This window comes from Ctenopharyngodon idella, chromosome 14 (genome assembly GCF_019924925.1).
Source record: "Ctenopharyngodon idella isolate HZGC_01 chromosome 14, HZGC01, whole genome shotgun sequence".
NCBI classification, from domain to species: Eukaryota; Metazoa; Chordata; class Actinopteri; order Cypriniformes; family Xenocyprididae; genus Ctenopharyngodon; species Ctenopharyngodon idella.
The window spans coordinates 4,647,763-4,791,941 of record NC_067233.1 but is presented as its reverse complement, the minus strand read 5'-3'; the positions used below and the strand labels follow the sequence as shown (position 1 = coordinate 4,791,941).

At 36.2% G+C, this 144,179-nt stretch overlaps 5 protein-coding genes across 13 annotated transcripts in view; 3 read left to right on the top strand and 2 right to left on the bottom strand.

Annotated features, from left to right (window-relative positions):
* neurog1 (neurogenin 1) overlaps positions 1–1,299 on the top strand; it is a 1,492-nt gene extending 193 nt beyond the window's left edge. Inside the window, exons 1-2 of the mRNA XM_051860154.1 lie at positions 1–15; positions 105–1,299. The exon at positions 1–15 is cut by the window's left edge and continues 193 nt beyond it. Coding sequence (XP_051716114.1) covers positions 115–732 — 618 coding nt within the window. The 5' untranslated portion in view covers positions 1–15; positions 105–114 and the 3' untranslated portion in view covers positions 733–1,299. The remainder of the gene's footprint in view (positions 16–104) is intronic.
* A 39,849-nt stretch (positions 1,300–41,148) lies between these two features.
* On the bottom strand, positions 41,149–81,812 carry arap3 (ArfGAP with RhoGAP domain, ankyrin repeat and PH domain 3). 7 transcript variants are annotated; one of them, XM_051860169.1, is made up of 36 exons: positions 81,645–81,810; positions 72,916–72,999; positions 72,142–72,207; positions 69,311–70,347; positions 67,814–67,860; positions 66,296–66,378; positions 66,139–66,200; positions 63,661–63,975; positions 63,397–63,466; positions 62,340–62,460; positions 61,746–61,930; positions 61,405–61,511; positions 59,610–59,809; positions 59,174–59,259; positions 57,725–57,907; positions 56,168–56,309; positions 55,543–55,647; positions 53,608–53,764; positions 53,405–53,507; positions 53,111–53,309; positions 52,922–52,985; positions 51,563–51,726; positions 51,269–51,481; positions 50,801–50,906; positions 50,563–50,710; positions 50,349–50,417; positions 48,965–49,039; positions 48,444–48,561; positions 48,225–48,353; positions 47,453–47,589; positions 47,262–47,344; positions 47,126–47,161; positions 44,710–44,773; positions 44,484–44,627; positions 44,345–44,383; positions 41,149–42,052 (listed from the first exon to the last, which is right to left on the bottom strand). In XM_051860169.1, exons 4-36 carry the CDS (start codon positions 70,273–70,275, stop codon positions 41,654–41,656), a joined length of 5,118 nt encoding a protein of 1,705 aa, XP_051716129.1. In that variant the 5' UTR covers positions 70,276–70,347; positions 72,142–72,207; positions 72,916–72,999; positions 81,645–81,810; the 3' UTR covers positions 41,149–41,653. The 7 variants fall into 7 exon arrangements, with proteins under 7 accessions (XP_051716129.1, XP_051716133.1, XP_051716134.1 ...); XM_051860173.1 differs by having other exon boundaries at positions 53,608–53,761; XM_051860174.1 differs by having other exon boundaries at positions 63,757–63,975.
* A 1,264-nt stretch (positions 81,813–83,076) lies between these two features.
* stard15 (StAR-related lipid transfer (START) domain containing 15) lies at positions 83,077–97,065 on the bottom strand. The gene is made up of 6 exons (XM_051861010.1): positions 96,598–97,065; positions 91,712–91,859; positions 90,535–90,638; positions 87,888–88,005; positions 87,100–87,152; positions 83,077–85,271 (listed from the first exon to the last, which is right to left on the bottom strand). Exons 1-6 carry the CDS (start codon positions 96,742–96,744, stop codon positions 85,053–85,055), a joined length of 789 nt encoding a protein of 262 aa, XP_051716970.1. The 5' UTR covers positions 96,745–97,065; the 3' UTR covers positions 83,077–85,052.
* Positions 97,066–110,062: 12,997 nt separating this feature from the next.
* Positions 110,063–124,027, top strand: tgfbi (transforming growth factor, beta-induced). Of its 2 annotated transcripts, XM_051860433.1 has the most exons (17): positions 110,063–110,315; positions 110,551–110,649; positions 115,340–115,404; positions 115,483–115,640; positions 115,806–115,970; positions 116,881–117,027; positions 117,113–117,254; positions 117,718–117,930; positions 119,257–119,394; positions 119,477–119,622; positions 119,913–120,049; positions 120,875–121,005; positions 121,139–121,263; positions 122,663–122,765; positions 122,859–122,920; positions 123,054–123,078; positions 123,215–124,027. In XM_051860433.1, the coding sequence occupies exons 1-17, from the start codon at positions 110,200–110,202 to the stop codon at positions 123,274–123,276; spliced, it is 2,034 nt and encodes a 677-aa protein (XP_051716393.1). In that variant the 5' UTR covers positions 110,063–110,199; the 3' UTR covers positions 123,277–124,027. The 2 variants fall into 2 exon arrangements, with proteins under 2 accessions (XP_051716393.1, XP_051716395.1); XM_051860435.1 differs by lacking the exon at positions 123,054–123,078.
* Positions 124,028–132,192: 8,165 nt separating this feature from the next.
* Positions 132,193–144,179, top strand: part of smad5 (SMAD family member 5) — a 22,183-nt gene continuing 10,196 nt past the window's right edge. Inside the window, exons 1-4 of one of the 2 annotated variants that reach the window (XM_051860009.1) lie at positions 132,203–132,352; positions 132,427–132,514; positions 141,716–142,470; positions 143,591–143,848. In XM_051860009.1, coding sequence (XP_051715969.1) covers positions 142,068–142,470; positions 143,591–143,848 — 661 coding nt within the window. In that variant the 5' untranslated portion in view covers positions 132,203–132,352; positions 132,427–132,514; positions 141,716–142,067. Of the gene's footprint in view, positions 132,353–132,426; positions 132,515–141,715; positions 142,471–143,590; positions 143,849–144,179 lie in introns of both variants that reach the window. The other variant, XM_051860007.1, reaches the window with a different exon arrangement.

The following is a 144,179-nucleotide window of genomic DNA, read 5'->3' as shown; positions in this document are numbered from 1 at the left end:
CCAAGCCCACATAAGGTGCGTATCCGCAGCACAAAACACCCGCAGAGGACTTGGAATGACTGTTTTTTTGGTGTATTCCTAACTTTATTTTCCTATTTCTCCAGGTTATCAACAATGGAAACTGTATACTCCGACATGGACACCTCAAGCTGCGACTACTCCTTTACGCACACTGATGACGAGGACTCGCGCAGCAGCCTCCACCCCGCGTCCCCCGCGTCCTCCTGCGGCAAGCCACCTGCGTCTCCAGCCGAGCTGCAGCAGAAGAAGAGGCGCAGGGGGCGCGCGAGGAACGAAGCCACCGTGCACGTCGTGAAGAAGAACCGCCGGATGAAAGCCAACGACCGCGAGAGGAACAGAATGCACAACCTCAACGACGCCTTGGACGCTTTGAGAAGCGTGCTGCCGGCCTTTCCCGACGACACGAAGCTGACCAAAATCGAGACTCTGCGCTTCGCTCACAACTACATCTGGGCACTTTCGGAGACCATCCGGATCGCAGATCAGAAGTCAAGAGACCCTGCGCTGCTGCTCCCCGGACTAAGCTGCATGGGAGATGCGCCCAGCCCCGGCGGTGACTCTTGCTCCTGGCCGTCCGGCGCATCCTCTTCGTCTTCATCCCCGTCTTACTCCAATTCAGACCCGGGTAGCCCCGCAGCCATGGACGATTTTGGATACTTGCAAACCGATGTAGTTTACAGCTACACCAACTTCGTACCTAGCATCTATTAATGTGACTAAAGCATTCTGTATAGAGTCTGCAGAAGTATGTAGTGTAATATCAAAAGGATGTTGCTGTTACTTTTCTATTAGAACCAAGAGCACAGAGACAACATTAGGTATTCACTGTTTGCCTTAATGACAGTTCACAAATGAGAATGTTTTTTATTTTTGTACGCTTTGTTACTGACATTGATGCTTTTTCCGATATCTTTGCACTTTTTGCATTCCTTGGAGCATGTTAGAGAAAATTATAATTTAAACCAAGACAGATTGGCCTTTGCAGTCCAAGGTGAAAAGTCAATATTACAATTTGTAGAGCGATAAAGCAGAAAAACGAGCGTGAAAATTCCGTTTCAACGCTGTGACAATAGGCTGAAAGGACAAGACAAAGATCTGGCCTTATGCATTATGTATTTTGACCCGAAGAAACCTCTTCTGTCTGTCTGACTGATCCGAGTACAGTTAACTAGCTCTCATCATGACTGCTTCTTTCCCACCACTTTCTTTTTGTTTTATTTATTCAACCTGTTGCTTATTGTATTTTTATTGTATATAAAGAGATTTATTCTATTATGTATTTACCTCAGAATATAAATCTGGTGCAAACATGTTTGTACGAATAAATATAACGTTTTCTACAAAATATCTGTGCTTGCTTGTTTGCTTCATAATGTGACGCCTCTACGTAAACAAATCATAGCATAATGGGCATCATTGTAATGAGTACAGCCACTGAAGCGTCACACTGGGTCACCGCGCAGAAAATAACGGTTGTGCAGCAGGTGCATGGATATAGATCGGAGGTCGTCTACGCGTCATCTAAACTGTCAAACAAACCGCTTATGCACATTTTATACACGATTGCACTTGATTATATCGAAGCGTCCACATGAGTTTTAGTCATTAGGATCTCAAAGATAAGGAAAAAAAGTGCTAATCTTATATTGCACGAGGTGGCATTTTGGTGGCTGTGTATTTAAAACTTCCTACAGCCTGTATTCAGTTAAATTATATAATGTAACCTAAATATACAAACTTATTTGAGTTCTGTTTGTTACTATAAATTAATAAATAAAACACAGGTGTATAATGGAAGGATCACTTAAAATTCACCGAATTTGGCATCACGAGCAACTGTGGACAATAAAAATATAATAAAAATGCAATAGGCTAACCATGAAAAAATTCTAACTAACCAATAAAAATGTGACTTTTAAAATAAAATCTAAACAAATGCCTCTTTCGAAATTATATGCCTAATAAAAAACTTTTCATCGTAAAACTATTGCATTGTCAAATAGGCTGTACATTTTCTCCCTAAATTATAGTTTTTCTAAAACCATGTAAATACAGTTTTTGTTGTCTTTGCAGTATCGTTTTTACAGTATATATGGTAAGATAAAATGAATAGGCTTGTATAGCATTTTACATTATTTTTCAAACCTTTTTACGATGCAGAAATTCCCAAAACGCTAATCTGCGCTACTCAAATGAACATCCTTTAATCCATTGCACTTCAAATAATAATAAAAATAGAATAGAATTAAACATATAAAATATAAAAAATCGAATGTTTTTGTTATCTATGTCCCAGCTAGTCTACACCTATTTTTTGGCGCATGTATATGGCTTCATGAAAGTTTTATTCTGTGCACGTTGTGAATGAGGATCAGTTGATTTCTGAAGGGGTTCAGGTTAAATCCTCTATTTGGGAGTTCCGCATGAGGTCCAGCCAAGGCTCTTGTATCTGCACGTGTCGGGGATAGAAAAGTATAATAGCGCGTGCTGAAAGCCTTGGGGAAGGGCGCATGCCAGCTGAAACGAGAAAAAGGGGCACAGACATGATGTTTATCACCCTCTCAAGAAGTTCATTTTACAGACCTTCACTGCACATCAAACACCCATGATGAGTGCTGTGGCACATTCACAAAGTTAAAATCTGCACTTCAAAGTAGCCTACAGAAAGAAAAAAATTATGTCTGCATTGACATTATGACTACATCTCTTTGTTCTCAATCATAGAGGCATAAGCAATAAACTTCAAACCGCTATAGCCTCTGAAATGCACCTGCAATCTCCTCTTTATTATATTGTTTAATATGCTATTTATCAAACTAAATAGTCCTCAACTATACATGATATGTGCATATTATCATAATAGCAAGTCTTTGCCAATATTCTGGAATTCAGAATTTCAACATGCAATGCAGAAACCATGAACAGAAGATGGTCTAAAATCGTGTTTTTAAATTTTCTTGATGGTTAAACTGATTGATTTTCTATTTATGAATATTTCCCATTATCTCAACTAAAAGTATATATCAAAGATAAAAGAGAAGCCTGCAACTGAGCCTTACAGATGAGAGCTGTTCCCCTCTCTCCCCCTTCCCTTAGGGCTGAAAGCCTGTATCAGTGCAGAAGGGCTCACTCAGGTCACAGGTCACTCAAGGGCAGGAGACCCCTCACCTCCCAAGGAGATGGCCTCCCATGTCAACGACCACAAAAACATCAAAACAGCCTTCATGTTTGTACAGCCATTTGCACACAGCTACATATCGCACCCCTTCAGAGACGAGGCCGTGGGTAGACATTATGCCTTGGGAGGTACATATACTTGACCTCACTTCTGTCGAAAAAATCACTCGCATCACTTCAGTGAAAAGTGATTGAAAAGATGTAGGGTATTGGGTAGTTGGGTAATGAAAAAGTCTAAATTGTCTCAATAGATTCCATCACATATGCACTGTAGAAAAATGCTTTTCTATTGCATTTAAACATGTTTTTGAGGTTGTATAATAACAGAAGCTGAGAAATTCTATTGATAATGCATTCTGGGCTAACTTTTAACCGGGCTAAAAACGTTATTTCTGAACATTTGCTGAGCGTTCAAAACGCCCATTTAGTTATTTAATTACTTATTTATTTAAAATTTATGTTTTATGCAAACATTAAGGGAACATTCCATTAATCATTTGCAAACGTTATGAGAACGTTACCTTTGAATGTTCTCTGAATGTCCTGAAAACTTAAAAAAAAAAAAAATAGACATTTTAGAATAAAACGTTTCAGAAAAAAAAGAAAACATTTCATGAATGATGTATATAAAGCCCCGCACATGACGTGGGAAAAAAATATGTATATTGTGGCTACGAATTAACAGTTCCCACGACTTGTCACGTGTGGGTGTTGTAGAGAGCACACGAAGAAGGCGATAGAAACAAAATAATCTTTATTCTAATTCACAAACTAAAACACAGGAGATATAAGAATAACGTAACGCTGAAGAATATGTAAAACAAACACTTTCATATCAACGTACATATAAACATTACTGGACAAATGAACTGGGGACACTCAGGGTTTAAATACTTAGAGAACATGATCAAAAGAGAAACAAAACAGGTGCGTGGAATCAGGAACTATGGAAACTAATTAACACACAGGGAAACTAGGAACTATAAGGAAAACGGGAACACAGAAACTAAACAGAAACAGAGCATACATGTAAATCGTGTGCACAGTATAATAATTTGTGCCCTCGATTTACTAAATCGTGGTCATGTTGTAACAATTTGTTCCCTTGTTTTAGTTAAATCAAAACGAGGGAAGGAATTAGTTCAACGTGGCCACGATTTACTAAACCAGGGAACAAATTAATAAATAGTGAGAACCAATTCTCAATTCGTGGCCATGATTTACTAAAATGAGAGAATGAATTCCTAATTCATGGCCACAATATATATATATTTGTCCACATGTCATGTGTGGCGTTCCATATTACAAACTAACATTTTGAGAACATTATTAAAGACCAGACAACCATTCTATTAATGTTAAAGAATGTTTGCTCATAACTTTTTAGAGAACCTTATGATTCTCTTCTTTGCATCTTTGAGACTTTGTTGTTTATTGAGAATGTTTTCATGTTTCTTATATTTTCGATTTAATTGCATTGCACAGATTTATTGGTTGGTAGTTTATCATTAATATGTTTGTTGCTTTGAAGCTTTCATTTTAGTGATATGGTTCGGATTTAATGTGATATAATTATCTATAAACAGTACTGTGATGTTTTGGAGAGCAGCAGCATCTCTCTTGCCTGTAAAGCTGAAGAAGCATCACTAAGAGGATAAAAGAGCCCCAACTCGACAGAAGGAGAAAGAATCGGCAGAAGATGGACGAGGCTCTTCAGTGAAAACTTAACCAGATACCCCAGAGAGTCATAGGAAGGCACAAAAAGCTCAATGCAATGGCCAATTAAATGATAACTGCCAGTTAATGACAAACAGAAGGTGGAAAAGAGCTGGGTAGAAGATTAGAGACAGTCTAGGGAACCAAGACCGAAAAGATCATGAACATTTAATGAAGCTCGATGGAAAGATTAGATCATATGAAATTTGATATTTAATAAAATGATTGACAATTGAATAGCAAGATGGGAAGAGATATTTAAATCAAGAAATTTGAGCTCAGAAGAATATGCACAATGCATACAGAAATACAATGTCCAGATATCCAGAAATAATTGTATTCATTATAAATAAAAAATATAAAAATAACATCTAACATATATATATATATATATATCATCTACAGCGAGAGACTAATTGTTTTAGTTTTGTCATTCAATTTTTATTTTTATTTTATCATAATCCTTATTTCACATTTGTACATTCAGCAGATAACTGCCTTCACCCATTTATAATCACTAGCTTTGCAAAGGTTACCTTAATAAAAAAAAATATGATTTGCTATATTGTCTGATAAACCTGAGCTTTAGGGGCAGCAGAAACCTCAGCCAGCCCTGATTGCTTGTTTTGGGTAGTACAGGCCGCTTTCCTGAACCCTGGAGATCTGTGACTAATTCTGTTTGGGGCCTTATCCTAAACAGAGATTAACAGATGAGTGCTGAAAATCGCATGGTCCTGCCCTCTGCAAAACTCACCTTTAGATCAGTGCAATCCTTCCCTTTAGCACCTAAACAGAAACCTTCACACCTTGAGCTCTGATGGGCCTAAAAGAGTCACTGAGAACAGCAGCACAGGATCATTAGGGAAGCTAATGGTTTGTTTGGAAAATAGAGGATTATTTTAAGTCTGATTGGGGAGACAGGTGTCACAAACTGTTCTTTACTAGCCATCTACTCCTAAATCTGGTGACCAGATAATAATCTGGAATTCTTAAAAATGGATCTGATTTTATAGTGCATAATGTTTTAGAGTTATACTGTAACTGTAGGTTTTAGGTAAATTTCATATCAACAGGTAGATCTAATGTGTCCGAATTCCAGTTAAAGCACTTTGGCTACACACTTTGGCTTTCGGTCGCTCCTCTGACTCGGCACAATGGGCTAGTATTGATCACACTGTAAATTCCTGAACATTGTTCTCAATTTGTAAACCCACTTTATATGCTTTGTCTGTCAGAACTAAAGCCCCACTTCTCAAGATCCTCCCTCTGAATCCTCCTACAGTCAGTTTTACGACAGTTCAACCTTTGTTTTGTATTCACTTGTCCGTGAAGAGGAACCACCGAGTGCCCGGAATGTCAAAAGTCAAAGGACCTCTTGGCCTTCTTCAGTGAGCTGACAGAGGATTCAGTCCAACTAACTGTATTCTGCCACAGGCTGCTTGACTCATCCTGCTTTCCTCCCGTACACCTTCTCTTTGTGCTTTCCCCTGGACTTTATGAAGGTGGAAATGAGTCCATTAGTGTTTTATTTCTTGCTAGGAGCAAGAGGTGCTTTCTCATGGATGTATCATAATAGTGAATGTAGCCTAAAGCATACAAACCTTTCCTCAAATCAACACTTGCTTTTTGGGATGCTAATGCCAGCAGGTCATCGCTTTGATTTGCAAATGCAGAAGAAACACTCACTTTGACAAACACTGAGAAGAAGTGCAATTCATGTTGTAGGAAAATTACTATGTCCCCCCTCTAAACTAGAGTCAGCTTTTTTAAAGAAAAAAGTTATCTAATTAGATGGACATATATTGTCTAATATATTACATTAAACATTTTACACGATTTAGCAAAACAAGGGAACGAAACAGTAAATTGTGTGCACGATTTAGTAAATCGAGGGAACAAATTAGTAAATTGTGCGCACAATTTAGCTAATCGAGGGAACGAAACAGTAAATCGCGTGCACCATATAGCAAATCACAAATCGAGGGAACAAATTAGTAAATAAATCGCGCGCACGATTTAGCAAATCGAGGGAACGAAACAGTAAATCGCAGGCACGATTTAGCAAATCGAGGGAACGAAACCGTAAATCACACGCACGATTTAGCAAATCACAAATCGAGGGAACAAATTAGTAAATAAATCACATGCACGATTTAGCAAAAATCGAGGGAACGAAACAGTAAATCACACGCACGATTTAGCAAATCACAAATCGAGGGAACAAATTAGTAAATAAATCGCACGCACGATTTAGCAAATCAAGGGAACGAAACAGTAAATCGTGCGCACGATTTAGCAAATCGAGGGAACAAATTAGTAAATTGTGCACACAATTTAGCTAATCGAGGGAACGAAACAGTAAATCGCGTGCACGTTATAGCAAATCACAAATCGAGGGAACAAATTAGTAAATAAATCGCGCGCACGATTTAGCAAATCGAGGGAACGAAACAGTAAATCACACGCACGATTTAGCAAATCACAAATCGAGGGAACAAATTAGTAAATAAATCACATGCACGATTTAGCAAAAATCGAGGGAACGAAACAGTAAATCACACGCACGATTTAGCAAATCACAAATCGAGGGAACAAATTAGTAAATAAATCGCACGCACGATTTAGCAAATCAAGGGAACGAAACAGTAAATCGTGCGCACGATTTAGCAAATCGAGGGAACAAATTAGTAAATTGTGCACACAATTTAGCTAATCGAGGGAACGAAACAGTAAATCGCGTGCACGTTATAGCAAATCACAAATCGAGGGAACAAATTAGTAAATAAATCGCGCGCACGATTTAGCAAATCGAGGGAACGAAACAGTAAATCACACGCACGATTTAGCAAATCACAAATCGAGGGAACAAATTAGTAAATAAATCACATGCACGATTTAGCAAAAATCGAGGGAACAAAACAGTAAATCGTGCGCACGATTTAGCAAATCGAGAGAACGAAACAGTAAATCACACGCACGATTTAGCAAATCAAGGGAACGAAACAGTAAATCGTGCGCACGATTTAGCAAATTGAGGGAACAAATTAGTAAATCGTGCGCACGATTAAGCAAATTGAGGGAACTACAGTAAATCGTGTGCACAATTTAGCAAATCAAGGGAACAAAACAGTCAATCATGTGCACAATTTACTTTTTTTTCTTGCATGTCATGTGCGGGGCTACGTAGTTCTTTTCAACTTTATATTCATCAAAGAATCCTGAAAAAAAAATGTATCATGGTTTACACAAAAACATTAAGCTGTTTTCAACATTGATAATAATAAGAAATGTTTCTTGAGCAGCAAATCAGCATATTAGAATGATATCTGAAGGGTCATGTGACACTGAAGACTGGAGTAATGATGCTGAAAATTCAGCTTTGATCACAGGAGAAAATTACATTTTACTTTAACTATCACAAACAAACACCGATCCAAACTACTTCATTGTTCAATTAGGTTTCAAACACTTCAATTAAAAAAAAAAAATACACCTTAACTTTAAAAACAGGGCTCTTGTGTCTTAAGTGGGCACTCACTAATGCAAAGTGGTTCTATTTAGTGTATCTAGTGCTTTGGTGACCATAATGCATTGCAGCAGTGGACGCCTCATTGGTTCAGTCATTTGAGAAGCACCTACACCTGTACTGAGGTAGCGAGTGCAGATGTTCCTCTATGGTAGATTAGGCATATGTCACCCATAACCTGAGGAAGAGGCCATCCCTCTGGTTTAAGGCTTGAGGAGTCCACTTTAGAACGAGAGGCAGACAAAGACACAGAGGGCCCTTGCCCGAGGGCTGTCGGTTCCAAGTGGCTGCCTGCAGAATGTAAAGATATCTTGTCTTCATTTGTAATGGAAAGCCACCAACACACACCTACACTCAGCCTCCGCCTCTAAACACGCATGCATACATCCTCGTTTGTCCCTTTGTGAAGACTTTTTCGTGTGTGACCCTATGACAAACCACAATTTCATGTGATAATATGTGTTCGGGTCCAAAAGTTGAGGTGATCCAAAGAGCATCTTCAGCTTCAGTGGAATTAAAAACATCTGATCATCTGTAAAAAAAAAAAAAAAAAAAGAAGGAGTTCACATGGTTACAAATGTGTCTTTGATTAGGAAAAATAGTGCTGAATCTAAAATATTTCTTCATTTAACATTTCTTTATAAAAAATTTTTTAAAATTGTAAAACATTCTGATCATTTCCAGGATTAAAAGGGAAAAAAATCTACATTTTTAAAACTTTTGGGTAACACTTTATTTTACAGTGTCCTTGTTACATGTTACATGTACTTACCATAGTAATAACAGTAAATTATGCATATTAAATGCAACTAACCCTCAGCCAAACCATAACCCTACCCTAACCTTATAGTAAGTTGTTAATTACTATTACTCAGTACTTAAATATATAATTACACTGTAAACTGTATTGTTACACTTACAATAAAGTGTAGCCAACTTTTGCACCCAACTTTAACCATTTTAATCTTTAACCCTCTGGTGCTCTTCAAAATGACTGAAATGAATGTACTATATTTTAGTTCGATAATGTTTTTTATTTAATATTTTGTATTTTTGGAGGATTCTATGGTATTAAATTATATTTACGCTGTAGTTATAATCCATTTATTCACTTTTTGAGCACAGACCTGAAAATTAAATTTCCAACTTAAACTGTCATAAATTTTGAATGCTTTAGATCATTTTGGACTTAATTTTGATCTCTTTTCAAAGACGACACTTGGCAAATTACTGCTGAAGTGAAACAAGTTTTTTTTTAAAGTTTAAAAGTATTGTTTATTGTTATGAAAAATGCACAAAAATACTATTTTCAATTTTTATATGAAATATATATTTTCAAAAACATGTTTTACTCTAAAACAGGCAAGAAAATCAAAGCCATAAATCTAAACAAGTTGTGTTCCAAATTTGAGGTTGATATCTCAAAAAATTAGCTTTCAGTAAGATTTTGTTTGACCGCAGTACCAAAAGTTTCCACTAGATGAAATTCGTCTCCCATTAATTTCCAATGCGCTCATTTTTGACCATGAGGTGCACAATTGTGACTATTTTTTGCAGGACCATTTAACCTTTTCGAATCATGTCCATGATTTTCATGATTTTTTGAGTGTGTGTGTGTGTGTGTGATGTGTGAATGTGTGTGTGTGTGTGTGTGTGTGTGTGTGTGTGTGTTCACATAGCAAGTGCCAAAATCTTTACCAAGTTCCGTACCATTCCGATGAAGTAAAAAATTCTAAAAAAAACAAAACGTAAATTTTTTCTGTCAAAAATGGCCGAAGAGCACCAGAGAGTTAACATATCTTATGTTCACTAAGGCTGCAATTATTTGATTAAAATACATTAAAAACAGAAATATTGTGAAATATTATTACAATTTTAATTAGCAGTTTTCTATTTTAATATACTTTAAAAAATTACATTTCTTGTGATGGCACAGCTGAATTTTCAGCATCATTACTCCAGTCTTCAGTGTCACATGATCCTTCAGAAATTATTCTAATATGCTGATTTAGAGCTCAAGAAACATTTCTTATTATTATCAGTGTTAAAAACAGTTGTGCTGCTTAAGATTTTTGTGGAAACCAATGAACATAAAGTTCAAAAGAACAGCATTTATTCGAAATGGAAATCTTTTGTAACATTATAAATGTCTTTACGGTCACTTTTGATCAATTTAATGTATCCTTGCTGAATAAAAGTATACAAAAAAATCTTTCTGACCCCAAACATTTGGTAAGATTTGAAATGGTGGTGTATAATCCCATTGGATTTGCTCAATTATGCATTTCCATTACTTCGAAACTATTAACTTCACAACAATAGTGGTCCCATTTAGCTATCAGTCACATGATCTTATCATAATATGTTCTCTTGCCAATACACTAGCACTGTGCTTGAAACCGATGCATCTCAAAGTGGCTTTAAAGTGGAGGGCAGCAGGTTACAAGTGCTGTAGACTGTGTTAAGTGCTGTCTGATTAGAGTGGAGTGCCTATGAGAGCAGAACCGCCGCCAGAGGAGGAGCAGCTCTCGCCAGTATCGCCACGCACTGTCACCTGCGCCTCACCTGCCCCCTCTATCTTCCTCTAGGGCAAGGAGGAACAACCCATGCCCCCGAGCCCACGGCGACAGGAAAGTGTCAATCAAAAGGGAAGCCATGCAGCTGCTTGAACGCAAACTATGATTCTCTGCTAAATAGATGGCTTTTCACCCCACTCCCACTGGTGAGGCAGCTCCTCCGAGACTCCAGATAAAAATCAGGGAAATTCAATCCAAGCCACAGCTTTGGATAAACAGATGTGATTTTTCCCCTCTCAGTGCTACACAAGATAACCTCTCCCCCCGTCTTCCATCTCTCCATGACCCTGCACCTGCACCAACGCTATGCCACGGTAAGACTGATGTCTCACTCTGCTCTCTGGTGACCTGGAATTACAGATAACTATCCAATTAATCGATTTGGTGGCAACAGGCTATTTTGATCCTATCACTTGTCAGTTGTGACTAATGCCATTTAGCAAGCATGTATTTAACATTGGTAATTAAAATACCAGTTGGAAAGAATTCAAATTCAAGGTTATAGCCTTCTACAAGAACTTGAATTTTGCTTTTGCTATTATTTTTCCATTATTCTTACTTTATCCTTACTAAGTATTAAATTGGCAAACTACAAACATTAAATCATGTAACATATGCAATATATATATATATACATATATATATATATATATATATATATATATATATATATATATATATTGCACCGATATATCGGCCAATAAAAGCACATTTTCACAAATAAAAACAGCCGATAATCAGGGCTGATATATCCTGTCAATCAAAAGAGGGCAGGAAAATGCACTGCATTTGGGCTTTGTGTAAAAAAAATGCTAAGAAACCAGTTTGATGTTCAATATTAATATTAATTATATTAATTAATAACATTTAGAAAGTTAAGAAATATTAATTTAATCTTCAGAATTTAGTTAATGTGTGTTAATATTAATTTGAGTAATGTGTTTAAAACTGATACCAGTTACTCTGAAACAAGTTGATGAAACAGAGAGAATAAAGTTTTTATTTGCATTTCTTTCAAAATATAATACTTAAAAATATAATGATTAATTATTAATTATAATGAAATTATCATTAATTTAAAAGAAGGTATAAACAGCAGAACCCCCAAACTATTGGTATGGTTATCGGTATCAGCAGATATCACTCTGAATAATCGGATATCGGTAAATTTAGTATCAGTGCATATATATATATATATATATATATATATATATATATATTTAAAAGTTTAAAAAAATATATATAATGGAGATATAATTAATTTTAAAGTTTTATTAAGTGTTAATAATGAGATTACGTGGTTTTTACTATCAATTAACACTGCTTTTGACATTTTTTACAAGATGGACAAAATTTGTCACCAAAAAAGTTTTTAGTTTTAACCAAAATTTCAGTTTTACCAAATGACACTTTTGGTTATACCGAATGACAATATTTTCAGACAATGTTAACAGGCTGATATCTACCTAGCTAGCAAAAGAACAATTAAACATTTTATATTTAGTAAAAGTTTTTAAAATATTACAACATTTTCCATGTCTTACAGCGGTTGTACCGAATGACCTGATGTTTCGGGACATGCGTATGAGCAAGTGAAAACATGAATTTTTCAAATAGTTAAGAGAGAGTTAGTTACTGTCTGAATGATGTCACATCCTGTCTCATGATATTGACCACATGACCTTTATATTGGTTACTCCGAATGACATCAATGAAATAAATTTTTCCGGACATTCTTTCTCATAACAAAGCAATGACTTCTACACATAATTTTAATAACATTTTGCACTATGTTGATATATGATGTTATAAAATCATGCCAGAATAAAAAATACATACATTTATTACATTTTAAGATATTTTAATCACAAATTAAATAGTTGTATTGGGCTTTGCACGGTTAAACCGAATGACCTTTTGACATTTCAAAATCTTTAAAATACCTTTATATGTAGCAAAATATAATTAAAACCTTTTTGATTCAATAAAACAGATCTAGTTGAACTACCTTACATACTTTGGATGTCATATTTTTTTTATTATTATGAAAACCTTTGGACAAAAAAATTACTCGTCACATCATTGACCCATATATATATAGCACTCACAATAATATATTTTAAGTGGGAAAAAACTTTAGTAACCTAACAAAGAACACAAAAGATTTAAGATGTCATGAAATATTAATTTTTTGCCTATAGCTAAATGAAACCCATACTCATGAAGTTGAGCATTTTAATCATGGTTTTGAAATGAACTGACAAAATACATATAAACCCCGTGTCTGAAATGTTCATCTAAGTGCAGCGAGATCTTAATAGAGATAATACATGCGGTCCTAAGAGGTCTTGAATATTGATGAACATATGATTTATGAACCAAGAAGTGCCTTTTTAAAGCAGCAAATTAATAGACTTGATAGCTAATCAAATCAAAGTGGTGTCTAATGATAGTGTGCAAATCTACAATCACTACATTCTTTCAGTAAGTAAAACTATTTATTGCCTATAGCACTTTCTACAAAGTGCTTTACAGGAGACAAATATAGATATAGTACATAAACATTCACAAATATACAGAAAGAGATCTGTAAGTAACGGCAGGAGCTGATTTAAAACTGTAAAAGGGTTTTTAGTACACTCTAATCTGCTAGGTCCACTTCACGACTCCTCTCAGAAGACCAATCGTTTTTTTTTACTGTCTGAGGGCATCAATGGGGCCAGGCTATGGCTTTTTATGAGAACTCAATCAGGCCAGCGGAGGTCAAGCCCTCCTCCTTGTCTTCAACAATTACCATGAAATTCTTAATGTCCACACAGCCGAGGGATCCCCAAAATTCAGAGTGTCATCCAGAGGGCGAGGACTCTGGCTGTGCGTCTCTCCGGCTCCCTCGCATCTCCTCCCATCATCCCCTGCCCTGGTGTGCAGAAGCTGAAGGTGCAGCCAGGCTACAGCTGAACCCATGACCCCTGCAGACTGTGGAGAGGAGCAATTTCCAGGGCAATAAAAACAACCATGGCAACAGAGATGCTGTCTGTGACTCATGGCCTTTAGGCAGCTAAAGCCGCTTGAGCAATGAGCATTTTTATATAAAAATATTAAGTGCTAGTGCTCGTTTTTTATCGTAAAGGCCTGCAGGCCTATCATAGCAAATACGCATGAAGTAAAATGTCACGAAAACAATTCATGATATCTAGAAAACTGGAGTCTCTTGTATTTTTTTTTCAGCAATGACCCAACAGTTCGGTTAAAGAATGAAGCCCATTTTCTACCTTATAAAATAAAGCTGAATCACCCCCATTCATTTGGGCCGTGCGTCTGGTTTCTGCACTTTTTTTTTTTGTTTAAATACACCGTGAAGAAAAGTATAAATCAGATATTTAAGTTGGCCTGCTACATGGCAAAACAATGCCTTGTGGAGAGGAGATGAAGAGGGTAACGCCATAATGTAAAATAGTTAAAAGCTTATTAGAGCCATTGAAAGGCAGCGTGATTTCCACTTTGTTTCGGAACACCCTGAGCTCTGCCTTTCAAGTGATTGTGAAGGGGGCAATTCAAATCTCTTTGGGTCCATATGAATGAAGGCCTCTTAAAGCTCTTTTATAAGCCAGCAAATTCCCCACAGGCTATGCCCTTTAGCTCTATTACTGATTTACCAAAAGCATTCATCTCGAGCCTTCTGCTTCTCTTCTCCCATTGTTCTCTCCGGTCACCCCAGCACCTGACAACTCTAGCACCAGGCTTTCTTAGCTGCTTAAAACGTGCAGGCCAAAACAACTGCGAATATTGCTATATATCTTTTGACGCCTTTGCACCACTGCACATTTTACAACAGTTAAAAAGGAATGAGGACAGAGTTGGAGTGATTGATTCTGCTCACCCACAGGGTATAACATTCAGTAATGTTAACATAAATGGCTGAATGAGGCGGACTCCTCTCTGGACAGAAAGGGGAGGCCTGATCCCTTTCTTTCTTTCTGCACAGAGAAAGAAGGGAAAAAATTCCAAGAGGGCCCATTGCCTCTATACTTAGATTAATTAGGCCCCCTTTAAGAGCCATTCAACCCAGTTCTAAAATAGGGGTCCGAGTTACATTATGTAAAGTTTTCAGACTGATTTGCATTTGTTTGTGTGGCTGAGAGTTGTGTGGAGGAGCACTTGGAGAGAGACAGAGGGAAATAAAAACAAAGAGAGGGGAAAATATTCTTTTAATGGCTTTACAATCTTCTATACTGTTTTTCTTGCTCACTGAAGTTAATGGTGCTTTGACATGAAATCAGACCTGAAAATTATACCTATTGTGTCGCACAGTAAAGTGCATTCTGCTTTCATGATAAAGCAAGAAAACAATATCATGTTTTACTGATTGCTGAATGTGTTACTTAAACCAATTTTTCACTATATTTTTTAAATCACAATATTTTGACGCAAGTGTGATCTAGTACAGAGTTCCTACAAAATGCACATTATTCAAAAACTATGTTGTTGTTGTTGTTATGGAGGTTTTATAGTCATCCAAATAGAAATAAGAGTGAGGCAAACAGTTGTTTTTATTGCTAAAAGCATGATTTGGTTATAAACCAAATATCAGTTGTTCTGTTTGACTGAATTATACTATACATTCATATACTTATCTCAAAAAAAAAATACATTAATACTTTCAGCAAGGATTCATTAAATTGATCAAAAGTGACAGTAAAGACACTTATAATGTTACAAAGTTCTATTTAAAATAAATACTGTTCTTTTGAACTTTCTATTCATCAAATTCTGAAAACAAAATGTACCACAGTTTCAACGCTATAATCACGACCAATTCGTACGTATTTTACGAGGTGGCTAATTCGTGCGAATTCATACGATCTGTCTAAACCCCAGTGACGGGTTTAGGGGAGGGGTTAGGGGTAGGTCACTTGTACGAATTTGGCAACTCGTAAAATACATACCATTTAGCAAAAAGCATAGGAATTCGTATGAATTAGCCACCTCATAAAATATGTACGAATTGCTGAGAGATCGGGTTGAGAGTTTCCACAAAAATATTATATTAGCAGTGCTGGGTAGATTACTTACAAATTGTAATCAGTTACTGATTCCAAATTACTTGACAAAAAATTGTAGTTAGTAATGTAATCCATTACATTACACATTAAAGGTAATGTAATCTGACTACTTTTTGATTACTTTTGAGCAAATTCGTTTATCACATTTAATCTTGTACCATATTTATATAAAATAACCGAAAATATGTTCTATTTTATCATGTATGTATCTATATCAACAACATGAAGTACATTATCCTTACGCAGGTGATGCAGTAAGCATGGTGAAGGCTTCCGTGTTTACTTCCGAATGCCGGCTCGGTATTGGCCGACGCTGATCACGTGAGCAGCACGCATGTGTGTGATGCTGATGCAGGAGCCGGCCAATAATGAGTCGGCGTTCTGACGTAGAACCTGGGAGCGCTGGATGCAAACAACATATGAGAATGACACAGAAGAGAAGAAATTGTTGAATAAAGTCGTTATTTTTGTTTTGTTTTTGCGCACAAAAAGTATTCTCGTCACTTCATAACATTAAGGTTGAACCACTGCAGTCACGTCGACTGTTTTAACGATGTCTTCAGTACCTTTCTGGACCTTGAAAGTGTTGATTATATTGTTGTCTATGAACGAGTCATATACCTCTCGGATTTCATCAAAAATATCTTAATTTGTGTGTCTTACGGGTGTGGAATGACATGAGGGTGAGTAATTAATAATTTGGGTGAACTAAACCTTTAAAATAAAAACTTTGATTGTTACACTTTTAAAACACTTACTAAAAAGATTTAAAAATATTTTATTTGTTTACCTGCATGTCAAGTGACCAAATCCAGTGATCAAATGCTGTGTGGGTCTCAGTTTTCAGTGATAGTCACATGACTAGTGGCTGGTCTGTGTGTGCAATTCCACAATTCCACCTATATAAGCAATAAGATTTTAAAGAAGGGAAATTTTAAAATACAACAAAAAAGAAGTAGGAAGAATCAATGAATTATGAATAATTTACTGGAATAACATGTAATCATGTAATCAATAAAAAGTGACTGTAATCTGATTACAAGTACTTAATTTTTGGAATCTGATTACATAATCCAGATTACATGTAATCAGTTACTACCCAGCACTGCATATTAGATATATTAGGATGATGGACCATGTGACACTGAAAACTGAAGTAATAGCTGCTAAAAATTCAGCTTTGCTATCACAGGAATAAATTACATTAATAGATAGATAGATAGATAGATAGATAGATAGTGTTGCTTATGCAAAGAACAGATATGAAATATAAACAGTTATGGCACTCAGGTGCAACATTTTGCATATCAGTGAGTGCATGAGATCCACAATGATGGACGAGATTTCACTATTTGTCTGTTAAGGCCCCTTTTTCCATGTCTGCGGGTACACAACTGGCACGTGAAGCAACATGGGATAAGCCGGGCGACGTGAAGGAGGGCCTCTCAGGCAGGAGAGGGACAGCAGAGGGGCAGCACGCAGCTCAGAGGATGGGGGTGATGTGCCTGGACCTAACAAAGCGCCAAGGCTGTGTGTTAGTAAGGGGATTGGGCTGCCAAGGCTGCTTAATACTGAGGAACGATTAAGAACACAAAAGAGCAGGATGAAGCGGTGTGAATGGGAACCGTGTGTCCCAGATCACATAAGGGTCTTAAAGCTGGGGGATGGATTAAGCTCTGAGTGAAAGTGTCTGGAACGGAGAATGAGAAGGCAGCTTCTTTTAATTGCATTTTGTGTGTAGCTATTGGCGTGCCAGGGATGAACCCAGACTGGGCAGTATCTCAAAGCAAGGGTTAAATCAAAGGAGATGGAGCACAACTTTTACTCTTCACCTTTTTTTGAATGAACTACAAAGATGGATTTGGTTTGGCCTTTTAGATTTTGAAATAACCAACTGTTGCACATTTGTTACTGCGTGTCGCGGCTGATGTCGGGAATTGGTGGCTGTTTGATTTGGCACATAATAGGGAAGTGAGAAAAGAGAGAATTCACACTCAGCATTTTATTTGACGTACTTTTTGGGGTAAAATTGAGACTAATAAAGAAAATATTAAGTTATGTTTTAAGATTTTTGTTTCCATTAGAATTTTGGTATTGAAATTTCTAATCACATGATTAACTGCCTACAAAGAAATTTAGACTGAACGTCTCTTCTTAAAAAATAACTAATGGTTTCTAATCTGATTTACACGCATTTGAAACCTATTTTAAATAAGATACTCTTTAAGATACCTGATCCTTGAACTTAAATAGAAATAGAGAACCTGAGCTAAAATTTTAGATACAATAAGAAAAATAAGAGTTTAATCTTAAAGACATTACGTACATGACTGGTCAAAAGTTTGGAAATATTACTACACCTTTTTTTAAAGAAGTCTCTTATGGTCATCAAGCCTGCATTTATTTGGTCAAAAACATTGATTTCCAACATGATAAATATCAAATCAGCATATTAGAATAATTTCTGAAGGATCACATGACACTGAAGACAATGAAAATTCAGCTTTGCATCACAGAAATAAATTATATTTTGAAGTACATTAAAATAGAAAACCATTATTTTAAATTGAAATAATATTTCACAATATTAGGTTTTTTTCTGTATTTTTGATCGAATGAATGTACATAGCAATTTCGACTTTTCGTAAAGCTGCTTTGAACTGATGTGTATTGTGCGAAAGCAAATATATTTTACTTAAATCACATACAGTATGGAGCATATTTTCCTTGACCTACAAGCTTGAATATACAGATTCAACACACAGAAACTCTTTTTGTTGCTATAAGAGAAGGATACAGAGGGACGACATAGTTGTACAAGGAAAAGTAAAACAAAGAGAGAATAGGCGCTGTGTATTACAGCCTCGCAAAACAAGGAGGTCGCCTTGTGGACATTAAATCTTTCTGCTGCCCTGCTTCTCTCATGTGTCCGATGACAACTCCCCTGGTTCACCTTTGTGCCGGGTCTTCACCCCGACCGCTCCTTGGGGAATGGCGGTCATGCGAGTCTGAACCCTGCTTCCCTCGGACGACAATACAGAACGCCCTAGATCCCTCTCCATTTCCTTGAAGGGCTAAGCATGTCCACAGTGAGGTCATAGGGGGCATCCCAAAGTGGATAACAAAGCTTTGAAAAGCTTTGCCACTTGAAGATTGCCTGACAGAGCTACTGGCTCCCTTCCCCCTCGACTCAAAGTGTGGGCTGTCAGATTTGCCCACCCTCAGATCAAGCCCTGGAGCTCTCTCTGTGGCCGTCAGTGATACAAAGGAAGCCCTCGCTGCAAAGAATGAACCCACTTGTCTATATACAGTACATGCTGTAACAACAGACGTGGCAAGACTGATGAATGAACAAGTGTTCGCGCTCTTGTTATGGTAACATTTAGAGCAATGACGGGCACTGGCTTGAGGTAATTGCTCGGTGCAAATGCACCAATAAACAAAAATTCACAACAAAAAGTGTTTTCATTACGTTATAATTTCATTGAATGTTTCTTTAATTCAAATGAGTCACTTTAACTGTTTAATTGTGAATTTATATTAATTTACCATAATAAATGCTGACTGAAAAAAATGCTATTTTTAATGTAAATGCTGTTTCAGGGTTTTGTTTGAAGACGCTTTGCATAAAACTAACAAAAAAGTACCAAACAGGTCTGTTGTGCTACAATGGTTTATGGAACATGCTAGTGGTACCCAATGTTCTTTGAAGTACTTTGGAGTACTATGGTACACTCTAAAAAATGCTGGGTTAAAAACAACCCAATAGCTGGGCTAAAACAACCCATTCGCTGGGTTAAAACAACCCAGTTGCCAGGTTTGTCCATTTTCAACCCAACTTGGGTTGTTTTTAACCCAGCGTTTTTTTTAGAGTGTATATTCAGTACCATGATAACCCAAAAAGTATTTGGACACTTAAAAATATTTGAATATTTTTGCATAATAACAAAATATTAAACTAAGAGACATTTATTTTAAGAAATTCAGCACAAACGCTTCACAAAGTTCACAAAAAACTTGCTTTTAGGTATAACATATAATAGATATGGTAAAATAATAGAAATACTGAACCATCAAAACACTTTTTGGTTGTCAAACATTAATGGATTATGTTCATATATTATTTAATGTGATGATGTACATCTGTGGTTACTCTTATGCCATACAGGATGCCATATATCGACTAAAAATTAGCGTGAGTCCAGTAAGTTAAAAGCGCTTGTTAATATGTCCCAAACTGTTAATTTATTATTTTTTTTTTTAAAAAAAGCTCTTCAGCATTTGTATGCAGATGCCACATAATCTTTTGTATCTAATGCAACTTAAGTATCCAAAAGTGTCCGTTTCGGAAAAAAAAATAGAGATTCCAAAAGAGGGTTTTTGAAGTGATGCCATAGAAGAACCATTTATGGTTCCCAAAAGAACCTTTTACTTCAGTGTGAAGAACATTTTTTATAATCTTTTTCCACTATAAAGAAGCTTTTGTCCAATGGAAAGGTTCCATAGATGTTAAAGGTTCTTCATGGAACCATTGATGCCAATAAAGAACATTTAGAACCTTTAGATCACGTCGTTATTATCTGATACCATCTCTGTTCCAAAGTAACACCACAGTTTTTTGTTGTAAGAGTATTGGGCACCATACGTGCTATTTGAACCTTTAAACTTAAGAGATATTATACTGGAAAACTACAAAATAAACAAACAAAATATGATATAATGCTTCCTTCAGTAACTTCCATGTGCAGTCTAATCTGTCTAACCTGCAGTGAGTCATGCCATATGCAGAGGTTCAGCGCTCTTAGACTAATGACAGATCCTCTGTCCATTAGTATCACCTGTAGCTGTGACCTCAGAGAGCGGCTGATCTGCTTTTGCGCGGGGGGCCTCTCGGTGTGCACCAGAGAGAGCTGGGGGGCTGAAGTGTGCCGTCCGGCTGCCAAAAGACTCTGTGAATGGGCATGCAGGAGATCAATGCAAGCCCCTGAAAATCCCATTAGGTCCCAAAGGCACTTGTTGCCTTGGCTTAGACCTTTGCTAGCCGTCCTGCCCAGGGCTACATCTTTCTCTTTGTCTACCTTGTCTTTTTCTTAGATTTTATCACATTAGTTCCAGGGGAAGTTAGAAATCGGCAATTATTGCAAGTTCTGTGATGCTGGCAGGACTAAGGAGGGGAGGGAGAGATCAGGGCAAAAGGCCACATGAAGCAGGGGCAAAATGGTACATGGTAAAATTGGAAAGGCATCTCTGTTTTCCACAGTTAAAAAAGTAGAAAATGAATTGAGACCACATATCATGGCCAAGCCGAGTTTTCTTTGTTGCAGTTCAGGGGATTCGTCACACCGGACCTTTGAGTTGAAGGTTCGAACAGAACCCTCGGTTCTTCAAACATATCAGGGTTTTTTAAATGTGCTTTGTGTTGTGTTGGTTTTTTCTTGTGTAGATCAAAAAAATATTTTTATCCCAAATAGATTAGATTTAGAGCATCGAACTACTTTTAAAACAGCCACCTGGATGCCATATATAAGATGTGAACAAAATAATGGAAAAGTCACATGAAAGAGAAGCTTAATGTAAGCAAATGCATATTACGGATTATTCAGATTAGTTAGCGAACAGGCGTCAGCTAAAAGAGATTTCTGTGATTCCAAATAGGCTGAATAGTCAGGGCCTATACTGCTGACATCAAAAACATTACAAAAACTATTCAGTGTTTTAAAGAAAATGTTTGTCATTTCATTTCACAAGATTGTTGTTAAGTTGTTAAATGCCAGAAAAGTACAATCTCAAAAAAGAGAGCAGAATTGAACAAGCACCTCAGTGAATAAACCATGATGAACATGCATGAACAAAAAGGCATCGACACTCTTAAAAATAAAGGCTTACTGGCATCTATGATGCCATGAAAAACCTTTAACATAAATGGAGCCTTTCTTGCACTAAAGATTCTTTATAGTGGAAAAGGGTTCTTTAGATTTTTTAAATGTTCTTCACACTAAGAAAAGCATGGTTCTTTTAAGAACTGCTAAATGAAAGGTACTTTGGGGAACCAAGAATGATTCTTTTTTTGGCATAAATCCCTCTGTTGGAACCTTTATTTTTAAAGGGTAAGTTGACCCAAAAATGAAAATTCTGTCATTAATTACTCACTCTCATGTCATTCCACACCCGTAAGACCTTCGTTAATCTTCGGAACACAAATTAAGATATTTTTGTTGAAATCCGATGGCTCAGTGAGGCCTCCATAGCCAGCAATGACATTTCCTCTCTCAAGATCCATAAAGGTACTAAAAACATATTTAAATCAGTTCATGTGAGTACAGTAGTTCAATATTAATATTATAAAGCAACAAGAATATTTTTGGTGCGGCAAAAAAAACAAAATAACGACTTATATAGTGATGGCCGATGTCAAAACACTGCGTCAGGAAGGTTCGGAGCGTTATGAATCAGCGTATCGAATCATGATTCGGATCGCGTGTCAAACCGCCAAACTGCTGAAATCACGTGACTTTGGCGCTCCGAACCGCTGATTCGACACACTGATTCATAACGCTCCGAAGCTTCCTGAAGCAGTGTTTTGAAATCGGCCATCACTATATAAGTCGTTATTTTTTTTTGTTTTTTTCGCTTTATAATATTAATATTGAACCACTGTACTCACATGAACTGATTTAAATATGTTTTTAGTACCTTTATGGATCTTGAGAGAGGAAATGTCATTGCTGGCTATGCAGGCCTCACTGAGCCATCGGATTTCAACAAAAATATCTTAATTTGTGTTCCAAAGATGAACAAAGGTTTTACGGGTGTGGAACGGCATGAGGGTGAGTAATAAATTACATTATTTTCATTTTTGGGTGAACTAACCCTTTAAGTGTATAAGAAGGTGAACAACAATTATCCTTCTTTACAAATAACTGAAATATTTTCAGACTGACACACAAAGAAAACTTTTTAAAAAAATTTTATTTGATGTGTTACATTCTATTTCATAATAATTCCACTAGAATGCCTTAAAAGACATAATTTGTTGGGTTTTATATGTATGCTCCATTTTCGACTATTTACAACCACTTAAGGCATAATTGACTGTGTTCGCGTTAATGTTACCAAGAGGAGCATTTTGATCAAGACGCCAATATTGACCTCGAGTCGTTACAACAATGTGTAGTAGGTTATACGTGGCTGATAAGCTCCAAAAACGACGCAACAAAATTGCAGCGACAATGGATTTGCCCACCGTACTGAAAACGGAGCGTGACGCAACACAATCAGTCACAAAACACAGCCAATCAGTCTTCTGGTAAACGGGCTGTAATGAGCACAAAACTAACAAATACCTCGTTTTCACATACCTCATGACTGACTGCCATGATGATTCACTGGACGTCATGATTTATATGGTTTGTGGCTTTGTGAAACCTGAATGATTTGTGATATGATATTTGATCATAAACGTCCACTCCCCTCAGCAAATTTTTGATGTTGTTTACTCCATCGGGGTGGGCGTAGTTACCTGTAGCAACATACTTCCGCATTCTGTAAAACAGGTTGCATCGCTTCCGGTTCAGGTCTTTTGCATGTGCTTCGTGAAATATAGAGCTGTTTTACTCAAGATGACCGATGTCCGTCGCATTTGCAAATTGATATTTAAACATTTTGTTGTTGTTTTTATCTTCTTCTTCTCACTAACATTTGGCTGACGTTGCTAAGTATATGCTAGTACAAACTTTTTGGCTACAGCTACTATTAAATTAGACTTTGCTCAAATAATTTGCATTTAAATTGCACGTGTTTAAGATTATCAAAATGGCTTTCAAAGAGGTCCACAATGGCAGTTAAATCCCGCTGCAGTTTGCCATGTCCACTGGGACAAACTGGATATTGATCTCAGACAAATATACAAACAATTTGTCTCTGTCAGTGACAAGTATTGGCACGTGTTTGGGTCTTTAGTCTGATAGAATAAAGAGAAAGCTGTACATTATAGCAAATTAAGTGGGGGAAAATATAAATGTATCTCAGTTGTTTTATAAGGACATATTTTTATCTCTCACTATGTTATATTTCATGATGATTATATCAGATGCATTCTTTTTTGTGAACATACAAATTAAGACACAAAATACCTTCTATATATTACATTAATATTTTGTTAGATGTTACTTTGTCTAACCCTGCATTAGTGATTTGATTTCATAAATAAGTTTGCATGTTGGTCCAGCCCTAGCAGCATTTCCAATGCATACTAAAGAGCGTTCTTAATTCCCTGTCAGAGGAATAATGCAAAGTAGGCACAGTACCTGGGGTGTGACGTTCGTGCAACGCCTCAGCTGCCCCACTTACACCTCCAGATTGGGACAGCAGTGAGAGCAATGATCAATAAAGCTGCTGATCAATCGTGCCCTCTCTTTTTCTTATTCAAGGCTGAGGAACCCACTCCACTCTTGACGTAGCACTTCTTTTGCAAACTGGGCTTCCTGTCCTCATTATTGTATAGCCAGAGGAGACTGCTGATCACTCCTCTGGAAGCTCAGAGTGGGGCGAGCATCCATCATTCGTCCTGAGGACCTGACACTGAGGCTTTTGATGGGTTCTTGCCAGTACTCTGTCAGGAGAATGATTAACATACTGCAGAAAACCCTCTCCAACCTAACTAGACCTGCCATCTCTCATTCACAGGGTAATGGTCAGGAGTCATCAGTTCTGCTGCCTGTCTATGACAGACTGACAAGATGAAGGTTTGCAGTGAAGCACAATCGTCAAAATTTGACAACAAATTACTTTATGTTGACAGCTCTCTGTGCATCTTTTCTGTTGAAAGTGAATCTCATTTCGAAGACTGAGATACACCAGCTTGTAGTTCATCTACAGACACTGTAAAAAGAGGACACATGCTGATATTACCTATTTCTACATGATCTGAACTTTAAAAAAAAATGATTTTATTGCTGTAGCTCAATGTGAGGTCATTTAGACATAAATAAATATCTGACCAGTAAATTTAGATATTTCAACTCTGCAATTTAAAGGATTAGTTCACTTCAGAATTAAAATTTCCTGATAATTTACTCATCCCCATGTCATCCTAGATGTCCAAACTGCAGTTTCAGTGCAGCTTCAAAGGGCTCTACATCCCAACCAAGGAATAAGGGTCTTATCTAGTGAAACAATCAGTCATTTTCTAAAAAAAAAAAAAAAAAGTATATACTTTTTAACCACAAATGCTCGTCTTGCTCTAGCTCTGTGATGCGCCACACATTACGTAATCATGTTGGAAAGGTCACGCCGTGGTAGGATGAAAAACTCCATCTCATTTTCTCCTCCAACTTCAAAATCATCTGATATTGTTGTTTTTTACTTTTTTTTTGTAAAGGGCGTTTGACTTAGTCTTTGCGCGTTTGTTTTGTAGACACTGGATCGGAACTTCCACCTAAGTCACGCGTGACCTTTCCAACGTGATCACGTAATGCGTGGCACATCAGAGAGCAGTGCAAGATGAGCATTTGTGGTTAAAAAGTCAATTTCATTTTTTTTTAGAAAATTACTGATCATTTCACTAGATAAGACCCTTATTCCTCGTCTGGGATTGTGTAGAGCTCTTTGAAGCTGCACTGAAACTGACATTTGGACCTTCAACCCGTTGAACCCCAGTGAAGTCCACTATATGGAGAAAAATCCTGGAATGATTTCCTCAAAAACCTTAATTTCTTTTCGACTGAAGAAAGAAAGACATAAACATCTTGGATGACATGGGGATGAGTAAATTATCAGGAAATTTTAATTGTGAAGTAAACTAATCCTATAACACAATTAACACACTCTTTCCTAAAAAATGGAATAACATCTCTAACACATCAGTCATAGCCAATAATGCCAGCTTAAATAAATATTTAAAACAACAACAGTGATGATGATGATGATGATGATGTCCACATTATGTTGACGCCAATAAAACAGTGCATAATAATACAATCTGTCCGGTCTCTTTGCTCATTGAATTATTTACTTATTTCCCCTAAGGGTTTAATTTCTACTTCTAATCTACTATAATATATTCCATAAATGCAATTTAATTTTTAATTTAATTTGGATTGTTTAAATTATTTTTTAATTATCAAGCCAGTGTTTGTTTTTCAATAACATTTTAGTAATTTATAATTTTTCTCATTATTCATTTTTTTTAATTTACCTCAGTATCATTGACTTTTTTTTTCAACTAGTACTTTTAATTTTTAATACTCCTCATTATAAAAGCCAAGAGACAGTCAATATGAGGACATGAAAGAAATATAGTATGGAGAAAAGGATAGTGTCACATTTATGATTCCCCTTTACTTCCAGAAACAATTGTGGACTCCTTTTGCAAGTCGGGATTATGGCGTGAACTTCTGAACCTGTTATTTTAACCACTGTGTAAACACAAACTGCAAACAATTCTGATACCATGGAAACACCTAATATTGCTTATGTAATGTCTTTAAAAAACTACATTGTTTCCTTTGCTTTTGAATTAAGTTCAAAGACTCAATGCTTTTTTTTTGTAATATACATATACTATAATATATTCAATTAAAATATAACATATTTAAGACAATACAAAACAACCTATTATAATTCAAAGTATAAGACAATACAAATACATAAGACATTACAAAGCAATACAAGGATCGCACACACTTTACATCACCAAATCAACACAACAAAATATAAAAACAGTCATAACATGTCATTTTATATAAAATAAACTAAATTATATTTCATATTATGTATATATTGTTATATTTATATTTAAACATGTTTATTTTTTTAATAAGTGATTATTAATTTTGATGAGACAATCAAATATTAGGTAACACTTTAGTTTAGGGTCCAATTCTCATAATTAGTTGCTTATTAGCATGCATATTATTAGGATATTAGCTGTTTATTAGTACTTATAAAGCACATGCATTTATTCTGCATGACCGTATTCTACATCCCATAATCCTACCCAATATCTAAACTTAACAACTACCTTCCTAACTATTAATAAGCAGTAATTAGGTGTTTATAAAGGCAAAATCATAGTTAATAGTTAGTTAGTAGTGAGAATTGGACCCTAAACTAAAGTGTGACCAAATATTATTTTTAAAATATTTTTATTTTAACAAGTATTATGATAAAATGTTCAAATTAAAAATTATTCAAATAGTTCAAATTATTTTCACTAAATTGCATACCAATTTTTGTGATACTTTCTTGTTAAAACTTAGTGTTTGTGATGCAGACTGTGGGGCCATAAATGTCCATAAAGCCAATATGTTAAGACAGTGAAGAACTAGTTTGACAATGAGACAAAATGTAATCAGTCAAATTAGACCAATTTACCTTTTCATGTAACTGAAAAGTTAGGACCATTCTTGAAGAAAAAAAATTGATGACTAACTTTTAAGATAAGCCGTTTATATAACTGGCCACAACCTGTAACTCTCAGCGTTTGGCTAATCCAGCATAGGTCAAAAGGCCATGGAAACTCAATTGAGCCTCAAACTGTCCATTGGAAACAACATGAATGTTTGTGAATGTTCGCAGAGTTAAATATATATATATTTGCCCATATTTTCCTTTACATTTCAATGATTCTTCTACTACCTCAAGCCAGCAACTGTATAGTGATGGCTGCACAGTATGCTTTCATACCTCACAAACTTATATCAGATAACGAGCACTTGTTTTGTGCAATGATGACAAACCTAGAACAAATTCTTTAAATAAAAACGGGATGTTTCTTAGCAATGCAGGCCAATCTTTTGGCGATCCTGTGAAACCTGACCTGTGTGCATTGGTCCAGAATGCTTGGTTTTATTCAGCGGTGCCACCTTCTTACCATTCTATTGTGTGTTTAGAGAGGGAAAGGATTATGTGGTCATGTTTAAAAAGCTGGGGAAACAACTCCCCTTTGCAAAATGCTTAAATGGTGGCCATAGAATGGGATCCTGCTTTTTTCTGCATTAGGGAACATTGGGCTTCACCCTTCAGGTTGCTCTAGTCACCTGGTGTCTTTGCCACCCAGCAGGACACGCTTTCATCTTTTGTTGTTGAGCAGGGAATGGGCGGCGTTTTGCCATGCAGCTGGTTGAGACCACCGGTTCCCAAACCTCCCTTCTACCCCATGCAGCCAAACCAACCTCCAATATTCAGCCACCAAACATCACAGAAAAAAAAACTTATGCTGCTTGTGACCATGCTTAATATTCCTCAAAAACTGAAGACTGGAGCAATGATGCTGAAAATTCCGCTTTGCATCACACAAATAAATAATACAATAAAAACAATTATTTTAAATTGTAATAATATTTCACAATATTACTGTATTTTAATCAAATAAACGCAGCAAAAACATTACAAAACCCCAAACTTTTAGTGAAAAACACCCAAAGTTGAAGATAATAATTGTGTCTTAAGTGTCTAAAGACTCACGTGGCATTCATGCCACCATATCTAACGGCAACAAGCTACGGATGCAGAATGTGGGACTCTTTATTGGATAAGTGGAGTTCCTTTGTGCTTTTGAACTGAAGATAGCCCGTTGGGTCTTAATCACTGGCTTTCGGAGGTAACCAGTGTTCAGAGGCAAAGGATAAAGAAGCCGCAGCCATTCAAGGAGCTGTTGATCTAGACCTCATTGTTCTCACCACTATGGCTTGGGTAAGCAAGGTAAATAAATGGCAAACAAAAGGCGGTGCTTCACAGCAAAGCGGGCTCTGTGGGGGTTCATGTCCTGAGACTGGGCCTACAGCCTTCATTATGAGTGCCAGCGCCATTCGCACCTATGAGGACTGTATGTCCCCGCTGTCCCTCGCCAGACATAGGTCTGTCACAGGGGCTTCGACGTGGAAAATGGCACAATTAGCACTGTATTCCCCTGATAACAACACCTGTAGGAATACTACTTAATACTGCTTATCATGATCCTTAGACCATTTAGTGATCAGATGTTTTTATTTGATACATATAATGGCCCCAAAAAGTAACTAAACACTTTTCAAGTCACAGTTAAAATGTCTGAATGTCAGTGCGTTAGACACAAAATATCAAACTCAGAGTACGTTCGCATGACAACAACTTTGTTTCTCGCGTACAGACGACAACATTGTCAAAATGATCCCCGTTCACACAGATCCGCAAAAACAACTAAAAACGCTGTATTATGCTGCCAGGCCAGTGAAAAAAAAAATAAAAATCTATACCAAAATGTATTTAAAATACATTTATTTCATACTAAGCATATACAAATCCATTAACATATTTACTGACATATCACTTGAGACTTAATGATATGAATTTCATTGAATAAATAATAATTAACCTTTAGATTATTTAATCTTTATTGCACAATGCGCATTTTTTTAAGCCTAAATGTGTTTCAATATCACTATTAGTAAGGATGATCATATTTACATATGATACATATTTAAAGTGCATACCAAAAGTACAATTTCAGGGTATTTATAATAAGTACTTAAATATGTAAATGTATTTGTAGTATACTTAGCATAAAATAAATGTATTTTGGTATATTTATTTTTCACTAGAGCAGAACTTATTTCACTTCTAATTTTTATCTAATATTCATATTTTATTTTATTTTAGCTTTATTTCAATTAACACAAAAGTTTTTGTTTTAGATTTAGTTAACAGTAATAAGCTTCAAGTGTAGTTCATCAAATTAACATGATTCACTAATGTTTGACAACCAGAAAGAGCCTCGATTCTTTTGGTCTTACATATTTGACATATTTGAACAGTATATCTTTATAATTACAATCTATTGTGTATCATTTATAACTTAATTTTCTTTTTGTGAAATGCTTTCTTATTTTGATATTTTGTTATGCGATGCAAAGACAGGTTTTTTCAGGTATGGGCACTTTTGCCTTGTGAATGATTAAAAAATAAACTCTCTTAAAACACTTTTCACACTACCTAGTTTATTTAATTTATCCATTATAACAATGCAATACATCATAAGAGAATTCACCATTTAAAAAATAATAATTGAAATCTTTTCACCAAGCACATCTCAAATTATTATAGTGTTTAATAACATTCTGTGATGGAAATTTAACTTTTGTAAACTAAAACGGCTGATTAATTTCTCTATGGCTAATGTTAATAACTAGCATTTTATGTATCCTAAATACACAAATAATATACTTTTTGCATAGTTTGACAATATTTGAAAAACCTGAAAATGGTACACAAAATGATTCTGTAATATTTACCTTAATTTACTTCACACATCTCAAATTTAATCTCAAATCTATCAATTATTTTCACACAATAGAAATATTTTTATGATGGATTTCCATAGTTTAAAGTCTGGGATTGAGTAAAATGACAGTTTGTACATAAAATGCATTTGAAAGTTGAAAAAGTTTAAATGTAAAAAAGATTTTCATTTTCTATTTCAAAAACGTATTCATTTTTATATTATTCATCAAAGAATCCTGAAAAAATGGATTCACAAAAGTATTAAGCAGCACAACTGTTTTCAACGTTGATGATAGGAAATGTTTCTTGAGCAGCAAATCATCATATTAGAATGATTTCTGAAGGATCATGTGACACTGAAGACTGGAGTAATGATGCTGAAAATTCAGCTTTGATCACAGGAAGAAAAATACAAAATTTAAAATATAATAAAATAGAAAAAAGTTCTTTAAAATTGCAATAATGTTTCACTTTGTTATTGTTTAACTGTATATTTGTGCAAATACATAAGAGATTTCTTTTAAAACATTTAAAAATCTTGCCGCCCCAAACGTTTGAACAGTATATATTCAGCGGTGCCACCTTCTTACCATTCTATTGTGTGTTTAGAGAGGGAAAGGATTACCCGATTATAAAGGATTATATATATATATATATATATATATATATATATATATAATCCTTTATAATGCTAGGATTCATATGAACTGTATTCATTTCAGGGTTTATATTTCATAAAAACTGCATTCAGCTCTCAGCAAGTTGAGGAACAAGCACAAATATCATTAGTCTGTCCTTAGGCAGCTTCATATCACCATTTAAAGGGATTATGATGCTTCCGATGGGGGTGGTATATAGTTATGAAGCCTTTATTTGTCAATTACATTATCTAACTAATGTCAGGGGATTAAGCTGTGCCATCTGGTGCTAGTGCCAGGGTGGTGAAAATCACAAACATGAGCAGAAAAGAGTCATGTGAAGAGAGATATGCGCTGGCATGTTTGAAGTGCAGCTAAAAATAGCTAATGAGATATTAGGACATTAAATCTGGACATATGTAGCCTGATTTAGAATGTAAACCCAGCAAGATGTAAACATTTGAAAGCCACATCTTTTATACTCATGAAAACCCTCCACAGATGGTAGAGATGAAGTTTGCAAAAAAGGCATTATAAAAAGCGTCAAACTGTCAATGATTTAGAAAGAACCATGATGAATGGCCATCTCCAGTTCCTGTGCACGTGGCTGGACACCTGGGACAAAAGGAAGTACAGCAGCACTATTGCTGTTTTGACTTGGGCTACTGAGTTTTACATGAACATAATATTCCTGAAGTATACAAAATAGGTAAAATTTTGGGGTGTTATATAATTTATTAGTATTATGTTACATTTGTATATATGATTTCAGGAATTGCTTTCAGGGCTTGACATTAACACCCGCCAAATGCATGTGGATTTCAGCAGTGGCATGTAACGCAGTCACTCCTAGCCATAAATTTTATAATATAATATATATACATTTTTCAATTGTAGTCTTTTAAAAAGTCATCTGAGATAATAAACTAATGCAATGTAGCGTTTTTTCAAAACATATCGATACTGAAATATCTGAAACGCTTCTAATACTCATTTTCTGCAGAACAGATACACAATACCAGCTGCTCTTTTCTCTCTCTCTCATCTCTCAGAGTCGACACACAAACCCACCTCGTTTCATTTGCTCCGGATGAATATTATTGGTGTTACAGGGCTTGAATTTCGGCGTTTAATTGCGCATAATTTTACTCATTCCCGCAGATTTTGTTCTCACACCCAAAGTGTGCACACATAAAGCTGCCTCTCAGTACTAAATGTAGTTCTTTTTCGCTGCTTATTGCACTTAAACAGTCAAATACACACAAAATAATGTCAAAATGCTGGCGAGTATTCATGTAAAGTTATGTTTTAAGTGAATGTAAACAGTTGTGTAGCATGTGTAACAGTATAATGGATCTGTGCGTCAGCTCTTAAAGTGACAGCAGCCTAATATACCTGCTGCCAAATTATCAGATAATATTAAAAATATCTATATGGCAGTTTTCCCCATGGTATCAATGTCTAAACTGTGGCCTGTGAAAATGCTAAGTGGGTAGTAACTTTGGAAAACCACTAGCCGCAGTGGCTGGTCAGCAAAAAAGTTCATGTCAAGCCCTAATTGCTTTGTTTGTAACATGTTGTGCAACAAGTTTGTTTTACATTGTTTTACACTGTCCAGCTGTAACATCCAACACATCCACAAGCAGAACTGCCAGAGATCTCAGACGTGATTGAAAGCGGTCATTTGCACAAATTTGTGCAAACGTCCTCAGTATATTTTGAATTAGAGTTTAAATAAAACGAAGAAAGGAGAATCATTTGCACACATGAACTGACACAAATGCTCACTGAACCCTCCATAATAAGGGTTTGCACGGGTGACAGTGGCTTCACTCATCTCACACCCTCATTTTAGTCAAAAGACAAAGAGTAAAAAAACTAGAAAGAGCTTTGTTTGATAGAACAAAAGTCGTCTCTCGAAATTATGAAAATGCACAAAAAAGGGAGTTCCCTTGTCTTCCAATGCACCATCAATCATTCCCAATTCTCAGTGTCCAATCCAATGCAATCTATGGGCATTTGAGAGTGGAGATGTCAGTCAAAATGCCTGTGCGGTTCATCTGTCACTTGAAGAGTAATTGCTCTGTCTGTCTATTATTGCATGAATTATATTCTCTTGGAAAACTTTCAAATATCAACTCTGAAAAAACAAACAAACAAACAAACGAAAAGCCCACCTTGTTACACACCATCTGCATTTGCTCCTCAACAACATGGAAATAGCCAGACACGGCGCAAGTCCGGGGGGGAGGCCATCCGTCCGCCCGCTCGCCTGCCTTTGGCCGAGTGTCACACGGCCCATTGAGAGGATTTATGCTTGTGTACTTTATTTTGTTTTGTATAAACAACGGCGCTACGCAGTACCTTTATCGGCCGCGGCGCGTTCTGATTATTCCTCCCTAAAGTCCTCCCATCTGTCCCCGATTCTGTAGCCCGAGCCTCTTTCAGAGGCCTGACAGGGAGTAGCGCTGGAAAAAAGTAAACTGGTAGGGGGCCCTCATTTCACACCAACCCTCGATTGTGCCCTTCCGAAGCAAAGCACTCTTCTATAGCTTTTTGATAGGCTTTCAATCCCAGCCCCACTGACAAGGTTTTCTTTAGGAGGAGTAGGAGTTGTGGCTTTTTTTGGCTCTGGGGTAGGGGGGCTTACCGCAGAGACTTAAGCGAGAGCAGAGGTGATTTCTTCGGGGAGGGGGGCCGCCGGTGGAAAGGAAAAACTGCAGCAGATGGGGCTGATTGTGCTCCCTACGCAAATTAAGGAGAGAGACATCTGCAGCCGCAACATACTGGTGGTCCGAGGCAATTAAGGCAGGGGTACGAGGCGAGGGGGGGGAGTGCAGGACAGAGGAAAAGACAGTCCTGCCTGCCGGTGCATAGAGATGAAGTCAGGCTCACATTACAATGAGCCGGGCTACAATAGAGGGAGCCGTCCAAGTGGAGATGGGGGGGACGAGCGGGGGGTTGAAGATTAATGTACGGAGAAGCCGGCAACAACACTTTGTGCAGCCAAAATAAGAGGTGGGGCCTTCGGGGCTGAATTGAGCCCGAGTTATAAAGTGTGTCCTTTTCTGCTGTCTTCCCCATTCGAGGCCTGAGGTCATTTACAGAGGTGACAGCTTAGACGTGCACTGTTGTGGATTTAATGTGGAGCGTTTTCCCCCATTTTTCTCTCCACCCGTCCCCCTTCAGCTCTGGAGAGGTGACGTGACAAAGCGGGGTCATCCCCGGGATTAGACCCCTTTAACGTTGCCTTTATTTATCGACTGGGTGCTGAGGGGGAAATTCGGGGCCGAGGGAAGAATGCCGCCATGGTGTTTACAGGCTCATCCCTCCAGGGATATATGTGTGCAACAATGCTGTCCCCATGCAGATTTGCATAATTCAGGCACATCTAAACAGGCTCAAGTTGTTTTAAATAACTGGGGCAACTAACATGCAATTGTTTTGTGGGGGACGTTCTGGATAACTATAGACAAATCGTACTCTCATTAGTGCGAACGCATGTCGTGATCATGAAGAATGTGCAGGTGCACTGACACTTTTTCAAGGTCACAGTAGTGAACAAATTCACTTGTGTGATTGTTAAGAGACAGTCAAACTACACTTTAAGCATGCAAACTTTCTTCAGACATGGTCACGGGCATGATATGATAATTTAAAATGTGCAAACCTGCAGCTTTTTGTTCTTTTAAATGATTAGTTCACTTCAGAATTCAAATTTCCTGATAATTTACTCACCCCCATGTCATCGTTTATGTCTTTCTTTCTTCAGTCGAAAAGAAATTAAGGTTTTTGAGGAAAACATTCCAGGATTTTTCTCCATATAGTGGACTTCAGCAGTTACCAACAGGTTGAAGGTCCAAATGTCAGTTTCAGTGCAGCTTTAAAGGGCTCTACACGATCCCAGACTAGGAATAAGGGTCTTATCTAGAGAAACAATCGGTCATTTTCTTTAAAAAAAAAAAAAAAAAAAAATGTATATACTTTTTAACCACAAATGCTCATCTTGCACTTGCTCTGCGATGCGCCACACATTACGTAATCATGTTGGAAAGGTCAAGCATGACGTAGGCGGAAGTACCACGGTAGGGCGAAAAACTCCAACTTCAAAATCGTCCGGCATCGTTGTTTTATCTTTTTTTGTAAAGTGTGTTTGACTTAGTCTTTGCATGTTCGTTTTGTAGACACTGGATCGGTACAGCGTGATTACATAGTCAGCGTGACTACATCGCAGAGCTAGTGTAAGACTAAAAAGTATATACATATGGTTAAAAAGTATATACATATTTATTTTTTTTAGAAGATGACCGATTGTTTCGCTAGATAAGTCCCTTATTCCTCATCTGGGATCGTGTAGAGCCCTTTGAAGCTGAACTGAAACTGCAATTTGGACCTTCAACTGGTTGGTAACTGTTGAAGTCCACTATATGGAGAAAAATCCTGGAATGTTTTCCTCAAAAATCTTAATTTCTTTTCGACTGAAGAAAGAAAGACATAAACATCTTGGATGACATGGGGGTGAGTAAATTATGAGGAAATTTGAATTCTAAAGTGAACTAATCCTTTAATTCAGCTAAAAGGTCATGTCGTGATGTATCGATCTGCTGCTGGTCACACGTCTTCACGTGATACAAATTCGCAGGTCAGATTTCACCAAACTTGAACTTTGGAACACAGCGAAATGCCAAGCTTCTTTGCGTGAGCTTGCGTTTCTAGACTCCAGCATTCGAATATAAAGTTTAGAGTGACCGTCTCTTTATGCATGATTTATTTACTGCAGTGTGGTTTTGCAAAGAAAAAATTGAAAGAAAAGTAAATAGTATATGGAAAATTATGTCTAAAATCATGTGAAATGTTTAATCAGTAAACTAATAATTTATGTTTTATTTACGTTTATTTACAGGAGTGACAACCGCATTCTATAACCGAACTCACACCAGTAAATTTTCAGAACTCACAAACGCATTCTCGGAAAAAACCCTGCGCTGTGTGAACAGAACCGCACTGGACAACTAGTTGTCTGTCACGTCAGTGCGAGAGAGCCGCTCTGCTAAGGATTTTGTGTGTGGTTTTGCTTTCGGTAACTTACAGCGATGGAGATATGAGCTGTGTGTCATCTGAAGGTTCTAGATCCAGCTGTTCTCCACCGGAGCGGCTCCCGTCAGTTTTGCGTTCTACGCGAGACGCTGCAAAGAACGTGAGACACGAGTGCAACGATTAAAGGCGTCCGGCTAGCTCGTGTTGACATTGAAGCTTCTGTTGCTTAATGAAGATTTGATTGATGAACTCACGGCTCAATTGGACTCTTGTCGTGTCAAAAGTGATAAGACTTTTCAGTTTTATGGACGTCGCCATCTTTGATATTACTTTGGTCACTCTTGCTATGGTTACTGGTAAGAGAAAAGATTCACGCCTTTAAGTAAATGTGGTTGTCAATCCCAAATATTGACAGTGTGAACGTAGCATCTCTGTATTACCTTCTCACTAGACACTTTTGCTCGCAGAATTAAATCATTATGTCTGACTGTCACTACTGTAAAAAGTATTTTGGCAACAGATTACAAGCAATATTATTAATTAAATTCAACAAACAGAACTGAGTTAGAATTAATCAAATTCCTTAAATTCCTTTTAAACAAAAATATCTGAATAACAGACAGACGTCAAAGTTTAATTAAGAACTCTTTATTTTTTATTGCCAACATTGAAGACACCTGATGATAACAAGCAGAATCACTGAAGGAAAGAGAAACACATGAATTAACAGAGGTTTAGATGTTGATGTTGATTTTATTGAAAATGTTTGGTCACCATTATGGTGCTCAGTGTTTCATTTAGTTGGCCAGTTTGACTCTTTGCTTTTTATGTCACTTTGTGGTTTTTGTAATGGTGTTTACTAATTTTACACATTTTAAGTGGTTGACTTTTAAGAAATTAATTCGATTAATTTCTAACTCAATTCTTATATGTTGAATTTAATTAATAATATTGCGTGTAATCTGTTGCCATAATTTTATTGAGTAGATAGAGCGTATTACTTTTTATTTCTACAATGTCATTAGTAGCTGTTTCTCTCCTAGTGTTGCTGCTATCAAATGTTTTTAATAATCTGGCAGCTTAATGAGGAATTGTGACAACATGTCATTGTGCTGCTTAATATTTTAGTGGAAACCATTTTCAACATTGATAATAATAAATGTTTCTTGAGCAGCAAATCAGCATATTAGAATGATTTCTGAAGGATCATGTGGATATAATTTGTAATGAAACACTTCACATTACATTAGCAGAATGCAGAACAGAAGCATTTCCACTAGTGCTCTCAGACTCATTGTTTGTGTTATACTAGTATTTTGTGTCGCCCCAAATTCAGACCGACTGTACTCCAGGGTCATATTAAACGAGTGTTAAGGGTTTGGTTTGTGACCATCTAATTCAAATCCTAATTGCCAGGCCAAAGGACAACTATAATGGCGGTTATCCGAGAGGCTCCCTCGTCTTTGAAGAAATGCTACTCAGACAAAAGTCCCAATTACACCCAATTGTCATGGGGCTCGGAAACAGGCAGCGCCTCCTCGAGACTGAAACGAAATCCCGGTCTGCGGTAAGCCTGCGGTTTCTTCACCTTTTTGTAGTTTCTATCTCTCCATTGGGTCAGACACCCCGAGTGTGAGGCTTTCTCCAAAAACACTGTTAAATGGGTGTGGAGTCCCCCTTCAGATTCACACTGAAGGAGTCTGCTTTCAAAGACACACTAGAGGATCCTTTTGAAGAGCAAGCAGCCCGAGGTTACTCATCCATGGACTCAATGAATCCTTTCAGAGTGGGGTACTCATACACAGACAGACTCAACAATAAGTGTTTGCTCACAAGAGGGTGCCCAGTGCAAGAAGACCGAGCTGTGTCATCACTCCACAACTGTCCATCATCTCAAGGTGATTCAACAGCCCAAAATTTGAGACTGGTGAAGCATTCGAATGATGCATTTTCCTCAATCGATTCATGGAGTTATTAACGTTGCACCGATCAGAGCATGCAAACATGATTTTTTTTTGTCCCCCTTTGGTCACATGAGCATTAGATTGACAATCTTGACAACAAATCCTCATATAGTCAGCTTTTTTTGTACAGAAAGAAGTACATTGGAACAAAGGCTCACTAAGGATCTTCTATACTCCAACATTGTTCGGCTTGTGGTCTGAACAGCTTGCGTACAACTTCATGATTTAGAGCTTTTTTTCTTTCTTTTTTTTGTCCCCTTATACTCGATGAAGGACTAAAACCCTGAGGATATTTTTCCTCCTGCTTTTGGAGGAGCTGATGTTTCTTATAATTGTTCACTGAAGTGAATCAGCCACCACAAAACACTGCAGCACATTGAGAGCACTAGCAGAGGGCACAAGGAAGGTGACGAATTGGCAGTGAGAATGAACTTAATCCCCTAAGCTCTTGTTGGGGCTTGTCTTTGCTGTCCCTTCTTCCCTAGAAAAGACCCCAAACTTACAAAGCAACTCAAACAAGAGCTCCCACTCTGAGCCTGCTGAATGCTCACAGAGAAAAAAAACTTGTACATATCTGTGTGTTCGGCCAACTGTATGGGGAAAGAGCTTGCAGCTGCAATTTTTCTGTCAAAATTGGGAATTGGTAACATTAGAAAACCAATGCCAGAAAAATTGTGAAAACAAAATATGAAAAATATGTAAATATTTCAATGAATACATGGAGTTTGTGCATTTTCAACAGGTGAAAGAGGTGTTTAGTCTTTAGATGTAACAGCAAACATTGATCATCAACATCACAAAGACTTTACCAGCTTTCGGACATGTTTACAAATAGCTGAGAACCCTGATTTGTGGCATTTTGTTACTTTATAGCAGACATTAGACATTAAACTAGACATTTATACAACTAAAAAAATATTTGTACAGATTTTTACAATTAAAATATAAAATATAAAATAAAATAATAAAATAAAAATAATAAAATAAAATAAATAAAAAAAATTAAAATTAAATTAAAAAATAAAATAAAATAAAATAAAAAATAAAATGGTAACAGGGTTGCATTTAACCTAAATTAAAGGTCAGTAGTTTGGGACCAAATGCTGGTTCTGTAGGAACTAAAATAGTTTATTAAACATATCAAATAGTTCTAATAACAAAAACATGTGATTTGTGCTTCTAATGCTTAAAAATATAACAATAATAGGTCATGGAAAGTGCCTCATATTGTCAAATCTGGGTCAAGCATTTGATTTATAGAGCCATATTCAAATTTCACAAAGATCGTATTTTTCCATGACATTTAATTGTTAATATTCTCATAAAAGACTTCAGTGTCTCAAAACTTAATACAAACCCAACTTCAAGTTCTGGTCCTCACAGACTTTTTTTTTTTTTTTTTTAGGAGTCTCTCATTTCCTAAAAACATCAAATCCATAGCATCAGATATCATAATGATAATAATAATATACATTAAAATGTTTTTTTTTCTTTCTCATTTATCCTGAGAGGGAACAATTGAATGCTACAAATTAAAATGATATTTGACTGATTTGGACATAAAGAGAGAGATTATCTGACAGGAAATGAGAGGCATCCCCTCCATGACAAGGTTACTTCAGAGGTGTCCAGTTAAAAGCCTGGATAATAAGATTACTCTTCAAGTCAAATCTCCCCAGAAGACACTTTTGATTGACTGATCCTCAGCCAGGCCTGCATGCTCGCTCTCATAACCAAAAATAATCCGTTTTTACTCAAACTGCTTCCTTTACCACACCTGAAGACTCAAGTCAGTACCTCTACCCTGAATACATTATGGTACTAATTAATTTGACCAATAATAATCTTGATATTAATGCCTCTGCATTTATTTTTACACACAAGGATTGAGTATAAACCAGCGAAGATCTCAGTGGCTAAAAACATTTATATTTAGACTAAATCAATTAAAAATTTCAAAACACTTAAGTACATATGAGCAAAATTAATCAATGCATGGACACTTTTTATGCTATAAACTATAAAAGTATGTGTTGAATATTAAAATTCTATACAGCAGTAAGGAGTACAGTAGTACTGCTTCATGTCTATTTGAAAATGAGTGCCAAAAAACTAATATATACATTGAATGAACACTTGAAAAAAAACACTAAAATACAAATAACAAAAACTCAGAGTAAGAACAGATTTATTTTGTTATGAGACTTTATAGAACTGTACATGCCTTTAATAAATGCCTGTAAAGAGAAGTGAAAATGCTGTTGATTGTCAGGTCATCATGTGCTGTATCTATACTGCCCTCTACTGTTCCAGTCATTATCCTTCTGATAATGTTCCTTCACTGTCTCCAAACACTGAGAAATATTTGAAAATTATTCAAATAGCCTATATAAATAAATTAATAAATATAATAAACTGTATACATAGAAAAAGATATGGTCAAAGTCCCAGGAGAACTGAAATGCATCAATACAGTAGTCATTTAATCAGTCTGCAGTCCAGGAATATTAAAGGATTAGTTCACTTTCAAATGAAAATACTTTACTCACCCTCAAGCCATCCTAGTTGTATATGACTTTCTTCTTTTTGATGAACACAATCTGAGGTATATTAATAAATATCCTGACGCATCTGAGCTTTATAATGGCAATAAGCGGGATCAACGAGTATGAGCTGAAGAAAGTGTCTCCATCCACATCCATCCATCATAAACGTACTCCACATGGCTCCGGAGGGTTAATAAAGACCTTCTGAAGTGTAGCGATGCATTTGTGTAAAAAAAAAAAAAAACAAGTTATGAAGTAAAATATCTAGCTTCCGCTAGACCGCCTTCCCTATTCAACTTACGGAAAAAGCTTAACTGACGCCAGTTCTGTTTTTTTCTTAAGTTGAATACGGAAGGTGGTCTGGCGGAAGCTAGATATTTTACTTCATAACTTGTTAAATATGGATATTTTTCTTACACAAACGCATTGCTTCGCTTCAGAAGGCCATTATTAACCCTCTGGAACCGTGTGGAGTACGTTTATGATGGATGGATGCACTTTCTTCAGCTCATTCTCGTTGGTCCCGTTCACTGCCATTATAAAGCTCGGATGCGTCAGGATATTTATTAATATATCTCAGATCGTGTTCATCAGAAAGAAGAAAGTCATATACACCCAGGATGGCTTGAGGGTGAGTAAAGCTTGGGGTAATTTTCATTTGAAAGTGAACTAATCCTTTAATGTAAATGTTTTCCACCGATTATGTATTGCAGATCACAGATGCTTCACTTTTCATGCATTACGATTCATTTCTTACTGTTGTACATAAAATACAATGTTACAGAGCCAAGAAATGTATTTTAAAAAAGTTACTAAATGTAATTTTATCTGTAGGTACAAATAAAACAACAATAAAATATAATAATAATGATAAAAAATGTTGAGAGGTCAGTTTTAGTGTAACAAGTCAACAAATGCACATGCCAAAACAGATTTAACAAATTTATACAAAACAATTATAGCACAGATTCACAGACTTAAATCCAGTGACTGCTTTGGCACAATACTTCATGTTAATAAATGGATGGGTTTAATACTGGATTCTTGCTGGCCGGTTTCAAACAGATACATGTGGCAATTTCAAGTTCCAAAGTTGGGATTTGTCTAGTCTGTAAGATCAGGTGAGGCTCTCAGTCAGTAGTGTGCTGCTCTTCAGACTCTGGTTTCTTGCAGAACATAGTGGAGAGTTCCTGTAACAGCAATTCCTGTTGGGGGCTACATGATCTGTGTGACCTGTGCCTACCTGGGACGTGTAGAGAGTCCTCTTGGCTCAGGGTGTCTAGAGATTGACCAGAGGATGACAGAGAGTGCACTGGGTTAGACCCAACCATGCGATCCAGGGAGGCGGCCTTCCTCTGTCCCAGGCTGATGGGCCGTGCGGGCACCTCCTGTGTCTCTGCGTGAGCACTGGACAGGAAACTAGTTTCCAAAGATTTGAGCACCTGCAGACCGAAGTCGCCCACCTCCTCGTACAAAGGCTCGGGGCTTTCAATGCGCTCCTCGAACGAGTCGTGCTGCATCTTCATGGGCTGAGCAGGAGAAAGAAGACAATGGAAAGGCATACCGAGAGGTCAAAAACATATCTGTAGTAGATTTCACACAACTGCACTGAGCTCAGTTATTATACCAATAACAACACATTACAGTTACTTTACCACAGTTATGCCATAGTTATAAAAGTTATGAAAAACACTATACAAATAGTTATAAGCTGAATTTATTTTTTTTAAAACAACAGCAACAAAAGAGCAGAATATTCAATAAATAATGAAAATAATCATATTAACTTCTTTTCAAAAATAACGTGCACCTTAATAATAATAATAATAATAATAATTATTATTATTATATATTTTTAATTAATTGTTGTGTTTATTATTTTATTGTAGTTTTTGGTTTTGTTGTACGATATTACATTTACATATTTTTATTATTTTATGTAATAAAATAAGTGTAAGTGTATTTTAAGTGTATTTATCATATTAAATTATTATTTTATTTTATTATTTATATTATTTTTATTATACAATTTTAAGCTTTTTATATTATTACATTTTCATAATATAATGAATATACTATATTATATGATCCTTATAATCCTATATAATTATATATATATATAAAATTATTATTATTATGACATTACATTTTTTTTAATATATTAAATGAGCCATAATACTATATTGTGAATATACTAATATACGAACCATATATTACACAATACTACTACTACTATTATTATTATTATTATTATTATTATTATTATTATTATTATTATTTGTTGTTGTTGTTTTATATACTACTACAACTATATTGTGTTTATTATTATTATTATTATTATTATATAATTTTAATAAATAACTTTGTTTATTATTTTTATTGTAGTTTTGGTTTTTGTTGTATGATATTACATTTTCATATTTTTAAATTATTTTATTTTATTATACTATTTGTAAGTGTTTTTAATATTATTACATTTTTCATAATATAGTGAATATACTATTATATGAACCTTAATAATATATAATAATAATAATAATATACACTATAAATATAAATATATCATTATTATTATTATTATAGCATGACATTGCATTTTTTAATATATTAAATGAGTCATAATATTATATTGTGAGTATACTAATATATGGACCTTATAATATTACACAACAATACTACTACTACTACTACTACTACTAATAATAATAATAATAATAATTAGAATTATTATTAGTTCTTGTTGTTTTTATATACTACTACATCTGTATTGTGTTTATTATTATTATTATTATTATTATATTACTTTTGTTTTTAATTATATTGCATTACGTTTAATTACTTTAATTAACCATAATAAAATAGTGAATATACTATTATATGAACATTTTTTATTACATATTATTATTACTATTAGTATTATTTTTAATTTATGCTATAACTATTGTAAATAAACAAATAATTAATACAATTTTTATTATCTGCTATTTTACAACAGCTTTGAATGTATAGCTCATCCAAACAGACCAAACTTTAAAGCTATCCGTTCATAAAATACAAGTAAGCTTATGAGCTTGTGTCCTTGTTCACACAAATGTGTAAGTCCAACGCAAATCATTCTCTTGAACTACATCTTAAACCGAACCCACTCGTGACTATTATGTCATGAAAATACCTAATCTGCTAGATATCTGGTTAGATGATCTACCATTATGCGAACAAAAGAAGTATTTGTGGTTAGCGGGACATGCACAGAAAGGGATTCGCCCCTGAACAATGTTCAAAACAAATTACTTCCTTTTCGGAGTTTAAACTTTTGTCTCAGTATCAGAGCAACAACATCAAGATAATTGCCGAATACATTGAGGACAAAAGCATGAAGCCTGCAGACAATTTGCTTGCGAAAGCTTTTGGGCTGGGACACACCAGAGGCTGCAGCATTTTCCCAAAACTCCCTGCCCTCCCTCAAGGCTACAGTTGCAGAACAATGCAGTAGAAGCTTTCTTCCTCCAAATGCATCCTGTCATATCAGGAAACCCTGGTTCCCAACAGGAATGAGGGGGAAGGAGCAAGGAAGTCAAAGGGAATTCCTCAATTAAGTACAGGCTGTTTTGTAAAGCGTACTCCTAAACTTTTGAATGCTAAAGGTCATTTGATACTTTTCAAACCTCCTACTTTTACATTTTGACCAGCCACTGTAATCGGAGTAATTGTGACAAACTGTATTGCAACAAACTTATATGCAAAGGTGTGAAAACTCAACGTTAAAGTTATTCTTGCATGAACTGCATTTGATTCATCTGCAGATAAAAAGAAATACTTACAAAGAACATTGAGAGTGCTCTTCTCGTATGAAGCTTTCTCTGCAAAAACGCACAAAGACAAAAAAAAGCTAAATCTCAAAGCAAAGAACAAGCAAGCATCACAAGCACCGAACCACTAGAGGACGCTGTTGTGTTCTACCAGAGTCTGATTGGCGGAGAGCATGGTGGAGTTGGTGTTGCTCTCCTCTCCTCTGATGGGCACTAGCGGCATGGTGCCAAACTTCTGCTTGGAAATGTCAGAGGAAGAGTGCCGTCTCATCACAGGTGGGCGCAGATCATCATTCTGAGGGAGGACGTTAATGTTAATTTACGACTTTGAAATGTCAATGAACGTTCAGATTTGTTCAGTTTAAAATGTGCTGTACCTGTGCTTTTAGTAAATTGGTCATCCAGTCCCATAATTCAGTTTCACTGGAACAGCTAAGGTACCTGTGAGGTCAAGGAGAGTGATTATTGTTCACTGTGTAGATATAAATAGACACTTTCGATAAAGCTTATACCAAGACCCAAATTTGTAGTAATTTGAACCAAGCAAATTTATTTCTCAAAAATGGTTGATACACACACACACACACACACACACAGTCCCAATTTACTTAAAGGGGTAGTTCACTGATAGATTAGGATTAGACTGGGCTTCTGTTTATGTTCGCTGATCAATGTTTTATGTGAATAAAAGCCTAAATTCAATCTGTTCATCATCATATAAAGCGATTGAGTCTCTTCAGAAAATTTGGAATCAACCACTCAATTCATATGGATTAGTTTTACCATCTCTTTATGAACTTTTTGAAGCGTCAAAGTGTTGTATTGCGTGAGGCTGCCACCTTGTCATTTCTGACTTCTAACAAAAAACAGAACAATGCCTTAAAGCTGCTGTGTGACAAGGTGTACAGCAAACAAGCTAAAAAACCCAGAACTAAGTTTTTATAAGCTACCGAACGGTAAAAGCCAGCCTTTAAGGAGACAAAAGTGGATACAGGCAGTAAGACGTGAAGCATCAGCAGGAAGAATGGGTAAATTTTGGGATCCTGACACGCAGTATGCCTCAGTAAGCCTACGTGTGCGGTAAACTTTTTGTCACTGTTAAGTCAAATATCCAAATGTCAGTTTTATATATTATATTTCCTGTCGCTGATTACGTTACCCTCCAGTGGGCGTAGTTCTCATAGTAATATGACATGTCGCGCTCTGTCTCAATCGCCTGTATCCACTTTTTAGTCCTTAAATGCTCGTTTTTTGGGTCGACAGCTTATAAAAATTTCTGGGTTTTTGGTTCTGGATGATGACGCGTGTCGCTCTGCCTCTATGGAGGGACAGAAAACTCTCAGATTTCATCAAAAAGATCTTCTTTTGTGTTCTGAAGATGAACGAAAGTCTTACAGGTGTGGAACGACATGAGGGTCAGTAATTAATGACTGAATTTTCATTTTTGAGTGAACTAACCCTTTAACCTACACATAAATTATAATAATATCACTAACATTGATGAATAAACAGTATAAGGTAAGGCTAAAAAATAACAGTCCCAAACATAATAAGTTAGTAAGTTGGCATGAGCAAGCAAAAGTAACAAAAGTGAAAATAAAGTGGTATTTTGGGTTAAGGTTAAGGAAACTACAGTTACCATGGTATACACATAATACTAACATGAACTGTGAAATAAACATATGGACACTGATCCTGATGAACAGAATGAACATCATACCTGCATGCAAATCCTTCCCAGCTAACACACGACGTACCAGTTACATAATTTATTGGTACTTTTTGGTAATTTCATGACTTACTCATTGACAATGTAACTACAACGTTGCATGCTCAAAAATTATTTTATTATATGAGAAGAAGCTATGGAGTGCTATTAGAGACATAAAAATAACACTGGTTAAATATTCAGTTTTTAGCCATTATACAAATTTAGAATGCAGAAACTGACCAATCAGAATAAAGTATTTAAAATGCATTATGAATACCTTTATATATGCATTAAAGTCCCCTTGTAGTCAATCATTTTTATCCCTTAAAACTTACCTTTGTTTAAATATGTAATATTGATCATTTTCCTATGAAAAAAAATTCATCATGCCTTAATATAGCTTGAATGTTGCTTCAGTTATTATACATGGATCTATGAATATGTTAATTAGCCCCGCCTCCACTCTCTTGCACAAGCTCAGAGATCCACTCGGTCAACTTACTGAGGTAAACGCTGCACAATGGTATCACTTTTTACAACGTCGGACACACAACGGTAATTAATATGATTAGCCTTTTGCTTGACTACATTATCAAACAGCTAATAATGTGTTGCTAATGTTACACAAACCATGTTCCAGTTTGCCATCTGAGTCTGCCTTCGAAAAATAATATCCTTAGAAATGCTTTGAACAACTCAGATCGTCAGAGGAGAAAGGCATATCGCTCATCACAACATCGTGATTTACACTATTATTGTTAAATCTACCCGATATATTGTCAAATCTACCGATTTTTTATATCAACAGAAAAATATACTGGGATAACCTGACGTGATTGGTTACAAGGTAGTTTGTGACATCACAAACACCAGCGATTTCAAACCACGTTTTTAATACTCAGCAATGGTGTTGACTTATGAATTTGCACATGGTTTGTCTTAAAGCATATTAAAAACACCACATAGACATATAAACAAAAACTTAAAAACTTGATTTTCACCACAGGGGGACTTTAAAAACTGATTCTTATAGATTCCTGAACTATTCCATGTACAGTATAACACATTTAAATAATACTTACAATTGCTGTTTATCCAGCATTACTGTTAATCCCCATCTGCAAGTAAATGCACTCGTTATTTAAAGTTTTATAAGATTCACTGATGAAAAGAAGGTTCATTTGTTCTAAAAGCAGAATTGTGAAGAATGCATCTTACTTTGTTGGTGGCTTTAACTTCTTTCTGATTCCCATGTAAATCTTCAAGGTTTTGAGTTGCCACTCTTTCTCAGGCTTGTTGCACTGTGATGAGGGAAAGATGCTGAAATGTTCAGTTCACCATCTTCTCATTCATACAGAAACCTGTAATGTGCTTTTTATGTAGAAGCTGATGATGAACTGTATGCATACTTTTTTGTCCTTCATCAGGATTAATCTGTGGTCTTTAATTTGGAATGATCGCTCCTGGAATTTGTTTCCTTGCAAGAGTTTGGGAGGCTCTTCCCGACACTTCAGTACTCCAGACTTCACAATCTCACTCTTATAGGCTGTAACCCACAACACAGAGATACATCAGATATACAAAGGTCAAAAATCAACAACAATACAGAGAACAAAATATACAATTGGGAGTTTTTATGTGATAAAATATGGTTTTAGAGTTTTATGTTTGGATGCTGTGTAGTAATAAATGTCATGCTATATTTAATCTTTTTTTATTATTCATTTATTTAATTATTTTTCTAACTCTTGTATACACTACCATTCACAAGTTTGGGGTCTTTTTTTGAGAGAGAGAGAGAGAGAGAGAGAGAGAGAGAGAGATTAATACTTTTATTTAGCAAGGATGCATGCATTTGTTCAAAGAAGACAGTAAAAACATTTATAATATATTTCAAAATTAAATAAATGACTTTTTTATATATATTTTGCTTTGCCATCACAGGAGAAAATTACATTTTAAAATATATTAAAACAGTTAATGTAAATTGCAATCATATTGATCACTTTCTTTCTTTCTTTCACCGACCCCAAACTTTTGAACAGTACTAGAGGAGAGATTATATGGAATATTTGTATTTATAAAAATTAATTTGTCACAATGCAGAACCCAAAATTTGTTACACTTTATTACATTTTCTGAAAGAAGTCAGCTCATCTGATGGAATGAATATGCTTTCACCTGTGAAAATGTCTATAGCTTCTCCTCTAGGCACCTTCTTCACCACCAGATATGCCGAGCTGGGATCGGCCATTTTACACCACTGTAGAGCTTGTTCCAGAACCTTCTCTTTGGGGTGAAGAGGTCGCTCTGCAGAAATGACATCCTGCATTTATCTACTGTTTTCCCCTAATTTCAGTAGTGAACAAAGTAAAATTGTGGTGTGCATTTTGTTTTTACCGAGCTCTCCTTCCTCAATGGCCTCAAAGGTCATCCACACATCTTTTTCCCCAGCAGGAATATTTCTCATATACAGCACCTGATTGGTCAGCTCCTCAGCACACATAGTGGGGGACACCTGTGGAGAGGCCATAAGGGTTTGCAATAATGGTTTCAATCTGCCACCTGCAGGTAATGTTGTGCAACAGCAACTCTCAGTCAAAAACCAGTCACATACAGACATGAAGCAGACAACTCAAAAGACTCCATGTAATAAAGATTTGAATACAATATTATTTTATATATGTTAGCTTTGAGGCCATCTATATGCTAGTGTACTAATAAAGGTTGACAAATCATTAGCAGATATACAGACTTAAACACATAGTTTTTCCCTTCTGGGACAATTGACTAAAAATAATGTTGACCCCATATCCTGCTGAAGGGCATATATGCATGCACACACACATATACATATTCTGTTTCAACAGGAAATACAGACAATTGAATTTATCATTTTTTTCCCAAACATGATCCCTTACTTTCAGAGTGATGCAGCAATCTGCTATTTTTTCTTCTAGATAAACTTCAATAATCAAGTCCCCTGCCTGTGAGAGCTGCAAGAAACAGAGAAAAATGTTAAAAATATAATAATAATAATAATAATAATAATAAAAAATGTAGCTGCAAGCAGCAATTAAGGGGCCAAGCACAACAGAAGCAAACAAGAAAGCTAGCAGCAGACCAACAATGTAATAATGGACTATTATAGCAACTGAGACAAAGACACTGCATGTCAATTTTGAAGTCAATCAGACCAACAATTCTGTAGTTAGAGCCAATTTCATGTTTTGTTCAATTATAGCGCCACCAAGTGGCGCAGTCCCACCACTTTTTTGTGTGTGTCGTCAGAGTGCCCCCATATATAAGCGTGTCAGATTTGGTGAAAATATCTCATTTCGTTTAGGAGACATTTATATGTATGAACACATAAAAAAAATTACCCACACCTGACTTTGGTTGCATTTTTCAAAATTTTGACAATGACAACGAGCGTATAGTCAATGACAAATGTTTTCAATTTTCCTTAGGTGGTTTCATCTCAATCGGACTAATGGTTTCTATGATATTCCCGAATGTAGTTTAAACGTTAAATCACAACGTTGAACTAACCATAAGGCGAAATCTAGCATGTTTGGTATCACTGGACTCGGCAAGGATTCAGGAATCCAAGGAGATAACTTGGATTCCCGTGAAAATAAGTCAACCACATCCAAAGTTATAAGCATGTAAATATTTTTTTTCACCACTAGGTGGCACTGGTCCAAAACTTCTCAGACTCCTTCAGGGCATCATGCCGATGACCCATACCGAGTTTCATAATGATACGTTCATGTGCTCCTAAAATACAGTATTTTACTACAAAATTCAAAATGGCCGACGCCCAAAAAGACCGATATTATATATGATGCCCCGAATCTAACGAGACCAATTTTATGATTTTTGAAAAACAGTTAGAAGTTATAAGCAAAAATAGGAATTTTTCGTATCTCCAGACCAGTAGGTGGCGCTGCGCCGAAACGCAACATGTAGCCTCAGGTCATGCTTGTGATGACATGGACCAAGTATATTGTATATATGGTATATCAGCCTAAATACGATAAAGCGTTAAGGAGATACAGCCTTGCGTCTATTTTCAGCAAAATTCATTTGCACGTTTTTCAAGTAAAAGTAGGTTTTTCGGAAAATTCAAAATGGTCATAGGGTGCAATCAAATCGTCTTGAGCCAAGGAATTTAGTTTCTAGCCCTTACGATTCAATTAGCATAAATATAAGTGCAAGTTTAGACATCTGGTGGTAGAGAGAGATAGGAAGAGAGAGAAAATATAATATAAAATATTAAAAATAAACTATAAATTGCTCTACCTGCGTGTCTCTCCAGGTAGTTATCAAACTTATTTCCAGTTCAATCTGAGTTTGATGCTCTTCATCAATCTGATCAAACACAAAAAGAAAACACTTTTTAAATTATTAACAATTATTAACAAAAGTCATCACCTGACCACAACACTTGTCTTTAACACAGTAAAATGTAATTTTATATCTGTTATAATATCATGCTATGAAGTTATCCACTTACATCAAATATATACAGATAGTTATCAATGAGGTCTTCTATGATTTTGACCTCATGCTCTCCTTTTCCATCAGTCTGAAACAGGCTGGGAGCAAACAGCAGGGACAAGTTCTTAGTGCACATCTGATTCAGATCAGCACACTTCTGTACCCTAAGAGAGAGGAAGAGACAGCATGTAAGAGCTGCTATAATTACAAAAACAGACACCTGAATCAGAATTAGGCCAATATGGCTTACTCACCTGTAGAGATGACTGATGAGTGCTGCTAAAGTAGTCCTGTTGACCCGTGGTAAACCTCGAATCAGCTCTTTGTATCGGTCCAAACGCTGTGTCTTTAGAGGGATCTCTGCATATAGTACAAGAAATCACTGAGACAACTCAAACTATCCAAAATACAGTAGTCAGTTATTTGAATATTCTGTGTTATTTTATGTATATGGTTGTAAAATCCATTTGACAATATTACAACATTACTTTTTTTTTACTGTATTTTCGATTAAATAAATTCAACATGGGTGCATAAGAAACATTTTTAAAAACATTTTAAAAACCCTAAACTTTTGAACGGCAGTGTATGCTCCATCAAAATCAACTTTTGCAATCGTAACATGCCACAGATCCACATCATAGACATTATTCTGAAAATAACCCATAATATTTAACAAATTTTCTTTGTTTGAACATTTATATGCAGTTTACTGTACTAACTGGCAGCTTCCCTCCAGAAGGGGTGGAGATCAGCCATGAATATGGGATCATCAATCTCCCGAAAGAACCTTTTCAGTACATCCGTCACGTCCTCTATGAAGTTATCTCCAATACGTAGTTTCACATTACGGGCATCCCTACGAAACTCTTCCATCAAAAGCTTGATTCTGGACTTTGCACCATTTTTCCTGTATATTCCCTCATGGCCCAGACCTGTGTAAGAGAGTTTTTAATCAGCTGGATTCTAATGTTAATGTTATAGCACAGGGAAATGACATCCGTTAATCTTCTCACCATACTGGGTTATGAACGCAATGCAACTGTCTACGATGATGGGGATGTCGTTTCTGCTGAGCTGCTGGTCTTTAAGGTTGTTCCCTTTCCCTCCCGCAGCCTTCTGGATGTCTGCATACCACAGGGAGAAATCGGTCCTGCCCATGCCCTGGAGATGGAGAGTCCTGCAGGCACAGTCATTATGTTTTGATAAAAGGTTAGTGGGGCTTTTTCTTCTTTTGCAATAACATGCAATCGTTTGCAATCAAAGAAGGAACATGTATTAAAGTGCCCATATTATGCAATTTAAAAAGGTTCCTAATTTTGTTTTGGAGGTCATCTACAATAGGTTTACATGCATACAAGGTTTTCTCATAATATACATTGCAGCATCACCTCTTTTCTCACAGTGTCTGAAACAGTTTGATAAAGTATTCAGTCTCTCTAAACTCCTCTTTTACAAGCTTACTCTGCTCTGATTGGTTAGATGGCTCATCTGTTGTGATTGATCTACTGCTTACGGTGCATGTCGGAAACTAATCCATTAGAGTCCTCATTCATTTGCTTTGAACAACGCAGAAAACAGCATCTTCTCGACATGTTGAAAACACAAACTCTTCTAAGCCTCAGTTAGACTAGGGTTGTTAAAGTACCGACTTTGGTACCAAGTCGGTACCAAATATACTATACCAGCATTTCCGCCTAACATTTTGAGTGCTGTTGAGTGGAATCTCACTAACTTAAACACCTCTGATTGGCTATTGTGTTCACGAGCTCAACAGATATGTCTGTGATTGGCCATTGTGTTCACGTGCTCAACAGATGAAATGTTAAAAATGTGCTGATACCAGCATTTCCTACTAGCATTTATTCTTACACACACAGAAGCCTTTGAAACCAGGTGTCTAGCAGCAGGTCTGTCTATCAGCGGGCATATTAGGGATCCGCTGATAGATGCCTGCTTTCAAACGCTTCCGTGTGTATCTGTGTAAGACTAAATGCTAGTGGGAAATCCTGGTATCAGCACATTTTTAACATTTCAGTACCAACTTGGTACCAAATTCTGTACTTTTGACAACCCTAAAGTAGACATTGCTCGCAGACAGCCAATGAAGACCACAGGCTGGCATTATGCAAATTTATTACAAACCTACGTAAGTTCTTGCAGGAAGTAAGACTGGAATTACTGGCTGTTCAGGATCTGTTCTTTCTTCTCAGAGACAATAACTCCATTTATTTGCACTTTGAGACTTTGCAGACCTTTAACCTTCACAAACATCTATATAACACACTACATGAACGCATAATAGTGGCACTTTAAGAAAGTTAAATGGGTTTAATTTGGCATTAAATGTGCATTTACAGAAGTCAAAGACCCACCTTCCTTTCTCAACAAGAACCAGAATGTCCTTCTTCTCATGGTTCTCTGTTTCTGATGCAATACCTTGAACCCAAGACAAAGACGGATAAGTACATAGCTCCTTTATTAATCCCTGAGGATAAATTTTGCAGCATTATTTTCTCTGAAATATCACATCAGTGTCACAGTGATTTAGCTAACAGACTCACTGAGCTCCTGTAGGCGTTTTAGGTTTATAATATCCTCTGCGGCTCCATCATTTCCAGGGCATATGAACAGGTTGGACTTCTGCAGAACAAAGAAGCCTTCTTTCCACTGCTGCGGGTCTAACATGGCCTTGTAGCGCAGTACGCCCACTCGCTCGAACTCTCGCGCCAGCAGGCAGTGACAGCTGAGAGGTGTGGTGGCCTGCCAGAGATCAAAACCGAGATGAGATCTAATGCACTGATGTGACAAGATATTTCTTATGCACATAAAGCACAGCTTGACTCATTAATATTTACCTTCCCTATTGCTCTCGCCCAACTGTGCAATGCATCTGGAGTCTCCAAGCCAAACTGGATCAGTTTATCAGACGTTAAGTAAAGTTCAAAAGTGTATCGAAATCTGAAAGGAACGACCAGAATGAGATTGTTATAAATGTTATGATGTAAAATACGATGACCATTTCTAAATCTGAAAGTGTCCTGAAGGACGTGATACTCACTTGTCAATAAAGCCGCTGTTGTTGCTGGAATCTGGCCTGTTAACTCCTAAACAGATGATGTCTTTAACATTGATCTTCATACTGGGCTCATGACATCTGTCAGACTCATAGAAGAGAATAGACTTCTCCACCGAACACCAGAACTTTTGAAAATCTGCTGAAAAAATAAAACCAAAAAGGTAATTAAAAACAAACAAATCAATCAAACTGCAACAAACAGGATATAACATTCTGAACGCATACAAGTAGTAACTAAATATGCACAAAGTATTTTTTTCTGTATTTTTCGTATTAGATGTCATGTCGTTTAACTATAAAATGATGTAGTCTTTGTTAATAGGCTTTCATTGTGTTGGCAAATACTCGCTTTATTCCTGTTTTCTGCTTCTGCATATTATAGAGCCAATTGGATAAATTATGCAGCTATAAATGTTTTCGTGTGTTGGTATGGATGTCAGAGTGTGGTTTATATGTGTGTATTAAAAAAAATGTGTGTGTACGTGTAATTTGTGAGAGAGAAAAACTATAGTGTACTGAAAATCACAAATCCAACCACTGTGTGCAGTGGAGCTTTGCTGGCATCTAATGGGGAAAATTTGGTACTGCACCCGAACAAAATCTTACTGAAAGCTCATTTTTTGAGATATCAACCTCAAATTTGGAACACAACTTATTTAGATTTATGGCTTTGATTTTCTAGCAGTTTTAGAGTTCAACATGTTTCATTAAATATTTATTTTATATAAAATACTGTTCATAAATCATTTTCATAAACTTAAACCTCTGTAACTTTCTTATTTCACTTTTTAAACTTTACTTCAACAATAATCTGCCATGAGTCTTCTTTAAAATGAGACCAAACTTAAGTCTGTGCTCCCAAGCTTCAAATTTTTATGCCAGTTTTTGGATATTTTTGTCCTCTTTGGACCTCTGTGTTAATTTTTTTAATTGACGTACAAGGGTTAAAATCTCTAATGTTCACCAAGGCTCAAAAATACAGTGAAAACTGTAATATTGTGAAATATTTAGCGCTGTCAAATGATTAATCGCGATTAATCGCATACAAAATAAGAGTTTGAGTAATATATGTGGGAGTACGGTGTGTAATTAATATGTATATATAAATACACACAAATTAATGTATATATTTAAGAGAAATATGTTATGTACAAAATATTTTTATTTATATATAATATAAATTATATAAAAATATAAATAAATACATATACTTGTAAATGTTTCTCAAATATATACATGAATGTGTTTGTATTTATATATACATAATAATTACACACAGTACACCCACATATATTAGGCAAACTCAAACTTTTATTTGGTATGTGATTAATCGCGATTAATCATTTGACAGCCCTAGAAATATTACTTTATATATGTAATATATACTTTATATATATGAAATAACACTTTTATATTGAATATATTTTAAAATGTAATTTATTCCTGTGATGACAAAGCTGAATTTTCAGCATCATTACTCCAGTCTTCAGTGTCACATGATCCTTCAGAGATCAGCATAATACGCTGAAAAAAAATTTCTTATTATTATCAATGTTGTGCTACTTTTATGTGCTATTTTTGTGGAAATATTTTTATGGATTCTTTGATGAATAGAAAGTTCAAAAGAACAGCATTTATTTGAAGTAGAACTATTTTATAACATTATAAATTATTTTACTGTCATTATTGATCAATTTAATGCATCTTTGCTGATTAAAATTATTAATTTCTTTCAAAAAAAAAAAATCGTACCCCAAACTTTTGAAAGTGTCATAACTTTTGAAATGTTTTGTGCATCTTAACAATACCCAGTGAATTTAATATTTGATGTGTATGAAACAGTACTGAATAGCTTTATTTTTACTGAAGGGGTACATTTAGTTCCTAAATCACTGCCAAGGCTTGTTTTTCACCTACCGTCTCTGGTTCTGCGGGATAATGTCCCTTTGTTCAAGGAGCCTGTCTTGTAGAGGTAGCCGGAGTACAGGATGGGCTGCATGATCTCATCATAGACACAGGAATCTAAATCCAGAAAATTACAGTTTGATGCTTCACACTTCTTGTATTTCACATATCTTTCATATATTAAAGGTGAAGTATGTAATTTTATTGACGTCAAATTCTTTCTCCAATAGTAAATATGTCAACTTTTCACAGGTTAACTTTAAAAACGGAGTGGTCTGACGTGTTCACTTATGTCTCAACCAATGCCTTGTGTTTGGGGAAGGATAACTTGTAATAAACTTTTTAGTAGGAAATTGATTAGTGTCCAAACAATTCAATAGACTATATATAAAAAAAAATAAAGAATCATAACTTTGCTATCAGGGCCAAGATTAGAAGGCTTTCCAAAGTACACAGAAACAAAGAATGTAGCAAAACATTAATAAAAGCATTGGCACTACGTTCATAAGATGGAGAATTTTTTGTTGCTGTTGGGATTTCGATTATTTTTCCAGTTCCGTTTGTTACCAATTAAATTACAAACTTCACCTTTAAGAAATATGGCTGTAGTGAAGTACTGGAAATGACTTTATCATACCTGCAGACTGTGTGTATGAGTAATGTGGGGACAGACGCTTAACGTTTCCATTAGCGTCAGCGAGTCGAACGGCCTCAGCTTCTGCAAAAATCTGAGTGACTGTTTTCAGCAGGTTCTGCTCGGTCACGGCAGTGCACAGCGCCTGCAGGGGGACCACATACACACACACAAACGTACACACACTTAAACAAATGCACTGCTAATGGCACATTCAGCCAAAGGACATTCAAAGCTTCTTCCAAAAATCCATCTATTCATTGCAGTCCTTTTATTAGCTTTCTTAATTATTTACAATTCACAGCACATCCATCGCTTATTCTGGGGGTATATAGGTAGTCTCGATGCACAAATGATAGCCTTGGTAAAGTCTTGAGAAAGAATAATACACACTAATCTTGGCTTGACCGCTGGCATAATACTTAGATGGCTCTGGCTATATTAAGACAGGATGTCCTCACTGCCCTAGTGGGGACTGATCTAAAAGTTTTCTTTTGAAGCAAAGCTATTACAAAGAAATGGCCACTGCTCGAGTACACAGCGGATCTCACTTGAGGAAGTACTGCATGTATTTCAAAATTAAGGTGTTTGTTGCAGAAGAGGAAGAGGAAATGCATTTATTGTGCAAAGGTGTTGAGGTTATGTGGCACTAAAGACATCTGACCAAAATATCCCCTCACTGTTATCTGTGCAAAAGACCTAGATGTACATCTGCATAAGATTCCACATTTTTTGAACAATGAATTCCCTTGACTTTTCCATGGTCATTCTTATCATTCATGATTACTAAACATTATTGAGAACAATTTATATTTACTATACCCATTACTTTAAGATGTTAATTTCACATAATAATAATAATAATAATAATTAGTATTTTTATTATTATTATTATTATTATTATTAGTAGTAGTAGTAGTAGTAGTAATAGTACTAATAATACTGATTATTATTATTAAAATGCAAAATAAAATAAAGAATAACAAAAAATGTTAATTATTATATTATTAGTAGAGTAGTATTGAGTTGTTGTAGTAGTAGTAATACTAATGATTATTGTTGTTGTTGTTATAATTAAAATGCATAATAAAATAAACTATAACAATGTAAAACTCGAATATTATTAATAATAATAATAACAACAATAACTATTATTGTTGTTGTAAGAATATAGCCTAGCTTAATTTTCATAACTTTAACATAACATGCCTGGAAATCACAATTTTTAAAATCCCCTAATATTATATATATATATATATATATATATATATATATATATATATATATATATAAATAAATTATATATTAAAGGAGCCATACTTAACAATTTTAAAATGTTTACTTTTTTTTTTATTTGCTTTTTTATTTATTTTTTATTTTACTTTAAGACTTCTATATTTAAATAATCTCTGTTATGATTGGTTAACTTCTTTCAATAAGAAATGAGCAATAACTCCCCCATCAAGTTGTTAAATAGATATGTCATGAGGAATAAGGAAGGGAATCTATATATTTTTTGCATAATCTGTACCCTGTAAGTGCAAAGGGTTTATCCTTTACCTTAAGAAGTTCCTCCTGGGTGCTGAAACTGGGATGAGGGTGGCGATATCTGCCTTCTTTGTATTTATGGATGATAAACTCTCTCCGCTGTTCTGGGGAGGCATCACAGTCCAGCTCCTCAGTCACAGGAAGTCTGGCTGCCCAGAATTCATTAGCTCTATCGTTGCCAAGCATTATGAAGAGCTAAAACAGATAAGGGGTCATCTTGGCCTTATTTGTAAAAGACAGTGTAGTAAAATCACTTGGGATATCAGCAATCCTGATAACCAGTGCCGGTCCTCCCTATACGCAAAGTACGGAAGCTGCGAAAGGCCCCTGAACCACCAGGGGGCCCCCTTCCTCTCAAAGAGGATTTAATGACTAGGGCTGAGTGAGTAATAGAATTTTAGTTTTGTTTTTTTTATTTTTACAATGCCACATTCCATTCTTTTCCTTTAAAGCGGAGCGCTGTGTCCCTTCCAACGTAACGTTCAAATCAGTCTAATCAAGTAACGCAACTGTCATAATATACAGTCTCCTGCCGGACGTGCTTGATACTAAAAAAGAAAAAAAATTATAAAGTTAAAAGCACACCGAGCTGCGAAAGAGACGCTGTTCCCTAGGCGGCTTTCTGTGTGCTTGATCCGAGACAGAGAGAAACACGGACAAGTATAGACTACTTTGGGCTTCGAGTGTGTGCTTAAGCGAACATATACACACAAAAATATGTCAAAATGTCTGTTTTGGAAGGTTTCACTTAAACGCAGTCAGTTATTTCTTAAGTGAACATAAACATCTGGGGAAGTACTGTATTGTTCTGAATATAAAACTGTTTTTTTCTCAGAAATACATCTAAAAAACGGGTTCCTCTTATATTCAGTGTCTAGACTTACATGTCATTAATACACCCGCAACAATAGGTGCTGCCAAATACGCGTAAAACGATGTGTCAGATTGTAATGTTAGAAGATCGCTAACACAAAAAAAGACAGTCTTAAAATAGTCAAAGAAAAGCTTGACTCATGTTTGTGTGCCTCGCTGACGGGACCAAACTTCAACAAAGTGTTTGTTTTTAAATGTGATTGAATGTGATTTAGTACATTTAATAAGAAACAATATATATTTAATTCATATGGTGTTTTATTTTTTACATTTGATTATTAAATTTCCGTATAGCAGTCTATTTTTAGTAGGCTAAATTGTTTATGTCATTTGTATCTTTTTTCTATTGTATTCTCTTTTGTTTGTAATTTTCTTTTTTTTATTGTATTACTGACTGTTTCAACTCACTGTTGTTTGTTGACAGTGAATTAGCTCTGAACAGATTAAGGGTTTGGGGGTCATTTTGGGTTTTTCATCAATGCTCTGAAAGGGGCCCCCAGAAGTCTAGGACCGGCACTGCTGATAACTGGAACATAAAGATCTTTTCACAGAAAGACCTGTGAAAAAGAAACTCACGGCAACCCTTACCTGAACAATCTCATTGCTCCACACACTGGTGTCCAGTTTCAGACTTTGCACTTTCGACACCATTGTGCCAAGACTTCGATGCTGGCCTGCAGGCAGACAGAACAAAAGAGGCACCACATCACTCTCTACGCACCATTCATTCAGTTTGTCCCAAAAGACTTCCTGATATGGTGCCTCTGAGCCACATTTAGGCATGGAGGACCTCATATGAACTCTTAAATGAGCTTAGAAACTCTTAGCACCATCTGTACAAACCAAGACACTGCCGGATAGTCACTATTTGGATAATGCAAAAGATCTCACACCAACTGTTTTAATGAATTTCTAGTCTAATTCAGCAGAATTTGTTGTGCTTTATACATTTAAATTATAAAAGCCATCGAGCTGATAATACACCCAGTCTTAACACCACCACATTGGTCACACACACACACACCTGCGCAATTCTTGCAGATGACCACACAGAGATTAATGGATGCCCAGTCTGGATTGATGGCTTTGCAGTCTGCGCAGATCTTGTTGGACCTGTTGGACCAGATCTTCTCCGCCACCTCATAATCAGATAGTGTTTCTGCTATAGATTCCTGCAGGGCCTCCATCCAGTCCCTCTTCTCTCGCTCCGACTCTGCCGTAAAGCTGCAAAGGTGCACAAAACCCTCTTAATGCTCTGCCTTCATGGATCCTATTAATTGTCTCTAGTCTGGCATGGATAATTTGTGGGAACACACCTCTGAATGACTTCTCTGCTTTCTTTAAGTGTGCAGTTAAATTTGACTGATCAAAATTGACTTTATTTCAATAATGCCTATGTGTGTGTGTGTGTGTGTGTGTGTGTGTGTGTACACTACAGTTCAAAAGGTTGGGGACAGTAAGATTTTTTAAAAATAATGCTTTACACAGATCTACAGTGACAGTATAGACATTTATAATGTTACAAAAGATTTCTATTTCAAATAAATGCTGCTCTTCAAAGAATCCTGGGGCAAATGTATTGCTGTTTCCACAAAAATATTGAGCAGAACAGCCGTTTTCTATGGAAGCTTGTTTTCACCATGAAATAAAAATTAAAAAAGATAATTGCTTTTTTTTATCTCACAATTCTGACTTTTTCTCTCACAATTGTGAGTTTATATCTCACAATTCGGACTTTTTTCTCAGAATTGCGAGATATAAAAATCACAATTGTGAGTTATAAAGTCAGAATTGCGAGTTATAGTCAGAATTGCTTGATATAAAGTCAGAATTGCGAGTTATAGTCAGAATTGCTTGATATAAAGTCAGAATTGAGAGTTATAAAGTCAGATCTGCGAGTTATAAAGTCAGAATTGCGTGATATAAAGTCAGATTTGCAAGTTATAAAGTCAGATTTGCGAGTTATAAAGTCAGATTTGTGAGATATAAAGTCAGAATTGTGAGTTATAAAGTCAGAATTGCGAGATATAAAGTCGGAACTGCGAGTTATAAAGTCAGAATTGCGAGATATAAAGTCAGATTTGCGAGTTATAGTCAGAATTGCGAGTTATAAAATCAGAATTGTGAGATATAAAGTCAGAATTGCGAGTTATAAAGTCAGAATTGCGAGATATAAAGTCAGAATTGCGAGTTATAAAGTCAGAATTGCGAGATATAAAGTCAGATTTGCGAGTTATAGTCAGAATTGCGTGATATAAAGTCAGAATTGCGAGTTATAAAGTGTATAACAGATGCGTGATATAAAGTCAGAATTTTGAGATATATAGTGAGACTAATAATTATTACAATATAAAAAACTGTTTTCTATGTGAATATATTTTAAAATGTAATTTATTCCTGTGATGCAAAGCTGAATTTACAGCATCATTACTCCAGTCTTCAGTGTCACATGATCCTTCAGAAATCATTCTAATATGCTGATTTGATGTTCAAGAAACATTTATATCACTTTAGTAAAAATATCTAAATCTCCTTAAAAAAAAGATATATTTAGAGAATCAAAACTGTGCATTATAATATGACTTGTTTTCAGAGAATATACATTAAGTTTATTTTGTGAACCTCATTGGCCAATTGATTTTTTCATGTTTTAAACTAAGGGGGAGGAAAAAGGAAACTTAATGCAAGATCAATTAAATGGAAACTAGACAAATTACTGATTAAACAATGTTTTTGCTGTGTTGGAAATGACTTAAGAGGGTAAACACGTACAAGCTACTTAACAGAAGCATAGCGTGACTGTTCTAAAGACTGTATACCTGAAGGTTTTATAAGGTGTAATGAGATCAAAGCTCTTGCCCTTCCCATCACGAATTGTAGCTCCTCTGGCCTCAATTACAGTAATTCCAATCCCATTTTTAAAGCACTGTAAAACACATATCACAAAGGGTCAGCCTTAATGTAAGAATTAGTAATCAAACCTCCATGATGCTAATCATTTTTTAAAGCATTGTACATATGCTATAAGAATTTCAGAATACTTTTAAAACACTCAAATTGCGTCACGCTGAGAAAAGAAAGAGGTAAAGCAAATCACTGGTACTAAATCTAGAGTAGTATGGCTATAACACGATTAACTATAACGTGATTAACTAATCACCTGCTCACTCTTGTACAACCAGATCTGCTCCATTATAATGGCTGTGTAGATCTTTGACTTGGTTCCTTTGAGCTCCAGAAAGCCGCTCTTTTGGCAGTGACTGCCAGGGCCAAAACGTGGACGGCCAAAAACCAGCTGCTCTTTGACCCGCTCCTGCAACATGCTGCACCATTTGCTTCTCTGGACTACAAGACATAAAAAAGAATCATAAAGGTTTCTTTTACCCTAGTTAAATTTCAAATAAGCAGTAAAACACTTTTCTAAAGATCCATTCCAATTCTACATTAATATCAGCCATAAAAAAGATGGTCCCACTTTATATTAAGTGTATTTAACTACAATGCACTAACATTTAAAGGGGTGGTTGATTATGATTTCAGTTTTTTAACTTTAGTTAGTGTGTAATGTTGCTGTTATTTCTGTAATTATTTCTGTGTCTCAAGCAACAGAGCATGGCATTAGCAACAGCAAGGTCATGGGATCGATTTCCAGGAAATGCATGAACTGAATACCTTGAATGCAATGTAAGTCACTAAAAAGCATCTGCCAAATACATAGAAAAAGGAAGTTATCTGCTAAAAATGCTGCGCTTACCATCATTATCAGCTCGGAACACAAATGTCCTGTGACTTGTCACAACTTCAAATTTATTGTCTTTGGCTACACGGGTCATCTGTATGGCAGCTAAGGGAATCACACCTTTGGGATAAGCATCCTGGGAGAAAGAGACCATTTGTGTTAAGAATAACAGTGCACCAACATATGTGACGTCTGCAGAAAAACACAATGGAATGTAGGAATTGTTTATATTCTGAAGGTCTTCAGGCAGCATGAAGTGCTTAAAAGGGTCATATATCATGATGAATCAGTTGATTGTACTGAAAGCATGCTGTACTGTAACAGTAGGAACACAAAATATTCTATGATTTATTGAAACTAACTTGCAAGCTATAAATGATTAAACAGTGTAACAACTTTTCCCAGACCAGCTGAGCTGAAAGGTTCAACATGCAAGTGAATTTGGTTGTTGATCAGCACCATATATGGTTCTGGCAATTTGCTTTTCATTCATCTCAATGAATATAGTTTTCTCTCTTGGTGCGAACAGACCATTCGTCATCAATTCATTCAGCTTTCCTGTTCCGCGTTTGGTGTTAAAGGGCCTTTACGTGTCAACAACATCCATTCAGTGTTGTTCAGCTGTTTAACTCACTATTCAATGTTCAGGATGGAGCAAGGGCGGTTAAAAACTATATTTGACAGTAAACCTGTATGCAAAGATTGGCTTTATATCAAAGCAATTCAGAGGGTGGAAAAACTACACTACCGTTCAAAGTTTGGGGTCAGATTTTTTAAAGAAATTAATACTTTAATTAATTGATGAAGCATTAAATTGATCAAAAGTCACAGTGTAGACATTTATAATGGTACAAAAGATTTATATTACTTCAAATAAATGTTTTTACTGTATTTTGGATCAAATAAATGCAGACTTGGTGACCTTATGAGACTTTTACACAGTAATGTATGTGTAAAAACCTTGAGATTAAAAGTGGATAAAGGAAAAAATACTGATTGATAAATGTATGACATGATCCCTTTAATAATACTATGTCATGATGGCACTGAGTGTGTTCACATGCAATCATACCTTTTCACTACCATAGTACATCAAGTTCTTCCCATCAAATTTCACATATCGTTTCTGGAACACATAGTTTCTATAACAGAGGAACAAATGTGATGTCAGAGAAAAACAACTACATTACAAAGGTCACATTTGGGCACATGTAATATAGTGCTGTTTGTAATGTCTGAAATAGTTTGAGGAGGAAGTGAATCTAGACAGTGGAAGATGTCAAGCAGAGGACAGGAACAAACAGCAGGAGACACAACACGTGAAGTGATGACAAACCGGCCAGAGAGGACAGACAGGAAGCAGAAACAGCCATTGAGGAGCGTGCAGGAGACGCAGAGATGAGAGGAGAGCAGCAGCCCCGATGGGGCGTACCCTTGAGGAGAGAGCTTGTCCAGCCAGCCGCTGAGGATAGGTGCCGTCCGCTCGGACAGCGAGGTGAAGCTGGCGTAGGGAGAGATAATGTGGTCCTCATCTGCTTCATTGGAGCAGAGGTTATGAGGGAGGGAGAACGAGTGTGAGGCTGGTGTGGGTTCACCCACAGTGCAGTAGCCTGGAGAATCAAGACGCTTGAGCCACGAGTGATTGTTCTGCCTGTGGGAAGAGGAAGAGGAGGTTTAAAATACATATATATACACTGAACAGTAATATTACAATGCAAAAAAAAAAAAAAAAAAAAAAAACGGGTTCATGTTCCACTAAAAATATGCAAACATCCTTAAAAAAGCTAAATAATGAGAAGCAAAAATGCATTAGATATTAAGACTTGTTTTCAGTAAATATTTATTTATTTATTTATTTATTTATCATTTAACGCCATACCAGAATCAAAGCCTATTTTCATGGCAAACTCAGGAGTAATAAAATGCACAATACTCATAATAAAAATAATATTTCAATTAATTGTATACAATATTATCTCTACAAACAAATAAAACTAATTAAAAAATAACAACAAAAATAATACCAATAATAATACCAGTTACATAAAATATTTCAATTTGATTTTCGATGAAAATTGTAATATTTTCCCAGGAGAAACCTTTTAAAAATGTCCATTAATATACTTTCTGAATAAGAACGTTGCCTAATACCATTTAATGCAGGACATTCCAATAAAATATGCTTTGTAGTCAAGGAAGACTTACAAAAATCTCATAAAGGCAAATCTTCCCCTTTCAATAAATATACATGGATAAGTCTTGTGTGACCAATTCGACATACAGTCTGATCATTACTGTTTTCAAAATGAATGTTAGGCTTCACAAAGGTTAGGCTTCACTTCATATAATAATTTGTTATGGACACATTCATCCCATTCCATTTGCCACTTTTTGGAAATATACAAAATCAGTATGGGTTTAACATCAGATGTTGATATTTGACATTCAGTCATTCTCAGCTGAAGGGCTTCTTTAGGAGCTTTATCTGCCAGTTCATTCCAAGCCAATCCCATATGGCCCAGAATCCAACATAAAACAATGAGAAAACCATGCTTCTTTAAATAGTCCACTTTTCCTATTATATTGACGACTATAGGATCTTCAGTCTTCGGGGACTCGATTGCTTGTAAAAAAGATTTAGAGTCTGTACATATTAAAAAATTACCTTGTTGTTCCATTTCTATTTGTTCTAGAGCTAAAAACAAAACACAGGCCTCAGCTGTGAAAACTGAACTCTGTCCAGGTAAAATAAAATAAACTTCAAGATACATTTTCAAAAAACATTAAAATTACTATTAGTAGTAGTAGTAGTAGTATTGAGAAAAATAAGTAAGTTCAAGAAACAATTTCTAAAAGTAACTATTATTATTATATTTTCAATCAATTACTTCAATTGATATCTATCATATATTATATGATATATGATAGCTGTCATATATTATATTCAGAAGATTTGAAGTATAGCACATGAGCCATACAGACTCATTTTTTGCTGTGTTTTTGTATTCATATGGTAATATGGGGACTTTCCCATTTTCATTTTATAGACAAGAGCAGCTGGGAGATTCAGCTAAACTGCTCTGTTTGCATTTCACGGAAGAAAGTAAGTTATAGGGTTTGGAACGACATGAGGGTGTGTAAATGACGACAGAATTTTCATTTTCGGATGAATTGTTCCTTTAAAGCTATCTGAAGCATTCTCATTTATGTTTTAATCACATTACGGAAATCGCTTTGCTAAATCATGCTTACTAAGGCACCTTCATGACTTAAAGGGATACTCCACCCAAAAAATGAAAATTCTCTCATCATTTACTCACTTCATGCTGTCCCAGATGTATATGACTTTCTTCAAATGAACACAAACGAGGATTTTTTTAGACACTAAATGGCCACACAAATGAACACGATGGTAATCTACACAACCCCAGTGGATGAATCAATGTCTTCTGAAGCAAAAAAATAGGTGTGTGACTGTGCGTGAGAAAAATACTAAAAATGTTACACATATTAAAGTATAAACCATGGCTGGCCAACTGTCAGTATCCCTTTAAGGCATTGATGTTAATCTGTTTCATAAAAAAAAAAAAAAAAAATCTATCTTTGCCTCATAAATTCTATGATAGACAACAGAGGCTGAAGACACTAGAGCTCAGACAAGTAAACATACTGATTCCACTTTATCCTAGATAGCAATGTTTTCAGCGTCACTATGCAATTAACAGCTAGATATAACACTGTGAGCATACCAAACATTCTGCTGGCTTTTGCGGAAGAAGTCAATTTGAACTCTCATGGAAATACTTGGACTTACCCATGATCTCTTGTTTTATCCTCTTTATTTGTAGTCTTTTCCTCAGTTTTGGTCCTCTCAGCCTAAACATGTTTAACCACAAATAAATGACACCTATTTGAGTACATACAGTAAAAATTCACTCTAAAAATAAAAAAAAAGTCTTCAAGTCTCTCACCTCTGAATGTTGATATTGTCGCTTGCTGTGGAAAACAGTTTCACAGTACGGGTTGATCATTTCATCTTCGTCCTCAGCAGATGCTGTGCCAGTTGAACAGAAAATAGTAGGATAATATAAAAACATTAAGATTAAAATATGTCTTGCACAAACGCATCGATTCACTTCAGAAGGACTTTATTAACCCCCCGGTGCTGCATGGAGTATGTTTTATGATTGATGGATGCACTTTCTTGGGCTTCAAAATCTCATCCTCCATTCACTCCCATTATAAAGCTTGGAAGAGCCAGGATATTTTTAATATAACTCTGATTGTGTTTGTCTGAAAGAAGATAGTCATATACACCTAGGGTGAGTAAATCATGGGGTACTTTTCATTTTTGGGTGAGCTATCCCTTTAAGTACTACAGCGCATCTCTGCAGCAGATTGACATGTTCTTACTGTGAGATGTTACTCAATTCTTCCAGAATCGCGTTCTGGAGCCAGAGCCTGTTCTCGGCCAGGCAAACTGGAGCCTATGGCAAACTGGCCATGTGTTTCCACAGAATGGTGACGTAATGCTGCTATGTGTTGTTTACGTGACTATAACCAGTCTAAAAACAACATTGCGCATCCTGGTGTTTGTGCAGGCAGTGTGGCACTTCTGTTTTGCTGTTCACAGTACAGAGACTGATTCTAGCGAACCGGCAGCTCCCATAAACTGGTGGAACTCTCATCTGTCCTTTTCAGTGATAAATTGAAACCATTGATTCACTCGCTCTGCATAGTTTTATATATTTAGAAATAAAGAGCAGTGTAATGTAACGTTATTACATTGAGACCAGCAAATTTTTAGGGCCGGAGTTAAACCTATCTTTCCGGCCCGGTATTAGGTGACCCGGTATAGACCTTATTCACAGCAGCGCCATCTTTGATTTTTCACAGGAATGAAAGTGAGGCTGTGAGGGATAGAAATACATCTCTTCAGTGGGTTATACTGCTACTTAATGTGTTTTTGGATTGATCTGCTGATGAAACACTGTAAAATAATCTTTCCAAGAAACTTCAGACAACATGCTTATAATTTTCCAGCTGGGGAAAATGATAAGTGATCTAGGAGCGTTATATAGCTTTTTACAGCAGTCTATCCCTCACAGCCTCGCTTTCAATCATGTCATGGAGTTGCTGTGAATAAGGTCTATTATACCGAATTATGTGACCGTACACATAATGTGACAGTAGGGTTAGGATTAGGATTAGGATTAGCTCAATACAGCGATTACTATGGTCACGCAATTCGGCACAACACCAGAACCCACTTTTCTGCAGTGGAAATCCGCAGAACGGTTCGAGAACGGACACAAGCCAGGAACCCGCACTGGAACCATGTTTTTGGAAAAGGCTTGAGATAATAATATATTATTCTATAGCTTCATTCACTTTCATTGTTCAGAAAAAAGACATGTAAGAAAGTTATACATGTAAGAAATAAATTTCAGGTAAGTAAATCATAAAACTTTGTGTGTTAATAAACCTACCAGACGTTCTTTTGGGTGTTTCAGTTGAGTTGGACTTTTCTAAAGTGCTATAGGATGAGAAAGTTTAGTTAGTTGTGGAGGGATAGTCATAAGAATCAAAAGTAAATGGTATGGTATGCTGGTATGCTCAGCAAAAATAATGGGTCTCATTCACTAATAATTGCGTACACTATTCCTATTTATACGCACGTTTGAAATTCTCATGAAAACTTTCCGCCTAATTTGTGCGTACACACATGAATTTGTTTTTAACCTCGTTCTAATGTTGATGAATTCTGAGTAAATGAGAGACCATGTACCTGAGGTAAGTAATTTACATAAAACATGCCCAAACCATGTCCATATAAGGGCATTCTGCACACTCTTTTCTTTCGTCACTCTCAGCAAACATGGCACTCTCTAAAGATGTGTTTTCGCCTGAGAGAACGTGCTATATATATATATATATATATTATATATTATATATTATATATATATACACACACACATTTATATAGCTCACAAGCCACTGCGGCTAGTGGTTTTCCAAAGTTACTAGCCACTCAGCATTTTCACTGGCCACAATTTTGACATTGATATCATGGGGAAAACTAACATATAGATATTTTTAATATTATCTGATCATTTAGCAGCAGGTATATTAGGCTGCTGTCACTTTAAGAGCTGACGCACGGATCCATTATACTGTTACACATGCGTTTTCTTTCTCAACTATTTACGTTCACTTAAAACAACTGACTGTGTTTATGTGAATACTCGCCAAGACCGGCATTTTGACATTATTTTGTGTGTATTTGACTGTTTAAGCACAATAAGCAGCAAAACAGAACTACATTTAGTACTGAGAGGCAGCTTTATGTGTGCACACTTTGGGTGTGAGAACAAAATCTGCGGGAATGAGGAAAAATTATGCGCAATATGCGCAATCCCACGTCGAAATTCAAGCCCTGTAACACCAACAATATTCATCCAGAGCGAATGAAATGAGTGAGTGAGGGGAAGAGGGTTTGTGTGTCAAGTCACTGTCGGAGAGATGAGAGAGAGAAAGAGCAGTATCATTTATCTATTCTGCAGAAAATAACTATTGGAAGCGTTTCAGATATTTAAGTATCGATATGTATCGAAAAATCAATATTTTACAACACTACATTGCACTTAGTTTATTATTTCAGATTCCTTTTTAAAAGACTACAACTGAAAACTGTATATTACATATAATATTCAACCCGCCAAAGTGGCTAGTAGGAGTGACCACTGCTGAAATACACCCGCATTTGGTCAAGCCCTGTATGACAAAATACATTTAAGATCATGTTTATAAGGCTACCAAGAGTATGATATTTTTATGTGTACGAGTGGATTCAGTTGTTCCTACATTTTTTGTAAATTTAAAATAAATTTTTGAATTATTGATGAGTCATGATTTGTTCGTAAAAATGTTCGTAAGGGTTAGTGAATGAGACCCAGTGTCATTGCAATGAAGATGTAACAGTTTACCTATGTTTTTCAGTGGACGGGCTGACCTCCTGGCGTGGAGGGGGAACGGGTGCAGAATGACTCCAAAACACACGTGGAGTGCTTGGTAAAGTGCCACAGTAGATTTCATTAGAGACCATCTCTAGCCCTGAGCAGGGAGGACTTGGAGGTGAACCAGGTGTGTTGGTGAAGGGAGAGCACTGATAACTAGAGGGGGAGTCAGGTGGGGTGCAGAGGGGTGGGGTGCTGAGACGCTCCTGGTCCGACATTCTCCTGAAGTTGGAGGGAGGAATTCCTCGATTTAACCTAGGGGGCACTGGGGGTAACAGTCCACCAGTCTCTGGGGCTGAAGTGGTATTACTCAGACCTGGTTCACAATGGACCTTTTTAGATTCAGTAGATGTTTCAACAGTGTCTGTACTGGACGCAGTAGAGGATGAATCTTCTGCAACTATTAGAAGGTGATCCTGAGATGACTTTTGGCGAGGTTGCGCGTCATGTTGTGTTGGTAAAGAAAATTTCTCTGCTCTTAGCTTGTGGAAGACAGTTCTTGGTTTTGGTACCGGCTTTACAACACTAGTGCTACGCTCGGAGAATGAGCGCCTGACTTGTGCACAAAGATTCGGGGCAGAGCTGTTGCGTGAGGTTTCTAAAGAGGTGCCGGGATGTCTTGAAGGATAAAGAGGCTCCACATTGACAGGGGTTACCTCGTGAATAGCAGACTCTGAATTACAGCGATCTAGCAAGGGCTCTTGCCCTTGATGTTGACAGATCAGCTGAATGTGCTCGACCAGTTTGAGGATACGCTTCCTGTGGCCGGTGGCAGTGACTCCCACCCTGTTCAGAGCGACATTGTCCACATGACAGAAGTCTCGGGCGAGGAGAAAGCCTGCCTGACGGAAGTGATCCAGATACCTCTCGAGGTGGATGGAAGCCAACAGGTCCTCTGCATCTGAGCATGGACCGATTGTTGCCATAGTGTGCATGGGTGCTGTTTAGGCTGCATTCAAAACAGCAGCAATTCCAGCCAAGAGCAGCAGACGACACCAGTCCTTCATCTGAGAAAACAAACAGAGAAAATAAGTTAACGGTTCATGGAAAAAGACCTCTTTAACCCACCAAGAATTTGATCTACCCTCAGTGTAGTACATTAATAATATGTAAAATACATTAAATAGAGACTATATTTTTACATAATAATAATAAATAAATAACAAATTAAATATATATATATACACAGTACCGGTCAAAAGTTTGGAAGCATTACTATTTTTAATGTTTTTGAAAGAAGTCTCTTATGCTCATCAAGCCTGCATTTATTTGATCAAAAATACAGAAAAAAAAAAACAGTAATATTGTGAAATATTATTACAATTTAAAATCATGGTTTTCTATTTTAATATACATTAAAATATAATTTATTTCTGTGATGCAAAGCTGAATTTTAATCAGCCATTACTCCAGTCTTCAGTGTCACATGATCCTTCAGAAATCATTCTATGATTTGATACTCCGTTATTGTCAATGTTGGAAACAGTTGTGCTTTTTTTTTTTCAGGATTTGTTGATAAATAAAAAATTTAAAAAGAACAGCATTTATACAATATAGAAATCTTGTCTAACAATATAAGTCTTTGCTTTTTATCAATTTAAATCTGTATTAATGAATGAAATGTTCAAGGTGTCTGAATAAATTTTGGTTTGATTGTATATCGTTTCAAAAGATTCTATTTTTTTACTTTTTTAGTTATCAAAGAATCTTGAAAAAAAAGTATCACGTTATAAAAAAATATTAAGCAGCACAACTGCTTTCAACATTGATAAATCAGCATATTAGAATGATTTCTGAAGGATCATGTGACACTGAAGACTGCAGTAATGATGCTGAAAATTCAGCTTTGCATCACAGGAATAAATTTCATTTTAAAGTATATTAAAATAGAAAACCATAATTTTAAATTGTAATAATATTTCACATTATTACAGTTTTTTTCTGTATTTTTGATCAAATAAATGCAGGCCTGATGAGCAGAAGAGACCATTAAAAATGGTAATGTTTCCAAACTTTTGACCGGTACTGTATATTGTTATTATTTAATTATCATTATTATTATTACTACTAAATGTATTAGTAGTAATAGTATAATGTATAATAAAAGAAATAACGCACAACCATCATAATAATGATAAATAGGGATGCACAATATATCGGCCACAATATCGGTATCGGCCGATATATGTTCATTTTTAATGTTATCGTTATCGGCCCGATAAGAAAATTTAGCTGATATATTAAAGCCGATAAATAATGGATTATTTCCTTCAACTGAGACACTTGTTCAGATGCGTGCTGTTCGTAGTGATGGTTTTGAACTGCTTGAAATATGATTGAAATCACTTCAAAAAGGAAAATACAGTAAAGTGCAACATGTGCCGCACAAGTCTGTCATATAGACTACATAATATTATAATGAGAACATTATAACTGACAGGGCTTTTAATGGTGAGACTTTTGTTTTTGTAATCAGGTTCTCAAAAATTATATAAAAATTTGGATTTAGATTTATCTGCCAATATATCGGTTATCGGCTTTCAAGTATAAAGAATTATCGTTTATCGGTATCGGCCAAAATTTTCATATCGGTGCATCCCTCTAAATTGGATGAACAAAAGACATGGCTGATAGTTGCAGGGAGTTTAATGGTCTTTTATGACAAAGAGCATTTTTTTTAGCAGACTGACAATGAATCACCCTGACATTTCCAGATGAAGCCATGACCCCGCTCACATACTCTTAAAACCACTGCGTTGGAACAAAAAAGTCAGTGACTGAATAAAAACAAATCTTTGTACCATTTGAAAATGAGCATTCAGTGTCCAAACACATGGGAATATTGCAGAGTTGCACATCATGATAAGCTGTAACAGAGAGCATACACAAGGAATGACAATACAGTCATATATCTTATACTATTTTTAGAAGCCTCCATTCATTGAGCTGTTGAAAATGTGGTCAACATGAGGGAACTAGCAACAGTCGGGAAAACAGAGACTCCAACAGGGTGGGCCTGGGAGAAAAACCACGTGAGTGGGGCAAAACTTGTTCGGCAGGGATGGCATAACTTTGGGAGTGAGACCGAGAGAATGCTTTATATAAACATTTCTGACTGCGCGTCCTATAGAGTGACAACATTTGAGAACAGTGGCCTACGAGGAATCTCAAGGCTACGAGTGGCATACGGCCAAACCCAGAAACAGAGAGCCGCTACATTTCATGACCTCAAGGCGGAGCCTGATGGGTGGGTGTGATGATTGGATAAACTCTCATCACAGGGTGTACAAATCCACAAAGGATTCACACTGTTCTTTCTCAAGGACATCTCAATAGGAGGTACGTACGGTGCCGCTTTCTATTTGTGGCAGAAATGAATCAATCATAATCACTCCACCGCAATTATAAAACACAATAAAAGTCAGAAACGTGTTAAAAAAGCCTTGATAATGTCAACAGGGTCTGTTTCACTCAACAGCACTGAGTCTAAGTAGAAAAGCAGACATTAGAAGGCTGTTAAAAAAGGTTGATGAGTCATATCCTCGTCTTCCTTTGTCTGGACTCTGGATGCTAACCTTTGGCTCTGGCACTCTGATTCACCGGATCCCATGGTGAGGGGGGAGGCAGGAAGCTTGTGAGGAGGACTGATAAAGTGTGACCTGAGGAAAAGAGAGAAATGGGTCTGGGTGTTTTCTTTTTCCCCTAGCAGCAATGCAGAAAAAACTCCCTTCAGCAAGACTGTCATCATGAAGCCAACCAGTGGCAAAACATCTGCAATTAATTCAGCCCAAATCCCTTAATCTACAGACTCCACTCAAATTTGTTCTGTAGAGAATTTCAGACTTAACTAGAGCTGCACGATTAATCGTAAAAAGATTGCGATCTTGATACAAACACCGACGCGATCTTATTTTATTAATGACAACGATTCGTCCTTGTCTATTAAACCTTTGACAAAATCATGGCCGAATTTCGACTCCCTGCCAAATTTTACCCCCCTCGTTGAAGTCGCTACCTGATTGCCTAATCCAATACTGGGGTGGGGGTGTAATAATTCGCCAGGAGTCCGAATTTGGCACACCACCGTAACATTAAAATCTGTGTTCGTGCTGCCGCGCTGAGCCTGAGAAAGCAGTTTTGAACCACACAGTAGTTATTTCTGTGTTACAAATATTCAAATGATCACAGAAGTACTGAGATAAAAGTTTAAAGTTAGGATATAAACACTGATGTCTTCGATAGCAATCAAAATAGAGCAAAACCACCTTTTGAAACTAACTTGGCGCTTCAAATAACGGATGTCAATTACATCTTACGCCACTAGTTGGCGACAAGTGACTGTTAAAAAATGTATTTCGTCATTGAATCATTCATTCAAAAGATTCATTCAAAAACACTGATTCCAGTAATGAAACAAGTATTTATTAAAGGGATAGTTCACCCAAAAATGAAAATTTGATGTTTATCTGCTTACCCCCAGGGCATCCAAGATGTAGGTGACTTTGTTTCTTCAGTAGAGCACAAATGATGATTTTTAACTCCAACCGTTGCGGTCTGTCAGTCGTATAATGCTTGTCAATGGTAACTCCATCTATAAGAGTCAAAAAAATACGCACAGACAAATCCAAATTAAACCCTGCGGCTCGTGACGACACATTGATGTCCTAAGACACGAAACGATTGGTTTGTGCGAGAAACCGAACAGTATTTATATAATTTTTCACCTTTAAAACACCACTATGTCCACCTGCCTTGAGCATTCGGTTGGTGAGGTCTGAACACGCTCTGACAACGGAAGTGATGTCTCACACTCATTGAAGTATAAGCGCGAGACATCACTTCCGTCATCAGAACGTGTTTTCAGACCTCACCAACCGGATGCGCAAGGCAGTTGGACATAGTGGTGTATTAGAGGTAAAAAATTATATAAATACTGTTCGGTTTCTCACACAAACCGATCGTTTCGTGTCTTAGACATCAATGCATCGTCACGAGCCACAGGGTTTAATTTGGATTTGTCTGTGCATGTTTTTTTGACTCTTATAGATGGAGTTACCATTGACAAGCATTATACGACTGACAGACTGCAACGGTTGGAGTTAAAAATCATCATTTGTGTTCTACTGAAGAAACAAAGTCACCTACATCTTGGATGCCCTGGGGGTAAGCAGTTATCAAATTTTCATTTTTGGGTGAACTATCCCTTTAACGAGTCATTGAATTCATTAAAACAATTTTTTTCATTCAAATTAATTAAACATTTTATTAATATTTTGTCAGAACCTCTAGTAAATTACATGTTATTTTGTTTGGTTATAGATTATATTCAGAATCGTGGGAGAATCGTGATCTCTATTTGAAACCAAAAAATCGTGATTTTCATTTTATCCAGAATCATGCAGCTATGGTCTTAACTATGCTGTCTGTTTTCGTTCTTTGTAAGTGTTTAAATTCATAATTAGAGTTTAAAAATCTCATTCAAAAATGTAACCGGCAGTGATGTCATCGTAATATTTGCCTACAGAATTGCAACTCTCTTGAAGATTATGAAGATTCTTGTGTGAAGCCAAATAAAAAGACGCGTGTTGTTGAGTGTCATGAAATTGGCTCTGGTGCGGCATTTTATTTACACTACCGTTCAAAAGTCTGTGATCAGTAAGATTTTTTATATTATTATTCAACAAGAATGCATTCAATTGATCAAAACTTAGATAAGACATTTATAATCTTACAAAAGATTTTTATTTTTAAATAAACTTTTTCAAAGAATTCTGAAAAACCAATGTCAGTTTCCTCAAACTGTTTTCAGCATTAATAATAATTAAAAATGTTTCTTAAGCAGCAAATCAGCATATTAGAATGATTTCTGAAGGATCATGTGACACTGAAGACCAGAGTAATGATGCTGAAAATTCAGCTTTGCCATCATTACATTTCAAAATATATTAAATTAGAAATTGTAATAATATTTCTCAATATTACTGTATTTATCAAATAAATGTGGTCTAAGTGAGCATAAGAGACTTCTTTCACAAATATTTTAAAAATCTCACAGACCCCAACCTTTTGAACAGTAGCGTACAGAGAACCAACACTTAAAACTGAAGCTTGCACTGTTTGGTTCCTTGGAGGCAGTGGCATTTCCTTCATTTCATTTTGGATTTGCCACACTTAACGCAGCACACATGGTTCAAAATTAATATCAATTGACTGTAAATGCAACAAATACATCTACCCATTTTTCAACCCCACAAAATAGCTGTTTTTGCACATTTTTTGAGTGACATCATACAACCACATTGCCACATTATTACGCCACATTTTATCGGGTTGACATGCAGGCTCCTAGTGTTTGTTTTAGCTTGCAACCGCATGTACAGTAGTGTGGTTAAAACAGGGACTATTTTGCAAGGGAAAAAAAAGGAAGCCACAGTTTCTGTCTTTACAAATGTTTGTTACTCAACAGATGGCACAGAAAACCTCCATCGGTTTTGTCTAATGGACGATTAAATGGTCTAAAAAAATTCTATAGGCTTTGAAGAGTCAGGAGTGATCACAATATAATCATCCCAAACATCCCAAACACCCTTCAGCCTGCGTCCATTACAGAAAACACTGGATGCAAAGGAACAACGCACTATAAATGGGGTAGTGTTTGTCTAATGACTGCATTCCCTCCACGCTGTGACCTGAGGATGCTGGGGGAAGGGTCATTTGCAGATAAGAACGGTCTGAGACGGTCTCAGGCAGGCCTGTTCTTGTACATGAAGGTCTATAAAAGTTGGTAAGGCAACCAGCAGGACGCCAGAACCATATCATTCCAACAGCACCATATCTGTATCTTCCAATCATCCTCCACATCTAGACTGAGCCGGTAAACACAAAGCAAGATGGCCACCATCTCAAACAGCAATCAACATGTATTTTGCTGGGAAAACTGTGCCCTGCTCTGCTCTGTCCGCCCCGCCCTAACTATATTTATCTTGATGGCCGATCAGGGTTTTCTCCGAACTACTGAATACACAGGATACAGCTGTCCCTCAAACAAAACCCTCCTCCTCTCTCCCGCGCTAGAGGAAAAGAGAATGTGCATGATACAAAGATGAACTGAGATCATTGCAGCCATCTAAAACCATAAGAAGGGTCAATGATCTCATGATAATGTCAACAGGGTCTGTATATGTAATGGTCATATACAAAATCTGAGGTAAAATTACATGATTTTGTTTTCCGCTCCAGATACACTTTTCAAAATAATAATAATTTTAAAATGTAACATTAACATGATGGTAATTTAAACATAGCATTTGTAAAAAACAAACAAACAAAAAAAACACATATCATTTATTATAGCTTGTCAAATTTGCCCCTATTTGGGTGTGAGCAAAAACACACCATTTTTGTGTGTGTGTCCCTTTAAATGCAAATGAGCTGCTGCTCCCGTCTCAATTTCCAAAAGAGGGCGGAGCTTTAACAGCCCGCGCTTCGGTTGCTCAACAACAACAAAGCTGGACAATCTCACGCTACCAAAATGAAGATCATCAGTAACGGTGTTCAGCCTTACATTGTTCAAACCGGAGTCGACACTGATGGAGAGACTCAGGAAGAAGTTACAACTTTTAAAATGCAACTGGACGTTTCTGAATGGTTAGTGGATTAATAAATTTATGTAGCTGTTGTGGAGTTGATTCAACTCATCCACTAGCATGTGGATGAGTTGTAAACAATTATGATTACACTTGTCTGAGTATATTTTTTATTTATACTGTATATTTTTTAAGAAATTGTTAGGGTTAGGTTTAGAGGTAGGAGTGGGATTAATTTTTAACATTTTATCATTTTTATTCTCTCTATAAAAGTGGTTATGTTTCCGTTTGGGTGTAGGGATATAAAATCTGATCTATAAAATGTAACTATACAATTATATTTATGATATAAAAGACTTATAAATATGTCTCTATAGCTGCAAAAACATAATAATGTTTAAGTTTTGGATTTTGTCAATGCATCTATATATTGTACATTTCAGCATCAATCCAAATATACAAAAAATGATGTTTTGTGTCTGTAAATGTTACGTACTAATATCTACATATAAACAATGAGTCCAGGCTGGTCTCAAAAGAAACTGACTTAAATGAGACAGAACACCTAAAACCTAGAAAGAGCTTTCACAGAATCTACAGACTGTGTCCTTGACATGCTGACCTTGACAAGCTCATCTACTTTTTGAAACCACCACAAAACAACTGAAATTTGAACCATTTTTATACACATCAAAATGCTAGACACCAAAGCAGCTAACAGAATAAGATGGTCTTTCATGGTCACAGGGATAGCAACAATCACATTAAAAGAGCCACTCATTTCAATGGGACAAATGGCTGTGTGGTCATACACATTTCCTGTGCTCTTTCAGAATAGTGTTACCAAATAAAGTCAATGATGATTCATGCTTTTTTTGTAATTAAGTGAGTAAACATGACTTGCATTAGCACATAACTGTTCCTTCACATGAAGTTTTTTGCATGCATTTCACAGATTAAAATTGTAACATTTTAAAGGTGTTAAAAAGGACACCAATTGGACACATACACACTTTATCAATACTTAAGAGTGTCCTTTCTGTGATGCTCCATTTTTAAAGAGTTTGTTCAGTAATTGATGACAGAATTTACATTTTTGGTTGAACTAACCCTTTAAGCTCTCTTAAGCTGGTATTTTCGCAACCTAGATTTTTATGTCTGTAGACATTTTGGCGGGTCTCCCAAAAATCTCAAGCAAAACATGTGTTGAATTTAGAATGACTTATGTTGTTCATGCATGTCTTCCCATTAGTATTTATTCATAAGTCAAAAGTCCTACTAATGCCAACACCGGTGATGAAAACTCTAGTACTCAGCTCTAGTACTATACGCCCTGCTAAAAACCTAAAAGCTGTGTTTCAATTCCACCCACTCGATTAATAGGAAGTTCATTAGAAAAACAACATTATCTCAAACCATAACGGAATGGAATGGACTAGTTGCCCAGAACTTGATGGAGAAAACATTTCTCTGACAGAATGAGCCCTGAATGATCTTGGGTTGCTATCTGAACAGCAACCTTTATCAGCAGGAAAATACCAGCCTATTTGCATTTCAAATGGTGTTTCATAGTCTCAAGAGATTCAAACGGCACCACTTTAGAGATTTTGTACATCTAGGCAGTACATGCAACAGGAAGTGAACACATTAGCAAATCAACCAATAAATGGCACAGGCAGACAAACACATTAATCAAATAAAGCCTCGTCTAGTGTAATTGAGACTACATTGAGAATGCAGTTAACTCTCTGGTGCTCTTCAGTCATTTTTGACCCAAAAAATTTTACGTTTTGTTTTTGTTTAGATTTTTTTACTTCATCGGAATGGTACAAAACTTGGTAAAGGTTTTGGCACGTGCTATGTGAACACAAAAACAATAATGGACATGATTTGAAAAGGTTAAATGGTCCTGAAAAAAATAGTCACACTTGTGCTCCACACGGTCAAAAACGAGCGCACTGAAAATGAATAGGAGATGAATTTCATCTAGTGGAAACTTTTGGTACTGCAGCCAAACAAAATCTTACTGAAAGCTCATTTTTTGAGATATCAACCTCAAATTTGGAACACAACTTGTTTAGATTTATGGCTTTGATTTTTTTTTTTTTTTTTTCAATAATTTGCCAATTTCATAATAATATAATTTCAGTAATAACTTGTTGTCTTTGAAAAGAGTTCAAAATTAAGTCTGCTCTAAAGCATTAAAAAGTTATGACAGTTTAAGTTGGGAATTTCATTTTCATTAAAAAGCATTAAAGCTCAAAAAGTGAATAAATGGATTATAACTACAGCGTAAATATAATTTAGTACCATAAAATCCCCTAAAATACAAAAAATTATATAAAAACAATTATCAAACTAAAATATAGCACATTTGGATGATCATTTGTTGTTGTTTTTATTTTCATCAATGAAAAAACATGCTTCGCGACCTGTTGATTGCACTACTCTATGGGTTGTGATGGAGCCAAAGGAGAAAAACATCTCTAAACATCTTTCCCTCTCATATCCTACTCAAACATCCCTGGGCTTCCAGAACGAACAATTAGTGGAAGCTGTAGAGTCAAAAGCAATTTGTGAAACGCAGGAATCAAGGAGGCTTTTGGGATGCAGTGTGCTGGGGGGTGTGTATAAATAACAGTGAAGCACTATTGTGTGACACAATACGTCATTGTTCACAACTGGTGGAGGCCGCGTACATGAGATGACAGAACACACTTGTGTATTAATATGCTGGAGCCTTGTTCAAACACATATTGAGATCTCAGTTCCCTAACTGGATTGAAACCACACTGCTGCAAAATTTCACAGATTTTCACATTTAAGTCCTATCAGATCATTTTGTCTGCCTGTGCCATTTATTGGCTAATGTCTTCACTTCCTGTTGCATGTATTGCCTATATGAACAGAATTTCTAAAACGTGTTCTGTCATCTCATCTAGGCAGCCTCCACCAAAAATGGCGAACTAACAGAGAGAATTTTTCACACGAAAACACAAATATTGTAGCAGGTCAATGCAGGCATACATAAAAACATAAGCAAAAACATTCATTATAAGCTTCCTCTCTCTTTTAAATTTATGTAACTATGTTTATTTATTTATTATATTTCTTTAAAATCCAGTGCCTGTATATATTTGGCATTTGTATTTGTCATATATTTGTGCCATATTGCAATAGAAAGATGCATGTTGTGCTATTATTATATTATATTATATTATATTATATTATATTATATTATATATCAAAGAATCCTGAAAAATGTATCACAGTTTTCATAAAATATATTAAGGAGCACAACTGTTTTCAACATTGATAATAATAAGAAATATTTCTTGAGCAGCAAATCAGCATATTAGAATGATTTCTGAAGGATCATGTGACCCTGAAAACTAGAGTAATGATGCTGAAAATTCAGCTTTGATCACAGAAATAAATTACATTTTAAAATATATTACTGTTATTTCAAGTTTTATAATATTCCACAATATTACTGTTTTTAACTGTATTTTGGATTGGTAAACATAAAAACTTCTTTCAAAATCATTAAAAAATCCTTACCAACCCCAAACTTTTGAATGATGTTTTATAATAAATATTTATATTTTATATAAATATTATATTATGTTATTTTATATATTATATTATATTATATTATATTATATTATATGGCAAAAGAGTTTTTTTCTGTTATTACAACCCTCTAAAAATAAAACAAAATTAATCAGATGAACTAAATGTCTGCAATATTTCAAGAACAGTCGTACGAAATAAAAACACTGGATAAGACTGTACACTTGAAATTAAAAATCACATCTAGAACCTTTACACTGGACATTTCAAGGATTACAACTCTGCTAGATCTGGAAATATTTCCCATCCTCCAAGTGTCATGAAGAGCACTGAGGGAAATACAGGTCAGATTATGCAACAAGAGATTTATCACAATTAATACACTCGTCCATGAGAACTTAATCTGCATTTGGGAATCTGCTCAGTTAGACATATGGCACATACAGGGGTACAAGAAGCATTTTAAAAGTACACACTTCTACTTCAAAAGTAATGATTTTCTCCCAAAAAGTGGGGGATTAATGTAGAGCTTCTCCACATCAGGCATATACGCTTGCAGAAAGAAAATGTTTTCTGCAGTAACCTCCAAAATGGCATGTTATTCTTGCAAATTCCCTGGAGACTCCCACAGTTGTTGTGTCTGTAAGGAACTGGCAAATTAGCTCTGGGTGTTTCTAATTCAGTTTATACTAAACTGGACATTCAGGGAGTGTAAAGCCTCTGGGTATCGGATTCCTCAGTGAGCAACTCCCTACAGAGCCAATCTTACATTACATTACAGTGCAGGACAATGCACTGCTGCTGATCCTGACATGAGGATCAATGGAATTCCGTCTGAACAGTCAACACTCTGCTAGGTAATAGTTAAACTCACGACCTTAACTAAAAAGTAACCTTTACTTGGCAGCCCGTTTACCTTCGTTACAAGGTCTGGGACAATTTCAGACCACCAAGGCTTCGAGATCTGTACTATGAAAACGAGTTGTAATAATAAACGCTCATTAAATGTTTGTGTTACTGTACACACTTTACACACTGGACAGCCTTGAGATATGAATCAAACTGCCCGCTATCTGACAGGCAGTTAACGTTAGATCTTGTCAAATAGAAGTTTGAATGTAAAAGGATTTTAAATGACACCTTACCTTAATTAATTCTCGTCACATATTCCCGCGATATCTCGTTGTGTTCATTCGGAGCGTTTTAAACTCCAGTAATGTAAGATGTGCTGGACAAAGTTTGAGTGTTGAGCTGTTGATAGTTGTGTTTGTTATGCCAGAGATTCAGTCAGTGCACAGCGCTGCTGAGAACTAACTGAGCTCTTAAAGGGACAGCGACAGTTTAACCGATCTTCGTTCAGTTGTTATAGTGCTAGTCAGGACAGAAAAACCGAATTAGTTTCAAAAACACACAATAAAGAATGATTTAAATATTTTTCTTTCATCTACAATACGTGTTAAATGGAGAAATTACGTGTAAACAGCTATAAAGGTTGTATATAAAAAAAAAAACTTTTTCCCTCAGGAATTTCCTGTGTGGTTTTAGAATGGCGGTTTGCGATTTACGAGTAAAATAAGGTTTGTGGTTAGCATTAGGCTACATGAAGACACTTTTAGGTATTGTTCTACTACCCACAGCCATTAATCAAACGTATTTGTTAAAAACGTTAACCAGTTTCTAAATAAAGACTACAACTACCACAAGGATGGACAAATAGGCCAGTCAACAACTGTAGTCCTTATAAGGCTAATTAGCTGTCTGGTTTGATACAAATCAATACAACTACTCACAGTTTTAGGCAACAAATTAGCAACATGAGTGTTTCTAAATGTGTGTAACTGTACACTTTTGGACCCTGTGAACTTATAGAAAATGAACTTTCCTTCATTTTCATACTCGATACATTAGCTCAATTAGTCCTATTTAATTTGACAAATTTGATTTTGTCTTTTTATTACTTAAAGTCATGCAAAGTTCACAATGTCATTATTTGTTGTGTTTAAACAATATATATGTATGTATGTATATATATATATATATATATATATATATATATATCATACTTTCATGTATTAGTGACATCATGGAAAGTTCACAATAGGGTGTGTTTAGGTTTAAAATGAAGATGTTGTGAAGAAAGGCTTGATCTGTGCAGCAAAAGCAATAGGACTTTGTTGTGAGAGAAAGCCGGAGGGTTCACTTATGAAGTTTCCTTTTCTCCTCTACAGCCGATCTGATTGATGTAGGCAGGAACTGTTTCAAATGGGAAGCAGGAAGTGTCTGAGACAATAGAGGTTTTGAGGAGTGGTCTCCAGCTGTACATTTATGGATAAAGAAAAAGGATACCGTTTTGAATAAACTTTCCTCATTGCCAAAAACAAAAAAAAGGAGGAGGAGGAAAGCATTTCTACTCAAATAACAAATCTTTAAAGCTGAGATATATAAAAGTGAATGACTAAATGGTCATCATAAATAAAAATACTATAGAATTTCCTTCAATATATAACTTTTTAGATACAAGTGCTGAGTAATTTTTTTGAGTAGTGTTTATACAAATAAATAATTCCAAAAAAAAAATAGTTTTATAAATACAAACTTTTTATTCTTAAGACAATACATTGAGAAAAATGCCACTGAGTCAAAAGCACACACAGAGAGATTCAAATGTATTAAACAGAACTGATTTTTGCAGCCCCTGAGGTCTCTTCAAAGCAGATTTTCATCACTTTAAAGGAAAGTTTAACCCTCCGTTATTGTTCATTTGGGGGTCACACTTGTGTTGTTCACGGTCAAAAGCGACCAAAGACCTGAAATGTAACTTTTATTGTTTTCAGTAAAATCAATGCAATATATTTTTTGTACAATTTTTCTATTTTTTTTTTATTACTTTTCAATTAAAGCTGTATTTCATGTTAAAATACAAACCAGTGCCATCTGGTGGGAGTAAAAAAAAAAAAAAAGAACGATATCTGTAATGCCATGGTTTAACCACTAGATTCCTATATAGCTCTATATATAAAGGCTAAAGTTGTTTTTAGACATAAATACTTATTTTTATTAAGTTGTGGATTTGGATATATATTTAGACATTCTCATATACAACTTTTTCGTAAAGGTTTAGAGTTTTTTCTGTGTGTGTGTGTGTTTGAAATATTGAAGTGTCAGTTTTTGCATTCATTTTACTAGTCAAACCTAAACACAGAGAAAGACATTTTGTTTCACATAACATCAAAATTCAACCAAAATGTAAACAAAATGAACAGGAAGTCTTTATCAGAGGTTAATCAACCTGATTTCAACATCTTATTTGAGTCTTTTGGTTCAATTTTGCCATATTATTACAGCCACACCAGATCATTTGTGTGTGTATAATAGTGCGTTGTGTGTGTGTTTGAGTGGGTGTGTCTGTTTTGTACTCTCGATGTTTTAGAGTGTAAACCCTTCCTTGGTGTCTGTGTTTTTACTGCATTGTGGCTGAATTATTGATTTTATTTTTTCTCATTTGCAAAAACTTGCTCTGTGTTAGTCACATCAGTTTATACATGTGTCTGTGGTGGGGGTGGGTGTGTCTGTTTTGTCACCTCTTCATTGCTGTGCACTTTTTTTCTGCATCGAGGATGATTTGTAAATTGTACACACAAAAAATGCTCTGTATTTTGCCTATTTCCGACAGCGAACAACACAAGTGTTACTATATTTTTTTACGACCATTTAGCTTTTTCGAATCAAGTCCAAACATTTTTTTTGTAGTCACATAGTGACTTCCAGTCATTCACTCGGATGAAGTAGTGGTTTTTAAAATTTCAAATAATTTTTTTTTCGACCTTAAAATGACTGAACAACACCAGAGGGTTTTAAGGAAGTCCTTGCTATCTGCAACCTCACACAGGAAATCTTCACCTCAGATCATGGGGCTGGAAGGTGTTTTATAAGTTATGTTTTGACAGAATTAGTTGTGCTTCGTACACTTAAAAATAAAGGTGCCAAAAAGGGGGTTTCACAGTGATGCCATAGAATAGCCCTTTTTGGGTTCCTCAAAGAACCTTCCAGTAAACGGTTCTTAAAAGAACCAGTTTTTTCTTAAGTGTGTGAAGAACATTTTCATAATCTAAAGAACATTTAACATTAGACTCGGGGCCCTGCTCCTTTAATTGCTAATAGTAAAGTGCCCTTTCGGTCATATTGTGGTGCCCCTGGAGTGCTATTTGAATCGCAACACGATTTGCAACCCCCAAATGCGATTTCAACTGAGGGGCACTGCTTCCAGAGTATTTATTGATACTGTGTAAGGCATTTTACACTAAATGAGTTCATCATACACTATAAAAAGTATCAGTTAAACATGTCTAATACAACCAGACCCTTCTTCAGTGTGTGGACATAGAATGGAGGTCTTTAAATCTCTGCAAAACACTATATTGTTATGTTGTTCAATCCAAAGAAGGGAGTGTATGATTTACAGAATGAGTGTAAGGGAACCATCCTCAACTGAGAATGATACACACTCACTTTCACATGCACACAAAACACAAGAAGAGTCACTGTGAGCTATCTTAGGTCTCTTCATCATCACTGTGGCGCTGGGCCTTCTCCTCACTCACACTGCTCTCATCGATGTTCTCCAGTGAATCTGCTCTCTGCACCGTCAGGTCAGCTACACTGATGCAGGGCAGCGTGTTCTGCTCCGGGTATCTCCACGGCTTCAGATTAGGGTCGTGTTTCCGCTTCCACTCTGGGTACTTCAGGCAGGCTTTGTAAATCTTTTTCATGGCCTGTGGGGAAAGAAGTTGAAAGATCTGAACCAGTTTTCTTTTATTTTTACAGTTCAAATTGCTTACACACTACAAGTGTTACTTGAGGCCCACCTAGTGGAACCATTCACTCATTACCGAATCTTCAGACCATTTACCATCAAACATTTATTATTATTATCAATGTTGAAAGCGGTTGTGTACTTTTTTTTCAGGATTATTTGATGAATAGAAAGTTCAAAAGAACAGCATTTATCTGAAATACAAAGCTTTTGTAACATTATACACTACCCTTCAAAAGTTTGGGGTCAGTAAGAATTTTTATTTTATTTTTTTTTTTTTTAAAGAAATTAAAGAAATGAATACTATTATTCAGCAAGGATGCATTAAAATCAATCAAAAGTGACAGTAAAGACATTTATAATGTTACCAAAGTTTATATTTCAAATAAAAGCTATTCTTTTGAACTTTCTATTCATCAAAGAATCCTGAAAAAAAAAAATTGTACACAAATATTTTGTACAATTGTACACAATAAATGTTTCTTGAGCAGCAAATCAGCATATTAGAATTATTTCTGAAGGATCATGTGACACATGATACTGAAAATTCAGCTTTGTCAACACAAAAATAAATTACATTTTAAAATATTTTCAAATATAAAACAATTATTTTAAATTGTAATAATATTTCACAATATTACTGTATTTTTAATTAAATAAATGCAGCCTTGGTGAGTAGATGAAATTTCTTTTAAAAACATTAAAAATCTTACCAATCCCAAACTTTTGAGCGGTAGTGTATGTATGTATGTATGTATATATATATATATATATATATATATATATATATATATATATATATATGTACACATATAAAGTTGACTTTCTGACTTGGCTTTCAGTGCATACAAGCCAAGTCAAAAAAGTCAACTGTATTTCTAAAGCGCTTTATACAATATAGATTGTTTCACAGCAGCTTCACAATAGTAACAAATTCAAATTCTGCTGTAAAGCAGCTCTAACAAATATAGTGTCATTATTCAGCTCAAGTCGGTTCAGTATTGATTTAGTTCAGTTCCATAACTGTGTAAAATTCATCAGTTGTGCATACATACTGTATATACAGTGTATTTGTGCATATGCATGTACGTGTGAGTGCTACACCGAACAAGCAAAAGACACAAGATAGTAGAGTTTTAAATTTTTCACATCTGTGTGTAGTTTGGCATGTATGTGGCTAATCATTTTATGTCTGTGTGTAAAGTTACTATGCAAAAATGCCATTTTTAAAGAGTTAATATAGTTTTGAACAAAGTGATTTTGAAAGATATGTGCAATGTTTTGCATGCTGTGTGGTTTTGTGTGTAGAGAAATGGAGCCATAGTTTCAAAAACTGTGTGTATGAATTTGAAAAAACTGTAAACATAACATTATCTGGCTATTACAGAACATCTTGTATGATGTGCACAATTCTAACCACCAGATGGCAGCAGAGGAAAACTGAAATTTGCTCTTGACAACATGAGCTTGAGAGTTGCAAACAATAATCAGCACAGTAACTTGAACTTACAGGAATAAAATTAGATTTTAAAATATATTCATGTTAACCTAAAAATGAAAATTCTGTCATCATTTACCCCTTTGGTTACCCATATTCTTCTAAATATCTTCTTTTGTGTTCAACAGAAGAGAGAAACTCATACAGGTTTGGAACAATTTGAGGGAGTAAATTTCCATTTTTGGGTGAACTATCCCTATATATATATATATATATATATATGTGTGTGTGTGTGTGTGTGTGTGTAAAAAGAAAAATCGAATTATTTTTCGATGCACTTAGCTCTTACCTTTGGTGCCACAAACTGTGAGACTCTGTTCACTACCCACTTGGGTAAAGATCCTGAAAAGAAATCAAGATAAAGTTTTAAAACAATATATGCACAGAGAACAAATTTCACCATTATTGTAAAAAAAAAAAAATAACATGAACCCCTGAAAGCATTTTGTGTATCCTAAATACACAGTAGCAATGCTAGGGGGGGGGAAATCATAGACAATGTTTACACTGTAATTTTGTCTCTCTGACTCTGGAGTCTACTGTAAAACTGCAATAAACTGAATCTAAGTGTCTCTCCCACAGGTCACAAACAGCTGGTGCATCACAGCAACGGAAGACATTAATAATCAAAACCATCGCTCAGAGCAGCATGGAAAAGATGACATCAGCAAATTCATAAAATATGTGTAACGCAGGAGTTTCAAAGGCTTCCTGGCTCCCCACTCTGTACAGCACAAGAGCTTACTTGAATGCAGAAGAAAAATGGAGATGACTTCTAGATATTACATGAAATTAAACCATGAAATGCTTTCAATCTAAATACATGCATTTGAGAAAACATTGTGATGAAACTGCACTGCTCTTTAAAATGATGTGCCGTTCTTGTATACGGCAACAACTCTACAGGCCTGAAACTGTAAACAGTGTAAGTGTCAAGTAAACACGCATGTTCATGGTGTACTTTTCCACCAAAAGAAGGGGCGATCTGACACTGTGACTCCAGCGTACTAACGTTTAAAAGTGAAACCTTTATTTATTTATTTTTCCCGTAAATGATACTGAACTAGAAATGTTCACCTCGTGGATCCACCTGCGTCAAGTAATAAAGAGTACAGCAGTTTGCTCCATTGGATTGGATCAAGTACCCTGTGAGTAAAGACACGGCTCTGACATAATCCTTCTTTGGTGGGTATTCCTGAAAAAATAGCAACAATGAGAGTTTAGTTTCATGGGAATGAGTGAATGTTTAAATTTGTAAGGATGGATAAAATATACAGTCTGACCATTATTTGACCTAAACAGATATTAAGCAGTCTCACTTTTGAAAAAAACAGCATATGCTGGTTAGGTATGTTTTGAAGCATGACAGCTGGTTTGAGCTGGTTTAAGCTGGTCCTAAGCAACTAGCTCCAGCTCAGGACCAGCTTAAACCAGATCATGACCAATTAAGGTCCAGCATAAACCAGCTCAAACCAGCTGCTTCAAAACATACCTAACCAGCACATGCTGCTTTTTTTCAACAGGGCTGTCATTACTGCAAAATAAAAGAGATGCTGTTCACCACAGAGCCATGGGTGGAGCATGAAGTCCAGCTCCCCCGCTCTGGATGTAATAGGTGGAGCTAGAAGGTCCAACCACACCCTAACCCTACCCATAACTCTATCCCTCCACCCATTAGATCCACAGAGGTGGAGCTGGACTAGGTCAAACTCAACCCATAACGTTGTCATGGTTGAGCTGGATGTCATTTGGCTCTGCAATTAGCACCACTTGAAATAATCGCCAACGTGAAGCTTATTTTATGGCTACGCACTAGGGGTTGAACGACTTCAGATGTTTGTAAGTCGACATTTATGTGATTAAAGTTGAGTCGTGTACGATAACGTGTACAATAAGCTGTTTAAAACGTGCATTCCACCGATCAATATTGAGAATCCAGATGATATAACATATCTTTTGGAGCGCTCTCGGAGTACGCATTTATTTGTCATTTCAACTGTTGGAAACGGAGCATAAGAGTGGACTTCAAAGATTTCTTATCCTGTTGCGCCCTCTATAGGCCTCTATTTCGTCATCAGAAGAGTATGCACGTACTGTACACGCACCACCAGATTTTTTTAAGGTTGCACATGCACATTTAATATTTTTTGCAGTAATTAGTTTATCCACAAGGTGGCAACCATGCCCTGGAGGCGTTGATTCACAAAGTAGTCAAAGAAAAACTGCATAAATAGTACAAGCGGGAACACATGCAAGCTACTGTGACAATAGAGGCCTACATAGACGAGAGATTGTGCGAAGGGGTTAAAAAGTACCTTCATTTGTACAACTCTAGCATGAAAGAATACAAAGATGTTTACATGGGTTGTAACTCGTGGCGAGAGATTGCTCAAAAATGCACATGCGTTGAACGCCTGTATATGCGAAAGAGTCAAGTGAAGTATACTTTGCCAGGTTGTGTGTTCGCCAAAGTAGACTAATCGACTAGTCTGTGCAACCCCTACTACGCACCAGATAAATAAATAAGTACAAGTAAACGACATCATTGGAATCACTTTCAGAACAATTTTTTTCCAGCTGATAAGCGATAAAAATAATGATAGGCAAACAGGATTCACTGGAGTTTGAGCATTTAAAGCGGCAGACAACAAAACTGCGACGCATGCTTAGAATAAACAAAAGAATATTGATGGCTGGCGTGGACGCTAGTTATATTTATAGTTCTGTTTATTTTAAGTACATCCTGCAGTTTTGTCCTCTGCTGCTTCACGTGCTATCAGAAATTTGATAATTTCGAAATGGGGAGGGTGTCCATGTGCAATTTGTATTTACAATAATTCTGAGAGCACGTGAAGGCAGCATAAATGCTCGAGCTCTTTAAAGCAGGATGGATTCTGATTGGCTGTCAATGTTTTTATCATTCATCAGCTGGAAAAATCATTGTGAAAGTGATTCCAACTATATCTTTTCTGTGTCATAATCGTTATAGTCGTGGTGTGGACTCTGCTATTATATTATTTTTAGAACATTTTGTAGAACTATTAGAACTAGATCTTTATATCGTTATTGTTATATCGTCCTGGTGTGAACAGGCCTTTTCTCTGTATAAACATTTACAAAGTCTACTCAGTCTACTTTAAATGTATTCCAGCCTTTGGAAAATAATCTGCTACAACGTACAACACAATCAAGCAATCTAGCAATAAGATGAGCACTACATCAACATTGCAGTTAGTAGGCCTATTAATAATGAAGTCAATTCGACAGCAGATTGATAACTAAGACATAAGATAGCACCAGAATATGTTTGTGAGAAACAATGGTTTCAGTTACCTGGATAAAAGGATATACAGCATGGTCATGGCCAAAATTAGCATGCTATTAGCATTAGCATGAAGAGAGCCGTATAATAAACCGATATATTTCAGATTTAAAAGCAAGAAATCAACATCTTGTGTAGGATTTTACATGCCTGTTGACGCTATCTAGACATGTAATTATTCATTACAACATAGGGATTCGGTCACCCGACAGTGTGCTTGATACCTCTGTCAGACTTTTGTCACTGATCTGGCCTCTTCTGTTTCAAGCGACTCAAGACCTGGAAGGCTGACCTACATACCAACTGACATACTGTGCTGGACTATATTGTTGCCTGTGCCAAAATGTTTAATAAAATCAGAGCTTCTACAGACCTAACAATCCAGACCAAACACAGACATACCGGGTGTTTGACAGAGTAGTTGATTATCAGATAGTCATTGCCAAGAGGAAGCCATGACCGCATGGTGACAAAGTCTCTGTTCTTCAAAGGACTCGGACATTTCCCTGTAAATAAACAAGGATAGGATTTAGTGTCCTGTTAAACCTTGAAAAGACAAGAAGGTAAACTTGAACAAATGCATAATAATTACGGTATACAATAGGGATTTTCACACTGCATGCGCTTAACCCGGGTTTATAGTCATTCTAAAAACCGGTTTTAACCCCAGATAAAGTAACGTTTCACACTTGTGATTTAGATGCGGGGTTAGCACCGCATTTTACCCGGGGTTATGAAACCGCTTTTGCGGTGCCAAACTTGTACAGTGTGAAACGATGCGGTGTTAGAATGTTACAACTACATGCTTAGCAACCGACAACCAATCGCGTGCCTTATATTCACGCGCTTTGGGCAGACGTATGATAGGAAAAATGTCAAACGGCGATGGAAACGAAACAATTGGAGTGAAGAAGAGTTTCATTCTTACCTTTACAGTTTGAAAAGTTCGCTAAGAAAAACTTGATATTACAGTCAGCAATGTGTAATATGAGAACGCGCAATGCTAGAAGGCTTTATGTAAACAGGTCACGTGCTGCATTTGTCCAGTCAGTAAAACACTGACACCGCGAATATTCAAATAAAGACTTAAACCCGGGGATTAGAAATGTGCAATGTGAAACTGCAGCCCAGGATTATCTGTTAACCCCGGGTATATTGTGGGCAGTGTGAAACGTGAATAAAGATAACCCGGATTCAGTTTACCCGGGGTTTAGAATGACCCAGGGTTAACTATTTCAAGTGTGAAAAGCCCTAATAAGCACTGTAGTTTTTAAGCTTTATGTTCTCATAAAATAACTTTTCTGCTTGTTTTCTTAATGATTTTATATGGTAGTAGAATTGCAGTATGTCTTATAATACTCTTTAATTACTCTTTTGCAAATTGATTCCTCTTGTATTATTGCTTAAAATTACTCTTAGCCATGTCTCTTAGCTGATATTCATGCACAGCACTACATAAGAATCGTTCAACCATAAACAACCCAATAATTTTCATCTATGCAGTTTAACTTTTTACTCATAGTAAGCACAAACTTGGGCTTAATAATAATTTAAGTGTATTGGTGCTTAGTTCACTCACAGGAATAATATCCTACATCTGCATTAACTGTCAGTCTTCCGATATCGAAAGTGTCGATCATGTTGGTGTCCCATTTTTTCCGGTAGCTTGTGTCGTGCAAGACGTCGTAGAGAGTCTCTGCTGTCACGTCCTTGCACACGATTCTCATCTAAGAGGAAAAACAGACATCGTCTCATTGACTCTTTCAAATCTTAAGAAGTTTTCCATTGCAGTTGAATACAAAGTTCACAAAGTTTGTTCAAGCAGTCCTGTAGTTTTCCCTCTGGTGCTGCCGTGATAAAGTGCTGACAGATTTTCAATGCATTCTGTTACCGGGCAGATGAAAAATGAAAGCATTTCACTGTGCTGACAAAGGCCAGCTACCGTTTATACATAGATCTATTCATTTCCTTATCTATAAAAGCCCTGCTTTCTGTGTGACTCAGCCATGTCAGGTCACAAAGAGTAGAAGTTGACACAGCAAACAGTGAGTATAAAAGGATCTTCAGTAGAGCAAGAGATACTGCGAATGTGTTGGCCTGCATTTGTATTTCAAGCTTACATGTAGCTTGTTTTTTTCCAGGTATACTGTAGCTACCTTATCCTTTAACTCTGCCTGGGTTGGGAGGAGGGTCAGGTAAGCATGAATACATCAAATGCAATGTGATCAGATATTGTATGTCTCTGCGACGCAAGTCACCGTGTAACTCAATCAACTCTACCCTGGCATCATTTAATAATTTATTCCCAACCCCCTACAACCCCAGCTTGATCAGTCCCTCCTCATTTCCATTGGGCTCCTTGGAACAAGTTTTATTTAGTCTCTATGAATGGAATGTCGTCAAAGCCTACAAAGCTCAATTATTCATGAAAAGAACACATCAGTGCCCCGGCGAGCTGCGTGAATTATTAAAGAACGTCTGTCATCTTCTTTCATTTTTGCAACCGTAACGGCTCTAAATAATTTCCCCACACCTGCCTGAAATGTTGCTGAAACGGCGCTTGTGCATAGGTCCTCACATCGGGACAGCTTTTAGCCATTGTCAGAGAGGTCAACAGAAGTGCTTTTACACAAAAAAACACAGAAAAAAAGGCTAAACTCTGGTATAAGACAGCAGGAGGGGCTCAGGTTTCCTCATCTGAGCCTGCTGTTACCACAGTTTTCCGCTCTTAATTTTTCAGCACATCTCATGGGTGCAGTCTGTCCCTGAGAGACCAGTCTTTCATCTCAGAGACTGTGGATCATGAAGCAGTCAGGCCTGGCCTGCTTCACTGTACGCTGGGTTTCCCCTGGGCAAATGGCCCATAACCATATCTCTGTTTGTTTCTCTAAGATTTTCTCTGAAAAGGGTTTCTGTGAGGAAAGCTACTGTTCAGGAGTTTATAAGATATACTGTAGTTTATACATGTCTGCCTTTTTTTTTTGCACAGCACACGTTGATATACTGCTGTTTCACAAGCAATGTATATTTTAAATCTTTGGTTCACATGCAGAATTTTTGTATATGTTTGTATACCCCCCAAATTGAACCACATCATGCACCATACTGGTACAGGCTGAAGTAGATATTTGATTAAAAAAACTAGCTCATTTACAGCAACAAAAATTATTATATTATTATTATTATACCTATTTCCAATTGTAATATATTTTAAAATGCAATATATTCCTGAAACATAAAGCTAAATTTTCAGCATCTCCAGTCTTCAGTGTCACATGATCCTTCAGAAATCATTCTAATTGGCTGATTTGCTGCTCAAGAAACATTTCTTATTATTATCAGTGTTGAAGCAGTGTGCTGCTTTTTTTTATTCTTTGACGAATAGAAAGTTCAAAATAACCGCATTTATTTGAAATAGAAATCTGTTCATTGCTCAATAAAAGTATTAACTTCTTTCAAATGTAATTTCTGACCCCAAATTTGAACAGTAGTGTACATATTACGTCTTTTTTACCTGTATATACCCACTGTTTTTGATTGTATTATTAGATTGCATTGTATGAATTCCTATTATTACTGCATTTGCATGATTAAACAAGTTTTTATAATACAGGTGCATGAGCTCTACACTGAAAAAAGGGGTAACGTCACTGAATCAACCTTTATACATTAATTTATACCAGCAAAAACAATTTTTAAATCAGTTAGAAATCGATCTTTAAGATAGCAATTTCGGGTTACCACTTTTTACAGTGTAAGACAAACCTATTACTATATTATATTAATATACAATGGTTGTTGTTAGATACATAATAATGTGGTTACAGTAAAATGCTTCCTAATGTGCATAAGCCACTAGAGCATTATCTTTTCAATAAAAACCCTATTGGAAAATCCAGATTAGTTGTTTTGGAACATGATAACTGGTTTCTAGCTTGTCATCTGGTCTATTCCAGTTTTACTATGCATTAGATTGACTAGTAGTGTATATTTCTTAGCTAATACTGTTCCTAAAGTTACTAGTATCCTTTTTAGTTTTACTACTAGCCTAGTACTTATTTATTATATAATCTTATTAGCAATAATAAGTACAAAATAAGTATAGAGACTATTCAGTTGCTGAAACATATAGCCAAATATCTGAATAGTTATGACTATAGAATAAGTAGGCCTACTGAATAGCTGAATAGTTACAAGTGACACTGGTACCAGAATCTGAACCACAGATCCCGGCAAACATTTGTGCAATTTGTGACTAGTAACCAAGTAATTACTAAAGCAATAAGCCCCAAGAAGCTGTGGTTTACAGTGAATTTATAACAGCTAAATTCACTGTAAACTACAGCTTCACGGGGCTTATTGCTTTTATAAAACGGTTATCACACAATACAAATTTTAAAGCCAAAAAATATGTATCAATGCAACTTTCATGAAGTAAAAACATTAAAAGCCTTCCTTACGCTGGAAAAAAAATAGTCCCTGACCGTGAACAGCAACAGAAGTTACATTTAGGCCTATTATGCCATTATATGGCGCCAGAGATTGTCTTTATGAGCGAATCACTCAGTCGCAAAGACTTTTATATTGAAACTTCTTGTGAACACGGAACAAGACGCAAATGACAAATGCTTTGACTAATGCTGTCAGTGTCAGCAGGGCACGGGAAAACCCATTAAAGGTGCAATATGTAAGATTTTTGCAGTAAAATATCCAAAAACCACTAGGCCAGTGTTATATATTTTGTTCACTTGAGTACTTACAATATCCCAAATGTTTCCAACTATTTGTAGATCGTGAGAAAATTGCAATTTTAACCAAGGCTCCGGGACGTGTGAGGAGTCGCCTGTCAATTGCGTCATACCCGCGTTACCTTTGGCTTCCGGTTTTGTTTTGTAAAAACCATGGAAACACCAAAGACGCTTTAATATATTACATGTTTTAATAGACAAGGGAACAACTGTTTGGTTACGTTTATAGACAGAAAACTAATTGTTTTATATAGCTCAACACGTTTAGTCTTATTGTTTAAATCTAATTTTCTTGATTTTTTGCGAGTACCATGCTTTACCATGCCTCAGAGAAAAACACTATTTTGTCAAGTAGCTAACATAGCATAATCAGATGCAGCTTTATTTTTAGTAACAGTAATACAGAATTTTCTCCATCATACAATATGTTTTAAAATTAATTGCATGCCATTTACAACAAGCCATCCAGCATTTAATATGATATTCTAAAATCGATCTAGCTTACTGCAGTGTGTAACAAGTGTCTCACAGCAGCTGCCGAGCAAACGCACATGTTATAACATCATTTTCAACACTCTCAAATGTATCTAATATGATAAACAGAGCTGCGTTACCTCATACTCATGACCGGAAAAGCGGAAGCAGCGCCGGCGACTGTGGCATAATAAAAGTTCCGCTGCTGGTGAGGCGTGTGTTGTGCATTCGCTCCAGCGGCCTCATTCAGCTCCCACAACACTCGGTCCTGCTCTGCTTCATACTACAGTAATGTTAATAATCTCATCCATGAACATGATTTCTTCTCGAGTCCTATCCCGATTGTTTCCACCGGCCGTTGAGGTGAAGACCACATGTCCTAAGATTTCTTGCTCAAACTTGCCGTCATCAAGCTACGCCTTTGTTTTGAATAGGCCTCTAGCGGACAGAATTTTTTACATATTGCACCTTTAAATGTTAAAAGGACAAGATCGCAGCGGATATTCAAACAAATTTTTTATTATGAACATCGGACTGACCTGAAGGAAAATGCTAAATCGGAATGCAGGTAATACACTCGATATCTCTCTCACGATACTCTTCTACATAATGCAGTAAGCTTTAATGAACAAAATCAATTGAGAACAAACATATGTTTACGTTGCTAAGAGTGATTGTATGACAGACCAGCAACATACACACTCAATGGCGCATCAATACTTATGTAATGCGGTCAGCTGTATGTTTTTTTTGGGGAATTTTACAACGGCTTCGAACGTGGCTCAACCAATCAGAATCAAGGGCCGGAACTATCCGTTTTGTATTTTAATAAATAATTAGACCTACTGGTGACTAACTGAATAGATACTAGTCACTATTGGATTAATAGTAGGCCTAATTTAAAAAGTAAAAGTAACATAAAAATATATACTAGTTATTTCTAAAGAATACATGTTAAAACAGCTTGCCATAGCCTAGCTAACACATTACACTGCATTCTTAAAGAGGGAATATATCCAAATAAAGGCTGTGTTTACTGAGCCAAAGATAAAGCGACGTTTTTTTTCATATACAGACAATTACTATACAAAGTCACTAAAGATATGTAGGCTAATATCGCAAATTATACTAGAAATATGTCGCATTTTAGACGCGGAAGCCAGTGTAGACTGAAAGAAAAGAGTGTAAACAAACTAGTCTCCCGATTATGTGCGTCAATTGATCCGCATTGCAGCGCACTTGCCTTGAGTTTCTGCACAGTTTTGCACTCCTCATCTCGACACCATACCGTCACTCCTCCTTTATTATAACGGGCGACCCAGCCATCCTGACTTTCACATTGATCTCGGAAAGATAAGAAGTCGGTGTCATCCGGTATCTGGACTGGCATCTTGCCTCCCGATGCTGTGGATCAGACAGGTCTGCAGGGCTAAATGCTCCTCTCATAAATGCCCCGTCCGCTCGTTTGTGTTTGTGTTGTCTCCACTTGTCGTTTTCACTTAGTTTTAGTCTAAAATCTCTTCTTTAGTTTAGTCTAACTGTTGCAACTCTGGTAACTAATGTTGTATCTAATGTATGATGGAGCAGGTGTTTCTGAGCATCCTCTTCAGTCCTGTATCAGTCCCATACTGGAGAGACGCATTATATAAGTAAGGCATCACGTTACTGACATGTCGTTTTTCAGGTGGAGCAGTCTACAAGAGCTCATTTAGTCAGACTGACTGATGATCCATGGATCAGGTGTCATGTTTGTCAATTCAAAGGATTTCTTTTCCGTGACTGTTTTGTTCAACCTGTGCAGGTGTGTAGCCTGAATCCAACGTCTACTGTTTCGTATACCTTCTCTCAGCCTTCTTACTGTGCAGGGGAAAAGTAAAAGTCTGCTTTGTACAGATTAGTATTTGAGCAAACATGTCCCAGATTAGGTCTAGCAGCTCTATTTTTGTGTTCTTTGGAAAGCGGATTTCTTCCAGAGCCCGTAGTCAAAACATTCAGGGAACCCAGCAACCAAAAAATATTAATCCTAATAAGAAATATAGGCCTTTAAATGTCAGATGAACTGTAAAAGTCAACCTGAAACTTCCATTTGACATAAAACAAAATGAATGTTGTGTTGTTTGGATGTTAAGGGGATGATAATAAAATAAGGGTATGTTTGGATTTAAGGTTTGGGAATTACCTTCATAAACTCTGGAGCTCAGTATAATAATAAAACGGGCTTTTACTTGCATTGAAATTACGTATTTGGGTGGTTTATCTTCACTTGAGTGTGAATCATCCATATGAAGCATTGCCCATTCTCAATTAAGCAGTCTGCATGTGTCAGTCACATGGGAAAGAGCAACGTCAGTCTTGAGGAATCCACTGCAGGTGCCAAATAATAGACTGTCAGTTTGCTGCTTTCTTGAGCTTCAACAATGAAAATCCCCCTCCTTTGTTCAATCGAAAAACACTTACAGCAAAATACACTGTAACATTTTATTTCAATGGTCCACTTTAGACATTCTACTAACAATAATTTTGCAACTACATATGGTAGACTGTCTGCCTAATATCTGCTAACATTTTATTTTGATGCTCCCCATTAACTTAGCAAGTACATGTCAAACTACCAAACCCTAACCTTACAGACTACTAAGTCTACTACAGTCTACTAATACTCAAATGAGAGTTAGTTGACATAGTTGCAATGTTATAGTTAATCGAATGTCTAAAGTTGGACCATCAAAATAAAGTGTAACCAAATGTATTTCTATCATCAATCATCAGATTTTTTACTAATTATTGCTCAATATACAGCAGGATTCACCAGATTTTTTTCCTGATCCCAATATGACAATTTGAAAAACTAAAATTTACTTTTATTTAATTATTTTTCATTATATGTATTTTTATTATTATTACTTTTCACTGAATGTGTTACCATAGGGCAATAGTTCTCAACCAGGGGGCCTCAGCAAACTCCCAGGGGGCCCACAATACGTCTTAAATTATTTATTTAAATTTAGTTAAATTAACATAATCATAATTATAATGCAAAAAAAAAAACAAAAAAAAAAACACTAAACCTAAAGGTGTACAACATTAAACTGACATCATATTTAGTTTTATTACAACAGAGGTATATCAGCTTAGATCAGTGTTGCCACAACTTGCCAGGGTCACGGTTTTCCTGCACAATTGGGCTGTTTTGAAAATGCAATCACTGGACAAATTACAGAGCCGCATGTTACATTTTTTATAATGTACCGTGGCCACAAAAAAAAAAGTTTATCTGTAGACAAAGAGGGAAAAAATCCTTTTACTAATATGTATTGATCCTTATGAATACCTGGCAACCAGAGGGCAGCTGAAAGAGCGACTGAGCGAAGGAGAGATGGTAAGGGCGGGCATGTTTTACCCCCAACAGGAATTAAATAAATAAATAAAAGATTAAATAACTGAAGAGAAGTAAAATACAGATTAAATAATTATACATATAATTATATATACATTACATATAAACTAGTATATACGTTTTAAGTGGCATAACAAAGTCACGTAAGAGCAGTCAGGATTTCCAGAAATGTGGATTTCAAACCACATATGAATGTAACAGATTTGTAAAAATCGCATTTCATGTGATTTTTTGCCGTTTACACTTGTTAAATCTGATCAGATTTCAATCAGATATTCACAAAAATCAGATTTGGGCTGATAGATTGAATGCAGCCTTTACTAAACAGAACATGACCATTGTAAGAAAAATGATGAGGACGTTGAAGATCTCAATGAAATTGTTTATTGCAGTGTAGCAGTGACAAAGTATATGAAGCACCTTGGATTTGTCGAAGTCAGAATGATCCGCGAACATCCTACCTTTTATCCTTTTACAATTTACCACCCCTGATGTCAGTGAAACTGCTCCTGTTGTAACAGCTGTGGTCTGTATGTTAATGAAGTTCAGACACCCCGTTGTCTGAAATGGCTCTCAGTTTCCCACATCTGTTCTCTTTCTACAATGGATGACCATTTGCTCAGGATTTGATCACCCCAAATAGTGTAGAAACAACATAACTGTTGATTTTCTTCTTCTGACTTGTAACCCGAAGGTCGCAGGTTCGAGTCTCAGTACCGACAGGAAATGTAGGTGGGGGGAGTGAATGAACACGCTCTCTTCCACTCTCATTACCACAGCTGAAGTACCCTTGAGCAAGGCACTGAACCCCCAATCACTCACCGGGTGCCGCAGCAGAAACTGCTGCCCACTGCTCCGGGTGTGTGTGTGCACTTGAATGGCTGAAATACAGAGCACAAATTCCGAGTATGGGACACCTACTTGTCTACAAGTCACTTTCACTTTTACTATTTTGGAGTGGAATCTGGGTCGGGTCAGTCTGTAGTTTCCATGAAACTAAACAGAACATAATTGTGACATGTAGCCTATATGACATTATTTTGCTGATATCCAAATTTTGCCCATATCAATCAGAAGCAGAATTAGTGATTATATAACCATAAGAGGGCACTAATGAACATCTTAGGACAGTGGTTCTCAACCGAGGGGGCCCTGAGATTACTTAAAATAAGACAAAATAAGATTTAAAATAAGATAAAACAACTGAAAATCAAGATGTTTGAATGAAATAGTGTTCCCACTGTCTTGAAAAACCTGAGTATATGAGGTATCCTAATTTTAAAGTTTGATTTCTAGACGTGGAAAATTCATGTAAATGAATAAAATCTTATAACTTGCCATTTTTATTAGAATATACACTTTTCTAGTAATGCCAAGCTCTAAAATATTTTGTCAAGTAGAATTTGAATGAATGAATGAATTAATTAATTAATGCATGAATGAACAAATTAATTAATGAATGCATGAATGAATGAATGAATGCATGAATGAAATAATTAATTAATGCATGAATGAACAAATTAATTAATGAATGCATGAATGAATGAATTAATGAATGAATGAATGCATGAATGAAATAATTAATTAATGCATGAATGAATGCATACATGAATGAATGAATTATTGAATGCATGAATGAATCGAATGAATGCATGAATGAATGAATTATTGAATGAATGCATTAATAAACGAATGCATGAATGAATGAATGCATTAATGAATGCATGCATGAATGAATGAATGAATGAATGCATGAATGAATGAATGAATGAATGAATGAATATCCAATAAATCACAAACAACTGGAAAAGTCATGTAAATTGATGGGTTAAAAGGAAAGGGATCCCTGAAGAGCATTCAGCATAAAACTTTTTTTATTTTAATTATAATTATTTTAGCTACTTATTTTAATCTAGTTTCTCCATATTAAAAAAAAAAACTTTACAGCAGATGTACAAGCAGAAACATATTAACCTGGGAGCCCTTTGAATATTGTTGTGGACAATGGGAGGCCTTAGAGTCAAAAAGGTTGAGAACCACTTTTTTAGGATACAAAAATAAATACCATGCACAATACAAATCACAATGCAGTAATTTGCCTTTCATTGCTCTGTTTACATTGAGATGATGGCACATTATCTCTTGAGGTTATCTCTGCTAGATGATCTCCGCTGTTATCTTTAGGCAGCCTCTGGTCTCCTCCGGCTGGCTGGATATTTTGCATTTATCCTCCTTGTATATGTGCTGTCCAGCTGTCCAGAAAGGCTTTGCTGTGTGTGTTTGCTGGAATGTTTCGAGATGATCTCAGCCTCCTCCTCCTCCTTCTCCATGTGGCAGGGTCATGAGATCACACAGGCTCTCCTCTTTCCCTGTCCTGTAATGTGGCCCAGCAATACAAGGGCTGACTGTAGACTGATTCATTCTATTAGGGTCAAACCAGGCCATTCAGTATGACTCGCCTCACACATGTCTAAACATAGCAGCCACTGAAATATATTGTGGTTTAATTTAAGTGGTTATAAGCACTGAGAGGTTCAGTTAGACTTTTTCTGTAATAGACTCTGATCGAACTTTTCCATACCACTGGAACAAACGTGGGAATCCTGAGAGCGAAGGCCCACAAGAGCACATTATATTGACCTTCTCCCTTAAGGCATTAGCCCTAGTAACCTGATCCTGTGTCAGCTCTCAAATTCTCCCAAAGCCTCTCAAATTTATTTCATTAAAGCATATCATATTCTCATGGCAGTCATTTTCCCCTATGAAAAGCACTATTGTGGCTGATATTTCTACTTTTGTTGCTGCGTCTTCAACGGTTTTTGTTTCATGAAGAGTAGGACTGCACTAAAAAAAATGATTAACTTTAAAAAAAAAAATCTCCTATTTGTTACAGCCAATTTTTAGTTTTCTCAAAGAAAAAACCTTATTACAAAGTAAAAAGCTTATTTATTATAAAATATATTTTATGTTTATATATTTTCTTTAGACAAGCCAATATGTTGCTTAAAGATCAATATAATACTATTTGGCTTAATTAACTTCATTTGAAAGCTAAATTATGAAAGTAGAATTTTCACCTACGGTAAAACTATAATGGTTATGTTCTGTTTTATGGACTTTTAGTTTGTATTATCTCATTTTCCTGTGTTCAGTTCCTGTTTCATTTGTTCCCCATGTTCCCTCTCCTCATTTGTAGTTGCTCATCGTTCTGTGTATTTAGCTCTCGGTTTTCCCCTCATTTTCTTCTTGTGTATTGTCTTTGCTTTTGTGAAGCTGTTGCGTGTCTCCCTGCTCCTGTGTGTTTTGCCTTTTTGCATTTCCTCCTTTCATTTTTGTTTGTATATTGAAGTTAAGCTGCACATTGGTTTCGTATCTCATCTCTTTAACTATAACAAAAACTGAAAACATTGTGATTATGTAGTTAACTTACTATAAAAAACAACTTTGAAAGACCTTAAAGGGATAGTTCACCCAAAAATGAAAATTGTCATCATTTACCCACCCTCAAGTTGTTCCAAATCTGTATGAATTTCTTATTCTGAACACAATATTTTAGAAAATTATGTGTAACCAAACAGTTAAAGGGCCCCACTGACTTCCATAGTATGGAAAAATATATATATGGAAGTCAATGGGGCTCATCAACTGTTTGGTTACCCATAATTTTCAAAATATTGTAAATTATGGGTATTATATTGAAGAAATTCATACAGATTTGGAACAACTTGAGGATGAGTAAATGATGACAGAATTTTCATTTTTGGGTAAACTATCCCTTTAATGTTTACTGTGATGTTTTTTATCATATTTTCTGTTATGTACAAAAACAATGCCAGAAAAACATGTATAAAAACCCATGTTAATTTCTGCAGTCAGTAATGTGTTCTGCACATCAACAACATTGTCAAGCAAAAATTACTATTTCTGAAAAATAATTTATTTTAATATTTTCTTTGGGTATGGATATTATTATTTGCTTTTAGACAAACAGAACAAAACAGGTTTAACCTTAAGCCATGATTTTCAATTATAAAATGCACTTTTATGGTCATTTCATTTTTTTTTTTTTTGCTGTATGACAGCCCCTCTATCTTAACAGAAGTGAGCCACAATAACAACATGAGCATTTACTCTAAATAATTTAAGTGACTTGAAGTATTAAGACCTATAATAAATTAGATTAAAAGCATATTACTCAGATACTGGCATAAACACAGACATTATGGAATGATGCAATCCAAGAAAAATGTGCAAAAATAAAAATAACCCTTGCTGGAGGACATTGGGGCATTAAGAATTGTCTCACCAGATTTCTGCCCAGCTGACCTCCTCGGCCGATTGGAAAGATGCTCTCGGACTGTTTATAGCAGGGATTCTGGGGTAACCATGAGAATTTGCTGTTATATACAAAACCACTTGTTATACATTTCTTTACTTTCGTATACTGTAGATCCAGTTACCCGCTGTTTTCATGTCCATTTTGGATGTTTTCTTTTTAAATATTTTTTAGGGTCAACATTGTATTCTTGATAAATTGTTTTCTGGCTTCAGTTAACCTGATCTTGGTAGCAGGAAGTAATGCCAGACAGTAAGGAGACCACTGGTACCCCAAAGAGAGTGGAAAAACACACTTAATTGTTTCCCCTTAAGGTAACCCATTCCTCAGTCCCCGTGGCTTGATATGGAAAGCTGCAGAGATACAGGATGCCACATGGGCATTTTTCAATCCATTAAAATGTTTCTGTTGAATCAACAATGGAAAGAACAAATAATTCAAAAAGTGTGAAAAGGGCAGGGAAAACACTGAGAAACACATGGAGCTTCAAAGGAGAGATTGTATAGCTTACACTAAATTAACACACAAAGGGATTTATATCAAATGTCTTGATGTGGAATGTAAAAATTCCACTTTCACTCATTTGTGTTTGCTGGGCATCTGAAGTATCAAAATTCAAAGGACAAATGGGTATTTCTTCTCCCTTTGGAGGTTTTAGTGCAAAGGAATGTGCTCTTCACTGGCTGAAGCTGAGCTGAACATTAAACACTAGGCCCCATAGCAACTCCTGGACATGGCCATAAAAAGTAATAGAAGAAACAGACCTCAACAAGCTAATGTGCCATAATTCACTTCTGGCATGAAATAACAAATAAGAAATAGTGAGTAAATTAGACTGTCAATCAATGTTGATTCTTTTTTACTTAAGATATTATTTATCAGACACTTTTTATTGGAGATTTTCTTATTGTTTGCGTGGAACATATTAAACAGATGCCGTTCACCGAAATGCTAATAGGAATTGGAGACTGGATTTGTATTCTGTAAAATATCAAAACTTGGTGAAACATGAAAGATTTATGTTCATTATGTAATAAAAAAAAGGGATAGAATCAAACTGCCAAAAGTCATGTGATTTCAGGCTTCGTTACGTCATACGTAAGTGTTTCGAAACGTTTTGAAATTTCAATGGTTCACGTGACTTTGGCAGTTTGATACACGCTCCGAACCACTGATTCGAAACAAAAGCTTCGAAGCTTCATGAAGCAGTGTTTTGAAATCGCCCATCACTAGATATTGTTGAATAAAGTCGTTATTTTGTTTTTTTGGCACACAAAAAGTATTCTCGCCACTTCATAACATTAAGGTTGAACCACTGTACTCACATGAACTGTTTTAAATATGTCTTTAGTAGCTTTCTGGGCATCTAAATGTGTTATTATCTTGCTGTCAATGGAGGCCTCACTGAGCCATCGGATTTCATCAAAAATATCTTAATTTGTGTTCTGAAGATGAACGAAGGTCTTACGGGTTTGGAACGACATGAGGGTGAGTAATTAATGACAGAAATTTCATTTTTGGGTGAACTAACCCTTTAAGCCTTGTCTGTGAAACCAGGGTATAATTTTTTTATTGGGAGTGTTAGTTGCTTTTAGACAAACTGACCAAAACCAGTTTAAACCTGAAATCATGAAACCATTCGATTAGACCAATGTAAAAATGCACTTTAAATATATGACACAGTCATTTAACCTTTTTCAGTGTGGCTTGGAGACTGACGTCTTTCTTGTTTGTCAGGCTGTATGTTTGATATGATATTTGACATGGCAGGCATCTGTATTATAATGATCTACTGTAGCATGCAGCAGCCTGGATCCCTGCTGCTTTTATACAAGGAAAGAAAATCAAGATCGGAAAATAACCCCATAGGTGTAACTCAGTAGTTGTTCCTGTTATTCAATAAACTTCAAAAAACAAAGTCAAGTATAAAAGTAAGGCTGTAATGCACATGCAGTGCAAGAAGGGAAAACCCCTCCCCACAACACTCAGGAGGAATCACCTCTCTAAATACCACACAACTAATGGAGCATCGGGCCAGTCTAGAGGATATGAGGAGAGGTCATTAACCACTGCTGCTAGATTTATAGGGTAACCCCAAAATAAACCAAGTGCCAGTCCTTAAGAACTTACAGTAAAAGAAAATAATAAAAAAAAACAATAATATGTCCAAACATTCCATCTCCTGCCTTTGACACCATATTTATTTTAGATCATCTCTTGCTGCACTCAGCTGCAATTTTGTTTTGGGCAGCACAGTGGCTCAGTGGAGGTCCCTGGTTCGAGTCCCGGATGAACCAGAAGACCTCTGTGTTGGAGTTTACATGTTCTCCCTGTGTTTGCGTGGGTTTCTTCTGGGTGCTCCGGTTTCCTGCATAATCCAAAAACATGCAGTATAGGTGAATTGGGGAAGCTAAATTGTCCGTAGGTGTGAATGAATCCCAAGCCATGTAAGTGGGAGGGTTGGAGAAAGACTTGGCAACCTACCCCGGAAAAATTACTGCCAGAAAATTCATGGACAGTCTCTTGTGTATAAGATGGCCCATAGAATCGAAGTGCCGGATACGACTGAAATGGTTAATTTTGCTTTGGAAGTCTCCTACAATACGATTACATGCATCCAAGGTTAATTTTCTCATAATATACATTGCACATCACCTAATTTCTCAAAGAGTCTGAAAATGGTTCGTTCGAAGATTCAGTCTCTCTAAACCCCTCCTTTCAAAAGCCTAATCTGCTCTGATTGGTCAGATGGCTCAGTCTGTTGTGATCGGTCAGCTGCTTACAGTGCGTGTCAGAAACGAAACGTCTTATTACCATATCTGAATTTCACCTCTGGAGGCTTCCTCAGCACTTGAGTGATACAAACTGTAACGAAGGCGTCGGTTTTACCTTATCAATTCCAGTGCAAGTCCTCCTTTTAAATGAATTCGCAGCGCTGAAAACAGCATCTTCTCGACATGTCAACAACACGAACCAAACTCTACCAGGCCTCAACTACAACTACAGTGTTTGAGGGCGGGGCAAAGTAGACGTTGTTCACAGGCAGCCAATGAAGACCAAAATTGTTACGTAGATATGTAACAGGAAGTAAGACTGGAATTACTGACAACTCATTTCGGCTGTTCAGAATCAATTCTTTCTTTTAGGAGAAAATAATTTTATTTGTCATGCACTTTGATTTTTAAAACTTGGCAGACCTTTTACCTTCACAAACAGCTATATATCACACTTCTTCAGGTATGTCTGTGCTACAGGGCACATGGGGCAGCAAGCCTATTCCACTGGTAGCAATCGGTGCAATGGGATTCGGAATCCGTCCTCTTTGAATGTACTTCGGCAGGTCTTCTTTGGCCTTCCTCGCCTTTGGCGTCCATTGGACGGCATCCATGTCAGTGCAGTTTTTGCTAGGCATTGTTCCGATTGCTGTAGAATTTGACCTGCCAGTTTGATGCAACGCTCAGACAAAATAGCGGAAAGTCTGTGGGTTTTAGTCGAGCTCAGAATCTCTTCGTTAGTAATGCGGCCGTGGTACGTGACGCGGAGAATGCTTCTGAGGCACCGCTGTTGGAACACGTCCAACTTGTGGACAATGCACACTGTGTTTTTCCAGATCTTGCAGTGTAAATAAGATGGATGAAGTTCGCTACTCCTGTCTCATCTGCTAATAACTCCTGACAGACACCACAAGCAGGCATAGATCGCCATCAATGTCAATCAGGTATCTGGTCTTGATCTGCTGCCTTGTGCTCTTCGCTTTTTTCAGCGCTTGCTCCACCTCATCAACTGTTATTGTGTATGTTTTCACTTGTAGTTTCTGGGAGTTCTTTGGTTCAGGTTGGTCCAAAGTCTCTCAGAAATGGTCAGCCCAACGCTGGTCTTGGTCTTGGTCAGTGAGACATATTTAGGCTATTTTACAAAAGTGGATTTTAAGATTATATAACTAACCACATAACTCCCACGCTAGATTAAAAAAAAACTGTAAAAGTGTAACTGGTTGAACTAAATGTTGTTTTTAAATGTTTAAATGTCCAAAAGAAATATCAAATGTTTATTGTCCCATTTCCTCTAATGTATTCCAACTGGATTGGAAACATGACCTTTTTATTGTACAGTTAAATGGTTATTAGAAACACATTTGCAAGAAAGGTAAGGGAAAAAAAGTAATGCAATTTGTGCTGCTGTTGTGGAGGAAATGGGAGAAGATGTTAAGAGTTATCTGTTTGTTCAGATATATATCAGTATATTAATATCAGTATATTATTTTAATAAAATTATTAAATATGTTCTGTTCTGTTGAAAGTGAGTTTTATTAATTCTGAAAGGACAGGCCTTCTTGATTGAGGTGTATGTTATTGGTATCCTGGGTTTAATGTCTGTTTTGAGTGGGTTTTGCATTTTCCTGTGTTTGAGTTTGGTTTCCTTGGTTTTTCATTGATTGATTATGATCTGATGTTTTGTATCCAGTATTCTGAGAAATATTTTTGAGTTTGTTTTCATTAAACATTCACTGCTTGTGATTAAATCCAGCCTTTTATTTCGTCATGTTTGCAACCAGACACAGGCTTTTCAATATTTTACGGCCATCTTTACACTTTTACACATTCTTTTCTCAACTGTTTTAACATTACTGTACATTTACCTACTTAAAGCTGCAGTCCGTAAGTTTTGCCTCTTTGTCGCCATCTCTGTTTGAAACCTGCAATTGCAGTTATTTGAGGAATTATCATCTTTACGCGGGTTGTGCATCAGCACGGCTCCTGAAAGGGTCATTTCAAATGTTTGTGCAGATGAATCTAATGTTTGCTGTCAGTCACAGCATCTGTGTGGATACTGTACTTCGGAATCAGATTCTACGTCTTGGAAGTAAGAATTTTCACTGGAAAATGTCATCTGAATAAGTAAGTAACATGTCTGCCACTTTTGTTCTGACCAACTGAGAAAAAAAGCATTACAGTAAATCTGCCAATGGTGATTAAATCTAACGATCGCTTAGCTCATATCACGTCAAACCGTGCAAATTATTATTAATGTTATACTTTGTTCTCAAATTGTTAATGTTAACAACATCAGCATTGCGCGAGTATTGTATTTAGTGTGTATTAGCGTTACCTGTAGATTTCAATTTCTGTAGCCACTCCGCAGTCTGAAGTCTTTTGCTTTTGACTACTCCAGTTGTCACTGATGATTGTCATTTGGACCAATCCGCCATCAAAATGATAAGTTTTACATTCAAATTATTCCAGCTGCTGTGAGAAAAGGCTATAAATGATCCACCGCCTGTAGCATCCTCATATGCGATATAGCCTATTAGCTGGAACTTCTTTTTTTTTTCATGTAAATTGACGTGACGTAATGACGCAAAAAACGAACTGCGGCATGCTCGAATTTCCCGTGGAAACCCACCAGTAGGGGAGAGTGGGGTAAGATGAGCCAGTGGGTAAGTTGACCCACCCCTTGTATCTTGGCAACCGTACCATTTTATTGTCATGTGACCATATATTTTAGAACCACCCATCATTTCTGCCAGACTGTGAAAAGGAGAAGCACATGGGAGGAGTGGAAGTCGCTTATTTACTTTAAAAACTGTTTTTGGCTTGTCAAAGTAAAATTTTAACATAACAGATGTAATGGCTGTTTCATTTGTCCGGGTGTAAAAATATTTATGATGAATATTGGTGATTTAGCAACGTATAAAACTATTCAAAACATTTAGCTAAATATTATTCTGAATTGGTAAGATAGCTAGCTTTTCCTAAAATGGCAGCTATGGGGCAAAGTGAGCCAAATGCTGTGGGGTAAATTGAGCCAGCGTTTTAACTTACCCCACCATAAGGCAATGAATTTAAGTTAAATCTGAAGGATAAACTGGTGTCATTTCAATGTAATTTTACGCAACTGGTTTAGTTAATCTTTATTTTCGAGTTTATTTGATAGGAACAGTGTACAAGTACACCAAATCCTTCTCTGATACGAACCAGAGGATGTTTAATCATATATATCTTTCCACCTGTAGTCTCTAATGGCCTAACATGATCAACATTGCAGAAAAACTTCCATGTCAAGAACCTTTTGACTAAAACGTTTATTAGTTTCAGTGACATTTATATTCATTCTTATTTAGTTTTTATTTAATTTTACTCAACAAACTCTCTGTTTAGTCTGTTTATGGAAAGGTTACAACTTTGATGTTCAACATATTGTTTCAGAAATGCAAACAATTAAACATACTGAAATTTCAATTTCATTTGGTTGGTTTTATGTTAAGTTAGCTTTAAAAAAAAAAAAGAAATATTGGTAAAATAATTTAACAAAGAATATTTGTAAAAGGAAATGTGATTATTAAATTAGTTTTTAAAATAGGTGCATTATCTTTAAAATTTCACATGGGTTTGATTCAGATTCAGTTAGATGGTCAGTTTACACCCACCTACTGACTCGGCTCAACCTACCCCTTACCTGGGGTAAATTGAGCCAGAGGAACACTTTTTTTATATGAAGCCATATTTTAAGAACCCTTTGACATAGATGTATTCTGATCATTTAAAATGAGAGGAAACATCATGAAATTACTTTAAATACTTTCATTGTACTTCTGCCTCATTTTCTCTTATCTTGAGGACCACATAAGTAAAAAAAATGGCTCATCTTACCCCACTCTCCCCTACCGATTTTATTATAAAACATTATTACAAGCTTACCGTTGTGAATCGGGCTAAGGTGAGATATTTTTGAACACTGGCTGGTTATGTACTTGCTCAAAAATTGATTTTGGATCATTTTTAACCAAAGAAAAGTTACGGACTGCAGCTTTAAGTTTTATAAAAAAATATAAAATATATATAGCCTATAATTTTATTTGTTTTACTCAATTATTTTGTGCACATTTACACCTTGTTTTAATTACATTAAATAATCATAGAAGTATAATGTTTAAAGTGTTACAAAAAAAAAACTTCTACTCATGGTAGAAAATTTTACTTGTAAGTGTCTGTGAGTGAAAGTGTCGTGTTGCTGGTCCTGTGAAGCCCCACCCAGAGAACGGGGGTCTCGGTATTTAAAGCCGGTCCTGCTGCACTCATCGCGGCTGTGGAGTGCGCGTGCAGGGACACAAAATGAAGCGCTTAACTTTGTTTGCTCTGGCTATCACCTTAATCGCGACAGTTTTCGCCGCGAAATCCCCGTATCAAGCGGTTCTTCAGCACAGCAGGATAAGAGGAAGACCTCATGGGTAAGGGCTGTTCTGCAGTGTTCATACACTTGAGTCTTTCATTGATCATTTTAAAGACTGATAGACTACTGTATTTTTAAAACCATGAACGCAAATAAAGACATATGACCCTCTGATTTATATGCAGTTTGAACATCAGTGAAAAGATTTAGCCTACATTTTCTTTAGTCCTGCAGAATGCTTTAAGCATTTGTTGAATGTATAGAGCATTTAAAGAATTTGATTTGCGTTGCAGACCCAATGTTTGTGCTATGCAGAAGATTCAAGGAACGGATAAGAAGTACTTCACCAACTGCAAGCAGTGGTATCACCGCAAAATATGTGGCAAACCAACGTGAGTTACCTCAGATATCTTAATATAGAAACTGTAATTATCTATCTATCTATCTATCTATCTATCTATCTATCTATCTAAGGGCACGTACAGTTGTCAGGATAACATTTTGCATTTTGCAAACATGTTCCAGTATTTTACTGTGCTAAAGTCTGAGCCACATGATGAATATTTCTTCTTAGATAAAATACCATTGTCTTTTCAAGTTTCAAGGAAAAAGTCTCTCAGGACATAACTAGATGGAAAATATTTCACCAGTTGTCAAACCAGAGTCCTTTTCCCACATTTATGGAACCAGATTGAAGTTTAAGTTAATGACTTATTTTCAGCATTTTCATCTAAATGTGCTGAGAGATGAATATGTGAATAAACTCATATCACCTTTCCAACCCAGGAGTTAAAATGCATCATCTATACGGTTTGAAGTGGTTGTACTAAATAATGTTTATTACCCTGTGGGGTGTTCTTCATCAGATAAATTCATAGGGCTTGATGAGCATTTTCCAAATAGCAACCTTTTGGAGTGAAGAGGAAATGTCTTGTTAAAGTGTTAATGGCTTTAAGCTAAAGTGTTTCTTGTGTTGTATGACACAGTTCCCATTTTCCACCAGCTGTGTAGCTCATAAAGTTATAATTTTACACAATGGACAGATTAACTTTTCTCTTTTTTTTTTTTTTTTTTGGTAAAGCCCACTTTTCTTTTGTATGAAACAGGTGAACAGGGTATTTGAGTTCAAGTTGACAGTAGATATAGAAGAACGCTGTGTAGTAATGGTTACCATATGTCTCTTGGTAATTGGCTTCAGTCTTGGTGGGGTTAAATTGCCTAACATCCTGAACAGTGCATTAATGCGAGGCTGACAAATCTGAGTGCCTTTATGTCTAAAAGCTCTTCAGTTCTCTAAGACTTGTAGCAACACTGTTTGATTGACAGACACTTAATGTCCCCATGGGGGGAAAGGTGTTATGAACATTCCACAGACAAATATATATTCAGGAGGAACTGCATGTTCAGTGTCTAGAACAATAATTAGTTTTAAAAGAGAAATAAAAATCATAGAATTGGTGAAGTTGCCGTTTTTGGTACAGTTTGTTCCGTGATGGTTATTAAGAATGTTGGAATGAAGTCTGGAATGTTTATTTGCGTCTAGATTTGGAGACATTATGTAAGAGATTAATGTTGCTTACATAAGGTGTGCATGCTAAGGTACACCAACAAGTTTTGGGAGTTTTTTAGTTGAAGATGTTTTGAATAATCCCATGTATCCTGGATAGAGATGATACTTTGCTGAATTAGTGTTTATGATACCATATGTTATTAATATTTGCAGTACCATTCAAAAGTTTGAGGTGTGTAAGATTTTTAAAAGTCTCTTCAGCTCACCAAGGCATTTATTTGATCAAAAATACATTTAAAAAAACTTTTTTTCTGTTTGAATATATTTTAAGATGCAATTTATTTCTGTGATCAAAGCTGGATTTTCAGCATCATTAGTCTTCAGTGTCACATGATCCTTCAGAAATCATTATAATATATCTAATCTAATCTAATATGTCTGTAATGTCACATTTGTTCAGTTTAATGCTTCCTTGCTGAGTAAAACTATTAATTTATTTGAAAAAAGTGTCAAACTTTTACATCAAAAATTGACAAGATTTTTTTCCCATTTTGTAAATGTAAGTATGTTAGTGTAGATCATTTTGACTTATACTTGGTTATTCATTTATTTTGCCTGTTATTTGTCATGCATTTTTTCAATATTTCTTTATTCAATTGTTCAAAAGCTGTCTGTTTGGCAACTCAGATCAGGAACAAAATTTAAGAGTGTACAGCGAAATCTTGAGACATTTGTTTTATTCATCTTCCCATTTTTAAACAGAGTTTCTTTCATAGCAGTTCTCAAGAAAGCAAGAAGGAAGTCAGAGTTGATGTGGGTGCTTGGATGCTTTTAGGAAGTGATTTCAGTTGGGAGTCCTGAGGCCTTAAATTATCCCCAAACACACACAAATCATCGACTTGGTCTCAAAGAGTTTTCTGTTTTTCTGATGTCTGTGTGAAAAAAAAAAAAGTCTTGCAGTGAAAGGATGTACCGAAAGCCCAAGGTTGTGTTCTGTGACACTGAAGTTCACTTGATTTACAGAGTTTCTTTGGGGTTTTGACGTTTGGGGTCAGAGGAATTTTGTGGGAATAACTGCACTCTTTGTATGACTGGTTTATACTGTGGAACAGGATGTTTCCAGGTCACTTGAGGAGAGACTAATTACTTTCTTCAGTATTTACTCTCTAGTGCTCTCTTTTGACTAAACACCTGGTTCAGGCATTTTTTTTTTTTTTTTTTTCAAGAAAACCTTTTGCTGAATATCTGTGATTATCATTTTGGTGATAATATGGTTGGATAATTTCTGCAAACATTTAAAATGTTTGTGCTTTTAAAGTTATAATTAATGATTTTTTTTTTTTAATTTAAGAAGAAGTTGTCAAAGAAATCATTGAGTCACTTTTGATATCCTTTAAATATGGGAAGTGAGACATTTTAAAAGACGCAAAATGATAAATCAGCTGACCATCCATACACTGAAATTAGATTTCAACATAGCCTAGCATATTACAATTTTCACAATACTTCTTGGAACCTTTTGTTGCACCACTTGAAAGTGCACAATACATAACTAATGCAGCCTAGCTGTTTATTTTGTCAGAAATCCATGGCTACCATCTTTGCTTACATTGGCAGAGGATAAACAGGAGTTGAGTTACCATCTGTTTTGATAATCAGTTCAGTCTGCTTTCCTCCTCCGTGCATTTTACAAGTCTACCCCATGCCTGAATGTCAGGACTGTTGTCTTTGTTTACGTTTGCCTTCTAGTCTTCCACTCTATCACACTTTAAGATGCTGTAGGTTAGTATGCTAACAATTTGTTGGAACTGGTATGTGAACAACCTTTAAAAAATGTGCACATACCATGGAATATATCATTGATGTATCCTCAAGGATTCTTCAGCAAAATATGTTAAACAATTAAGTCAAAGAGCTATTTTATATTATGGCAAGAAATCTAATTATTTGAAGATTCTTATGTTGCATATTTTAGCATATTGTTTAAAATAAGCACAAACATACTTTACCTTTAAAGGGTTAGTTCACCCAAAAATGAAATTTCTATAATTAATTACTCACCCTCATGTTGTTCCACACCTGTAAGACCTTTGTTCATCTTCAGAACACAAATTAAGATATTTTTGATGAAATCCGATGGCTCAGTGAGGCCTCTATTGCCAGCAAGATAATTAACACTTTCAAATGCCCAGAAAGTTACTAAAGACATATTAAAACAGTTCATGTGACTACAGTGGTTCAACCTTAATGTTATGAAGCGACGAAAATACGCCAAAAAAACAAAATAACGACTTTATTCAACAATATCTAGTGATGGGCGATGAAGCTTCATTAAGCTTCGAAGCTTTACGAATCTTTTGTTTCAAATCAGTGGTTCGGAGCGAGTATCAAACGATCTCAAACTGCCAAAGTCACGTGATTTCAGTAAATGAGGCTTCGTTGCGTCATAAGTGTTTAGAAATTTCAGTGGTTCACGTGACTTTGGCAGTTTGAGATCGTTTGATACTCGCTCCGAACCACTGATTTGAAACAAAAGATTCGTAAAGCTTCGAAGCTTAATGAAGCTTCATCGCCCATCACTAGATATTGTTGAATAAAGTCGTTATTTTGTTTTTTTGGCGTATTTTCGTCGCTTCATAACATTAAGGTTGAACCACTGTAGTCACATGAACTGTTTTAATATGTCTTTAGTAACTTTCTGGGCATTTGAAAGTGTTAATTATCTTGCTGGCAATAGAGGCCTCACTGAGCCATCGGATTTTTTAAAAAATATCTTAATTTGTGTTCTGAAGATGAATGAAGGTCTTACAGGGTGTGGAACGACATGAGAGTGAGTAATAAATGACAGAATTTTCATTGGGTGAACTAACCCTTTAAGTCTATAGATTAGTGATGGCTTTAAAATGGATTTAGTGATCATTATTTAGTCCCATACAATAATGTTTTAGTCCCCTTACACTCATGAAATAATGTTTATTTCATAGAAAAACAAACAAAACCAGCCAATACAGACTCATTTTTTAGTATTGAGTTAATATTAGTAACTTGACCTAATGAAACTGATCATGCATATAAAGATTAACTGCATTAGTAAGTGATCTGAAATGGAAACGTGTCTTTGTGTCAATCTCCAGTATCCCAGTTATTGCATCTTTGCATGGTGGTTCCTAGGAATTTCCTATTGTTTTTATTGGCAGAACTACTGGTGTTAGAGTTCCCTCTCAGGAGTTTCCCCTGGCCCATACTGTGCCTCTGGATTCTTGTGCTACCAAAGGAAATTAGATTTTATGACCCTCTAAGACCAACTCAAGCACAGACCTTATTTATCATGGAAATATCTGGCAAGAAATTAATGAAGAAGTACAGTATAGAGGAGTCGAGGAGTGTGTTGGTTGTCTCCGCTTCAGCCCTCATAATAATAAAGAGAGAAATATAGACCTGATTTCCTGCAGAAGTTTTTGAAGAACTCCCATTTCCAATAGGATCTGTACAGAATCTTCTGTAAACCTCAATGAAGCATAGAGCAATGTTTTTTAGCGTCTCAAATCTTAAATTCATTTGTTTTTTTGTAGGGTGATCAGCTATGAGTGCTGCCCTGGCTATGAGAAGGCCATTGGCGAAAAAGGCTGTCCAGCAGGTATGTAATTTGAGTTGCATTCATGAAAGGAGGTTTATTATAATATAGAAATAAAAAAAATTGATTTATATTTCAAAGCTCTACCTCTGGTGAACATCTATAAAACCCTGGGTGTGGTTGGAGCCACTACTACTAAGATGTACTCTGAAAGAGCGAAATTGCAGGAGGAGATCGAAGGACCCGGCAGCTTCACATTCTTCGCTCCCAGCAATGAGGCTTGGGCTGCGCTTCCCGCTGTGAGTTCCCAGCAATGCGTCTCCATAGATCACATAGAACAAATAAAGTGTTTCCCGTCATTTTCAGGCAATGCAGACAAAGAGTTCCTGGAAAACATTATGTGTTGTCTATCAAACTGTTAAAGCATCAAAATAAGCTCAATGTCATTTCAAAATGTGCTGTAGGAAATTCTGGATGCCCTGGTGAGCAACGTCAACATTGAACTCCTCAACGCTCTGCACTACCACATGATCAACAAACGCTTGACTTCTGACGATCTCAAGCATGGTGTTTCGTTCCCCTCCATGTATCAGGACTTTGATGTTCATATCCACCATTATTCTAATGGAGTAAGTCAAATGTGAAAAGCCATCGGTTTGCTGCTTTAACCAAGTCTTGTTTAGATTTTCTCACTGGAAATATGTTGTTTACTTTATCTATGGTTAGTTAATACTATTAAAGGGTTAGTTCACACAAAAAATTTAAATTCTGTGATTAATTACTCACCCTCATGTCGTTCCACACCCGTAAGACCTTCGTTCATCTTCAGAACACAAATAAAGATATTTTTGATAAAATCCGATGGCTTAGTGAGGCCTCCATTGACAGCAAGTTCATTTACACTTTTTAGATGCCCAGAAAGCTACCAAAGACATATTTAAAATAGTTTATGTGACTACAGTGGTTCAACCTTAATGTTATGAAGTGACGAGAATACTTTTGGTGTGCCAAAAAAACCAAAATAATGACTTCATTCAACAATATCTAGTGATGGGCGATTTGAAAACACTGCTTCATGAAGCTTCAAAGCTTTACGAATCTTTTGTTTCGAATCAGTGGTTCAGAAGGTGTATCAAACTGCCAAAGTCATGTGAACCATTTACATTTTGAAACACTTTTGACGTAACAAAGCCTCGTTTACTGAAATTACGTGGCTTTGGCAGTTTGAGATCGTTTGATCCACGCTCTGAACCACTGATTCGAAACAAAAGATTCGTAAAGCTTCGAAGCTTCATGAAGCAGTGTTTTGAAATCGCCCATCAGTCGCCCTCGGATTTCATCAAAAACATCTTAATTTGTGTTCCAAAGATGAACGAAGGTCTTACGGGTTTGGAACGAAATGAGGGTGAGTAATTAATGACAGAAATTTCATTTTTGGGTGAACTAACCCTTTAAAAGTAGTGTCGACTAGTGTTTTTAATTTCAAATTATTTGTTGTGAAGTTGTGTGCACATTACCAAACCATATATTTTGTTGCAGATTGTGACAGTAAACTGTGCAAGGCTCGTGAAGACAGACCAGCATGCCACCAATGGAATTGTGCATGTTGTTGACAGAGTCATCACCGCCATTACGAACAATGTCAACTCTTTGATTGACACCGATGATGACCTGGACACTCTACGGGTAGATTGAGGGAATTTGCTGGTTCGATAGGCTTTTAATTTTATGTAGTATAAATGGCACACTGAATGACCTTTTTCCCTTTTAGACTGCAGTTGCTGCCGCTGGTCTCACCAGTCTGTTGGAGAACGAGGGCTCCTACACCATCTTTGCTCCAACCAATGAAGCCTTTGAGAAGATTCCTTCAGAAACACTGACCAGAATTTTGGGAGACCCTGTTGCTCTTAAAGGTACTTTTGTTCTTCTTCAGCACGTCTTCTTCATGCATTTCTGAGTGAAATTAGATATTCAATGAGGAACAAATGTTAAACGGGACTAATTTTATCCATTGGGAAGTGGTTGGATTGTGAAAAGTATACATTACAGTACAAACCAGATTGGAGCCAAGTGGTTGGAGATTTATTTGTAAAGTCAGCCAAACAAAAAAATGTTTCAGAAGCAAAGAAAGCTATTATGTTAAAAGATCATGAAGACAAAGTTTTGTTTGCAATAATGTGCACACAATAAGACAAAAATAGGGGCAATTTTGTTTTGTTGGATTTAAGTTTATGTTGGAGAAAAACCCCAGATGCTGCAACAGCAGTTTCATTTTTTGCGTCCAGAACGATTATTATGGCATGTTTTTTTCCAGCTGTGCTGATGTTGAGATGTGTTGTCATCTGGTCATAATTTTTTGGTCTCAATCCACTTTAGATCTGCTGAATTACCACATTCTGCAGAACTTGCACTGCTCTGAGTCCATTGTGGCTGGAACTCCTCTGGAAACCCTGCAGGGCTCCGTGCTGGAAGTCGGCTGCGACGGTGAAGAGATGACCATCAACGGCAAAGCCGTCGTCATGCAGAAAGATAAACTTGGAACCAATGGAGTCGTTCACTACATCAATGAACTCCTCATCCCTGACTCAGGTATGATCTTTAGACTTCATTTTTACTTGCTGTTTTAGGGTCAGTGTCATGACACAATTTTTTCTCAATTATTAAAAAATACATTAAAAGTGCAATTCATACAATGGCTTGAATACACAAATTCTACTATATACTTGTTATTGTACACTATACTTGTTTTTAAATTTCTGATTTCATTAATTTTGATATTTTTCAGGGCATAAAGTCGGATAATTTGATTTATTTTATGATGTCATGTGGTACTAGGGTTGGGTATTGTTTGAATTTTAATGATTCTGATTCCAATTCCGATTCTGCTTATCGATTCCGATTCTTATCAATTCCTAATTTCGATTCGAATAAGGTAAAAAAAAAAAGTCAATTCTCTTATAATTCTCTTTTCTTATCTCTTATTCTCTCATTGTAGCTGAATACCATGAACAAAAATTAACAGGCTAAAGAACACTTACACAAGAAACTTTTGCCAATGGTTTAAAAACAAATAGCCTAACTAATATACATTTCAAGCATTATTAAAGACAAGTAAACACTCAGTAATTAAAAAAGAACAAATAAATAACTTAGCAGTCGCACAATAAACTGAGCAAAGATATGATTGAAATAACGTGTTTTAAGATTTTCAGGTATTCAGTTACAGAAACTTTAATCAAATGTAAAATAACTCAGCACTTTATAAATAAAACAGACATTACAAATATAGTCACAAAAGGTTATTCAGCGAGTGAATTTTCTCTTTGTCTTTTGTTGTTTGATTAACGTTATTATAGAGATGGCAGCAGGAATATTAGGCTGCTGTCACTTTAAGAGCTGCACTGATCCAATATACTGTTACACATGCTTTTTCATTCACTTTAGACATAACCGGCTGTGTTTACAAAGATATTTTGACATATTTTTGTGTGTATTCATCCGAAAAGACCTGGAAGAGAACTCAGTTCAGTATTGCATACTATACAGTATGAGAGGCGGCTTTCTGTGCGCACGTTGTTCTCGTTTCAGCACGTGGGTCTTCTTGTGCTTGAATGGTTTAAAGTCATACTAAAATGCACACAAAGGAATCGATAAGAGGAATCGAAATTTTAATTTCATAACAAGTATCCGATTCCTGACTTTATGTATCCAATTTCAGAACTGGAATCGATTTTCGATTCCCAACCCTATGTGGTACACATGATATTAGCTATGCATGATGTTTTTTGTATATATTTACATTTAAACTTTTGCCGAAAATTGTTTCTGTGTCTTGGACACTCTTTTTTTTTTAATTGACTTTTTAACCATACTGTATTCAATACTTTAATGTGCTTTCTTGTTTGTTTGTTTTAGCCAAGACCCTCCTGGAGCTTGCAGAGGGATCAGTTGTTTCTACAGCCTCAAAGCTTTTTAAAGACGCTGGTCTTGCCGATCATCTCACTGGTTCTGAGGCTGTGACCTTAATAGCCCCACTGAATGATGCTTTTAAAGGTTGGATCACTCCATTTCATTAATCTAGCAACTGAGCTTCAAGAAACTCTGAAATAACTTTTATTGTATCATTTGTGTGCAGACAAGAGCTTGGCCATGACACCCGACATGAAGAAACTGCTGAGAAACCACATTCTCAAAGAGAGGTTTTCCTCCAAGAGCCTTTACCATGGACAAGAGTTGGAGACTCTTGGTGGAATGAAACTTAGAGTGTTTGTGTTCAGAGATGTAAGTCTTTATATTTATCAATCCGTCAACACACACATAAGAGCCACGTTTTTTATTTCTAGCCATGTTGTAGCTGGCAGCAAGGGTGGTATAGTTCTGTCCGCGCTCTCACATTTCTGCTTCGTAATGGAATTGCCAGACCACCGGAAACCTCTCCTTTGGATCACCTTAACATTTTCCACAGCCCACTTCATGCATCATCAGTCTTGAGAGAAAAGAGAGCTTTGAAACAAATCTGCTGATGTGTATTACCAATAACCTTAACCATTTCATTTGCTTGGACGTTGCAGAACCTGTGCATTGAGAATGCCTGCATTGCTGCCCATGACAAAAATGGCCGCTTCGCGAATATGTTCATCGTTGATAAGTTCCTGACACCCCCCATGGGAACTGTCATGGACGTCCTGAAGGCAGATGATCGTTTTAGGTAAGAAGATGAAGTCTTGCATCATTTTCTCACCCTAATGTCTTTCCAAACCCATATGACTTTCTATATTCAGTAGGACACGAGAATATCTTGAAGTTGAAAGTTGTCTATGATTTGTGCACAATATATCCTTCTGAAATTTTAGGTGTTATTCACTAAATCTTCCCTTCTGCCATAGCTCTGAAGTCAAATATGGCATTTGGTCAGAAGACACATGAGAACAAATGGCGTTTGGTGTCAAAAGGCACCGGCACACCAAAGCTATTAAGTCGTATAGTCTACTTTTATGACGTTTTTACAGTTACTTTTTGGATCTTGACACTCAAACGACCTTGTCCTTAAATGGAAAAAATTTCAAAAACTCACCTTTTGTATTCCACACAAGACAAAGTCTTAAGGGTTTAGAATGACTTGAGGTTGAGTAAATGATGACAGGATTTTCATTTTCCTTTTAAATAAGATGCTAATGACCAATCTAGAGGGATAAACCTTCAGTACCTCACATCAGTGGTGCATTACCCAAAATGCCCTATAAAAAACTAGAAGAAAAAATGTTCCACCATAAAGGGTGTAATTCTTTTCACAGTCTTATTGAAAGGAAATATGCAGCTGCCGTTTCTCACCCACGTTCAAAGACCTCAGCGTCAGTCTCTCAAAAGGTTTTTTTCATAATGATAATCATGTAGTTGCGTGTTCAAACTTGAGGCTGTAATTTCTTCAGCTTTCTGATGACCTGAGTGGAATTTGAGCTGTCAGTCTAGCTGTCTTTTATAGCCTAAAGATATACTCCTAATAATGTGCATTGATGAACTTTCATCCATACAGCACTTTGGTTGGCGCCATTCAGACAGCAGGCCTGACCGAGCTCCTGAACAAAAAAGGGGCCTACACCTTCTTCGCCCCCACCAATGCTGCTTTCAATGCAGTGCCTTCCACCGACCTCTACAAACTCATGAGTAATGAGCCACTCTTGTGTCACCATATGTGTTCATAAAACTGATTTTTAGTGCATGATTACGCACAAGCTGGTTAGATTTGGGATGTGTTTGTGGATGTGCAGCCTATACTTACATCTGTTGTTGTACGTAGGAGACCCCAAGGAGCTGGCAAGCCTTCTGAAATACCACATTGGTGATGAGTTCCTGGTCAGCGGCGCTGTGACCTCACATACCAGAATGAAGCCCCTTGAAGGCGATAAACTGGAGTTAGGCACTGTTAGTACTCATTACTGCAATCAATCTTATCTTATTATTGAGTGAAACATAAAAAGAATGCTTTTTAGATTGTGTATCTGCAAAGAAGTAGAAAATAGGTTGACATACTGGCACACGTTTTATGAAAGAAGTCTCTTCAAAAGCTGCATTTATTTGATCAAAAATACAGTAAAATAGTAATATCGTGAAATATTATTACAATTCAACTGTTTTCTATTTGAATATATTTTAAAATGTAATTATTCCTTTGATGGAAAAGCTGAATTTTTAGCATCTCCAGTCTTCAGTGTCACATGATCAAGGAACATTTCTCATTATTATCAATGTTGAAAACAGTTGTGCTGCTCAATGTTTTTGTGGAAACACTGATACACTGTTTTTTCAGGATTCTTTAAAGAATAGAAAATTCAAAAGAACATTATTTTAAATGGAAATATTTTGTAACATAAAAGTCTTTACTGTTACTTTTGTAGAAAGCTTTTGTAACATTATCACTATCATTCAAAAGTTTGGGGTCAGTAAGAGTTTTTTTTTTTTTTTTTTTTTGGAAAGAAATTAATACTTTTATTCAGCAAGGATGCATTAAATTGATCAAAAGTGACAGTATAGACATTTATAATGTTGCAAAAGCTTTCTATTTCAGATAAATGCTGTTCTTTTGAACTTTCTATTCATCAAATAATCCTGAAAAAAAATTGTACACAATTGTTTTCAACATTGATAATAATAAGAAATGTTTCTTGAGCAGCAAATCAGCATATTAGAATGATTTCTGAAGGATCATGTGACACTGAAGACTGGAGTAATGATGCTGGAAATTCAGCTTGCCATCACAGATATAAATTACATTTTAAAATATATTCAAATAGAAAATAGTTATTTTAAATTGTAAAAATATTTCACAATATTACTGTTTTTACTGTATTTTGGATCAAATAAATGAAGCCTTGGTGAGCAGAAGAGACTTCTTTTAAAAACATTAATATATATATATAAAAAAAATAATATATATATATATATATATATATAAAACATATATATATATAACATTAATATATATATATATATATATATATTTGAATTTGAATATAAATATCAATATAAAATTGAATTTTCTGTCATTATTTACTCACTCAGATGTAAGTTCAAACTATATGCTGTTATTCTGCAGAATACACACAAAAAAATCATGAATCATCAAAGAATTTATGAATATTAACTGCCATTTTGTCAAAAATATAAAATTCTCTTTTTGTTTTCCATAGAAAAAATAACATTTTTTGATGGAGTAAGGGAGAGTAAATGATGATTGATGACAGAATATTCATTTATGGGTGAAATATTCCTGATTTCATCTGATAATTCTTAAATTTCATTCTGATTTTTTTATGTCTTTCAGCGTAACTCCACCATATACGTGAACAGAGTGCCTGTTGTCGAGGGTGATCTGATGGCTACCAATGGAGTTGTACATGCTGTTGACGTAATCGTAAAGCCACTGCGTAAGCCATCGGTCAAATTTTCTTAAACATTTTGATAAAATAAATATCTTATTTCAGAGCTTCATAACAGTGTGATGTGCCACTGTGTTTTAGCTCCTAAGACTGTGAGTGACCAGGCTGAAGGCTCAACAATCAGACGCACCTCTGCTGTTAGGGTTAGTATATGTCATAAACTATTTTTCCCAATAAATCAGTGCCTATATTTAATTTCATTTTTTATAAATACATTTTGTGCTTTTTTGAATTATCAAAATAAATGAAATATATCTTCTCAATTTTCCATCCCAGGCTGGGTCTTATGTAATGAAAAATGGTATGCATTGTTTACTAACTTTAATGCCTCATAAATGCAATTAATAAAGAGTCCCAGATATATTTCATCTTTTGCTTGTGACTGTATTGAAATGTAAAAAATAGTGAGTCTTAATATATTTCTTGTCACATTACAGATGAACTCTTCCAGAAGGTCCTGAGAAGTCAGAGCAGCAGAATAATGCCTCGTCTTCAGTAAACGTAGCTCTGCAATGTAAAACTGTAATTCATTTTAACCTCCACCACTTTAAGAGGATGGAAACACTCCGTTCAATGTCTTATTTTTTGCGGTGGAGAGATAATTAGAAGACTAAGAAAATCCAGGCAACAAAAACAATTTGCATTGCAACTTTTTCACATGCCAAAGACCCTTGGATGAAGAGCAATGTTTTTTAAATATCACAACTTGATGACAGCGATTTGTTATGGCACTTCATATGTTTTGGATATTCATTCGACTTCTGTTTTGGAATTTCAATCTGAGTTATTTGAATCAGATGTTGGTTAACACTTTTTTATTAACATTTTGTATTTCTTTTTATTGTTTTTGGTTGTTGTATTTGATATACCTGTAGCATGTTTGCATGGTTTAAGCTGGAACAAATGCTATTTGGGCACATGAAAAAACACAGACCAAATTTATGTCTTCATTTCCCATGATCTACAATGTAAAACCTGTAACTTGTGCAGATTATTTGTCATATTGTACCAAAGATATTTTATGAAGAACCAAAGATTCCTGTCTTCATATTTCATAATAAAATGACCATTTTGTAGCCAAAGAGTTATAGTTTACATATAACTAGTCAGTGCCCTTGAATGTACTTTGCTCTGTCTGTTATAAGCCAATCTGTCAGTTCACTGAACTGAATTCACAATGTGGTGGATTGTCATTATGTGGTGATTAATCTGTGTGGAATTAAAAGTCTCACTCAGATGATCATTTAAAAGTCTGCTTGCTCTCATTATTCATGACTAAAGAAGTCCTTTATGTTTCCTGTTTCTTGCTTAAAGTCACCCTGAATCAAAATGTAAGTTTTTTTAGCTTTTAGTATGAATATGTCAGCCTTAATGTTATGAATAAGATGGTGTGTTATGTAGACATAGATATAAGCATTCAAAACTTACAGTCTCTCACTTCTGCTAAAATAGATTTTCATGACATCACCGCAGACTTCAGCTTCACATCAAATCTTCTGTCCAATCAAATAATCTCTAGAATCTAAAGTCCCGCCCCCTCCTACACTATAAACAGACGCTGAAATCGGCCATTTGTTCACATGTTTACTAGCTTCTATATGGTGAATAGCACATAGTGCACTATATAGAGGATAGGGAACGATTCAGACAGTGTAAACATGTTTTCCATTGACACGAATGAAGTCCGTTTTTGCATTAGTGTCACGTGAACCGCCGCAGCGCGAGCACAGTCTGCTCCGATCCACACGAGAGCACAGAGCGGATCATACGCGAGAGTCGGCACAGACCACAAAATGCATTTAAATTCTAATATGGAGGAGTAACGGTTAGAGATTATGAGGAAAATCGTGTTTTATGAGCTCTAGCCAAGCTGTGATTTACGCGAAACGCTATTGGCCCTTTTTTTTAAAAGGGGAGGGGCTTCTAGATATATCCCGCCCTGTCTTCCTGTTTCATTGGAAATTACGTCAACATAATGAATAAAGCTGCGCGTTCCGAAGCACTTCAGTGGGCCTTTTAAAGCAAATTTTACATCATAACCAAAATCTACCAGCAGTTAATGTGGCTTATTTTGCTTCAGGACTTGGATTTTACATTGAACATCATCCAGAGACTCAACATAGTACTAAAACTGTTTTTCATAAAAAGTAACAGAAATGTCCATCAATTGTAATATTAATATAATATTAAGTTAAAAAGTTAAGTAAATAATCTCTCCATGTTTATCATTGTTGCCAGATGCAGGTGGTTTTAGTGGGAGGGGCATTCTCATTCTAGAGAACATCTGATTGGACAAAAATCAGTAAGGTTCAGGATTAGACATCAATATTTATTTCTGTTTGCCTAGAAGAAAAATACTATAAATTTTCAATACATATATCTGCTAAAGGTTAATTTTATCATGATTTTTTTTTTTGTTTAGGGCAGCACTAACATGTACAGTAGATGACCTTAAAGCTAACACATGGACTAAAAGCAATAAAACTTCATGGGGTCTTTAAAAGTTGTTAAACCTATTTAATTTGCTGCCCTAAACTCACAATTATATAGTTCATTGCATTTTATTATTTACATTTAGCATTGTTTTTCCACCCATACTGTCCATGAGCCTATCAGAACAGCCCTGCCATTTCTGGATCCCAACCAATCACTGGAATCTGATGGGAGCTTCCATAATGACTTTACATGGAAAGATGCCTGTCGTTTAAACCTGCCATTTCACTTTACTGTGCTTGTTATATCACCGCACTCTGGAACAGTTTGAGGATGTTAAACAGAGCTTCTGTACCCTGCAGCGGTCCTGAGATGGGATGTCTCGAGTATCCCAGCAGAGCTGGAGTAGGAAACATATGTGTACAGTACCCTTTCTCAGCTGGCAGCCCGAACGAAACATTCCAACAGCGTTTTACTTCCATAGCGAGACACTGGCAGACTGTTTTGTGTCAGAGAGGGGAGTGAGATTTAGTGCTACTGGAAGCTGCTGGCAAACACACTTATTAAGTTATTACAGTTTGCAGTATGTAGCAACCAAAGGTCAATGTGCTGAAAAATATTGTGGATATGCTCATCTCCTCTTAGAAATGTTTAACCATGAAGTTAAAATCATTACAACATTGCACGGAAACAAATGTCAAGTCTAATAAGTCTACATCTGTATTAAATTCAGGATTACACTGTAGGATGCCTGAGACCTTTATAAATCATTTGATGTCTGTTTTTCTTTAGTATCAATCCAGGGTAATCAGGCATGTTTTGTCCACTACTTTGAGCGCCTACATTTCAATCAGATATCCAGTTTTGGTAAAGTGTTGTTATATCTAGCCATATTAGTGGTGATTTATAATTCTGTGGACTAAATTGAAAAAAGAAGTGTCTCTAGTACACCTACACACGGCTATTGTATGACATCTATCTCCTTTCTAATGGAAAACACATGTGCGGCCATTGATGGCTCAATATAATGTGTTTTTTTTTCACTCTCTATATCAGAATTGTGCTTCATGTTGTCATGTCTACATTTATTGGTTCTATTCAAGTCAAAAAGATTATTTAATTTGTCTGATTCTACCTGACTTCAATGGGTTACATCAAACAGTAATTGTAAGGGTTAGATAAATATATGAGTAAAGTTTGATGACAAACTTTGAAGTTTTAAAAGCTTGTGGTTTGAAGGTTTTACCTTTGAAGTTTGAATGCTTTGAAGTCAACAAAGTCTATCAGAAAAACACGTTTTTGCATATTGTTAGCACATTACTAGCATTATTTAACATGTTATTAGCATGATTTAGCAAATTGCTAGCATATAACACATTGCTAGCATGCTTCTAACATTAAGCAGGTTATTTGCATGATTTAACATGCTATTATGATCTAGCATGTTGCTAGCATGACATTGCTACCATGATTTAACACATTGCTAGCATGATTAGCATGTAGCTAGCACGATTTAGCATGTTGCTAGCAAGATTTAACACATTGTTAGCATGTTTTAACACATTGCTAGCATGTTTCTAACCTAGTTTAACACATTGCTAACATGTATTAACATGTTACCAAGATTAGCTAATTGTTACCAACAATTAGCATGCTGTTAACTTGATTAAACATGTTAACATGTTGCTAGCATGCTTAGCATTGTGCTAGCACATTACTAGCATTATTTAACATGTAATTAGCATGATTTAGCAAATTGCTAGCATATTTCAACACATTGCTAGCATGCTTCTAACATGTTTAAGCAGGTTATTTGCATGATTTAACATGCTATCATGATCTAGCATGTTGCTAGCATAATTTAGCACATTGCTACCATGATTTAACACAAAGCTAGCATGATTAGCATGTAGCTAGCGCAATTTAGCATTTTGCTAACATGATTTAACACATTGTTAGCATGTTTTAACACATTGCTAGCATGTATTAACATGTTAGCATGATTAGCTAATTGTTAACATGAATTAGCATGCTGCTAACTTGATTAAACATGTTGTTAACATGTTGCTAGCATGCTTAGCATGTTGCTAACATGTTTGCTAGCATGTTTATAGCCATTTTTAATGTTGCTAGTATATTTTAACATTTTGATAACATGATTAGCACATTGATAACATGTTAACATGAATTAGCATGTTTCTAGCCTGATATAGCACATTGCTAGCATGTTAATATTGCCTGCATGCCTCTAGCATGATTTAGCACATTACTAACATGTTTTAGCATGTTGCTAGCATGCTGACCTAGGATAGTCATTAAGCTTAGCTATTAGCTTAAATACTCTATAATAAATACAGTCGTATTGTACAAAAGTTTTGACCTCCTCATTGAAAGTCTCTGAGACTTTTTGCAGACCTGAGTTTGGTGGTTGTAGCTTGAAAGAAAATTTTGCTAGGAATAATAATAATAAGCTTAAATAGTAGGTCAGTAAGTTGGCTTTCTCAAGCCAACTTGATAACTCTTTAATGTAACAAGCACACACACTATTCACTTTTCACAGTGTATATTGATGTAACTATCCAACAAAGAGCAGAAACAGAGTCATTGTTTGGCTACAAGAAGCTTGTTTGGAATATCCACAATGAAGTCAGAGCTTACTTTCAAACATAAATGGAATTTAGGACAGTCATTTCATGCTAGTCATACGTTTCAAATTAAATATTTGAATTGCATGCAGCTGTTCTCTTTTAGCCGGATTTAAAGAACGAGTTTTCATTGATGGAAATGCTTGCAGTAACAGAAACCAGCCAGCTTCAGTGTTCCTTCAAAAAGGCAGTGACATAAAAGAGACAAACTGTTTAGATTTGTGAAACCAAAAAGAATAAGTCCTTCTTCTGTCCTTGTAGACAGACACAGATGTTTTATGATCTGGGTGGATGACTTTGACAACATGCATGACCTGCTCTACATATGTTGCCCTCTGATTTGGCCTTTTGCTGTGTGGGCTTGACCCACAATAGCTCCCTTATATCACATTCAGGACACCCAGTGAGAACAGATTGTAGAACCAGGTTTCCAGTATCCATAAAACTCACAACTTGTGAAAGCCTGAACCCTGTATGAACAAAATCTGTGAAAATCAAGGGGGAGAAGCAAAGTAAAACAGGAACAGAAATTAAACTTAATCACCTTAAACTGCACAAAAAACATCTCGCTCCACTCAGGAAGAGTAATGATTCATTTAATACCACTTAATAAACTTGTGGCCTCTGACACTGTTGTTTGTTACTTCAGGTGTCTTCAGTTGTTCAAAAGTATTTTACAAAAAAAAAAAAGTATTGTATCTTATATGCATAATTATTATGTGTAATTTGAAACATACATTTTAGTAAATCTTAAGAATTGTTTACATAAATTTGAAAGATTTTTTTAAAGAATATATGAAATTGGGATTTGGGGAAGAGAAAGAGTGACCCCTGGTGTTTATTTCAGGATATGTCTTCTTGTTCCATCCAACAAGAAAGATAGAAAACCTACGTGTTAGAGCAATGAATAATTATTTTATCAGCGTAATAAATGTGATTTGAAGCTACGGGTTTTCCAAGGTTTTAGTATAGTTACTGATATAAACATATAAACGTGTTATTTTAAGTATTTTTTTACTCACATTTATATTATTTGTGTTTTTGTGTAAATAAATAAATAAACAATCTGCTGAGAGGGTCGCGGAGCAATAAAAGAAGCAACAACAAACCTATAGTTGACTTTTATTTTGAAAGACGTGCGTGAAAGCTGTTTAATCTTCTGTCAGATGCATTTTAATTAAAGAGTGCATGAGAAAACGCGTTGTACTGATTCAGCGGTGTCAGGCTATATCAGTGACATTATTCTAACGTTTTTTTTTCATAACTTGTTACAAAATAAAAGTCTCTCACCTCAGAAAAGCTAACTTTAATGTCCTGTCGTTACTGTGCTCGTAGTGCGCTGTAGGGGGAGAGCGGGGACGGTTATACAGCCAATTTAATTTAGTTAAAGGGATAGTTCACCCAAAAATGAAAATTTGATGTTTATCTGCTTACCCCCAGGGCATCCAAGATGTAGGTGACTTTGTTTCTTCAGTAGAACACAAATGATGATTTTAACTCCAACCGTTGCTGTCTGTCAGTCGTATAATGCTTGTCAATGGGAACTCCATCTATAAGAGTAAAAAAAAAAACATGCACAGACAAATCCAAATTAAACCCTGCGGCCCTTGACGACACATTGATGGCCTAAGACACGAAATGATCAGTTTGTGTGAGAAACCGAACAGTATTTATATCATTTTTCACCTCTAAAACACCACTATGTCCAGCTGCCTTGCCTTGCATTGGTGAGGTCTGAAAACGCGTTCTGATGACGGAAGTGATGTCTCGCGCTTATACTTCAATGAATGCGAGACATCACTTCTGTTGTCAGAGCGCGTTCAGACCTCACCAACCGGATGCTCAAGGCAGTTGGACATAGTGGTGTTTTAGAGGTAAAAAATTATATAAATACTGTTCGGTTTCTTGCACAAACCGATCGTTTCGTGTCTTAGGACATCAATGTGTCGTCAAGAGCCGCAGGGTTTCATTTGGATTTGTCTGTGCGTGTTTTTTCTTTTATAGATGGAGTTACCATTGACAAGCATTATACGACTGACAGACTGCAACGGTTGGAGTTAAAAATCATCATTTGTGCTCTACTGAAGAAACAAAGTCACCTACATCTTGGATGCCCTGGGGGTAAGCAGATAAACATCAAATTTTCATTTTTGGATGATCCCTTTAAGACCCTGTCTGTGCACAAGGTAAAATAAATAAACTTGAAAATGACATTAAAGAATGATTTCATTACATTTTAATGAATGTTGCAACTGCTCCGCGTAGACTATTGCAATCGTCCACTGTTATGGGGTCAGTTGCTACATTTGACTCAAGTATAAATTGTACATATATTATCATATGTACACATGTTGCAGCAGCTGATAGATGTGTGTATATCGTATTAAAATTTTGACTTTCCAATACAAACTGACAGCAACATAGTGTTGGCCCAGATCCAGCCCACATCTGGTCCGCATGTAATCCAAGTGTACCAGATGTGGGCCGGATTTGGGCCACACTATGTTGCTGTCTGGAAATGCAAAAAGCGTTGCAAACGTCCCCGCTCTCCCCTATAACACTCCATTATAATAAAGTGTAAAAGAAATTACAAGCATGCAACGTCGTAGTTATGTTGTCAATTTGTGAGTGATGAAATTACCAAGAAGTACCAATAAATAACATAACTGGTACGTCATGTGTTAGCTTGGAAGGATTTGCATGCAGTTATGTTTATTCTATTCATAAGGATCAGTTTCCATGTTTCATTAACAGTTCATCTTAGTATTGTGTATTTACCATGGTAACTGTTGTTTTTGTAATTACAAAATGCCAATTTTCACTTTGTATTATTTTGTAGATTTCTGAATGACTGTGGTGGCTCATACTTACTAACCTTATTTTATTAACAAAAACTAGTTTGGGACTGCTATTTAATAGCCTTACCTTATACTGTTTATTCATCAGTATTAGTCATATTCCTACAATTCATGTGTATGTTAACTAAAGTGTGTGTGTGTGTGTGTGTGTGTGTGTCATTTTTGTCAAATAAATGAGCTTGTTTTTTATAAAAGCAAATTTATTATCATTTTTATTGTATTAATACAAAATCAGGTCACGGCTTAAGGACCACATGTCTTTTAAAAAGAGAAAGCCAGTGCAAAGAGTGCATAAGTGGGATCATAACAAGGGATGTCAACAGATAAATATGAATCATGTGAATTTGAATCTAAACTTACCCCTTGGCTCATTCATAACAATATCATAACCCTGCTTGTTTGAGATGCTTCTTGAAAACCCAAGAGAAATCCTGAGGAAAAACTCATTGTTAAAGGTATTTTCACATCTGCAGAGTCAGCTCAATGCAGTTTTATCATAAGCATCATATAGTGTGAAACTTACTGTTAAAACATTTTCTTTTTATTTATCCAAGAACTAGAAGTGTTATTACATGCTTAGTTGCTTAAACATTATACTTATTATAAATATAGATTCGTACAACCACTAGATAGATAGATAGATTATTTAATGGACTTTCTGCTGCATAAACGTTTCTACTCGCCCAATAATATAGATGGGCAAACTAATTAATTTGAATATGACCTCGTGTGTATGCGCGAGTAAGCAAACACCGCGTAACTCGCTCTCTATTGGCTGTTGCGCTACTGAAGTTTTAAAAGCCAGACAGAGTGGAGCCAAGTTTCGTGACGTCACGTGACCGTAGCACAACTTCAAGACGGCTCGGGCATAACATAGCAACCAACTTTATCCTTCCGCCTTTATATCTAGTAGAATAAATGTATGTGGTATTCGCTCATTATGACAAGTTTTATTGTATGCTGTTTTCACAGATTTGTTTCCCCAGATAATTTTCACATAGATGCAGAACATAAAATAAGCATAGTGTCTAATGTTGAAACTAATAAAATGATGAAAAGTCGATACCAAGTTTTAAAATATTGTTGGCAAAATGAATAATACTGTGTTAGAAATACATTTCACCCTGTTTTATATAGTGTTCATTCGTCCAAATTTGCTGTAACTATATATATATATATAGCAAGTTCGGACGAATGAACACTAAAACACTAATAAATGCACATACTAGGCAATAGAATAATTTATAGAGTTAATTTTATCACTTACGGTTACTTTCACCCAACCATCAAATAGTGCCTTCTGTTCTAATGTAATTACAGCAGGCATTTTCCTCTTAGTAAATGCCTTCTGATGTTGTCCATCTTACAGCCAACCATCATACAAGCCACATACAACACTATACTCCATTTATCACAGACATCTGCAAGCACTGAGCTGCTAACAGAGAGGAAGAAGAGTGGTGGGTTGTCAAATGGGCGGATGGATATGCACTAATGTGCTTCGCCTCCAGTCTGTTTGACGCCAGGACGGGTGAGAGACGAGGGAAAGAGAGGCAGGAAAGAAGGAAAAAAAACTCCTTCATGTCGGTGTCTGTAAAACAGAGCAAAGGTCGATAGACGCTACACCATTTCATGAAAGGTATGCAAACTATTGTTAATACATCTAGCCGATAACGACGGTTCAGCGGTCACTTATCAACTTTATTCCAGTAGGGATGGTGGCTTTTCCGCAGGGGGTGTTGAGAAGTGATTGAAAAAGTTTCCTTGCTGTTTTTTTTTTTCTCCTTTTTGTGCGAATGAGGTGAGGAAAACACGTGAACGAAGTATATTTACATTTTATAAAAATAATATTTAAAATATTTACAACATGTTATATACAGTTATTTTGAAGTTGTAATGGTTATTTGGGTTTAATTAAACCGCAAATGTAAATCGCTAACTGGCTATGTAGCAACTCGGCTAGCAGTAAGTTTTTACACAATAAGAGAAAAAGAAACGTAACAAAAATGTAACCAAAAATATATAGTTGTGATTTTTAGAAAGTTTTGAAAACGGATAATGTTATCAAAAATAAAAGCGGTTTGAATTTAAATTTAGTGCCCATGTTTTGAACTCAATCCCACAAAGTTGCGGCTAAATGTAGCTTAGCTTCACTCCACTCGTTTATTGAGCTAATAAATATTTACTGTTTAATACTGATCCGCATATATTTCCATACAAAACCTTACGAGGATCAAATAAACAACAGTGTATTTTACTAATAATTGGTGTGTAGTAGAAGAAAGTGACTGTTCGCATTCTTGTGAGGAGAGATGTGCGTGTCGTGGCGTGTCTTACTGGCTGTGTCTCAAAACCTAGTGTGCTGCCCACTCAGACAGCATTTTGGGGCTTTATAGTCTCAAAAAAACTAGTGTTCTGCCTTGGCTTAAACTTTCTAAACGTGCCTGTGATGCGCCAAAATGCTGTCTAGATGGGCAGCTACCTCGGTTTTGAGGTACAGTATCGAGTCTATCTTATTTTAACCCCTTGAAAGCACATTCACAGATCTTTGTTTATCGTTTAGCGACCATGTCGTCCATCTGAGGGGTGAAGTTTACGTTTTGCCATCTCTTTGATCGTTACCATCGAGCATTTGAGCTGCTGTGATGAGCTTTTGTCATTCATCCATGTGTGCAGTCTTTAGGAATATCCTGGTGTCCTTCTCAAAGTTCATAATTGAAGCAGATGTGAGGATGAAGAGAGAGGTGGTTTTTGTTTGTTTTGGGGATTAAATTTTGTCTATGTAGTCTGGGACTTGTTTATTTGTTGGAGTGTTGCTGAACCTTGTAGATAAAGTGCTTCAAAAGCATGCACAAAATCAGATGCTGCACTTTAAATGACATTTTACAAAGTATCAATGTAAATCCTTAGTAGAAACGCATTTGAAAGCCATCAGCTTGTTTTTGACCTTGACAGAGGGGAGGTTTAGATGCGGTCAGCTTGTAACATGTTAACAGAGATGGAGTGCATTCAGAGAGCAGCATCACCATGTTCCTGGCTTTCATGCATTGCATGAGAAGATTCTGATTTGTAAGTAGTATTGCTCAGTTTTTTTTTTTGCGTGGTGTTGCATAAATAACTATCTTATGACATATAGGTCTTTTCAGCAATACCACATGCATTCCAACTCGGCTTACTTTGATGTCCAGTACATACACTTGTCATTTCTTTTAGGCAGGATAGAAATTAAACAGTCTGGGTTGGTAAACAAGATTAACAATATACCAAGTATATAGCCAGTGAATGAAAATAAACCTTTCAGACAATGGGTCTCATTCACTAATAATTGTGTGGATATTTATACACGCAGGAGAATTTCTCACGAAACAATTCCGCCTAATTCACAACACGTGCGTACGCACATGGATTTGTTCTTGCGATAATGATTTTGTAGTATTCTAAACGAGCGACCGCATGCACGAGGTTAGAAATTTGCATAAAACACGCCCAAATCATGTCCATTTTTAGGCTTTCCGCACACCTTTTCCTTTCGTCACTCATCAAACATGACACTCTTACCTGAGAGCACGCGCAGCAAGATCCTCAAGCAATGCCAAGTGTGCCATCCTCCAAACAAGTTTAAACGCAATAAACACTTTTAATACAGACCCAGATTTCAGACCTCTGATCATCCAGCTGTACAGACACATTTCTGCATTTTATGCAGAGGCAACTCGAGCTATAACCGACCTTTTCTTACTCTTATATATATATATATATATATATAATATGATGAAATGTGTATATACAACATTTTATCTCAACACGTAAGTGTTTGATTTTTACATATGTGGTTTCATTTGTTCCTGTCCATTTGTTCCTGTTTTTTGTAAATTTAGAACGAAAGTTATTGATCGTGTTTTGTTCATAAAAATGTTGGTACGCAGATTTCACGCACAAATCTGTACATATGGTTAGTGAATGAGACCCATTGAGTATGCCACGTGATCAAGCATTTGAAGAGTTTGGGTTCAAAACGCTATAAATCCATTTTGATTAATTTAAGTAAAAATGTGTTTTCTTTACCAAGAAAGCGGCAAGATAAAAAACACTATTTTCTGTTTCAAACTTTCACAAAGCATCTTTTGGTTATAAAAACATTAAACATTCAAAATCTAGATTTTTATTTTTATTATAAAAACTGATTATTTTTCCCCCAAAATGCAATAAATCCATGACACGTTTTTTTTTTTTTTCAAAATGCAATTAATCCATCAATATAAAAGTTATTTGTCATATTGAAAATACACAACAAAGTATGAATTCAACGAGTCATCTTGTTAATGTTATAAATTAATTATGTCTCCGTTTGTCATTACTGATTAAAGAGTATCTGGCGCCACCGCACGGTTAAAATAAACACATCTGCCGAGTACATTGGTATTAAAAACGGCTTTTAAAAAAAGTGCATGATTCAGTTTTGGGGACCGTGACAGAAGTGTCATGCTGTCGTGGAACAAGCAACAGTCGTCATTTTTCCTCCTCCCGACTCGAGTGCCTCATCTTCTTAATCTCCTCACGTAAATGATTACATTTCGATGACTTGCGTTTCTTCCCCACTGCAGAAACCACCACAAGTTCATCAATGGCGTCAAAATTATTCATTTTTCTGTTTTTGTTGATCACAAAGTACAAAGTAGATAAGGAAAACTAGGATGCGGGTGTATTCAGAGCGCCGCCATTACTGTTTACAGTGCGTTCGAATGGTGCGCTGTGATTGGTTGAGTGGATATATCGCGTTCTGCAGAGAAGGGAGACTGGCGTTTGTCGCGTTTTGGAAAGAAGGGGAGAAAACATGACAGAATAACATGACGGAAATCACATTAATAACTGACTTTTCAATACCGATCAGATACAATACTGATTTTGGCACAAACTCAATTTTTAAAAAAAATGGCGTTTATTGCGTTTTGGAACCAAACTCTTCATTTGTTCAAGTATTTGGTTAAAATGATGGGGAAAAACTGTTGTTTTAATATAGTGGATCTAAGACTGTAATAAAAAATTGGTTGATCTACAAACATTGTAGCCAGTAGTGTTGTCAAAAGTACCGACCGCGTCGGTACTGAAATCTTTGAGCGCTGTTGAGCAGATTCTTAAACGCCTCTGATTTGTCATTGTGTTCACATGCTCATCAGATGAAACGCCGATATGGATGTTAAAAGATCTTTTTTTTTTCATATTAACATTTTTTTGATAAGTGGAGCTGTGTCGTTGTAATATTTGATTGAAAAATATGGCAGCAAGTCGTATTTTGCTTCTGCATTTGTTGAAGTCTGTTCTTAGCAGCTAGTTTTTAGCTCTTTGCAATAGCAGAATTTGTTTCCATTGAGCCTCTGAATATCTGCCAACGTGTAACATCTGTCACATAGATGTTCATGTGAGCGCGCACATCTGTTGTCGATCTTGAGCTGTGACCTGATCCTGAATAATATCGATCAAAATGACTGTAATGCATTGAAGATGTATATCTTTTTCTCTGCGTTCTTGGTAGTATTTGAGACAGTGAGAACAATAGGGTGGTTATTGTTTATGTGCAGCATAAAAAGGGTCTGTCCCTATTTGTGTCGATGATGTAAGGCTCCAGGGATGGAGAAGACTGGATGGTGTCAAGCAATTAAACAGTCCCCCACGTAACGACTGCATCTTTGGATGGGTGTGACCTTATTTACAAAAAGAGAAATGATCTTGTTCTAGATTTGTAAGAGCCTTACTTGTCTGATCATAGTCGAACTGATAAAATCGTAAGGCTATACTTCTGTCTTGCATCTGTCGTGCTCTTAAATGTCACTGAAATGTTAGATGGCTCTTTCAATCTGGCTATTATACCTAATTGTATATGTAATTAGATTTTAAGGATAATGCATGGGTTGAAGCCCACTAGAGGCATTGCGACTGCACGACAGTCCTTGTAATAAATCAATTGATCCAGTAGAGAATAAAAGCACCTCTTCCCTGGTCTGGAGCTCTATTAGTGTCAAAATGTGACTCCATTATGATTTAGAAGGCTGATTTCATGTGTAATTTTGCAAATGGCACTGCCCTTGAATGTATATCATAATTATAAAGCAGCATTAAGATGCACATCTTCTGATAATCATGTTGCGGTTGTGGTCAGCATTATTCTTTCTCATTATTTGGGATGAAGCAGATGACTGTCAATTTTCATTTTATGGCCTTAATAGACTCATGCCAAACATTTCTACTTTGCTTTTTAAAGCAAAATGGCTTCCTCACCATGAAATAAGAGCACAGAAAGAGTAAAAGCTTTAAGTGGGAGGCTTTTGTGACTGCTAGAAAAATCAATATGGGTAATGCTTTCTGTGCTTCTTATTTTGCAAGTGGAGCAGCTGAGTGTGAAGGCAGGATGAAGATAGGGAACAGGGAAGTGTGTGTTTGTGTATTGAGCTTCTATATTGCTGATCTGAGTCCTCTACTTCCTATTGTTAAAGCTTTGTTATCATCAGTCCCTCAGCAATAAAGAGAGGCAGAGTGTGCTGGTTACAAGCTGATTGCTTGTTTCTGCTGATAAGCAAGGCGTTTTGGTGTGTGCCGCCGTCTCATTGAACATAATCACAGGAAGATTTCAGGAATTCAGTCTCTAGATTAATTTTTACCATTCACAAAGTTTGCTATTGATCAGAGCAGTTTAAAATAATGAGTTTTAGTACAATTAAGCTCTGTTGGCACAATTTGGCAGCATATGTGGCGTAATGTTCATTACCACAAAAGAAATACTTGTTCCTCCGTTTTATAAAACATACTACATGTACAGTACATGGGCAGCTCCATGGTTAAATGTTGACGTACATGTTGTTTTGAAGGTATAGCGTCAAATTATACATGCTTGCGTCAGTCTAGTATGAAAATAGCTTGTCAGCTTTACAGCTCCTATCATAGCTGTGTAGTTATGAAATATTATGTGCAAGGATCCAAGAAGAGGAATGTTTACATCGCAAAAATCCCAAAACAGGAATTACGTCAGTGACAAATGGGGTATGAATTTGACACCTGCCCCCAGTGAAATGCAGGTACTTTTTCCTCAGTAATGAGTAGTTTTTCTTGTTTATGTCATGTGACAGGTGAATTAACCAGTCAACATTTGATACATACTGTTTCTTGTGTGCAAACGTTATAGCTCATATAACACACATTTTTAAAGAAGACTTGATACATACATTTGAATGTTTTTTTTTTTTTTTTTTTTAACCCTTGAAGTACATATCCCCATATACTTGCTAGTAACTACCTTATTCCTGCAATTTTTGAATGACTAATCAATTTTTCTTCTGTTCAGTTTATCCAACAGAAGCTGTCGACAGAGCTAAAATTTGGGGTCCATTTTTTTAAAATAAATTAATGCATTTTTCCAGCAAGGACGCGTTAAATTGATCAAAAGAGGCAGTGATGACTTTTATAATTTGACAAAAGATTGCTATACGCAAATCAACTTGCACCAAAAGAGTAACCCCTGACACGATGTAGGAGTAACGTAAGCTTAGATGCCTCTCGCGGTTCAAACAAATAGGGCTGTGCAACAAACTCAAGCTCCTCTTCTCTTATATTGAAATCCTCTGATATTTCTCTTTAAAAATTCTCATTTTTGACTTCTAATTCATGACCTATGTTTTGTTTTGCTCTATCCTCTGCGCTTCGGCGTTTGTCAATGCGTCATGCGTCTGGTCAGAGGTTACTTTTCCGCCGGAACTCAACTTGCGTAACGCTGTTTGCCGGAAGCTAGTTATTATAGTTTATAAAGATTTAAATATGGATAATTTTTCTTACAAAAATCCATCACTTTGCTTCAGATAGGGCTGGGTGATTTTTCCGATTTTTCCAATTTTTTTTCGATTAATTCGAATTTACTGTTTTTCCTCAATTTTATTATTTTTTTTTTAAATCGAGAAATCGCGATTTTGAATAAAAATGTTAGCAAGCGTTACAATTGGACATGTTGACAATACAGCTATGATAACCGTATTAGGAGAAGAAAATGATCCAACCTCATGATGGCGCCGGATTAACCGTTCTCGTGTGACGCTCTATGAACGTAGAACACATCACTATTCTTAAGCGGCTGTTCATTCAGAAATGCGTTATTGCATTATAAAAATGAGACGCAGGCAGTGGAATGAGAAAAAAAGGCAAAGTTATTAAACGCGAGTTTAGCTTTTTTTTTTATTTGACCGCCATGTTTTTAGAATGCCATTTAACAGGCGAGACGCTGCAAAAGACACGAGACACAAGTGCAATACCTAAACTTGTCTGCCAAACATAAAAACAATAGGACAAATAGCGCAATGGAATGCAAAAACCTGTAAACCTGTTTGATATTTCATGTTTGCATGATGGTGACAGGCTGAAAGCTGCTGTTGTTTTCTGTTTTTACAAAGCATTTGCTGTTAATAATAGCCTATTACTGGTGTTATTTATTGCTATTACTTTTTGGCTAAGAAATATTTAGCATTTTCTTATTTTATATTATTTCTGAGTATATAGGAATGTGTTTAAGATAAGTTTGTACAACATTTGTCTTCATATTTCAGGCATATTTCTGCAAAGATGTTTAACAAATTGTTTTATATTTACACCATGTTGATCACTTCATGTGTGGTGCACTTGGAATGGAACTTTTTTTAACCAAATTGTTAATAAAGAGAATATTACTTAAATCATATTGTAGTTAAGTTTTTAAGTTGACTAGTTAAACAGTAAAAAAAAAATCGAAAAAATCGAAATCGTGAATCGGTCAATCGTTCTGAAAAAATCAAGATTTTTTTTTTTTTTTTGCCGTATCGCCCAGCCCTAGCTTCAGAAGGTGTTCATTAACCCCCTGGAGCCATGTGGACTACTTTTATGATGGATGGATGCATTTTTTTGGACTTCAAAATCATGAGCGCTATTCACTCCCATTATAAAGCTTGGAAGAGCTGGGATATTTTATAACGACTCCGATTGTGTTCGTCTGAAAAAAGATAGTCATATACACCTAGGATGGCTTGAGGGTGAGTAAATCATGGGATAATTTTCATTTTTAGGTGAACTATCCCTTTAATCATCACAAGCAAATTGCAATTGAGGATTTTTTAAAAATTGAGTACTCGAATTTAATCACCCTAATTGAACCCCTAACATTACCTTTTACATTTATCTGATGAACTGCAAAATTAGATTTGTACTGGTGGAAGACAATGACATGTCAATTAAAGCTTGTGCTATTAATGTCAGGGATTGTTTGATTGCTTTTGCTTCCGTTGTATATATATTGCCTGTACACAAACATGGCTTGAACAATATAGGGGCAGCTCTGTTGTACTGACACTGATGGTGAAGTGGGAAGAGATGACCTACTTCACTTACTGTTTGGAGATGCTCGCCCATCTTAACTGCACCTTTCATGGTGTGGTTTTAACAGGACAAACACCGTAGTGGTCTGGAAGTGGGGAGTGATTTGAATAGTAACATCTTGTCCCGGAGAGCCAATGGGCTGATGTTTGGCAGCTGAAGAGGTCAAGGGGAAGGGATGTGGCTACAGGAAGTGCCTCTCAGAGGTCTTATATCCTCTCTGTCCTGGTTACATTTGCAACTTTTTCAACAGCTGTGCTGTGCTCCCGCTCGCTCTCACCATGGGAGCTCCCTGGGTGGGGCAGCGGGAGGCTGTTGCTTACAGATTCAACACAATGAGTCTGTTGTAGTTCACCATAACACATGGGAGATGGGTACATCCTAACAGTTATCTGCAAGACCCCAGATGTGTGCGTACGTGTGTTGTTTTTATAACTGAATAGGTGGTAGCTTTTTTTGTGCACATCCTTTGGACACTGTTTTTATTTATTTATTTACTTTAAGATGGTGATAATTATCATTGCAGACACTAATGTAGTGGTTTTAAATGTGTGGTCACTTGTTATAAAACTCGTCAGTAGTCTAATTGTATTGTTCAAAGGTTAGATACAATCTGAACCAGTTTTTCACTACTGTGAAGAGCTGAATAGCTGGAGGGTTATTTTCATCATCCATAAAAGGGTATGTACTGCTATGGGCTGAATGTTCTTTAGTAGTCTGAATTTACATGACTTTTCCAGTCATTTGTGGTTTACTCGATAACAAAAAGAATGAATTTGCGTTCATTTTTCAGGTCTAGAAAGTAGTGTTGTCAAAAATAACGATATTTCGATATGTATCGATACTGAAATATTTGAAACGGTTCCAGTACTCTTTTTCTGGAGTATCAATACACAGATAGCAGCTGCGAGTTCTCACTCTCTCCTCTCCGACGGCGAATTGACACACACCCTTCTCCTCTCATTCACTCGTCTCATTCGCTCCGGTTGAATAGTGCTTGTATTGCACATAATTGTAGTCATTCCCGCAGGTTTTACGCGCAGCACTTATCTATATAAGTGCACTCTCATAAAGCCACCTCTCAAACAGCTCACAAGTACAAAATTGACTCCTTTTTTTGTGGCTTATTGCCCTTAAACAGTCAAATACATACAAAATTCCAGTATTGTGATAACACTACTAGAAACTACACTTTTTAAAATAAGGCTACCTCATATATCCAGGTTTTCCTAGATACAAACAGATTATGATGATAAGGTGCATTAAAATAAGAAATATCTTGATTTTCAGTTGTTTTAGTTTATTTTAAAGCTTATTGTAAATAATTTAAGTTTGCTGTAGTCACCGTTTCCTTTCCCCCTCCATGTTGTTTTTTACCTTTTTAGCCGCCTCCTAATTTTAAATGAGATAATATAAGGTTACGAAAGCTATATGCATAATTATTAGATTTTAACATGTTTTTTGTTGTTGTTTAACTGAAACTCTATTTTTATTAGATTATAGAATTTAGAGTATAAAAGATCCAATTAAGTCTCTCCTGTCAGATATTTGTCATCATTATAAATCGCCTACACACGTTTTATTTCCAAACTAATGTCAGTTTCTCTTTTTGTTGCAGGTGCCCCTTCTCGAAGTGTCAACCTCTGGCCGCAACCAATATCTGGCATGGATTAGTCTCTAATATCTAATAGGTGTCTCATCAGTGTTTTCAGCCTTAATTCCTCAGTTGCCCTTTACACTAATTTTCTGAGTGGTTGTGACCCAGTTCCACCCCCTGCTTCACTGCAGGCCTTCCTGAGCCCTGAGCACCAGCAGCTGCGTCCTGCTTTAACTTCCTGTCCTTGGTCCTGCAAGGCTAAGCTTGTCCACTCCCCACCCCCCCACATACACAAACACGCACATAATCATCTTCCTGGCACACTGCTGGTCAAGAGTGCTTCAGATCCCACTTCCTGGTGCAGCCCAGCACTATGACCTCCATGTCCAGTCTGTTCTCCTTCACCAGCCCGGCGGTGAAGCGGTTGCTGGGCTGGAAGCAGGGTGACGAGGAGGAAAAATGGGCAGAAAAGGCTGTGGATGCCCTGGTGAAGAAACTGAAGAAGAAAAAGGGTGCCATGGAGGACTTGGAGAAGGCCCTCAGCAGTCCAGGGCAGCCCAGCAAATGTGTGACCATCCCCCGGTCGCTGGATGGGCGGCTCCAGGTGTCCCACAGGAAAGGCCTCCCTCATGTCATCTACTGCCGTGTGTGGCGCTGGCCTGACCTGCAGTCACACCACGAGCTCAAACCTCTTGAGGTGTGCGAGTATCCATTCGGTTCCAAACAGAAAGAAGTGTGTATCAACCCATATCACTACAAAAGAGTTGAAAGTCCAGGTAAGTCTTGACTGGTGTGTTCATATTACTCTACACAAATGTTTTGTCATATTAAGAATATTATTGACAAGTGTTAAAATCACCAATCTAGGGTTGTCAAAAGTACCGACTTTGGTACCAAGTCGGTACTGAAATGTTAAAAATGTGACGACACCAGCATTTCCCCCTAGCATTTTGAGCACTTTTGATTGGATTCTTAAACACTGCTGATTGGCCATTGTGTTCACACACTCAACAGATATGTCTGTGATTGGCTACAATGATCAACACTTCAAAAACATGATGTAAATATACACAGATAAACACGGGAGCATTTGAAAGCTGGCGATCCCTAATATATCTGCTGATAGACAGATCCGCTGATAGACTTCTGCTTTCAAACGCTCCCGTGTGTGTCTGTGCTCGGTGCAAGAGTGTCTATTTAAAACATGTTTCGGAAGCGTTGATCATTGTAGCCAATCACAGACATCTTTTGAGCGTGTGAACACAATGGCCAATCAGAGGTGTTTAAGTTAGTCAGAATCCGCTCAACAGCACTCAAAATGCTAGGTGGGAATGCTGGTATCTTCACGTTTTTATAGTTTCAGTACCGACTTGGTACCAAAGTACCGGTACTTTTGACAACCCTAGACCAATCACACATCATTAAATCCTTATTAGCTGGTTTCATCTGTCTTCTGAGACGCTACCATTGACAGCAAGCAAACTAAAAACAGACAAAATAACAAAGATTGGTAAACACATGTGTCTCCCGTGAGAATATGTGGCCTGTTATTTCCTCTGCATATCCAGTGGTATAGACCGTGTTGACTATCAGATATCCTTTGCCTCCAGAGGCCCTCTGATCTCTGTAACCTCTATTGCCCTCTGCTTAGATTGAGATGTGCACAGTATTGAGCTTTTCAAGGGCAGATATCACATGTCACTCAGGAGAGAAAACACATTTCTGTTGAAGCTGGAAAACTGATCTGTTGTGCCTTAGCTATTACCTTGGAGCCCGAGCCAGCCAATCAGCACACAGATGTCAAGGATGCTGGATTCTTTTTTTCGCCATAAATATTTAAAATAGAATGTCAGAATGATCTGTTCGGATGTTTTAAATGTTATCATCTTTTCTCAGTGCTTCCTCCGGTTTTGGTGCCACGACACAGCGAGTTCAACCCTCAGCACAGTCTTCTGGTGCAGTTCCGCAACCTGAGTCACAATGAGCCTCACATGCCTCTCAACGCCACCTTCCCAGAGTCTTTCCAGCAACACAGTGGAGGGAGCTCCTTCCCAATCTCTCCAAACTCGCCCTACCCTCCGTCTCCTGCCAGCAGTGGCACCTACCCCAACTCTCCTGCAAGCTCTGGGCCATCCAGCCCCTTCCAGCTCCCAGGTACACACAACACCAGTCAAGATATTGATAGCCCTTTTGGGATATGTTTGCCAGTGGCAAACTGATGTTTTTTATTTTCTTTGCTGAATGGATGTGACACTGAATGATAAACCTGTGATATGACGGAGAGTTGTGCAGTGTCGATTGCTGTCAGTAAACAATGGAAATGCCAGCTAAGCAGCACACCAAAGCCCAGGGACTTCAGTCCTGCTGGTGGGTGCCCACCACTTGGCACTGGCCCGCACTTCCTCTATTCTGCATCAGAGTGATTTGCTGATGCCTGCATCCGTAAGCTGGGTGCATTCAGGCAGAAGGACAACAATGTTTTATA

Excerpts from the sequence above, each read along its gene's own strand:
- stard15 (XM_051861010.1), bottom strand. The coding sequence starts at position 96,744 with ATGCCAGTCCAGATACCGGATGACACCGACTTCTTATCTTTCCGAGAT. Across the intron at positions 91,860-96,597 it reads AAACTGTGCAGAAACTCAAG|ATGAGAATCGTGTGCAAGGA; the intron begins GCAAGTGCGCTG and ends TTTTCCTCTTAG. Across the intron at positions 87,153-87,887 it reads GACGCAGGTGGATCCACGAG|GATCTTTACCCAAGTGGGTA; the intron begins GTGAACATTTCT and ends ATTTCTTTTCAG.
- arap3 (XM_051860170.1), bottom strand. The coding sequence starts at position 70,275 with ATGCACACTATGGCAACAATCGGTCCATGCTCAGATGCAGAGGACCTG. Across the intron at positions 55,648-56,167 it reads CTCATACACACAGTCTGCAG|ATTCCTGTGTCTATGATGAG; the intron begins GTATGATAAAGT and ends TTCTGGATTTAG. Across the intron at positions 50,907-51,268 it reads CTTCTGGAGGGAAGCTGCCA|AGATCCCTCTAAAGACACAG; the intron begins GTTAGTACAGTA and ends TACTATATGCAG.
- tgfbi (XM_051860433.1), top strand. The coding sequence starts at position 110,200 with ATGAAGCGCTTAACTTTGTTTGCTCTGGCTATCACCTTAATCGCGACA. Across the intron at positions 121,264-122,662 it reads ATAAACTGGAGTTAGGCACT|CGTAACTCCACCATATACGT; the intron begins GTTAGTACTCAT and ends TATGTCTTTCAG. Across the intron at positions 123,079-123,214 it reads GTCTTATGTAATGAAAAATG|ATGAACTCTTCCAGAAGGTC; the intron begins GTATGCATTGTT and ends GTCACATTACAG.